The sequence below is a fragment of the Stegostoma tigrinum genome, chromosome 12, assembly GCF_030684315.1.
Source record: "Stegostoma tigrinum isolate sSteTig4 chromosome 12, sSteTig4.hap1, whole genome shotgun sequence".
Lineage (NCBI taxonomy): Eukaryota > Metazoa > Chordata > Chondrichthyes > Orectolobiformes > Stegostomatidae > Stegostoma > Stegostoma tigrinum.
The window spans coordinates 61,509,889-61,654,067 of NC_081365.1; the positions used below are offsets into that span (position 1 = coordinate 61,509,889).

The 144,179-nt window shown below is 40.9% G+C and overlaps 1 protein-coding gene across 7 annotated transcripts; it reads left to right on the forward strand.

The window, feature by feature from the left end:
- The first annotated feature begins 12,454 nt into the window (after nt 1-12,454).
- Nucleotides 12,455-112,621, forward strand: LOC125457328 (galactosylgalactosylxylosylprotein 3-beta-glucuronosyltransferase 1-like). Of its 7 annotated transcripts, XM_048541441.1 has the most exons (9): nt 28,226-28,496; nt 30,703-30,766; nt 77,677-77,725; nt 78,184-78,336; nt 83,137-83,297; nt 94,326-94,849; nt 95,768-96,064; nt 108,176-108,289; nt 112,362-112,621. In XM_048541441.1, the coding sequence occupies exons 5-8, from the start codon at nt 83,186-83,188 to the stop codon at nt 108,260-108,262; spliced, it is 1,020 nt and encodes a 339-aa protein (XP_048397398.1). In that variant the 5' UTR covers nt 28,226-28,496; nt 30,703-30,766; nt 77,677-77,725; nt 78,184-78,336; nt 83,137-83,185; the 3' UTR covers nt 108,263-108,289; nt 112,362-112,621. The 7 variants fall into 7 exon arrangements, with proteins under 7 accessions (XP_048397402.1, XP_048397399.1, XP_048397398.1 ...); XM_048541440.1 differs by lacking the exon at nt 78,184-78,336; XM_048541442.2 differs by lacking the exons at nt 28,226-28,496; nt 30,703-30,766; nt 78,184-78,336 and adding an exon at nt 12,466-12,516.
- Nucleotides 112,622-144,179: the final 31,558 nt, after the last annotated feature.

The window sequence follows — 144,179 nt, forward strand, 5'->3', positions numbered from 1 at the left end:
TTAAAAAATCAATTTCAGCTGTAGGGAGGGAGGCTACCTAAAAGGAATCATCAAATTAGGTCATTGGGTCATAACCTCAGGAGCAGAAAAGGTGCAGCTATACAGCTCTAGTTTATCACAGTCACAACAAGGCTCATAGAATATAGAAAGAACAACAGAGAGGTCAGAAAGGAAATTAGGAAAGCAAAGAGAAGATATGAAAAAAATTGGCATGTAAAATCAAGAAAACCCAAAGATGTTATATACTTTTAGAGCGAGAGGATGCCTAGAGAATTGGTAAGGTTTAAAACTTATGCACGGATTTAGAAGATGCAAGCCAGGTATTTAACAAACATTTTGTCTTTATCTTCACAAACCAGAGGTGTGATGTAGACATTCTAATTGAAGGGAGGAGAGTACCACATTAAATACAATAAGTATAATGCAAGAAAACGTAATGAAGGCATTGACATCCTTAAAGGTAGATAAGACAGGAAAGCTAGATAAATTGTAGTCCAGGCTGTTAGAGGAAGCTAAAGAGGAAATAATGGATTCTTTGGGGATCATTTTCCAATCTTCAGTAGATACACTTCAGGTACTAGAAACTTGAGGCCTATGAACATTGTACCGTTGTTTAAAATAGGAGTGAGGAATAGGCCAAATAATTGTAGATCAGTCAGTCTGACTTTGGTTTTGGGCAAATTATTAGGGATTAATTCAGACAGACAGGATAAACTGTCACTTAGTAAGGTACAGATTAATTAGGGATAATGGTGACCATTGTTTTCTTAAGTAAAAAGTCATATCTCACTAAACACATTGAATTTTTTTTGAGCTATTAATATGGATAATTGATAAGGGTAGTGCAGTGGATTTTGAATTTTCACAAGGCTTTTGACAAGTTCCCACATGACAGACTGGTAGCTAAGTAAAAAGCCATGGGTTCTGAGAAAGGGTCACCAGACCTGAAACGTTAGCTCTGTTTTTTCCTTCACAGATGCTACCAGACCTGCTGAGCTTTTCCAGCGACTTTGTTGTTGTTGTTGTTGTAAAAAGCCATGGGTACAGGAAATGTGGTGAGTATGCTCCAAAATTGTGACAGAAAATGTTTTTTCAAATATAAAGCTGTTTCCATAGGTGTTCCATAGAGTTCAGTTCTGGGCCCCTTACTCTTTGTTGTATATATTCATGATTTGGACTTAATTGTGGGAAAACTGATTTGGAAAATTTGCCGATAATGCGCACAGCAGATGGAAGATTTTGGCTGTGAACTAACTCTACAGAGGCCGGAATCCTATCACCAAGTCATCCTTTATTTCCACATGGAGAGTCCGTGACATTGATTCAGTTCCCTCAGAGCCAGCTGTTAGAGTGAACAGAACGTCTGACACTCCTGTTTGTATCTGTCAGCCAGACCTCCCTGATTGGACGAGACTAACAGCCCCAATCAGGGAATTTATATGCTATGAGGTCCTTCTGGCTGACCTCGTAACAATCACTACAGCCTGTGTGTTCAGATGTCCTTGAAGGTGGCAGGGCATGTAGGTAAGATAATAAAGTAAGCATATAAGATGCTTTTCTTTATTGGACAAGGCATGAAATACAATTCAGGTATGTAATGCTGGATCTACAAAAATGTTGCAGCTGGAATTTTGTGTACATTGTGGTCACCACATTACAGGAAGGACATAATTGTTCAAGAGATAGTACAGAGGAAATTTGCAAATGTTGCCAGGGTTTGATAATTAAAGTTATGTGAAAAAAATGGATAGGTTGGGTTTGTTTACATTAGAACGGATGATGCCAATGGGCAATTTCATTAAGATGTGCAAAATAAGGAGGGGCTTGCATAGAGTGGACAGGGAGGACCTGCTTCCCCTAGCAGAGAGGTCAATACCAGGAGGCATGGATTTATGAGATAATAAGAGCTGGATGAACACAGCAGACCAGCCAGCATCATAGGAGCAGGAAAGCTGACGTTTCGGGCCTAGACCCTTCTTCAGAAATGGGGCAGGGGAAGGCGGTTCTAAAATAAATACAGAGAGAGGGAGAGGTGGATAGAAGATGGATAGAGGAGAAGATAGGTGGAGAGGAGACAGACAGGTCAAAGAGGTGGAGATGGAGCCAGTAAAGGTGAGTGTCCGTGGGGAGTTAGGGAGGGGATAGGTCAGTCCAGCGAGGACAGACAGGCCATGGGTGTGGGATGAGGCTGGTAAGTAGGAGATGGGAGTGGGGCTTGAGGTGGGAGGGGGGATAGGTGGGAGGAAGGACAGGTTAGGGAGGCGGGGAGAAGCTGGGCCAGTTTTGTGATGCGGTAGGGGGAGGGTGATTATGAAGCTAGTGAAGTCCACATTGATACCATTAGGCTGCAGGGTTCCCAAGCGGAATATGAGTTGCAGTTCCTGCAACCTTTGGGTGGCACTGCAGGAGGCCCAGGATGGACATGTTATCTGAGGAATGGGAGGGGGAGTTGAAATAGTTCGCGACTGGGAGGTGCAGCTGTTTATTCTGAATTAGGTGTAGGTGTTCCGCAAAGCAGAATACATGGATTTATGGTGATTGATACAAGGATTACTACTACAAGGATCAGAGGGGACCATTATCCCACAAATTATACTGCCAAATTCAGGCACTGCTCAAATCACCACCGCACCACCAGCATTAATATCAACCAGGGCTCAGAATTACCCCTCTCCTATTTCTCATCTCACCTTCACATTACTAAACATAGCTGTGAGCTTCACACCCACTTCTTTATTCAGAGAGTAGTAAGGGAATTGAATGCTTTGCCTGCAACGGTAGTAGATTCGCCAACTTTAGCCACATTTAAGTCGTCATTGGACAAGCATATGGATGTCCATGGAATAGTGTAGGTTAGTTGGGCTTCAGATCGGTACGACAGGTCGGCACAACATCGAAGGCCGAAGGGCCTGTACTGTGCAGTAATGTTCTATGTTCTATGTTCTATGTTCTCAGAGGTTGCATACACTGACAACTATTCAGCTGCTGCAGCCAATCAGTATCGATTTGCATGATATGCACCGGCATACCATGAGAGACAAAATAACATACAATTGGAGGCAGCACAATAACATGTCCTAAACCAACAGAAGAAACAGTGAATGCAATTACTGGCATAGCCATTGATAAAACCATAGATAATGGAGGAGCTGAAATCATTGCAGTCACTTTATACTTAACTATCCTTCTCATTTGCCACTTCATCCTAATCTTTCACTTCATTCTGATTTACAAGCTGCAATTATGTAAACAAACACCTCTTACTGTACCAAAGGCTGAATTGTAAAAAAACTACATGCTTCTTCTAAAACTGATACGCAGAGAGTTTTGCATTTACTTGTACAAGAAGCAGAGAAAGTTGGCCCATGAGAAAGATAAATATCATTAAGAAGCATTGCAGATTAAAGATCATTAATCTGCAATTAGGATATCGAGAAGCAATTCATCAAACAATGGGACATTTTGGAATTAAAGAAATGATAATGATGAGGGAGTGATGGCAGGATAGCCTTTGGAGAATTGATAACCATGGCCACTCAGTACATTCAATATCTGGAACTCTTTGGTCATTAATATGAGCTTTGGGAATAAAGGCATTGAATCTTCCAGGCCTACTAATCCTTAAACATAAAGACAAAGCACTTATCTAGCTTGAAAGAAAGAACATTCATCCTCAGAAATACACTAATCAAAAATTCTGATGACTTTATTCCAAATCTGTATTTCATTTTTGTTTTAAAGTTGAAAAGTTTGCAATCTACCCCATTCACACCTGTATGTCACTAGTCAATGACATGACAACTTTCGTGTTGAGAGCACACAGCTTTATAATTAATCAGTGCAATTGAAAGCAGTCCATTTCTGTGACTTCATGCAAGTCACATTGCATCACGCGATCTTCAGTGCATGTACTAATCATAAACTGGCACAATATTAAACTATCCTCATCAATATAGACCCACGATTGTACAATCATTTCAGAAGTTAGTAGGCTTTTCTGAACTTCCAATGTCGCACTATCAGTTTTTTTTACAGAATAATTCTTTTTTGAACCTTTTGATCTCAACCTTAACTCATTTAAATACATAATTTAAAGATCCTGATTCTTACCATAATATTCATCTTTAACACTTGGTAGAAATATTGACATTTTTTGAATAACTTGTAACTACAAGGCATCATTTAAATAACGCTTTAATTTAAAATGATAGATCAAGAACAGTGCTGACAATGTGGTTCAGTAATTTATAATTCTCAGTGAACCATTGGACATCCTCTCAGAATTATTTGGCCCTTTTTGATTGGAAGTAATTAGATTTCAATCTTTATGGATACGCTAATTTAGGAAGTATTACTTACACAGCTTTGCACCAAAACTCTAATGTTTATGGCTCAGACGTAGTTTGCTGGTTTTCTGAGTTACTCTACTGCATTCAACCTTTACGTTGTTATGATCCCAGCTGATGTTAATACAGGACAAATCAGATCCCAGAGTGACATTCTAATTTGTTGTATCTTAAATTTGTTCTTTTGAAACCATGGCAGTCAGTTACCGAAAACATTCACAAAAGGCTGCCGCTTTACCTTTAAAACACAGAAAAGAACATTTGTTGTATAAGGAAAAAATTGTTTGAACTATATTAATTGAGAAATAATATTTTGAAAATTTCGTTACAAACACTGAAAGAAAAATATTCACACTATCCCTTTTATTGCCAAAAGGTCCTTACCAGCACACAAGCCTGAGAAAAGGGTCATTACTATCTCCACAAGTCTTCTCATTTAGTCTGACAAGGCTGCAACAGGCTTTTCTTTGGCAAGTTTCTGAGTATTTACCAGATGATGGTTTTCTTCAGCTTGTACTGCTTCTTGTGACACCAACAATAAGCTGCAAACTAAAATTTTGCCTTTAATTCCTTCACTCTTCAGCTCACACCTCACCGCCAGACTAAGTTGCTTGATTGTTCTGTCTCTCCGAATGTCGCTAGGCAACAGCACGGTTTTTTTAATGCATTGGGCCATTAACACTCAGCTCTTCAATTGAATATTGTAATATCATAATAAAAAAGCATGTAAGCAGGTTGCCTCTGTACCAGGCTGCTGACTCACTGTCATGGACAATGATGTGGAGCCATGATATGGAGATGCTGGTGTTGGACTGATGTGGACAAGGTAAGAAATCACACAACACCAGGTTATAGTCCAACACATTTATTTGAAAATGCAAACTTTCTGAGCTTAGTTCCTTCCTCAGGCATCGTGTGAGAGAGAGGGTATAAGATGCATAATTTATAAATGGAGCGGTAACAACCCTAAAACTTGTTACCTATGTTTTCAGATAAATCTGTTGGGCTATAACCTGGTGTCTTGTGATTTTTGACCCTGGACAAGATGGGAATGGGGGTCAATTTAAGTTATGGTTTCTTTTACACTTCTTGTCTCATTTACTGCTTTCCCATTTTGCTCCCATCTATTTCAGAGGTGTTACTCAAACACTGATAATTGGATTCCAACCTTTGAAGTAAACTGGCTGCAAAAGACTTGAAGATTAAATCAAATGTGGGCTTACTGGAAAACATTCAACATGTTGGGGGTGGTGTCTGTGGAGGAATTGCTTTGCTACCATAACTCAGGAAATTAAGGGAGATAGGGCTGAAGAGTTCAGAGGTTATAAATTGTAAGCTTTGGTAAATCCAGAGGCATCAAAAAATGAATTCATGAGTTACAACTTACCAGAGGTCAGTGTATGTAATATTCTCCTCAATGAACTGGGCCAACCCATTTTCCTTCTTGTAAGTGAAGTGTAGGCTTTTTAACTAGGCAACAGCTTGGAGACAGAGATTGACTTCTCTGAATATAGTTTCCATTGCGACGTGAAGAGCTAACTGTAAAAATACTAGCGCCCATTTTTCCCCATTGGTTTCAATATTCTCCATTCTTCATAGCTGGCTGGAGGCAGATGACCCATCTCCGAACCCATAGTTCAGTTTTAATTGGAATGTCTACACAGTACAGAGGGTTCAGAAACTTCTGAGATACAATTATGTGACCAGCCTCAAGCATTTTATGAGTCCAGCAAAGTTGCCCATGCTTGAATTTAAGCACAAAATTACAGACAAAAGTACAGTTTTGTTTGGGATTTCTCTTAATGTTCTCTGGCTATGACATTGACAAATGAAACTTGAAAAGTTACCAACCCTTCCTTAATTAACAAAATACAAAAATAGCTTTATACTATTCTTAACAATCTACATGGATTTATTCACAGAATGACACATTACAATTACACATTATTTCTTGATCCCATTTAATTGTTGTGTTAGCATCTTTGTTTGCTCTTTGCAAACAAATTAACTTGAAAATCAAACTAATTAAGGTAAATGAGAAATTCACAGTTAAAGGAGCACTGTGAGCCAAATTTCAAGAGAAGCTTAAATTTGACATAAACTTTGGACAGTAGATAATGCACAGTATTCTCTGTGGTGTTCACTGCTCATGGAAGGCCTGAATCAAACTGATGGACATCATGTTCTCCCTCTTTGCACCACCCTGTCTTAGATGTAAATTCAGAGGAGAGGTAGATGGCTGGTAATACCCCCAAAATATCCTATCAACTGAATCTGTGAAAGGCCACCTTTACCAGGCCTAGGAACAGACCCATAAAGTGATCCTCTACTCTCCTACCCTTCTCTGCATCTTTTGGCCAAAAATCGGAAGTGTGGAACTGAAATCAGACAGAATAGGAGGAATCCCTTCAAAAAAGCAAATAAAATGTTGCAATTCCCCCAACATCTTAATTTCTTGTTGCACAACCCTGCAGTACCCAGCATCATCCATTGCCATTCCCCTATGTTAATGGATTGCTTTAGACAGCAGCACGGAACATAATGGCCCCTCTGGATTGTTGATAAGAATGAGGTGGAGGACGAACAACAGCGTCTCATAAAGGAAATGCGTCCACAAATAGATCAGCAGGGAGAACATCAGCTGAAATTGTGGGGCTAGGGCTTTTGAGGTGGTTTTCAGGGCCCTGGGCCAATGAGAAACTCCATTGAAATGGGGCTTAGTTCATGTTTGACCCACCTTAATAACATGAGTGTCATCAGATTGAGCAGCATGGCTTTAAAGCTGTTGGTAATGGAATTAGCTGGAAGCTGGAAGCCAGTAGACACACAATATGTTAATTTTACATTCTATCAAATCATGTTTTTTGGAAGTATTGTGGTGCACCTCTGTGACCATCATAATGGGGCTTGTCTCCAACCTTGTGCCTTCTAGCCCAGAGGAGTTAGATTTCTGTCCTCAAGTGCCCATCCAAATCAGTGCCTGCAAGTCGTATGAACATAACTTCAATTGATAAAATAGGTGACATACTCAGATGTAGTAGGAACTGCCGATGCTGGAGAATCTGAGATAACAAGGTGTGGAGTTAGATGAACACAGCAGGCCAAGCAGCATCAGAGGAACAGGAAGGCTGATGTTTCAGGCATAGACTGTCCAGACCCTTCATCAGAAATCTCCATTTCTGAAGAAGGATCTAGCCCTGAAACGTCAGCCTTCCTGCTCTTCTGATGATGCTGGGCCTGCTGCGTTCATCCAGCTCTACATCTTGTATTCTGACATTCTCCGATCCTGTGGCTCACTGGTAATGTCCCTTACTCTTGGCTAGGAGATCTGGATTCCAGTCCAACCTGATCCATATGTGTGTAACAACGAATTGATTTGAAAATACCCATAAATAACATCCTGCATGTTGGTCTCCAGCTGACTAGAGGGATAACGGCTGACCAACCTTCAGTGCAGTCTTCAGTTTAGTCAGTCACAAATTTGCCTTGAATGCACTTGAATTTCTCATGCTGACTCCTTTAATCTCAACTTCTAGATGCTATCATGTTAATTTTATTTCATTACAATTTGAATTCTTCTTTTTGTGGCTTATTGCATGTAAATGGGGCAAGAACAAATATATTGCAACATGATTTATGTGAAACCAAACTTGAGTTTTCATTGAATGGTACCTAGTCTGCATCATTCTGAATTCCTGGAAATGAAAGTTTGTGTAACTTTGATTTTGAACAGCTAAATTTTTAAAATCATTTGCATGTCATGTGCAATGCTGATCTGTATGAATGATTTGTAGAATAGTAATAGTACCAATCTAGTTGCTGCACTGTATTTTCCACTTAAATGCAATGTAGTGACTCTTCACACCAAGATAATAATGTACTTGTGAGCACTGAATGGATGGGATGACAGGGCATTCGACACATGCCAATAGGGGTTGATTAATCTCTTGACAAGCATTGCTGCAAACATACTGCAAATAAGATTCTGAGCTTATTTTTTGCTGGATTTAAATAAACATAAGAAGGCGGTTTGAACTGGAACAGTTAAATATCATGATGTTAAAGTGTAGAGAAGGAACAGTTACCTTTGCAAACATTAAATAACCACTTTGAATGAGAATCTGCCTAAGCCCTGATAAGGCGTTCACTATCTGCTATTCGATTGACTGTCAGTTCCAATGAGATTTATAACACAATCAGTCACATCATTTTGGCTTAACTGAAGACGAATGACCAAAGGAGAATGGTTTCATCTAGGTGTTTCTCTTTAGAGACAGACATCCAGATTACTAAGTTCATTACTTTTTAGTGAAGGGCACGATACTATGCAGCTCCATTTCATAAACCATTGCTCACAAAGTTACAAATCCAGCATTGTCCCATTGTGTCCAGACACAAAAGGCTGAGGCCAGTAATAAATATCTTTATTTCTGGTTGAAATTGTACAATCATTAAAGGAATCTCCTCTTATTTTTAAGACTTGTTTGGAGTATTAATGTCTATATCAAAAAGCCTGAGCCCAGAAATCCCATGATTTAGATGTAAGAAAAAATCTGTATGGCACCGTTTTCACCCTCAGTTCCACATAGCTTTGTAACCAATGAATTACATTTGAAGTCACTATTCTTTTTATCAGAAAGTGAAACAGCCAATTGACACAAAGTCCTAAAACCATCAGGGAACTGAACTGCCAGAAAAACTGCTTTCATGCCACTGGTCTGGGGATGAATGTTGTCCATGACTCTGGGAGAAGTCATTACTGTTTTTCAGAAAATACGCCTGGCACTCGGTTTATTTAAAAATGTACCTTGTGATATTTTACATTCAGTTAAAGGGGTAGGTGAAGATTGAGATTGATAATTCATCTCTCATGTCTAGCACTCCCCATCCATTTCAGCACTAAGATAACTCATGTTTCTCATCTGTGTTTGTGGGTAGAAGGAGTGGTTACAAAAAGGAGTAGGCACCTTGAAAGATCTATTCTTAGGGTGACTGAACCCAACTCAATTTCCCTATTTGCTACCCTAAGGTAAATCAAAAATCAGGGGCAGGACATTTTGGTCTGGTTGGTAAAGTACTATAGCAGATAACATGCTGCAATACACTCCAATAATTAAAATACAACAAACGAGAAACAATGTAACTTTATAAAGATAAATATATAACTTTAACTCTGATGCAATTTAAAATCTGAACGAAAAGCAAATTAACAGCATGGTGTATTATTTCTGATTTCATCCAAGTAGAACTTGGGAGTTTTGGATGTATTATCACTGTGAAGGGATGCTCTATGAACCGATTAGTTAAGGCAAAGAGACAATTACAAAATTAGCAAAAACAAGATGGTGCTACAGAGAATAAAAATGGCTGGAATTACATGATAGATATCAAAGTTACACGATGAGGGTCTAACCAAAGTAACAAATAATCCAAAACCATGAAAACTAATTAAGCTGGAGAGATAATAACAAGTTATCAAGGTGATAGTGTCAAAACAGAGCAGTAAGGAAGATTTAACAACCACAGAACAGAATGGTGGGGTTACATGTAGTTCATCTTGAGATCAAGTTCATGGGTGAGTCCGGGCTCATGATTACGGAACTTGGCTATCAGTTTCTGCTCAGCAATTCTATGTTGTTGTGAGTCTCAAAAGCTGCTTTGGAGGAAACTTACCCAAAGATTAGAGGCTGGACAAGCATATGGATGTACATGGAATAGTGTAGTTTAGATGGGCTTCAGGTTGGTATGACAGGTCGGCATAACATCGAGGGCCGAAGGGCCTGTACTGTGCTGTAATGTTCTATGTTCTATGTGTAGATCCTTCAAAGAGTTATTTGAAGAGTACATGAGCCATTATCACCAGATGCTGGCTGGACGATCTTAAGGTAACTTCCAGCACACTCTACAGAAATTAGAATGACACACGAAGGGATTTTATTTTTGGAACATATTTGTCTCCATTCTTAATGTCCAAACGACAAATGTCCACAAACCTATCAAACTTTGGTTAGGGAAAGCTTTTGATAAAGTACTACGTAATGGACTTGTCAGCAAAGGTTAAGCCTGTGGAATAAACAGGAGAGTGAAGGCATAACTGCATGATTGGCTAAGTGACGGGAAATAGAGAGTAATGGTGAGCACTCACTTTTTTCGAAGAGGTCTAGAAGGGGTTTAAAAACAAAGTTGCTGGAAAAGCTCAGCAGGTCTGGCAGCATCTGTGGAGGCGAAAAAAAGAGTTAATGTTTCGGGCCCGGCGACCCTTCCTCAGAACTCAGTTTTAAACTCTGTTCTGACGAAGCGTCATGGGACCCAAAACGTTAACTCTGTTTTTACCTTCACAGATACTGCCAGACCTGCTGAGCTTTTCCAGCAACTTTGTTTTTGTTCCTGATTTCCAGCTTCCGCAGTTCTTTTGGTTTTTATTCCGATATAGGTGGCTGTTCAGAATAAATAGGCATGGAGCAAGTGAGTAGACTGTACTTACAACATCATATGCAAATTAAAATAACACAATATTTACATTGATCAGATAACTAAACTGTGCAGATAATTTATTTTAACCCATTTCCAAATGGATAATGTACCACAGGTAAGTATGAATTATTTAGATGCACTCAGTACTGTTCACTGTATACTCTTAAAAATGTGCACGGAGTATTGTATACCATTTTTGTATATTTACTTGCTTTGCACGAAGTTCAGGAGAGGTTCACTGGATTGATTCCAGAGAAGAAGGGTTTGTCTTATGGCGAAAGATTGAGCAGATTAGACCTATACTGTCCGGAATTTAGAAGAGAGGTATACAAGAGGGTGCAGGGGATTGACAAAGTGGACGTAGAGAGGATGTTTCCACATGTGGGACATAAGGTCAGAAATGGGATGTTTGCCAATGCTTGCACAAAGTTCAGCGCCATTCACCACTCCTCAGATACTGAAGCAGTCCATATTCAAATACAACAAGTTCTGGGCAATATCCAGGCTTGGGTGAACAAGTGGCATGTGATGTTGCACATGTAAGTGCCAAGCAATGACAACCTCCAACAAGAGAGAATCTAACTATCACTTCTTGACATTTGACACTATTACCTTCACTAAATAGTCCACTGTCAACAACATAGAGGTTAGCATTGACCAGAAACTGAACTGGACTGCCCATTTAAATTCTGTGACTGTAAGACTAGGTTAGGACTAGGAATCCTGCAGCCAGCAATTCATCTCCTGATTCCCCAAAGCTTGTCCACCATCTACAAGACACAGGTCAGGACTGTGAGAGAATACCATTCATTTTTCTGGATAGGTGCTGGTCCCACAACACTCACGATACCCCACACATTCCAGGACAATGCACCCATTTGACTGACAACACATTCACAAACATTCATTTCCACCATCGATGTTCAGTAGCAGCAGTGTACTGTTGACAAGATGCACTGCAGAAATTCATGGAGGCTCTTTAGACAACACGTTCCAAACCCTGACCTCTACCATCCAGAAGGATAAGGGCAGCAGATACATGGGAATACCTGCAAGTTGCCCTCCAAGTCACTAACCATACTTTCTTGGAAATACACCACTGCTCCTTCACTTTCACTAGGTCAAAATCCTGGAACTCCCTCACTAAGTACATCGTGGGTCTGCAGAGGTTTAAGAAGGCAGCTCGTCACCATCTTCTCAAGAGAAAGTAGGGACTTGCAATAAATACTGACCAGCCAACAACACCCACGTCCCATGAATGAATACAAAAAAACTTTTGATAAACTGGCATATTGTAAAATTTGTATTAATAATCATTTGCACATTAATCTAATCTTTCAAACAACTAAAATTTGCACAAAAGCCTTAAGAATGCTAAGAATGTTCCAGTCACATAAGTAACCTCCCGTACTTCTCTATTTGTTCTTTTGTCTCCATTCTCAGTGGCCCACATGATTCTGAAACAAAAGCTTATTGATAACCTCAAATTAAAAGGCACAACCCAAATCATTAAAAACATCATCACATAACAAATAATTGCAGTGACAAATGTCAACTTCCTTGTGAAATGGGAGCTTACATTCCTTCCTATGAATTCACAAGCTTTTATCTACTGGGCTACCAACCACATTATATTATTCCGATGGAGGTGCAGAGCCAGCACTAACAGCATTATTAAGCCTGCTATTCAGAAATCGTAAGTATGTTTTTGTTCACTAAATATGCATTCTGAACCAGCATGCTATGGTATCATGCAGAATTAAATCACAGGGCATAATTCTTGGAAATATGAAAGGCTACTCTATAAAGATGTATGATGCCTGTTACATCAGTATATCAGACTTGGGCTGTTTTCATGACTGCAACTGAGCATAATAATACATACTGGTTCTTTATTTTGACTGTCCTTGGATTGAAACCTGGTCTTTGGTGTTTGCTTAAAGTTAACTGGATTGTCTTCCACCAATAATTGGCTTAACTTCTCTCGTTGATCACCAGCCCCAAAAACATTTCTGTTCCATTTGAACTCTATGGAAAAAAACATAAAATATATAATTATTGTGCAGCAGCATTCAGAATAAATCAAACATCATCCAGCTGACATTAGATAAGTATTAAAGGGACTTGGTACAGTATCACCCCCAAAATTATTAAAATGGATCATAGTTTTGATGTACAATATTAATGTGTTTATTTCACCATAGTTTCATGGAAATGACTTCATATTACTCTTTTATGTTGAAATAATTCATATCAGGAATAACTTTTTTTCTGTTTTCACCTAATAAAAGCAAGTTATTCAGAATCTCCTCATTGCCTAAAATTTGTTGACGATTAACTGTAGCATATTAGTTTTGCTTGCAGGCACTTCAAAAGACTTCTTATCAAACTGACACCCTCAGCATTGCATGGTGGCCTTGTAGCCAATTGTGATTAGTCAGCTTTCTGCCCAACTTCCATTGCATCATGGGAGTCTAAGGGTATTTAAATGCTTTCATAGTGGAGATTATTCCTTTTCTTAGACTTAAGTTGCAGTTTATGATTTGAATGATCAGAAATCCAAAGTATTGTGATCTAACTGCTTGAAGGTCAAACAGGGCATGCAGCTCAGCTGTATGACTAAATTGTTATGAATTTAGTTTTGATTGCTGCAATTCCTAGCATGTACAATAGGGTCTTTCTTCAGTCAGAGAACACAGAGGAGGGTGAGCTGGTTTCTTGGCTATTGTTCCAACAGAAATGATAAACTGGTTTTAGGATATGGCCGTTACAGCAGAAACTGCATATCAGGCACATTAGGAACATGAACAACAACTGTTGAAGTTTCAACTTTAGACAAAGAAATAAGTATGTTCAGAATGACTCCAGGACCTGATGGCCTGGAGATCTCCTAGTCAAGAATACCTGCAAAAAACATCATTGCACCGTCCAACATTCAGTCTGGCAAGAAAATTCTGCAATAGCCACTGAATCCAATTAAAAATATTAGTAATGGGCTTCAAAGATACTGAAGCACTGAGGATTATATCTGAATTCAATTTTGGTGCACTTTGACAATTAAAAACATTATGCTTCCTTTCATCGAGTCTTAATAATAATAAATAGCTGCATTCGAAACGTGACAAAGTCTGCAATTGAAGGGATTATCAGAAATTATGGCTCAAATGAATTCTGCCTGGTTTATGTTCAAATGAATTGGGATTCACTTGAATGATGTAACAAATACTTGGAACTGAGCCACATTTGCATTGAACTGCAGAAGGAAATAACCACTTTCACAGTTTGAAGTTGGTTTGCATTCTCTAGGAGACTATTTACCCATCCCTAGTGAATAATAAAAGAAAATTGACTGCTAAATTACACAAGCTAATAAAGTGCACACTGTCAACAAATTTAACTGTTCCTCTTTTTATACTATGTATTTAAGTGACTGTTGTGTTAATGATTATATTAATTTAAAAGGAAAACATTGTTCACAAATACCAGTTCACTACTTGTTTATGTAGTGTTACCCGAGTCAGGTAAAGGGCTAATTTTATTCCACCAGTGCAGTATTCCCAGTTAACACTGTGTATGGGCCCCAGGATCAACCTCCAGAATGACTGTTCGATAGTATAAAGTTTGAAAATAGCTGAAAGATAAAGATATTTTGTTTAAGCTTTTCATCTTGCATGCTTCATAGAAACATACAAATGTACACATTAGGAGCAGAAGTAGGCCATTTGCTCCCATGGGACTGCTACCCCATTCAAAAAGATCATGGCAGATCTGTTTGTGTTTTGAATTCTGCATTCCCATCTACCACCAATAACCTGCAATTGCCCTGTCTGACAGAAATCTAGCTACCTCTACCTTTAAAATGTTTATTGATTCAACCTCCACCATCTAAGGCAGACAGTTCCAAAGTTGCATATCATCTGAAAGAAAAAAATCCTCAACGCCAACCTGTAAAAGTTGACCCTTTATTTCTAAACATTGCTCATACTCACCCTCAAAATGAAACAGCTTTCCATGTTCAGCTTATCTAGAGCTTTCATGGTCTCATCCATTCCAATCAAGCACCCCTCATTCTTCCAAACACCAGTGGAAACAAGGCCATACCGTCTAAATTTTCCTCATTTGACAATTCCCTCATTTCAGGTATCAATCTAGTAAGCCTCATTTGAATTGCCTTCAACCCTTCTTTAAATAAAGGGACCAAACTGCACACAGTTTTCAAGATGTGGTCTCACCAATGCCCTGTACAACTCAAGCATAACATCCTTACTTTAATGTTTAACTCCTCTCACAATAAAGGATGGCATATCATTGGCCTTCTTATTACTTTCTGTAGATTCATACAAACATTTTGTGTCTTATGGACTAGAACACCCAGGTCCCTCTGCACCTCAGATTGTTGCAGCCATTCTCTGTTTCGATAGTTACTCTGCTTTTTTACTCTTGCTGCCGAAGTGAACAACTTCACATTTTCTCACATTATGCTCCACCTGCCAGATTTTTGCCCAAGTTGTCAACCTAAATACATTGATCCGCATCCTTCTCGTATCCTCTTCACAGTGTACATCCTTGTGTCATCTGCAAATTTAGCTACTCTGTCTTTGTTCCTCTCATGAAAATCATTGAGAAAATTGTAAAAAGCTGAGGCTCACCACAGATCCTTGCTGGACTCCATCATCTCATTCTTCAATCAGATAGATGAATACTCTCTATTATCTGCCAGTTTTCAGCCAATCTTCTATCCAAGCTGCCCCCGACACCATGAGCTCCACATTTCCACAATAATGATTTATATGGCACCTTATCAAACTGGACATCCATGTACAGTCTCCTTTTTATCCACAGCAGGTATTACTCCTTCAAGGAGCTGCAGTAAATCGGTTAAGCATGATTTCCCTTTCACAAAAATATGCTGGCTCTTCCTGATTGCCTTGAGTTTTATTAAGTGATAAAATGGTTAAAGCTGAAAGTCTTGAATACAGATTAGTTTAAAAGATTTTGTACTGAAAAACGTATAAGTAGATGGGAAAAAGCCAGGCCAGGCATGAGTTATAGAATCAGGGATGCAACAATTATCAGTATAAGGGAGGCCTTGGGTGGACAGGAACAATGGCTAGTGTATGCACAATGGGAATTAAGTGGCAGTGGGTAATGGAGGGTTGTAAATTGATCAGAATTAGAATTGGGCACATCATCTGAAGTGTATAAACACTGAAAACTAGTGGGTTTTTGCAAAGTTTAGTCTTAGACTGTTAAGGCTGACTGTCTTTGCATTCTCTCAAATAAACAATTGTATCTGAAACTCCTGGTGGTTTGTCATGTTGAACAACAACAATATTTGACATCACTGTGAGGATCTCATGTGACATCCATGGGACTGGTTCTGCATTCATGAGAGTACCATTCTAAATCATCATTCCTAACCTGATATGACCCAATGAAACGAAAGGAAGGCTCAAATAGCAGCATCTAGGGAGGAGGCAGAGCCATACTGGTGAAGCAGGACAGCCAAAGCCACACAAATAGGTCAGACCCCTGGAAGCCACTAATGGAACACACCAGTTGAAGCGTCGCTGACTGGGAAACTTTGGACTGCACAGGGAAACTGAAGAAAAGATATAAAAGATGTTTTCAGGAGGAAAGTCAGAAAGCAAAGTTTGAAATATAACTTGCTAAAGTAAAAGTCTCATGAAATGGAATATTACGCTCTGGCCTTTGAAATTAGGAATGTTTTTAGGTGTCTAACACCAAACAGCTTTGTGTTTTTTGATGCTATATTTTTACTTTACATTTTCTAACAGGTATGATTGACCAGAACTACAAAGCATCTTTGTTTCCTTTGTTTCCTATTCTAGAAGACAGGCAGTGATAAACATCAAGTGCTGACCAAAAAACAGAGACATAAAAGATAACGAATGAATACACAGGCAGACTACCACACACTCACATAGTTTCTATGGAAACAGCACATCTTAAATAAAAGGAATTTAAAATGAAAGGAAACCTGTTGTGCAACAAGACTGAGTTTTGAATTTGGAATCATTCCGAAATATGAAAAGTCTAAAGGAATTTAGCAAGGTATTTTTTACCAAACTGAGACATCTGAGAGTAAAGAAAGAATATACAAGAGATGTTAATACCTGGGAATCAAATAGAAATGTTTGGCTTCATTTTAAAGAGGATTTTAGTGGACAGGAAAGGTTCTCCAAGATCTTCAAATGAGGTAGAATGTAATAATGAGAAGAGAAGATGGAAATAGTATATATGTTTTGTTTTGAGAACTTGGAAGAATTAATCAGTCTGCAATTGATCTCAAAATATTAATTTGGGATTTATATAAATTGTCGTTAAAAGAAAGCGTAGATGAGAATAATATATATGGGTTAAAGTTTAGATAGGAACAATTAAAAGCTTGGGAACTATAACAGGAATAGTAAAAACTATTCATCAGTTTGGATACAGTTTGAGAGCAGGAGAACTGTAGGATCTTTTTTGTCCATTTGATTTGGCGTAAATGCCGTTATCCAAGAATTAGAAACAATCTTGTCAGAGAACGTTATTGAGTGAAATAATCTATAGATTATCAATACCATCGCAGGTAAAAAGGGACCATCTACATCTTCAGGAGTGCTGTAAAAGAAAGGCCTTTTTAAAGTATGCCTCTGCTAAATTGGTCTGCGATAAATGGGTCAAGAATCTTGCTCAACCTCAGAGAATTAGTTAATGGTATCCCACCAAATGTTCTTATGGAACCACAAGAAGTGTCACAAACAGTTCCCTCTCTGCCTGATCACACTGATATACTCCTGTTGGTTCCAAACAATCAGGCAGGTGGCCCATCAAACAGGGTCTGGTCATATCCTGTCTGAGGTGTCCCAGTGTGGTCACTCAGCAGGAATGGGCCATGATCAGTCTATTGGGTCCATCCACACAATGTAAGGTCAAAAATCACATGACACTAGGTTATAGTCCAACAGGTTTAATTGAAAATACAAGGTTCCAGAGTCTCGTTCCTTCTTCAGGTGTTAGCGAGAAGGATGGCATCAGACACCGAATTTATAAGCAAATGATCAAAGGGTCATAGAACTGATGTGAGACAGTAGGAAGTGCCAATGCTGGAGACTGAGACAATAAGGTGTGGAGCTGGTTGACCACAGTGGGCCAGGCAGCATCAGAGGGGCAGGAAAGCTGATGTTTTGAGTGTGGACATTTCTGAAGAAGGGTCCCGACCCGAAACGTCAGCTTTTCTGCTTCTCTGATGCTGCCTGGCCCACTGTGTTCAACGAGCTTCACACCTTGTTATCATAGAACTGATGTGAATGTATTGACCAATCAGTTAGAAAGGAGATACAGGTTTTGATTAATTATAATGCAAATACTTTGGAAATAAAACCAGTCTGACTTAGGTTAAAACACAGACAGATTCTAAACAAGAACTCACACCTATAATGCATTGTCTGACCTTAGATGTCACCTCTGGTATACTGATAAAGCCTTCCTTTATCGGAGGGTAGTGACTTGAAAGAAATCCTGAGACTTTTATATCAATCAATCGAAACCTGAATCTACTTTCCAACTGTTTAAAGATTTAACGTGTTTACTGCATTTGCATCAGTTCTCTGACCCTTTGATCTTTTGTTTATATCATCACCTGCTGCCATGGGAAGGAGACTCAGAAACCTACCTGTGAGGTTTTAGGATTGCAGGTTGGAGGGAAGAGGGGATCACAATTGTGAATTAGAGGGCTGTATTTGAAAGGGGGACTCTGGTACATGCCGAGCGGGAAGAGGGTCACGCAAAGTTAGGATCAGGCTGGCTTCAAGAGAGTCACCGATCACCACTGGACGTGGCATGGCCACTTCATAAGGCAGAGGCTGGATAGGGAGTCAGCAAGAAAGGTGGGTGGATTTAGGCTCATGTGGACAGGCTGGGTTGGGACCTGGGGAGGGGTGGGGAGCATTGCGTTTATGGGGATGGTGATCGGGAATGGGATCTGGATGGTACCGGACTCATTCACATGTCCAGGTACTGGAGGCTGTGGATGTATTTTTAACCTGAGAGGAAGAGCCTTGGTGAGAGGTGGGTACAGTAACAGAGACAGAGTGAGTGTGAGGCTACAGAGGGAGGAATGTTGCACTTAACCCGGAGGAGCAGTGAAGGTCATTTACCTTCTTGAAACACTGCTGGCTGTTTCTCCAGAGACAAAACCGACCCAATTGGTGACCTCACAGCAAGCTGGTAAGGGTCTGGCATCATGACCTCCTCCAGAGAGAGAGCACATCTCCATTTCACATTGTTTCTTTTTATTTTTGGAGGAAGGTTTTCCTTCCGGATCTTTGAAAGGCTAACAAACAGATGCCATCACTTGTCTTTTCAGAGTTTCACTCTTAGGACTTATCATATTTTCTGACCTCAGTGTCTCCTTTGATCTTTGATCAATGAAACAGTCATTTCATCACTAACGTTGCTTCCCAGGTACAAAAACAAAGTTGCTGGAAAAGCTCAGCAGGTCTGGCAGCATCTGTGAAGAAAGAATCAGAGTTAAGGTTTCTCACGCATCACCAAAGCCAACAAATTTATCTTCTTATCTTTGAATAGTGCCTCTGCTTTAATGCAAACAACGTCTGACTCATTGGTGGCAAAACCATCAGGCACTGGTTAGGGATAATTAGAAATAAACTAAAAATGGGTGTTTGATGTGGCTGACTGACTTTATATAATTATAATATTAGATTGTGTGGCTAGTATCTGCTTTCCTAGTGACGTTGACGTGTATTTAACCTTTAAATGCAGCCAAGCACAAATATAGTAGTCATTTAAACATTGCCGTCAGATGCTACTTTTTAGATTAAAGAAGCTCTGAGTCAGAGGGCAAATCAAAAACTTGTCTGTAAATATTTGACTGCAAACAAACTGTTACATTTTAATATCATCAAGTTGTATGTAGGTTTGGGAATATGCATTAATTAAACGTGGTATTCTTATGCAAAAATCTGATGTCTAAGGGAGGCTTTGAATTTTGAAAATGCACATTAATAAGGCATATTTATGAATTAGAGCATGCTACATTGACAACAGTGGGAGCAGGAGAAATGAATGCTAAGTTTTCTATCGGTAAGTCGCTGAGTTGTTTAGATGTTAGTTATTAATATATTGCAATTTGTATTGGCTCCTGCCCTGCAAGAAGCTGCTAAATTTATCAGTACATTTCTTTTTAAAGTTGGCAATAGTTTATGACCTCAGCATTTATCCTCAGCTGACACAACCAATCTGTTTGTAGGTAATGAAATGTCATTTGTCCATCTTGTGCAAACTGAATATGCGCATCACAATGATTGATAGGCAGATTATGAGACGATAGCTAAAAAATTAAAGCCAAATTTTGGATCAACATTCTCAGGCTTTTTTTCAGGTGATCATGGTTTCAAGTTCCACAGCAGAAGCTTCAGCACAAAATGCGAGGCTGACTCGTCAGTGCTATATTGAAGGAATGTCATTCAATAATGTTAGAGGCATTCTCCCTGCAGTCTGACCAGTAGAGACAGTAAGAACTGCTGCGCGCTACACCTGCCCCTACACCTCCACCTTCATCTCCTTCTAAGGACCCAAAAAAAACCTTCCACATAAGACAGATGTTCACCTGCACATCTGCACATGTGGTCAATTGTATTCACTGTTCCCGATGTGGGGTCCTCCACATTGGTGAGACCAAGTGGAGTCTTGGAGACTGCTTTGTAGAGCACCTGTGCTTGGTTCGCGACAAACAACAACACCTTCCAGTCGCAAGCCATTTCAACTGCCCCTCCCACTCCCTGGGCAACATGTCCATCCTGAGCCTCCTCCAGTGTCACAATGACGCCACCCGGAAACTGGAGGAATAGCACCTCATATTCTGCCACAGGAGCCTGCAGCCCGATGGTCTCAAAGTTGCCTTTACTAGTTTCAAAATCTCCCCACCCCCGGCTCATCCCATGACCAACCCTCCCTCTCACCACCACCTCCTTGACCTGCCTGTCTTCGCTCCTACCTGTCTGCTCCTCCCACCTCACTGACCAATCCCCACCACTGCCTGCCTGCACTCACCTATCACCACCCCACCTACCTTCCCCAGCCTCACCCCTCCTCTCTCTTTTTATTTCTGAGCTCCCTTCCCTCTCCCCCGTTTCTGAAGAAGGGTCCTGACCCGATAAATTAGCTTTCCTGCTCCTCTGATGCTGCCTGGCCTGCTGTGTTCCTCCAGCTCCACACTATGTCAGGTCTGACCACTATTACGGTTTTAGCTTAGCCACAATCTAAAACTGATGATCTGCTTCTTTATTTCATGATGGTGGATCTTGTGATTGCACATCTGCTCTTATGTTAAAATGGTGACCGTACTTGGAAAAAAATTTCATTGGCTGTAAAATAGTTTGTAATAACCTTGGATTGGGAAAGGTGCTTTGCTGTGTTCTTGCCCCAGTAAAGTATCTGGTCCACCCACCTGAATATTCTTACTCTGAACTGATCAATGTCAATTTCCATTGTCAAGTTAAACCTTATCATACAACGATGGCTGTCGCTGACACTTAATCCTACTTTCTGTTTTCTATCCGCTAATCAATTCTCAGTTGATTCCAGTGTCTTGCCATCAATTCCACAAGCTTTGATTTTTATGTGGGATTTTGTGAAACGCTTTCTAAAAATTCACTGGTTCTCCCTTTTGTTCTCTTGTTATATCCTCAAAAATCTCCAGTAGGTTTGTCAAACACAAAATGGAATGTGAGATGAGAGATAATGGGAACTGCAGATGCTAGAGAGTTCGAGATAATAAAGTGTGGAGCTGGATGAACACGGCAGGCCAAGCAGCATCTTAGGAGCACAAAAGCTGACGTTTCGGTATGTGAGATGATGGATACAAAGCAGACCAGATTTTGAGGACAGTGATTAAGAGCACACATTTCACTTTCTGGCGAGTGACCATGATATAATTAGGTACATTTAAGTCATCATTCGACAAGCATATGGACGTACATGGAATAGTATAGGTTAGATGGGCTTAAGATCGGTATGACAGGTCAGCACAACATCGAGGGCCGAAGGGCCTGTACTGTGCTGTAATGTTCTATGTTCTATGTATGTTCTATATTGACTTTCCATCTCGTCAAGATGATCACGTGGAATGAAATCCTGAAATTTGTAGATCTCAGCACCTTCAACAGCAACCGTCATATTTCAAAGACCATATCTGTGCTGAGAGAAGAAGAAATTTGAGTGCTAAGAAACAATTTGAAGCACATATGATTTTTGGAGAGGATGGTTTAATTTAAAATGAAGTCCTTCAGTTTTAGAAAGGTGGGGATGGGGGTTGACAAGATGTTGCTTTCAATTGTTTGATTGAATCTCTCTGTTGAATGCTCACTGTGCTGTTAATCAAGCATCAGATACTGAAACCTAGCAGACACTTTGTGAAATATTGTAATAAAGCTCCTGTTCATACATAGAACCTGCATTTCTGCATATCTCTGAGGCATAAAACACAACATTCCTTAATCAATAGTGGTCAATATTTAGATTAAAAGTAGCTACTACCAATCAGAACATGCAGCTGGGATCCATTCACCAGTCACTTAATGAAACTGCTCGTGAATATATGTTAAGGAAGTCAAAATATTGTGAAGACAGTTTTCCAGCACATCCACAAATGTATCTTTTGGTATGACCAATCTTCATACAATCTATGGATTGCTAGGAACTAATTTGCATACAAAGTTTAGTTAAAAAGAAAAAAATCAGAAAATAATTTAAATAAATTGTAAGCATCAAAAACAAAATTTGCTTGAAAAGCTGCCAATAGATGTTGCTTTTGCTGGAAAACCTCATTAGGTCTGGCAGCATCTCTGGAGAGAAATCAAACTTAGAGGTTTGGGCCTGGTAACTCTTCCTCAGATTGAAGCTCTTTATTTGTTCTGTTGCCTGTGTAGTGTGTCAACTGTCACATGATCGAAGCACCATCTTATGAAAAGCTGTGTAGCATTGAGATGAGGGGAAGTGGGAGAAATCCAGAAATGTACATTTAGACCCCTCTGTAAGTGCCACATCAGAAGAAATTATTGGATGATGGAGAAGTGGGATATGAGAAGGAAGAAAAGATATGAGAATACCATTATTTTTACTGGTTTTTCACCCACTACTGACCATGATTAATGTCATGGTTGCTGCATTAAAGGTGAGTGCATATGGGGAAGGACATGCAAGAGCATCTATTGACAGCTGCTACATAATATACGCAATTATTAGCAACATAACAATAGCTCGATGGTTTCATTAAAGATATCAAATTTTGCCTGATAAGGAACAGGGACCTGCATTACAAAAGATTTCATCAAGTTCAATTCTACCATATACAGCGTCTATTTACTTTACACTATTGTGGTGCCTAGTTCACATCTTTCTAAGCTTCCCAGAACATGCTCTTGTTATTTCTATACATGCCTCCAGTTATACATCACCTTGATCTTTAAGAAAGAGTTAAGTGTGTCAGTGAATGCGATACAAGAAACGTAGGTTGGCTTGAACTCCTGATAACTTCTCACAATGCAGTGTCGTTTGATTAAGCTTGCAGCCATTTAGCTGTGTATTTAGCATTGGGTGCATAGCACAATCATTTGGATGAGGAAGCAACTGTCAGCTATATGAATATATTGGGCTGAGCTTTACCAAACCTTGACTAAGTGCCAATTCTGGGGAGTCTCATGGCGTCTCACAGTGAGTGTCATCTGTCTGAGGCCAACAGGCTCTACTCGGTCGGGCTGGCTGCTTCCAACCCATTGACACTTCATTGTAAATATGTTCTTAAATTTGTCAATATATGTCCACTTATCAGCCTCAGCTGTGTGGCTGACTGCCATTTTAGCTGCAGCTACAAAAATGACTGGAGAAAAGCTAGCGATCTTTAGGACCACATCATGTCTAAGTAATAGCTATTCTCTCCTTAATGCCCATACTAGCATGGAACTGTGGCAGGATTGAATGGTGGCAGCATCAGATGTTTCGAAGGCTTCCATCCACCTGTAACTGTTATTAAACTACATGAACAGCAAAACAAAATCAAAGCATTAATCTGCACTTGCAGTTGTCAATGCATAGGGAATGCTAGCCTCAGCAGCATCAAACCATTTGCAATCAGTGAAAGATGACTAAGGCACAGAATTAATCTTCACTTGGAGAGGCAAGGATTACTCGAGGATGGTCAACAAGCCTCTGTCATGGAGAGATCATCTCTGACAGGTTTGATTCAATTTTCAAGGAGGTTATTCAATGTAGGCACGAGGGTAGGGCAGTGAATATAGTCTACATGGTCTTAAATAAAGCTTTTAACAAGGTGAGACTCGCACGTGAGACTGGTCAAGATAGTAATAGCCCACAGGGTTCAGAGCAATTTAGCTAATTGGATCCAAAATTAGCTTAGTAGCACAAGGCAGAGGGCAATAGTTGAAGGTCGTTTTTGTGACTGGAAAACTGAGTCCAGTGATTTAGTGCCAGGTCACTTGTTTTTTTTGTTGTGTACACTAATGATGTTAAACACTAATTTAGTAGGTTTGTTCAGTAACTTTGCAAATGACACAAAAAATGGTGGTGTAGTTAATAGAGAGGAAGAAAGTCTGCTGAAAGTTGTTAGGCGATGCATTTTGGGAGGACCAACAAAGCAAGGGAGTACACAACGAATGGTCAGGCCCTGGGAAGTACAGAGGATCAGAGGGACCTTGGTGTCTATTGATACTTGAAGATAACAGGACAGGTAGGAAGGGTGGTTCAGAAGGCATAGCGGATATTTGCCTTCTGCAAGGAGGTTATGATGGAGCTGTGTATGGTGTTAGGTAGGATACAGTGTGAGTGTTGTGTGCAGTTCTGGTCACTACACTATAGGTAACATGTGATTGCACTAGAGAGGGTACAGACTAGATTCTCCAGAATGTTGCCTGGACTGGAATGATTCTGCCATGAAGAGCAACTCGATAGGCTGGGATTATTTTCCTTTGAGTAGTGAAGGCCTAGCAGGGACCTGATTGAAGACTATAATGTCCTGAGGGGCATTGATCAGGTAGATAGAAAGAAATTTCTCCCCTTAGCAGACGGATCAATAATTAGGGAGGGTAGACTTAAAGTAACAGGAATGAGACTTGGGTAGGATTTATGGAAGATTTTTCTCATCTATAGTGTAGTAGATATCTGAAACTTACCGTCTGAAAAGGTGGTAGAAGCCGGAACCATCACAATATTTAAGAGGCATTCATATGATCAGTTGGAGAAGCAGAACATGCAAGGGTACAGGACAAGTGGGAAATAGGACGAGAGTAGGTAGACACTTGATGACTATCATGGACTTGATGGGTCCAAGGTCCTCTTTCCATATTGTATAGCTCTGACTTCTATGGCTTCATGCAACTCAGTTTCATTGACAGACATTGGTTAAAAATAGTCCTGTCACTGCAGCATAGGATGCCAAGCTGTGTTCCATCTGAAGAATATCGTCACCTTCTTAGTCAGTACAATGCTGAGCAAGTCTCAGATTCCCATATCCAGCCCAAAGCCTTGGTCCATTCTCCAGTAGTTTGTGGCAGAGATTGTCTGGATAGTATTGGTATAAAGCTGCGGACATGATCTGTATGGAAAGTTGATATCAAGTCATCCTGTTGCCCTCAATGATCCCAGTAAAAGAAGGTACTGTATCATAAATTAGCTGGACAGCGTGTTCTAACTCCCACTTCTCGACAGAATTTAGCGGCAGTGTCCCTTTCTCACCTACATGGCATTCCATGGAAGATAAGTGACTGTGGGTCATGAGGGTCTCTATTGCTGAAGGTTCCTCAGTAGTTCTAAGCTTCACATCCTCTGAAGGTTGATGATGGTCCTGGTGCAGATGTGGGTGTTCCTCAGTTGAAGGGAGCAGCTCCTGCACCTTCTGCAGGCTAGGTCACCTTGGAAGATGATTGCAGCTTTGGTGACCATTGTGAGCCTTTCCAGGCTACAAGATATTGTCTATGCCTGAGAGCAATTGGTGGGATTCAACTATAGTCATCAATGACGTGGTCAAGAGTGCTTAGACCAGGGTGTTTTGTCAACAAAGTGGGACAATGTGTAAAGTCCACACAGAACATTTTGTGGTAACAGACGGTCTGCAGTTCTACTAAGTAGGTGTCTGTTTAATGGTCTTGCCCCTTTGAAGGGACTCACATCACAAATGTACACCTTTGCTCAGCGAATGAAACACTTACTCTGCTCCTCCAGATGTGGTAGCAGCCATTTTCTTTTCCATTGTGCACAAATTATTTGGATGAGGACAAAAGGCAACAGAGGTCACACTTCATAGAGAGGGTCACGGCTCAACCCTTCCATCGAGGCGATGCCCCAATTCTTCACATTCCCTTCTTCCTTTTCCTTCCTGTCAAACCCATTAATTTCACCAACATTGTCACCCAACCCATTTACTTAACTGCTTACCTCCCCATGTTACCCCGTGAGACCCCGGCATACAGCACAGTTATGTCAAACATAGTAGTGCGCTATTCCCCCTCCCCCATCAAAGCCAAGTTGGTGGTGACTATCAATAAATCCCGTCCTGCCGTACCCCTTGGCTCCCATACTCTATCATCTTGCCCCCTTGTGTTAGCTTGTCTCTATTTCACACTCATTAACCCCTTTGTATCCCTGCACGCTGCCTCCAATTCCCACAACTATATTCCTCAGCTTCCGAAACAAAGTAATAGCCGCTGATCACCATTCCCTCTAATTTTTCTTATCTCTCACTAGCTCTATGGTCCTTATGCAGCAGTGATTTCAAAAACTATCATCAATTCTGTGATCTGCATTACATGCTTGGAGAGAACATTGCCCCTCATAACACTTGGCATTGTGGACAGGTCTCCAGGGTTAACTGTGGCCCATTTCCATGACTGACACTGAGAAACAGCTGTGAATGATGAGTGAACAGATCACTGATGCTCTGCATGCAGTTCTCTGACTGACTTAACATGGTCCTCAGGCTGATTGAACTGGACTTGCAGGAGTGACTGTGGAACAATCCATGGGCTGTAAAATGTACAAAACCCCTGACCCTGCACATTCCATGCAGCTAATCAACCATATCCAAGCCCTTCACTGACATCAGATACTGCCCTTGCATTACAGTGCCATTCCCCTGACAGAAGGCGTGTTCCCCTTCACACGAGTAAGGGCTACTCCCCTTGGGCTTTCAGACATGGTGACTTGTTTGAAGCACATGCTACGTGTTTATCATGTAATCTGTTGGCACATGGTATCATCAACATCGACATAACACAGTGCTGTACAACAATAAATCCAACACCTTGACTGATCACTGCTGACAACCATAGCAAGTTGCCTGGCTTTGTGTCTGCACTAACAGTCAAGACATAAGTGATGTGAACCTTCAAGCTCTGGCTGAGGGGGCAATGTATAAAAAGGCAAGGCTAGGTAGCGCAGTGAGGATTCAAGTAGGTGCAAAATGCGATAATGCTAAGAAAGCAAGTGAGGGACCCTCATGGTCTAATCCGTGAATTGCGTTTGTGTCCCTGTGTGCAAAGTGTCCTCATCCCATCATTCCAACAAAAGGGGCCATGCGTGCTGCAGAGTACAGCACTGAAAGGGAGAACTCTATTGTAAGTGAGTTGGAGATGTGCCATGAAGGCGCAGTGAAGCTGGTACATGTCCGATGTCAGCCTCAGTAGATATGAATTGGGGGCAATCTTGGAGCACTCTGTGTAATGTTGGTGACTGCTGCCCAGGTTAGATGCCCGGAGGGGAAGGTAATGAGCTGGATCCACCAGGTACTCAGTCTGACTTTCATCCTGGGAATTGTCACCACCTAGCTTTTCTCTGGTACATAGGAGGGTAGAAAAGTGCATTTCAATGAGATTAGATCAGTCACTACTGGCTAAAACATGCAAAAGGGCCTCTCACTAACTAGGTTCTCATCTTGCTGTTCAAAACTCCGTCTCAGAATCAGAAATTGTTTTCTTGACGTTGAGAATTTCATTTCTGCCATTGTCGCTCCATTTTCCCAACTGCTTGCCATTGCCCATGTTACTCAAGAGCTGGGAAGATTGCACCTATATTGCTTTTATTAGGGGGGATTTAGCCCTTTGTCGGTAAGTGGACAGTGCATTTAAGCTATCTTTTTATTTTAGTCTGGTTAAAAAAAAAGAATGAATCCCAATTTTTGTCTCCAGACTATATATTTTATTAACTGAGTAATTCTGTATCAAATCCAAAGCTATATCTGTCACTACATTACACCCCCCTCAATAATTCAATCACATTACAGGACACCCAAATGAAAAGGTTTGACTATTGCTTCAGGACTGTAGGTGTTCCTTTAGCAGTGCAGCTTTAAGGAGAGTCTGCACAGGCGTGACAGGCATTTGCAGAGCTGACTTCTGCAGCCTGCAAGATTTTGCTTGCTCAGTATTTCATTCATAAGAAGACAAGACACACATCGCACATCTTGCAACTGAGCACAGCCTGAAGAAACTTCTTTCAATTCGCTTTTATCTTGCTGCTGGTTATGTCCTTACTGAATGGTAATTGGAACTCATATATTGTGAGTTGCTTGCCTGGCTTTATTCTTCTGAAAAAGAGGGAACGCTGATTTGATGACAGAAAAGTGCAGCAGTCACACCGGTAAGTAATAAGTCGTGTGACTTTACACTATTCCTATTTTCTTCACTAGGTAATTGCAGCATTAGCTGTATGACTAAGTGTCACTTGAATTTCAAATGATCAAATGACCATGTCTAATGGTACAACTGAACCTATGCAGTTAGTATTTAATCAGTAAGAATCTGAAACTGAATGTAGAGACATTTTGATGATTGTATCTCCAGTTTTTTCTTGTGGTGTTCTGAAATGTTTCACACCATTTTTAAAAGGCAAGAGCCGGCTTGCAGGAAATGTTTGAACTTCAATCTTTGTCAGTAGGTAAGATGGTTATGATTCACAGTAGTGTCTGGTATGTTTTAGAAATTTGATCCACTTTTGTTATTTTAATTTGTATTTAGCATCACACATAATCTCAGGCATACCATGTACAGGCCGAAGAGCTTGCAGCATGAGAAATATGACCTTTTAAATCCTCTGGCCTGGAACTGCCAAAATAAACCCTTGAATAAGTTTAACATATCATGCAAGAACATTTTGTGTGGAATATCAAGGGAGGACAATATGGAGAGACTATAGTTTATCACCATAAATAAAAGAACATAAAGCTTTCAATTTATATGTTGATTTTCATGGAGATCGTATTGACAGCAATCTATGCACTTCATGGGTTAGGTCCTAGCAACATAAGGCTGCCCTGGAGTCCCCCTGAGCTTGGCGGGTATTACTAGAGCATTGACAGTGTGGATATTTCCAGTAGAACAGATGCCTAGCAGAGAAGAACAAGCTCTCTGACAGAGCACTGCTGTGCCTGAAAATAACATAGAGCATTGTTGTTCGTTGACCACCCCCACTCTTAAATAATATTAGATCCCAGATTTGAGAAAAAGCAATGTTAAAACCTTTGATCCTGCAACTTTCAGCCAAGAGTGTTGCCAAAACCTTTGGAAAACATTTCTTCCTTCTCTATCTCAGACAATACCAGATCCAGCCTGAATGAAAGGAGGCAAATGAAACATTCAACATTGTTATTTGGCCTTTTGGAGTGGCAGTTGCTATAAGTGAGAAAGTTGCACAGGTCCTAATGGAAATACATTGATTCTTTGAACTGAATTATTACTGAGCTCTGTCACTCTGGGCAGTTATTTAATTGTTAAATGAGACATCCTACAAAGCTTTTCTTAATCTTCCTTTTGGGAAAGAGCTAGCTTTGAGAAATAGCCATATCAGCCACGAGATATTTTGACAAATTAGGAAGTATTATCTCAGTTTACCCTCTCTACCTTTCAGTCTTGGTACTAAGCTGATATCAATGCTAAAAAGTGAAACTTATTACTCAAATAATGCCAATAAGCTTTCAGGTGTTGCTTGAATTAAATATCAATGGGATGAGCGTTTCAGGGCCCAGAAAATTATACAACAATCAGCAATACTGGAATTAACTGGTAACATTTTCTTAGCTTTGATTTTTTCCTTCCAGAGACTGAAACTGATACAAATCAAATCTGTGCACACATTTTCCAGGAATATACATTTCCTCAGCTACTTATCTCAGGTGTGTTATTGCCATCAATCATAGCAGAAGAATACTGCTAATTTAGAGTTGGAAATGTATATGCTTTATTGATATCGCGAAGAAAATCAAATGTTTCAGCTTGTAGAAGTGCAGCTGCTCATGGTGTCCTCAGAATCAATTGAAACATAGCCAGCCAGAATCTAAATCAAGTTCTTCTCAGAGAATGTCATACCTCAGGGAGACATTAGAACCCTGAAAAAGATCAGCTGGCTTCATTATCACAATATATCCTTTCTTGTTGGGAATTTGTCACTGGCAAGAAATAAGGAAAACTTTTGTCATCTAAAACCCACCCTTCTTATACTTTATCATTTTGAATCTGGGTTGTCTTTCAGAGAATGCAGTAGCTACAAAATATAGAAATAGCACCAAATTATTTTCAAATTGATTCCAAAATGTAGAAATAGCAACAAGTTATTTTCAAATTGATCATGATGAATTATGTTTGCCTGAAAAAAAGTCATTGCCTCAGGTCACAGATAGCACAGACCTTGCTTGTAACTGTTCACTCAGGATCTGTAGCATCGACTTTCAATCTCATGACCAAAAATTGAGTGGCTGAAATGTTTGGGAATGCTGCTATAATTTTCATTTCTTTCTTTGGCTGAATTTCCTCTTCCATTTCTTCTCTTTTCTACTTTCTTACCTTTACAGCATCCTTCTTCAGCTGGGAAGTGCAGTAGATGTTTCGGACCATGGACATCTCCATTAGTTAAAGGTATGTCTGAATGTACATGGGAATGTTAATATTGTTGGCCTCTCAGAGCATGACTGACAATAGAGGATATCGAGGATCCACAGCTGTAAAGATAGAAATTATTTAATAGTCATGGCTGTGCAAACAACAGCCAGGAACCAAATTAACAAGGAGTAATGGTGCAAGTATATAAAACATGGCCAGCATTAAAATGTGAGGAGTGCGGCAGAAAACTTATCATGTGAGGTTGACATAGAATCTGCACTTGCAGCCAAGCTTTTTGTGAATTGGAAACCAGCCTCTGTATTTTACTATGATTCTACACTCCTCACAGATTAACAGTTACATTCATGTAACACAGTTCAGTACTCAAGATGGAGCAACCTTCAACAGGATGCTGGAGAATTCAGTGGACTTTTAATTTTAAAAAGGGTCTTGCATTTACATAGCACCAGTAGCAGATCATAAAACTCTGCTCTGGACTCAGGCCCTATGTGTGCACAACTCTCACTGATTCCATCCTCTGGAATGAGCCCATGAATGGGATCTTCATTTTAAACCTTAGTGTGTTTCAGGAGTGGTGCTTAGATCTCCCGAGAGAAATATGTCCCATTTACTTGACAATTCGGGTCATTGGAAAGCCAGATTTTGGTTAATATGCCGGTACTTTAGAAATGAAGTCATTGTTGTGATGTAGGCAGCTAATTCTGCACACATCAAACATCCACAATCAGCAATATGGCGATAACCAGCTCTGCAGAGTTAAACTCCTGGGGCTGGCTGATTATGGAATTCCACAGGACTTTCTGGGACATCCTGGAGACCGTATGGATCCTAGAGGAATGTTTAGCAACCGAGAAGATGTCCTTCTCAAAGTGGAAGGCCATTGCAGTCAAAGGGGGGTGATTGCTGCCTTCTTGAAAATCAGCCCCGGTCTCCTTCCTCAGCATGGACGGCAAGACCTTTGCCAGGGCCAGGTCTTCCTGCCTTAGCATCATGCTGGACCACGTGATTCTCCTTGGCCAGTCCTGGGGCTGAAACATTCATGACAATCTCCATCTGGTATGGGACCTGATCAACCTTTCTCAGAGGACTAAGCTGCTAGCTTCCTTCCTGCCTCTTGATCAGAAGAAAGCAGTCAACAGGGTGGATTTGTGGACATTTATTTGCGATTCTGTAAGCTTTCAAATTCTGGACAGTTAAAGACCTGGGGTCTGACTTCTACATGGTGAGTGCAGAGTGTAAAATTCAGATTAACAGGTCCTTGATGGTACTTCCTTGGGACAAGAGAGGGTCAAGGATGGCCCTTGACAAAAAGCAGCGCTGGGTCACTCAGTCTCTCAGCCTTACAGAGAGGGCCCATGCACTGATGTGCCTGTGCACCTAAAGCAACCACTTTCCATCGTCAGACCCCACTGCGATCCCATTGCATTAAGCCCCTGCCTTGTTGGAACTTCCTAGATACATGATTCATTTGCCAGGTATACAGTCTCAAGAACAGCAATGCAGCTTCTGCCTTTGTGGTAAGTCACTGTTGCCTGCCTTTTAGCGGGGCCAGTCAAAGTTTAGGATGTGGGTACCTCACATCAGAGTTTGCTGCCATTAGGAGCAGTGAGTGCCATGAGGTTACTGCTGATCAGCACCTCCACTGGGAGCGCTTCAGGTTGCTTTCGGGCGAGATGACCAGATTTGAACGTGCTGGATGATACCACAGGGATCTGGCAGGTAAGTATCAGTTGGTGTCCAGCACAAAGCCAATGAGAGGCCTATATCTGTGACTTTTGGGCACCAGGGCACTGGTAGTATTGAGCCAGCTCGAGTAAAAAGTGGACCCCTGCCTCTCTGAACCCACATCCAGACAGAATTTTACATTGGCCTGAGGCCTAAACCCTCCCTCAAGGACTCAGGCCCTGAGTCACCTTCATGAAATTCCCTCCATCTCTTTCCAGTCAGCACAGAAGGATTTGCTGTTTGAGCTGCTCCTGCATGCCCTTCATCTTCCTCCACCATCCGAGACACCCTAGATTTCTATCTTGCTGTCAGGCAGATACAATGTCTGGCAGAAACAGTGGAGGGCTCTGTGGGTGAAAGGTCCTTCCACTTTCTGTTGAGTATTTGGGATGGATGGTATTTCATGTAGCAGTCCCATAAAATCATAGATCAATAGGTTCAGGGACTCCCAGGTTGCCTGTAATACTAGCAGCCTCTAGGACCTGAGAGCCATGATAATGTGGATTGTTAAAGACTTCAAACCCTCTGCTTTGTTTTTTAAAGGTGTTTCTACTACATTTTTGCTTGTGTGCTCCTGATCTTAGGATCCCTGGTGCAGAGGGGGAGCAGTTACATTATAGGACCTTCTTGTGGATTTACTCTTGGGCTTTGACCAATCTGTTCTGTTTGCTCAGTCGCCTCCCACAACAACAGTTATTGGCTCAGCACAAGGAGGACAAGAGTTAGTCTGTATCAACTAAGCATTACTTTTATTAGTTTAGTTAAAGCAGACATGCAACACACAGCATTTGGTCAGAAAAATGGTTAATAGGAAGGGAGAAATTCATCACTACCCACTAAGCTTGATGTTCCCAAAATAGTTAGCAAAATAAAAGTTAATAGCCAAGATTAGAAGCTCACACTGGCTGGACATCTCTTCTAGATCTTGGGGGTCTTCTCCACAACCAAGTGTGAGGTTGAAATTTACAAAGGTTGGCCTCCAGAGCTTTCACTGATACACACTGAAATCCTTCATTTTTATCCTTTTTCCTTATCTTCCTGAACTGCGGTGTCTAGTTCCTGTTGGTTCATCAACTCATCCGAGCACGGTGTTTTTCCACTACAGGCTCACTCCAAGGACAGCTTTAGGATTATCTCATTACCCTTCCACCAAATAAGGATCTCCCTCCTTATGTCATCCCTCAGAACTGAACCAGCTCAAGCCAGCCCAAACCAGTAGCTAGGGCTCAGGCAATGTAAGCTCACAGCTACTGTTTTTACATGTGAGCATCTTCTGGCCAATAGCCCAACAACAGGTCCAGACAGCAGGCAGTGGAGGGGACCATAACTCCCAACTGCCTGCCTCTACTCCGTGCTTACGTCCATGCCCTGCGTCCTTGGAGAGGGACCATACAGTGTCTGCTGGTAACTTCAGGCCTTGCGTGACTGTTAGTCACCATGGGTGCTGGGTTGTATCGTTATCCGCCCCCCACCCCCTACAATATGATATCCTGGAAAAAATCATGTAAGTTTTCTTTTAAAATTTTGACTTTTGTTATGGTGCCCCTTGCAGGACTTTTAATTTCAAAGTTGGTTTAATTTGGTTCACCAGTTGCATTTAAAATTGCAGCGAGAAGGATTGGGGGGCAACACTGTACCCAACGTCATCAAGTTGCCAGTGGTTGCTAACCCCGAGCTCCACGTGACACCAGGCTCCTGCCTTGAAATTCTGAATCAAACTCAAACACTCTACTCTGGCTGCTGGGCTTTCCAACACTGCTGTGATTCCAATTAAAATGAAATCAAATCACCATATAGTCCACAGTTGGTTGCACTAAATACCCGGCAGCCATTCTAAGTCACAAATTTGGTTGATTCAGAAGAGCGAAAGCAGCATTTCTGGGACACTGACGTAAAATATTTTGTTACAACTAGAGTTTCAGATTGCAGAGTGTTTAGCAGCAAAATTGTATGCGTCTATCCAATCGGGCTTTCCGTCACAATTCAACGGCAATTAACCTTTCAGTTAGGGAAAAAAGAATATCTACTTTTAATACCTCGAAAGCACAACTGGATGTATTGTTTTGATGTGCTGCAGTTCACTCAGGAAGTCCAAGTTGCCATGGCAACATGCGCATTTGCATGTATTTTATAGTTTTGATATATGAATATCGAAGGAACGTTGAATATTGAAGAAATTCCAACCTTCTTTCCAATGACTCGGCTGACCAGGAATCACTCCCAGTCTTACCACCCTACTTGGCAGCATGGAGAGGTAATGGGGTGGCAGACATTATATAGACAATTCAAACAGTTCTCAAAATGTTGCTTGTTGTTGACTGATCATGTTGTATTGCAAACTTGCTCATGTGTCAATTATGTATTGCATATTAGCCATAAATGACAAAAAGAGACAATCTTCGTTTTAATTGGGACTAATTTAAGAGCAACAAAAGTGTATTGTTTCTGGGGAAACTCCACCTAAGGAAGCGAAGCATCTAAATTGATTAGTTTTCCTATTGTGCAGCAGAACCCATTTGCTAGCAATGAAAGAAAATGTGACTGGGAACAGTTTCAGTAAGGTCGCAGATGAGAAAATGGGAGCCTTTCTCCTAAGGTACTGCCTATCAGTTTCAGAGAAAGGGCTCACTGGAAAACTGCCTATTTAGCATATTAAGAAGGCAGGGTTTATTACTTTGTTTGTAACAAGGAGTGAGATAGAATCACATGTAGCCTGGCTTACTACAAATGTTTCTCTGTTCATTCAACAATGGCAAATTGAACTATTTTGTTGAATTGCATTTGGCCTCGTCTCGTCAAAATCTGCTTTCCAGTAGATTATAAATGCACGCTTGGATACATATGTAAAATTACATTATCCGCTCCAGTGAAGAATAACATGACTCTAGGTTCTGAAATTCCACTTGTAAATCTCCCTACCTTTCTTTTTCCCTCAACATATTCTTTAAAATGTTCCTCTTTGACCATCTGTTCTAATATTGTTTTGTGTGACTTAGTTAAAAGTTGGTTTATAATGTGCATGTGAAGTACCTGACACATTTTATTATTTTAAGGTGGTAAATGAACAGAATTTGTTGTTGACACAGTGTTTTGAAAACATTATGATCTGAAGGGGTGTTTATGTGTTAAGGTCCTGACATTGCAAATAAGATGTTGGTGTAGTAAAATATAATGTGTGTGAACACACTCCCTCTTTTATTTTAGTGGAAACGTTAACTCATTTAAAATAAATAAGTTAATTATACTGCTAAAAGTGTATGTAGTATGTTAAGTATTCATCAGCTCATAGTGCATGGTGTATTATCAGAGGTAAAAACCACAAGTCTTAGGGGCCGAATTCGGCTATTCAGCCCCTTTCAAGCCTCCATTCAATGGGATCATGTCTGATCTGGTCATGCTCAATTCCACTTCCTTGCTTTTCCCCCATAACCTTTGAGTTCGTCACTGATTAAAAATCTGGCTGTCTTCGCCTCAAATATACTCAACAACCTAGTTTTAGCATCTTTCTACGATAAAGAATTCCACAGATTCACAACTCAGAAGAAGTTTTTCCTCATTTCTGTCCTTGTGCGAACCCCAATTCTGAGATTATGTCCTCTGGTCCTGGGCTTCTCCATATCAGGAAATAACCAAGGATGGTCATATCATTTATAAAAGATTCTAATCAATTTCTAGATCTAGCCATTATCACTCGGTATCTATGATTCAAATTTGTAGGAGTCACAAATTTCCTTTTTCTGAGCATAGACTCTCAAGTTTAGGGTCTTTGACATCTCCTGTGAGCAAGTCCATTGCCCCTTACAAACTCTACTCTTATCAACACATATCTTGCCATGTCATCTCATGTTATTTTTATTGATTTTGATTTTATTGTCACATGTACTGAAGTACAGTGAAAAGCTTTGTTTATGAGTGGTACAGGCAGATCACAGCAAGCAAAGGATATACAGATCAAAAACACTTACAGGCACACAGGTTACATTGCAGGTTTGAGGCGAGAGTCCATTCAACAGTCTGATAACGGCCGGAAAGAAGCTGTTCCTGAACCTGCTTGTGCGTGTGTTCAAGTCTTCTGTATCTTCTGCCTGATGGAAGAGGCTGTAGGAGATCAGTACCGGGGAATGATGGGTCTTTGATGATGTTGGCAATCTTTCTGCAGCAGTGAGCTCTATAAATAGAGTCCATGGATGGAAGGTCAGCTTCCATGAAGGTCTGGGCTGTGCACACCACCTTCTGTAGTTTCTTATGGTCCTGGGCAGAGCAGTTGCCGTATCAGGCCGTTATGCAACTGTACAGTGTGCTTTCAGTGATGTGTCTGTAGATGTTTGTGAGGGACCTTATGGATATGCCAAATTTCCTGAGCTGCCTGAGGAAGGAGCGTCATTGTGCCTTCTTGACTGTCGCATCTTCATGGGAAATCTAGGACAGGTCACTCCGAGGAACTTGATGCCCTTGACCTTCTCAACCTCAGTTCCATTGATGTAGATGGGGGCGTGTTCTCCTCCTTTTTTCTGAAGTCGATGATCAGTTCTTTGGTTTTGCTGACATTGAGAGACAGATTGTTTTCATTGCACCATGTCACTGAGCCCTCTATCTCCCTTTGGTATTTTGACTCATTGTTGTTAGATATCTGTCCCACTACGATGGTGTTGTCAGCAAACTTGTGGATGGTGTGTTCATTCAGAATTTGGCAACACAGTTGGAGGTGTACAGGGAGTACAGTAGGGGGCTGAGGATCCATCCTTGGGGATTCCAGTGTTGAGTGTTGTTATGGAGGAGGTGCAATTACCTGTCCTCACTGGTTGTGGCCTATTGGTCAGAAAGCTGAGGATCCAATTGCAGAGGGCAGAGCCGAGACCAAGGTCATGGAGTTTTGAGATCAGTCTGAAGGGGATAACAGTGTTGAAGGCGGAGCTGTAGTCAACAAGCAGGAGTCTGACATAGGTGCCCTTGTCGTCCAGATGTTGTAGAGATGAGTGCAGGGTTAGGGATATGGCATCCTCTGTGGACCTGTTATGTCAGTAGGCAAATTGTAGGGGATAGAGGCAAGTTAGAAGACTGGAATTTATGTGGGCTATGACAAGCCTCTTAAAGCACTTCCTGATTATTGAAGTCAGAGCTATTGGACGGTAGTCATCAAGGCACATTGCATGTGTTTCCTTAGGTACGGGGATAATGCTAGTCTTCTTGAAGCAAGTGGGGACTTTGGCTTGTAGAAGGGAGAGATTGAGGATGTCGGTGAATGCCTGCACCAGTTGGTCAGCACAGGGTCTTAGTGCTCGGCCGGGGACACCATCCGGGCCCATCACTTTCCTTGTGTTGACTCCCAGGAAGACTGATCTGACTTTTAAAGTGGTGATAGAGGGAACAGGTGTGTCTGGGGCTGTCGGAGCAGGAGTTGCCATGCGGGGGGTATTCTGCTCAAACCAAGAAAAGAAAGCATCAAGCATGTCAGGGAGGGATGTGCCATTGTCTGCTACCTTACACTGTTTCATTTTGTATTCTGTAATATTGTTCAAGCCTCACTGTAGACAGTGAGACTATGTTTGGTGGGTTTGGGCCTCTAACTTGGTCTGGTACTGCCTCTTGGCCTCCCTGATGGTTTTGCAGAGGGCATATCTGGATTTTCTGTTTTGGTCCAGGCCACCTGACTTGAATTCTGCACATCTGGTCTTCCATAGCGAGCAAATATCCTGGTTTCCTAGAAATTGAAAAAAGCTCATGGGCAAGTAAACTGCGAGGAGGATGTAAAAGGCTGCAAAAGGATGCTAAGTGATTGGGCAAGACAGTAACCAATGAGACATTAATGTGGGGAAGTGATTGAATTATCCACTTTGATTGGAAGAATGGAACTTTTTTTATGAAAAATGTGAGAAAGGCAATAAATATATGCATTTTTAGGATTTGGGTACCCTTGTACACAAGTCAGAGAACATTAAGGTGCAGGTATAGGAAGCAATTAAGAAGGTGCATTACATGTTGACCTTTATTTCAGGATAGAATTACAATAATAAAGAAACATTGCCTCAACTGAATATACAGTCTTCGGTGAGACTATGTTTTGGAGCACTGTGTACATTTTAAATGAGGAAGGATACATTTGCCTTAGCGAGGATGAAAGAAAGATCCAAAAGATCTATACAAAATGAAATACTTGCTGGTACTATAAATGAAATAAAAATGCAAAATTGAAACGCTTTGCACCTGTGGAAAAAAATTTCTGATGAGAGGTCATAGGACCTGAAATGTTGCAGCTAGCGTTAACTAGACAGATTCCTGGGATAAGAGGATTTCTTTTTCTATTCATTCATGAGATATGGGTGTCACTGGCTAGGCCAGCATTTATTGCCCATCCCTAATAGCCCAGAGGGCAGTTAAGAGTCAGTAACATTGCTGTGGGTCTGGAATCACGTGTAGGCCATTCCAGGTAAGTTTGGCAGTTTCCTTCCCTAAAAGACATTAGTGAACCAGATGGGTTTTTTTCCCCTAGAATTGATGGATTCATGGCCTTTATTAGACTCTTAATTCCAGACTTCTACTGAATTCAAATTCCACCTTGGTGGGATTCAAACCTGGGTCCCTTGCACTTTACCTGGGTCTCTGGATTAATGCCACTATGCCATTACCTCTCCCTAATTGTCTAATGAGGAAAGTTGTTTGCCCTCTCTGGTGTTTCAGTTTTATCTCATTGCAGCAAGGTTCTGAGAAGGCTGGACAAGGCAGGTCCTGCGTGGTTCTTCCCTCCGAGTGGAGAGTCAAGAACAATTCTGACATTCTCAGGAAAAGGGTTCGGCCATGTCCGAGTGAGATGAGAAGTTGTCTCCATCTCTTAGGGGTCATGGATCTTTGCAATTCTCTACCCCACCAGACACACGTGGATGTTGAGTTGATGAGTATGTGCAAAACTGACACTGATAGAATTTTGTGCAAAATGGCAGTCAAGACCTAAGGAGGGGCAAGGGTTTCAGCCCAAAACATTGACTTTCCTGCTCCTCAGACGCTGTCTGACCTGGTGTGTTTTTCCAGGTCCACATTGATTGACTCAATGGAAGGACTAATTGGCCAGGAAGGTGGACTTGATGGAAAAGTTCATCTATGGTGAGGAGCCTTGGGGGTGGTCTCCAGCAATTGGGGAAAGGGTAACCAGCAACCGGGCAAGTGTGAGGGGGAGTCCTACGGAAGGAGAACAAGGGAGTCATGGTTGGCAGAAAGATGGGAAAAGGCTGCTTTGAAGGGCTAGGAGAGCTCTACTGCACTCAAGGAGTGCTGTACCAGTCACTTGCCTTATGCATCAATCAGCTCCTGCCTCCCTTTCACAATGGGGTTCTCCCAGTTCTGTATAAGATAATGATTCTTAAAGGGCCAATGTTGAAATTGCATTAATCTCTATCTAATCTGACGTTGTCACGTAGCCATTGGGTGCAGGATCAGCAGCAAGATCCTGGCGGGATCAAAATTGTTGTCATTTGCACCTGATAATCTTAAGTCAATATGCCAAACAAATAACCAGTTGACCAGGATCTTCTCATGCCTGGAATGGTGTGTGCAATGGTGAGAAAGTTGGGAAAATACTGCAAGAATGAAAAACAGCAGAGCCAGAACAGAATAAAGGCCTGTCACATGAGGAAGAAGCAGTCTTTATGGCAGAAAGCTCAATGGGAGGATTTCGGAGATCCAGGAGTAAATTTATAGATCGTTGAGGGCAAGTGAAAAAACTTTACAATCATAGCACCAAATGCTAAGCTGGGAAGGAAAGGGAAAGGGAATACTTGCTCTTCAAACTGAGCATTGCTGCTGTTGAGAGTAGGTTCTGCAAAGCATGGCTACTATAGGCACAGCAATGGCCAGAAAACTACACCACACTGAGGCTGCAATTAAGGAGCATAGTTCACTTAAGGGGATAAAAAGACAAATTTAAAAAGATTTGAAGAAAGAATCTAATGGAAGAGGGAACTCTGAAGAATTTTTGGACGTTTAGCAGATTGGAACACATAATTTAAATCACATTTTGACAGGAGAATTATAAAAGCTGCAGCCACAGAGGTTTGTATTCAAAAAATGTACAAGGGAATATGCTTTGTGATTTAGGCCCTGAAAGACTGGGAAGTGTCATTTTTTGTCTGTGAGAAATTGTAAAACCTTTATCTCAACAGCAGAAGGTGGAATCACCCTCCAAAAAGTGGGAAGCTATGATTTTCATTGTTAAAAAAGTCATGAAAATCTCAGTAAACAGTAAAGATACAGTAGTGCTGTTGAACAGAATTTTAAGCTTGAAGGAAGCAAATTAATTTAGTTTAGGCTACTAACTGAATTCAATGTTTTCTTGGAATCATTTCATACACTACTGACATATGACAAAATTGAAAGTTTGCAAACAAAAAAGCTAATACAGGATCTTTATATTACAGAGATATTCAGATTTTAACGCAGCAGGATTCAAACAGTATTGATTTAATACTAGAATACATGATTAAGCATAAAGATGCACTATAAAGCAATAAGAATAACTAGTCATGTTAAGAAATAATGGAAAGAGAAATAATCCTCAATCCTTCTGAAAAAAATCAGTGTCAAAGATGGGTCAAACAGAACACATGACTGGAAATATTGAGAACATAGTTCTTGAGATACAGAACTACCTCAAAATTAAGCAGTAAATCTTAAGTTGAACAAAACAATATACTAATATGTTCAGTGGATCCAAAATCAGATGACATAAATCAACAAAATATCAAAGCAGACATGGATAGTTTTGAAGAAAATCTAATGGATTTTCGTAATTATTAAACCTGAGAATGACCAAAATTCTTGAAAGGCAAATTTAGCCATCTAAGTGATCTGTAGATCATTTCTTTAATGGTCTCTACAGATCAGTGGTAAACTGTGACTGCAGAATTTTGAAGTTACAATTTATAAGAGACAGAATTATTGTTGAATGCTGATCAGATTTCTAACAGTTCAAGGGAGATTTAACTTCTGGGGAAACAAATTTATTTAAATCAGTCTGGAAGCAGAATCTCAGAGGCATACCCTGCGAGTGTGCAAACCACCCAACTTTAGGTAGGCAACAGAACTTATTCACTTTATAGGGTATGGACACTAAAGAGCCACATGACAAGCCAACACAGAGAGCAAACGAAACAGGGGATGCCAAGAGTCAGTGTCTGCAATGTGAGAGAACAAAGTCTCACACTCACAAGCAATACCCAGTTTACATACAAGAATGCCATATCTGTAAAATTATAAATCTCTGCCAGAGAATGTGCAGAGGTTTCAATGCAGCAAAATGTCAAATACATACTCCTAAAAAGAGTTTAATGCGGTTGGACCATCTTCGGTCCGCCTCCCCCTCTCTCCCTATTTATTCCAGTTCCCTCTCCCCATCCCCCTCTCTGATGAAGGGTCTAGGCCCGAAACGTCAGCTTTTGTGCTCCTGAGATGCTGCTTGGCCTGCTGTGTTCATCCAGCCTCACATTTTATTATCTTGGAATTCTCCAGCATCTGCAGTTCCCATTATCTCTCTCTCCATTACAAAGGGACTGCGTTTGATGATAAACGGTGATCCAAATGATTTCAGTTTTACAGAATTTATCTACATCAATGGACCTCTGATTAAATTTAAGTTTGACATAGTGTCACTGTCCTATCAGAGCAAATACAATTTTGAAAGAAATAGAAGTTAAAGCTGATACAAATGAGATTACATGCAATGGTGGAATCACCTTAAATATCAGAGGTATGTTACGAGTACTAAATCGACAAAAAAAACACACAAAAGAAGTGAAAATTTTACAAACTTTGCAAGTTACACCAAGCGTAGGTGTTCCACAAAGCAGTCGCCAAGCCTCCGCTTGGTTTCCCCGATGTGGAGGAGGCCACAGCGAGGCTTGGGAACCGCTTTGTGGAACACCTCCACTTGATTCGCACTAAACAGCTGCACCTCCCAGTCACGAGCCATTTCAATTCTCCCTCCTATTCTTCAGACAACATGTCTATCCTGGGACTCCTGCAGTGCCACAACGTTACCACCCAAAGGTTGCAGGAACAGCAACTCATATTCCGCTTGGGAACCCTGCAGCCCAATGGTATCAATGTGGACTTCACAAGCTTCAAAATCTCCCCTCCCCCTACAGCATCCCAAAACCATCCCAGCTTGCCCCCGCCTCCCTAACCTGTCCTTCCTCCCACCTATCCCCTCCTCCCACCTCGAGCCCCAACCCCATCTCCTACCTACTAGCCTCATCCCACCCCTTGACCTGTCTGTCCTCCCTGGACTGACCTATCCCCTCCCTAACTCCCCACCCACACTCAGCTTTACTGGCTCCATCTCTGCCTCTTTGACCTGTCTGTCTCCTCTCCACCTATCTTCTCCTCTATCCATCTTCTATCCACCTCCCCCCCCTCCCTATTTATTTCAGAACCCACTTCCTCTGCCCCATTTCTGAAGAAGGGACTAGCCCTGAAACGTCAGCTTTCCTGCTCCTCTGATGCTTCTTGGCCTGCTGTGTTCATCCAGCTCTACACCTTGTTATCATTAGAAGATTTAATTGAACTTCCTGGACTTATGGTGGAAACCAAACAGAAGAAAGAATCTATTACTCTAACACCACAACGGAGTTTGTGGAAATCTGTAGCTCACTAGGAAGACATCCACAAAGAGCAAATGAAGATGTTAAACATACTCAACAAACTGAAGTAGACAGTTTGTATACTCCAACCTGATGTATCAGATTAATACGGGAGCCAGACTTGAACAAATTTGGAATGTGTTTCACAGGAGCCAGATCAACATTAGGTCACAGTCAAAAAAGACATTGCTTAGTCAAATGGTAATCGTAAAAGTATTTATGCAGCTGAATATATAATTCTTAATTACAGCGGAAATGCTCATAGACATGTATACCTCAACCACTCAGAGCCCAATGCCAACATGCAAGATCTGGGAAACTTGACAGGGAAATGACAAATTCAGATGACATTTCCAATTGTAGTATTGTCATTTTTTTTTTAGTAACTCTCGAACTGCACTATTTTTCAACTCTCCAAACTCCCACAGCACCATCACATTATTCGTAAATTCAGCCAGCATTTCAGGTCAAAAACCTTCCATAAGAAGTTGAAAATAGTACAGATGCAACAGGTTTTAAGAAAGTAAAAGGAAAGGAAGGGAGAGAAAAGGAGGAAAGAATAAAAATAAGATTGTGATAGAATGGATGGCAAGAAAGATTCTATTTGTATTTCCCCAGTATTTTAACTGATTTATCATTCATTGCTGAATTTAAATTTAAAGTATTCTACAGTTTTGTACATTTTAATATTTGTTGTTAAGGTAAGATGGGAAGTGGGTATTAAATCATGGCAAACTGCAGAAGAAATTCAACAAAACAAGTGATCCATTTTTCCATGACTATGATGGATATTTATGCAGTCCCTCTATATGCCACTGTAAGCAGCATGACAATTTATAATTTGGCCTTTTAGGGCCAACACAATGAACATGAAATGTTCAAACACCTCGGTCAACACACTAATAACTGTTCAAAACATTTTAGGAAGCAGTTTCCATTTAGTGCAATAAAGCAAACACTATTTTGTGTCAGTGAGAATAGTTTGATTCCCTTAAATGATACAGATTACTTGCAATCTCAAATTCTCCTGCAGTCCTTCAGTCAGGTGCGATGCACAGTAATAGTGGATGCTCATTGAGAGTTTAACAATTCAAATTCTTCTGTAATTTGCTATCCAGTTTTAGTCCTCTTTTCTGGCAGCAAACACAGCACAGACTTAATATGGGATGATTGTCAAGTCTCTTAATGCACAATTCTTAACTTCTATGCTGACTAGGTATAAATTATTTTACATATTTGCATACAAGACAAAGTACGTGGCCTGATCATTTTTTATATAGAACACTTGTTGCTTTATGTGAAACAACATATGAATGCATCATGTCTAAGCTGAGATATAATGGTAAATGCTTAACGTTAGGGAGCAAGCAAATTGTCCCATCCCTCTACTTCTTGTGGCAACTTAAAAATACTTCCTACTTAATCCAATTATAGTGCAATGTAAATGTAATATCGAAAAGCACATAGGAACAAGTCACTTTATTATAACGTATGTATTTGGGAACAATCCTTACTGGTCGCATTTTGCATGAAGTGACAGAGCTGATTCTCAGGCCCTCTATCATGTAGGAATGGGATGGTACTGCACATGGCTGCTCCAACCACTTTGTGCCAATTCCTGATCCACCCACCACATTTTTCTTACCAACTTTCATGTTGTTTGCCTGGGTGCCTGTTGATTTCAGGCAGAAATGTATTATATGATTTTGAGCTAAAAGTGGGCAGAGCATAAATTGTGCACATTCAGCTCATTGGCATAGTTAGCAAGACTGCCAAAGGATGCTTCTAAGCCAGATAAGCATCTGTCTCTTTAACTGCTGAATATTTGCATTGCAAGCACCACTACCACAGTTTTCTCTCACACCTCTTAACTTCCCACTCTGTCTACTGGATTCCTGTCACATTTCTTGCTCCCTTGACTGCCAAAGGGCTTTTGAGTGCTAATTTAAAGTTGATGGTTCTCTGGTCAACAATAAAGGAGGCCTAACATCACAGTCTAGTTGTTACTGCAGCATAAGGCAGACAAGGCAATTGCAGTGCAAATGATAAATCAAATAGTTCTCAAGAGAAGAAGACACATTAAAATTCCAGTACATTTGCTGCTGTTGATTAACTACCGTAGGAAATTTCATTAACCAGGTTAAGAATTATGAGTCAAATGGTCAAATCTCAACAAAAAAACTTTTCAACTCTGAACACAAAGGATATCCAGTTTCTTGCAATTATACAGTATTTCAGCAAATTCAACAAATTCTTGGCTGACTTTTAATCACACACTACTGCTTTGCTGTTGTGAATTCCAATCTAGTTCATATTTTCCACTAAAGTACATTTGATTTTTGCCGTTTTGTGCCATCTCCTTCACATGTTTCAGTAGGAAATAAAATCACTTAAACTGCAGTCACTGCAGGACACATCCAACTTGATAATGGTTATGTTGCAAAATTACACAGTACAGGCTATTATCACTTCAATCTATTGATTGACACAATTAACTGCTCAACATAAACTGACATCAGCAAGAACTAGTTAAAATTTTCTTTGGTAACTACAGATACTCATGTCTATCCGTCCTGACAATTCTCATCATTCATTCTTAGGATATATATATTATGCTGGTAGGGCTGGACTTTTTGCCAAGTTTTCTGTGCTGTTGAGAAGGTGTTTATAAAAAAAAACAGAATTGCACAAAGCGTAACAGGAGCACTTACATGGAGTTTTTAAAAGGAATGGATACCCAAAAAGCACAATCCACCGTTACCCCCATAACAGACCGCAATAAGAAGACACAGCATGGCCAGACATACTGGTGACCCTACCGTGCACTGGGGTCATATCAGAGATGACCACAAGACTACTCAGACCTCTAGGTATCAGGGTAACCCACAAACCAACAACATTCCTGCAACAGCTACTGATGGACATTAAGGACCCCATATCCACAGCCAATAAAACTAATGTAATATGCAAAATGCCGTGCAAGGACTGTGAGAAACATTACATAGGCCAAACTGGAAGAAAGCTGACAATAAGGATACACGAACACCAACCAGCAATGAAGAGAGACGGCCAATTCTCACTGGTCTCAATACAAACGGACAAAGAAAAACACAAATTCAACTGGGAAACATATCCATAATAGCACAAGCCAAACGAAGAAATGCCAGGGAGTTCCTGGAGGCCTGGCATTCCGACCGGAACTCTATCAATAAACACATTGAACTGGACCCGATATACAAACCATTGAGAAACGGAACCGGAAGTAACACCAACCATCCCAGCAAACCGAGGCATATAAATAACAAGTGGGACAGAACACCAACGCTTTACCGGAGATGCAACTACAATGTTACCTAGCAACGTAACAAAACGTCTGCAATCAAACACATCGGCTGGGTGGGCAAGTCTGCAACCTCAAGGTCTTTATAAGTAAGCTTCTTGGATGATTGAAATCTATATGGCGAAGGGAGGCAGTTCCATGAATTTTGACCTTGTGACAAGGGAGGAACACCGGCCTATGTCCAAGTCAGGATGGTATGTAATTTAGAGGTGATGGTATTCCCATGGGCCTGATACCATGTACATGACTCCACTGGTTGGAGCCATACCTGGCTCATAGAAAGATGGTTGTGGTAGCTGGAGGTCAGTCACCTCATATGTAGGATATCTCTGCAGGAGTTCCTCAGGGTGTGCCCAAGTCAAACAATCTTTGGCTGCTTCATCAACAAGTTTCTATCTATCTATCTATCTTTCTAGCTATCAATCATAAAGTCAGAAATAGGGATGTTCGCTGATAATTTCACAATGTTCAACACCATTCACAATTCCTCAATTACCGAAACAGTGTACGTCCAAATGCAGAAAGATCTTGACAATGTCAAGATTTGAACTGGCAAGTGGAAACTAACATTCACACCACATGCATGCCAGGCAATGAGCATCTGCAAAAGGAGAGAATCTAGCATTGGCAGCTGATATTTAATGGCATTGCCATTACTGAAACCCCACTGTCAACATCCTTTGGGAAACTCAACTGGACTCACCCTATATCAATACAACAACCGCAAGAGCAGGTTAGAAGATTGGAATGTTGCAGCTAGTAATTCAATTCCTGACTTCCCAAAGCCTGTCAGGAGTGTGATGGAATATTCCACTTGCCTGGATGAATGTAGCTCCACCAACACTCAAGAAACTTGGACTCCATCTGGGACAAAACAGCCTGTTTGATTGGCACCGCACCCATAAACATTCACTCAGTCCACTACCAACATGCCATATCAGCATACCATGCACAAGAGGCATTTACCACAAGAGAAATTTACCAAGGTTCCTTTGGGAGCACCTTCCAAACCCACAACCAGTAGCATTTAGACAGGTAAGGGCAGCAGATGCCTGGTAAGACCACCAGCTGCAAATTCCTTGCCCAGTCACTCACCAACTTGACTCAGAAATAAATCTCAGATTCTTTAGTGTCACTGGGTCAAAATTTTGGCAGCAGTTTAGGTCTATCTACTCCAAATTAACTACAGAAATTCAAAAAGACAGCTCACCAGCCCTTTCTCAAGGACAACTGAGGATGCATAATAAATGCTGGCCCAGCGAGTGAAGCCAACATCCCACTGAATGTATAAAACAGAAATTCTGTTAATAAACAGTGCAGGTAGTGTTGGTTGTACAGCAATTAAATGATGATAACTTCCCCACAAAGTTACAGCTGGCCCCGTTTTTGACATGATCAACATTCTAGGCTGTGATATTTACAGCAGAGCAGAAGCATGTTGATTATAGTACACAATGGTATTTGATCAAGTGTTGCTTATACAATGACAATCATCTCAATTCAGTCTCTTTATAATGATGTTATGATATATGAATGAGTTATAGCCATTAAGACATTTTACATAGAAAAAGTCTTTTGAAAGCTGGTAGTTCTTTCGCAACTGGGTCAATCCTGGACTCATGCAATGAGCTGAGTAGGTAGGGAAATACTTTACATTAAAATAGATTTTGCAAATGGACAGCAATTCTTCTAAGTTATGGTTCAGTTGAGGGAAAAATATTTAGCATCTCTTATCTAACTAAGGATGCTAAAGACATAGTGTAAATTCAATCCCCTGATGTGAGATTCCCTGAGTGTGACTCAAGCCAAGTCTACACTGTGCACTGCCAAATCAGCCGAGGTATTTCTTGGGTGCTTCTTCATCAGAAGTTTGTGGCTTCAAGCCCATTTCCAAACACTTGGGCATAAAATCTGCACTGAGCCTTCAGTGTGATAATGAGGTAAGTGATATCTTTTGGATGAGACATAAACTCTTTATTACCTTCTCAAGTCAATATAAAAGATCCCAAAGCAATACTTTAAAGAGGAGCAGGCTGGTTTTCCCCTGTATGAAGAATGGCTAGTACGTCTTCCTCAACAAACATAATTTAAAAAGAAAAATAGATTATCTGTTCATTATATCATTTCTGTTTCTGAGACCTTGCTAAGCATGTGATTATATTTCAAAAGCATCAACGTTATGGGTATTTCATGAGAATATGAAACCCTTGTCTTCCTTTCTGTATACAGAGTGCCTCTGCACTGGTAAAAAGTTTCAAATATAATGTTTGCAATTGATTAAGTACACAGGGGTATAATTCCAGGTCAAGTAGACTGGTTTTGTATTTAATAGCGCATGTAATTGTCAAATTGCAGAAGAAAACCATTTAGCTCATCAGGCCTGTGTTGGCTCTTTTATAGAGCCAGCCTCCACCTATTTCTCCATACTGCTCAAAAATTTATGCTGACTATATCTTTGTTTCCAAACATTTTTGTTTTGGATCCTATAGCTCTGACGCTGAGGACGATGGTTTCAAAGTGTCTACATTCCGGATAAGTCCATGTTCTAATGCCACATGTTGTGTAAAAGTCTGAATGGGTTAATGCTGAGGTGTGCCTTAAACAGCATTCATTATGATGTAGCCATGTGGGCTTCAGGATCTTGAAGAAGTGAGATCTAACATCTGGTTGTCCTCAAAGTCTCTTTTGCAATATCTATCATTATCAATGTAACCCGTAAATAGCTGCCAACATACAATTAAAATACTCGCTCAGCACAAGAGCACCTTTTAGTTACACCAATAAGTGGTCTTCCTCTCCCTCACTAGACCAAGCAGGTGAGATAGATCCCTACAATTAAATAGGATGCTAGCAGCAAACATACTGTGTGATGAGGTGCAGATGTGGTTTGACAGCCTATAGAACATGCTGAGCAGCTCATACCAATAGTTTAGGTCTGAAAATCTTTCAGCATCCTCAGACAGCTCTAATTACAGATAAACAGCAAAGAAGATAAAACAAAGAACTGCAGATGTTGAAGATCTGAAACATAAAGCAGAAATTGCTGGAGAAATTTAACAGATCCAGCAGCATCTGTAAAGAGAAAGTAGAGATAACAATTTGAGTACAGTATTCTATTTTGATGAAAGGTCACCAGACTCAAACTGTTAACTCCATCTTTCTCTTCACAGATGCTGCTAGACCTGCTGAGTTTCTCCAACAATACCTGTTATTAAGCACATGAGTTGGCAACACAGTGGCTCACAATACTAGGGCGCTGGGTTTGATTCCACCCATGGGCAGCTGTCTGTATTGAGTTTGCACATTCTTCCCACATCTGCGTGGGTTTCCTCCTACAGTCCAAAGATGTGCAGGCTAGGTCGATTAGCCATGGGAAAAAGCAGGTTACAGGGATAGTGTAGAGGAGTAGGCCTGGGTGAGCTGCTCTTCAGAGTGTCAGTATGACTGTATGGGCCAAATGGCCTGCTTCCACAATGTAGGGATTTTATAATAGAGTAGAGCAATATATAATAGTATATAGTAGAGCATTAAGAACCCTACAGCAGAAATATTCATGGTGAGATTCAACAATGAGGAAACATAGTCAATAATAATAGCATTTCTAAAGAGCTAGAAGTCCTTGTCAGTATTGTGGAAGAAAGAATCTTTGCAGAGACAGACTATGTCTACCTATTAAAAAGGATTGTTTTATCTGTAACACAATAGGTCATGTAAGAGAATAATCTAAAGTAGGACATATCCCCAGGAAAGCAAGAAGTCAATTAGTAAACCATAGAAAGAGATTAATGAGGTGAATAAATTGACAAAAGAAGAAATGCTTAATGTTTTCCTAAGGGAAATTGGTGGTGCAAACTTGATATTTATGTCAATGGTACCTCACTAATTTCAAGCTTCATACTGGGACAGGTATCACTATATTATCAGATAGTGAGCCATGGTTGATAACACACTGTCTACAGCTGACTACAGTAGAACTATATTGTCCAAGAGGCATTGCGGTTAAGAGTAAATATATATTATAAGCAACTCTCCAACTCAAAAAGCAGACAGAATAGTAATTATACCTGCTTCAGAATCAGGAATGCTCATAATTGAAGTTGAATGCATGTCTTGGCTTTAATTTTCTTCAAATGCTGGAAGGAAACAAGTTAGATCTTGACATTCAAGATCCCCACAGACACGAAAGATCTCATAGCACAAAGTGCAGCGTACAACTATATAGGGTTAACAAAGTGTGGAGCTGGATGAACACAGCAGGCCAAGCAGCATCTTCGGAGCACCTAAGATGCTGCTTGGCCTGCTGTGTTCATCCAGCTCCACACTTCGTTATCACGGATTCTCCAGCGTCTGCAGTTCCCATTATCTTTGATACAACTATATAGTGTTGGCAGAAATGTTTACCACTACTACCAGTGCTGAAGAGAGTTCAGAATGAAAGGGTTTATAAGGTTTGTGAGACAATACTAGTGACCAAATAGCTAATGAGCAGTACAACCAACTTGGACCAATGAACAAATATTTGACTGATGTGAACAATGTTTTTATTCATTCAGGGGATGTGAACTTCTCTGGCTAAGCTACATTTATTAGCCATCCTTTGTTGCCCTTGAGAAGACGGTGATGATTTTGGTGAACAAATACTTGTCTCATGCTAAGTCCTAATATCAGATGCTGAGGTGGTTTGGCAATCACAAGTTCAGACAGAGAATTTTATTTCTCCACCTTCCCAGGCAGATTCCTCAGTGATTGAGATCACACCAAGCATGAAGTAATCCTCAAATAACAGGATTGAGGATATGGCAAACCTCAGGGGATCTCCTCTACCCATCTTCGATCCGCCTCCCCCTCTCTCCCTATTTATTTCAGAACCCTCTCCCCATCCCCCTTTTCTGATGAAGGGTCTAGGCCCGAAACGTCAGCTTTTGTTCTCCTAAGACGCTGCTTGGCCTGCTGTGTTCATCCAGCTCTCCACTTTGTAATCTTATACTGAGGATGTGAATATGTAAGTTTCGTCAATGCTGCAGTCACTGAGGAAATACGAAAGCATCGAACTTAATCAACAAGTTTAAGAGACTATACAGTTAAATACAGACTTACAGCAGATTGAGAATAAAAATTCTCTGACACAGATTAAAAACGTGGTGAATAAAACTCCTTGGAAGTCACCACTGTATATCTATATTTGGCCAGCAATAATTACTAGAACCAGAGGGAGCTGCTCGCTCCAAAAGCTGAAGTAGAAATCTTGTCCACCCACTGATTGTGTGTGACATCATTAGGATGGGTGGAACTAATGTAATATGAACATCAACCCTTTCACAACCATTATCATATACAATAATGATGCCGTTTTTCTATATTTTTGGATCATGTCTGGATCCGTAAGATTTAATATAGTATTGCGTACATTTCAAATGTGGGTTAGGTGTGAATATATGGCCCATCGCACTGGGATTGTATGCCTATTCCACACCTGAAATGTGGGCATGGAATGAACTCATTTCCAGACCAATGCCTGCAGTGTTTCAATTAAACATACTAACAGTCATTTTACCTGAAAACCTTAGTCAGCATTGCATCAGCCATGTACACCACTGGCAAACCTGCAAGATAATGGATTGTTTAAGAGAATCTGTATGACTTCAAAATGCAGGTCAACAACAATAAAACAGCCTTATTTCTGCTAGTGAGACACCAAACTGACTTTACAATAACATTACTGTAGAAACAACTCATTTAGAGCTACCAAACATTAGTAGACAGCTTCACCTTGATTTGAAACTCAATCAAACAATGACACTGCTGAATGACTTAGAAATGCAAAAGAAATAACTACCACTGCTATACATACTGCTATACAGTCATTGTGTTATCTTTTTTCAATGTATTACTTCTAGAGTTACTGCATCCTTTAAGCAAGCACCTCATATAAATGAAAGGCCATCTTCACATGCAATGCACTGCTACTTTACTAATGTCCTTCTTAAACTGCTCAGCAGTAAGAGTACAGTTTTTCAGCACTTTAACAGTTGGAATAGATTGTAATGTTACTGCAGTGTTATAACTGGAATGAATTTATCAACACCTTTGAAAGAGCCTCATACCATACAGAAGCTCATCTGATCTATTTACTGGGGCACTCTTAGTTGTGCTTGAATGGTAATCTGCTCCTTGCCTTTATGCATGATTTTTGATAGACTTAGGATAAAACTATTAGCTATTTTTGTTGCATTTTTGTTCTAAAAGGATCAGAACAAATTTAAATGCATATTAGTCTTGACCAATTATATTTTTGTTGGGTATTAGGGGAAAATATCTGCAAACTTTCACACTCCTAATGGAATTGCAACATAATTTTTTTGACTGACAGAGCAATGTAGTGTATTTGCTATTTAGGATGTAAGTGGTAAATCTCAACAACATTGAATAGAAAATTAAGGTTTTTGTTCAAAACAATCCACCTCCTAATAGTCAGAGAATCAGCACAGATCTTTACAGGCATTTAAGCAAATTAACATAAAGTTCAGTGGTATTCTGCAGCACTCTACTTGACCTGTGAGCCAGTGAGTATAACCACACTTTTCTGAATGACAGCCATACTTATTTTTCAGAACGAGTTATGTTTGCTTTATATCTATTTCTTCAAATTAACTAGAAATTAAACATCTCCATCTCTGTTGGCTAACAGAAAGCTCTTTTTCTCACGTAGTGTCTGCTTGAACCTTATCATTACTCACCCTGCTCCAACCGGGAAGACCAGTTCCCAAGTTTCTTCTACATTTCAGGGACATACCTTAGCTTTGGTAATCAAGCCATAGAGAGGTGATACCGTTGCCACTGTGAAGTTGTCTGCAGGAGTTAGTTATACCTAAGATGGTGAGATACAACCAAGCTGAAAGGCTGTACAAGAGTGAGAGAACCTACAGATAAGCAACACCTATTGCATAAGAAAAACAGCAACAAAGATGTGGTCTTTCAGATATTGCAGGACAATATATGTTACTTTCTGGCATCTTTGTTGTATTACTGACCTGTAATAAGAACTCACCAGTCACATATAGATGAATGGTAACAAACATGCTCTTTATTGATCAACATAGCATTACAAGAGAGCTCTATGTACACATACTGTCAAGAGATTAACATTGCTGTAAACTGATATATCACATGGTGTCTTTCATCACTCCCTGTGGTCATGATGTATCCTCCCTATTTAAATATCTGTTATAAGCTAATCATCATCTTGCACCACATCCTTTAAGGCAACATCATAATACTGTTTGCAATTTTGATTAAGCAGGGCTTAAATATGTGATTCATTAAACTATATGTTTTGTTGTGTGTGTTGGGTCTAATTCTGTTTAGTCTCTCAAAATACTTTCCATGGTCCATGGAATTTTCTGCAAGAACCCTTTACTTACAGCTTTCTATATGCACAAATTCTGTATGCTCTTTTCCCTTCCAGTTCTCTCTAAATAATCGTGTGACAATAATATCATTATTGTACATCATCATGATTGCAGATTCAGCTGATGTAACTTCACGCTTCAGAAGTATTTTTTGCAGTCTCTGCACAAGGAATGTCAGCAGTTTGACTTCCAAGGAAACTTTTGATTTTATGAAGACTCTTTAACATAGTCAGTTAATACAGCATCTAACCCCTATCCATGGTGATACCGGAGTATTTGGACCATTTGACAATTGTTCGTGTATTGTTCAATTACCTTTTTCACTCACAGAGCATGGGTAGAAGAAACACATCCTGATAAAATGACCTCATGATTAGCACATAGGAAAATAACTCCACGTGGTGGAAAAAGAATTTAATCTTTTCTGAATGGCCATGGTATTGCCCAGAGGGAGTTAATATCAAATGCAGTCTTCAGTGGACAGATGAAAAGCAGGGTTAAGTGCTTGCAGTGTTGATGACATCCACCAACACATCAGAGCTCCTCCAATTCTAAGGCTATTCTTCTGAAAGGGTTAATGTTGAAGGCTGCATTAAGTTCCACCCAATATGGTGATTTCATAAGGACTCAGGTGGGGAAACATCTCTGGATCTCAAAAAAGACAGGTCTCCTCATTATCTCTGTTACAATATCTACCTTACTAATGTGACATGTATCTGATTACTATCGTGCAATAAACTAGAGCCTCTTGTTCGGAGTAACTAGTGATTCTCTCTTACCACTTTAAATGAAGTAGATCCTGATGACACAATCAGAAAAGGGGATGTTGGCAGCAGAGTTACTCAACCACATGTTGGGTTATGTTTGGCATCACGTGTTGATGTGGCTTGATGCTGTTTAACTACACCACATTATGATAGTGAGCATCCCCCATTTTAAATGCTCCATCAATAGGACCTGCATATTCAGTTGCCAATGCCCCAAACCCTAGTAATCCAATCTAAAGCTCTTCACCTCCCTATATCTTTCCTCTTTGAGGATACAGTTTAAAATATATTCTTTGACCAAGGTTTTGGTTATCATCTCTAGAGCCCATGATAGTAATCATGGGTCCTGCTTCTTCTCTTGTTTTTGAGCTCCTCATTTCAATATCCCTCCCACTCCCTTTGGAACCTTGACAGTTTCTGTCAAGCACATTGCAACGTATCCAACTGAGTAATCTAGTCCTGTTTTCCAGCATTTGGCCCACATCCCTCCAAATCCTTCCTATTCATATACCCATCCAGATGCCTTTTAAATTCTACAATTGCACTGCTCAGGAATTTCTTTGCATTGAGGACCGAGGAGCTGGGAAAGGTCAAATGGAACGCTACCACAAAACACTGGTGGTAGTGGAGTGTAATTGTAGACAGGATGACTGAGGAGGCAATTCCCATTAAACCTGTAAATCATAGGAATTAATTAACATGACCACAGAAAGTCAACTATACAAGGCACTAGTTCGACCATAGCTGTGAATACTGTTGACAATTTTGGTCCTTTATCTAAGGAAATATATGTTGGTATTAGAGGGGGTCCAGAGAACCATCACAAGGGTTGATTTTGGGTGTGGAGGAACTGTCATGTGAGGAGAGGTTAAGGTAGGATCTGTACTCATTGGAGTTTAGAAGAATTATGGAAGATCTTATTGAAACACATAAGATTCATAGGGGTCTTGGTGGGTAGAAGCTAAGAGGTTGCTTGCCCTTGTGGGAGAGTGTAGAACCTGAGGGCATAATCTCAGTGCAATAGATCTTCCACTTCAGACATAGATAAGGAGAAATTTCTTCTCTCTGAGGGTAGTGAATCTGTAGCATTTTTTACTGCAGTGGGCTGCTTAGGCTGGGTCATGAAGTATGTTCAACATTGAGGCAGATAGATTTTTTTAATCAGTTAGAGGATCAGTAGTTATAGGGAAAAGCCAAGAAAGTAGAGTTGAGGATTATCAGATTAGCCATGATCCCATTGAATGGTGGAACAGACTGAATAGGCTGAATGGCCTGCTTCTGTTCCTACCCCTTATGGTCTTATCTAACCATTGTCCAAACCTCTAGCGCTGATTGACCCACTCCTGTAACGTTAACCTTGGGAGCCTATGAAGTGCCTGTCTTTGACTTCCTGTTCTGTGCACTGCCTTTTGAGACATAATCTTCTGGCATAGCGACAACCTCCACGTGCGGACCTGTCTTAAAACCACCATAACCTCTGTTCAGTTTTATGATTTGACTGACAATAGGGATCGATTTTAATACTAATTACTCTTACGGTAACATTTGGCAGATGTGCCGTGGGTTACCAAGCTGTTGCTCATCACATTGAGGCTTCACGATCTCTTATTAATTGAATCAGCCACAAATAATGGAAGTTGTGAGAAATGGCATCATGATAGCCTATGATGGATCTCCCAGGGCAATAGCAGCCAGATATTTTATGTGACCTCCTGAAGAGCAGGAATATAATGCAAAATGTAATGGGCCATCCCCTTGAACAAGTGTGAAAATACTGAACAAGAAATCCAGTGGAACTCAACCTTGTTTCTGTAACTGATAAGTGCTATGAAAGGGAAATCATTGCAAGGACGCCACTGAAATGTATGCTGTAAATTTTGTCTGCACTAGCTCTGAATCATATCATACAAAAAATGAGCATTTCAAATTAAGCTTGTCAGGCATGCTCCATATAATCCTCAGCCATAGTTATCCATTAGTCTCTTGCTACTGATTCAAGTGAAAGATTGCGAATGTCAAAAATCCTCCAACTACATTCTCAGGCAGACCCACTCACAATACCAGCTATACATACAGACCCAGATTGTCTGATGTACTCACCCTACAAACACAGCCCCAGTCATTGTGAAATGTCATACCCACTCACTGAAAGCATTCCTTGTTATGGTAAATATTATATTAAATTGGTATGCAAGCAAAATTTGAAGTCAGCCTTTTCAAGAGGACACATATTTTAAAAATCAAGCCATTTCACTGCACCAAAAAAGGTCTGGTTTTGTGAATTATATATTCAATATTTTTACCTATGCCCCATCGTACATAACATCCAGAAGTTACTGGAAATGATTACTGGCACTTTAACGGAATCATTTTGGAGAATACATTAAGTGAAATCTTTACATTTGCACTTCCACTTTGAACAAAGGGTTTTTTGCTGTTTAGAAAGCCTTAGTGTCATTATTTGAAACACAGGGCATCTTTGCAAATGTCACTAAAATGAACCCTTTTCAATGCACAAAAGTGACCACCTGATTTTCATTTGGGTTTGCATTTTCTGGAAGAACAAAAACAGACCAATTACACAGCATATAATAGCTTTTTGATAATATGGTACTGTTATTGTGAAGACAGCATTCTTTTTGTTGATCTATGTAGGCAAGACATAAGGTAAAAAAGAAATCAAATGTTCACACCATTTTCTTTTCATTTTGCTCAACCATTTTACACAAAAGAACAGCCACTTATCTTGAAAAATCCGTAGCAGATTGGGCTTCAATACAAGCACCCACGGTCAACTTCAAATACTTCCAGTCTGGATCCCAAAAAGGTTATTATTAGGAACTACTACAACAGATTATGGTAATCAAAATACACTCATTCTAAATGTAATATGTCTTATTTGAGGGTCGGGGGCATGAGGAAAGACCTTCTCAATGCCTCTACCTGGAGTAATCAGGTAGGATTCCATTGTGTTTATGTGGAGAGATGAATGGGCAAGGGAGATGTTAGGGTTATAGATTTTTAATAATTGCTACTTAAGTCAAGGTCAGTTTACGACCGGGATATAAGTCACATCAGGGTGGTGGTGATACACTTACATCATTCTGCGAGACAGAAGACATCACAGCAAAAGCCACAAAACTACCACGGTTGAAGAGACATCAACAACATTTGGTTGATCTGTATTGATTTGGATCTGATTTTCTCCATGTCCAACTCTTTCAGATGGAAAGATGTTGGCAATGACAATAGATTGCCTTAATATTTCTCTGAGATTGGACCAAGGTGCCATCAAATAGATGACATCAATGCACCTGAGAAGCCTTATGATGAAGAGCCCTCCCAGGGATGCTCCAAATTCAACACCAAGGCTTCATGGGAAAAGGGTCAGAAACTTTACATAATCAGGATTTAAGCTGAACTTTGAGTGAAGTCACGGCCATTGAGCAGGAGCAGCTCTGAGGAAATTTTCGGCTTTCATTTAATCTTGGAGTCTCTATTACCATTATATTACATCATCCATTGAGAAAACCCTATCTTACCTCATAACAAACTAAATACAATTAATGTGAAAACCAAAGTCAAGTAGCGATGGTATAGAAAATACTTCTGTCAACAACTGTGCTACGCTGTAATGTTCTATGTTCTACGTCCTAATAATTTTGATATCAAAAAGTGTGTGGACTCCATTTCACATCTGTGTCACCAGACCTTTTAATCACAACTAACAAAAGAATGTACTTACATGGGGCAAAAAAATTGTCTCAGTCAAAATTTATAATGAGCTTTGCAGATAACAGAAACAACAGAACAAGGCATGAATGTGGTCCTGCTCCTATTAGTGATATCATCACTACATAGCATGCTGGAGGTATTAGTAATGAGTCAGTAGTACCACTCTGGTCTGTCAATTCAAGTCCCACAAAATAGACTTAAACTCACAGTCAGTAGTTAAAACTCCGGAGTGGAACTCAGGAATGTTATCTTTCACATAAGATTTTGAACTATTGTATTGTTTGACCTTGTAAACGGATGCAAAGATCCTTTGGCATTACTTTGAAGAAGAGCAAGAGACTTTTCCCATGTCCTGACCCGTATTTATCTCTTAGCCATTATCACCAAAACTGATTTCTGGCCATTACCTCATCATCCTTTCGTAGCTGCATGCAAATTACCTGCTAGATTTCCCTGTCAACAGTTCAAAAGTCATAGAGTCATGGAGATGTAAAGCTAGGAAACAGACCCTTCAGCCCAACTTGCCCATGCTGCCCAGGTATCCTAAATAAATCTAGCCCCATTTGCTAGTGTTTGCCCCATGTCCTTCTAAACCTTTCTTATTCATATACCCATCCAGATGCCCTTTAAATGTTGTAATTGTACCATCCTCTACAACTTTGTCTCGCAGCTCCTTCCACACATGCCTCACCCTCTGCGTGAAAAAGTTGCCCGTAATCTATCACCTTAAACTTATGCTGTCTAGTTTTGGATTCCCCTGTCCCAGAGAAAAGACTTTGTCTAATTACCCTATCCATGGTCCTCTCAATTTTATAAACCTCTATAAGGTCAACTCTCAGCCTCTGACGCTCCAGTGAAAATGAATGCAGTCTGCTCAGCACCTCCCTATAGCTCAAACTCTCCAACCCTGGCAACATCCACGTAAATCTTTTCTGAATGCCTTATAAAGCATTTTAGAATATAGTAGTAGTATTTTTCTCGATTTAGGCTTGTATATGAAAAAGTCAATAAATTATCATCACCAGTTTTTGTAGATGAATATCTAATATGCTTGTGTTACATTGACAAAAAATCTACAAAAATACCAGACAAAAGGTTGTCATGCAAATACATTTAACACTATCCACTAAGATTGAAAACAGTAACTTCTAAGTTGTAAATTTTTAAAGCGCACAGTTTGCTAAGTTTTATATGTTAAATAAGAGAAAAATCCTGGAAAAAATCATTTAATGGAGTAAACTCAAGGCATTATGTCAGATTTTGATTCAGGATACACAGCTAAGCAATGAGCAATTAATGTGCCCTATTTTATCATCAGAAATAGAATGGAATATCCTTTATTGGCAGATATAGACACATTCCCTGCAATTTCTAATAGAAATCTACATATTTATGACAACAGTTCAGACTGGAGACATTGTTTCATATGCACAGTTCTTAAAGAACACCATATTTCAGTAAGCTTTGAATTTAGAAATTTAAGTAAATTAAGCAAAAATAAAATGATTTTATTAGTCTTTTATTAGATGAAGGTGTCTTTGGCAGGGCCAGCATTCATTTACTAGATCTAAAGCCTTTGATAAGGCTACGGTTAGCCAACTTTGTGGATCACTGCAATCCATGGGGTGCAGGCACACTTACAATGTTGTTAATAAGGGAATTCCAGGATTTTGACTATCACTTAAATATGAAAAATAAGCAGCTATAGAGATTTTTCATACAAATCGACACACAGACACACAGTAGTTAGTAGTGATATATGTGGAATTCATATGGCCCTAAAGAATTTAAAACGCCCTTCGGCTCCATATTTGTTTCTTACAAAAGCAGCTCAAATGTAATTTAGTGCTTAACTATGATCAGCAGTCTAGTAGTGTCGCTTCTGTTTGGGGACATTTCACTGTTATTTACAGGCTTCGAACAACATGGGAATGCAAAGCTTTGAAGCAAGGTCTTTATAAAACTGTTTTTTTTCATTAGTTAGGAATTTAGTACAAGCAGCCAGTCTGATGATCTCTTAATGTTTCTTCATATTATTAGGTACCATGTCTGAAAATAACCTTTGATGTCTTTAAGAAAAGACCCACCATCATCTCCTGTATTTCAATGGAGAAGAAAGTGGGGAGAGGTGTGAACAAATAGCTGACTTGATTGCATTTTTTAACACTGTCACATTAAGTGCAAATTACCTGTTTTGTTTTCACTTTTCATTGTGTAGGAACAGATGTTGGTATTAGAGAATTGAATGTTTAGATTTGTAAATCACAGACCCTGCATGAAAGTGTCTCAAGGAGGGAAATAAAGTAAAATGATGTTTTATTCACTTCTGTGAAGATTGTGGTGATGCTTCAGAATGTTCTGGGCTGCCTGGAGCCAAATGATTGTTTTTTTTCATCTAAGGAAAGTACTTTGGTTCATTAACATTGAAAGAAAAATGTATTTGTGTTTTCACTAATATTCAAGAATCAGTATTCATGGATACATTCATATTCATATCACTGCACTGACCATTATTATTTCCATCATCTCTGAAACCTTTCTCATGGCAAGTCAAAGTCCAATTTCTAGAGGCAAGCCCGTACTCCAAATGATCCAACACATCAACCTTAGTAGCAAAATCATCGAGAAACATGGCCTTGATTTTTCAGCTCAAGGCAAAGTGAAGACTATTGTCACTGACCTTGATTGACAGGCAATTTAGCTTTCTCTCTCAAAGATTGGGTCATAGTTTGGCTCAACAGCATTTTCTTGTGAGTGATAAGGACATAGCACATTGCTCAATATATCAAAGATGCAGCCAGACATTCTGTCAGATCTAGGTTGCTGCACTATCTGTCATTACAGGTACATATTAAAAGCCATTGGTGCAAAAGATTAAGTCAGGCTTGATTTTCTGCTAAGTTGAAAAGGGCCCCACGCCTTAGCCACAAAGAAGCCAGGGCTCAGATTCTAGAGATCGTACCCCAAACCTGGCAGCTACCTTGTTGCCCAAGGAGTTGGAAATGGAGCAGTTACAGGAAGTAATTGACATATTGGCAATTCACAGATGTGCAAGTACCTTTAACTGGGAAGCTAACTTGTTTCAGAAACAAGTTTCATCAGTATTCTGAAATATGACTCCTGTGAATTTTCAACAGTTGAAATAAAGGTTGAATCTACCAGAGTTCTTTGGAGAGGTCAGGTACCCTTTGTGAAAGGACAGGCTCTCTTTGTTCAAGTTTTAACAATAGCCACGAATGTGGGACCGTCGTTAATGCTTCATTTAAACCCTGCTCTTGAAATTTTGAAAAAAATGCCTTCAGTGACTGAGATAACGAGGTGTAGAGCTGGATGAACACAGCAGGCCAAGCAGCATCAGAGTCACAGGAAAGCTGACCTTTCCAGGGTCTAGGCCTGAAATGTCAGCTTTCTTGCTCCTCTGATGCTACATGGCCTGCTGTGTTCATCCAGCTCTACATCTTGTTATCTCCGATTCTCCAGCATCTGCAGTTCCTGCTGTCTCCCTTCAGTGACTGATTTCAGCTATGAAAAAAAGTGTTTGCAGCTTTAATAAATGTTTATTGACATAAGCCTGAGGGTTATTATTATTTGTGCCACCTGACTGCTTATACAAACTGTAATAGTTACAGTGCAGTGAATGGAACTGTAAGTTTACTGTCTGTTTGAGAATTCTGAGTGGTTATAAAAATGCTTTGAATACACACATTTCTTTTTATAAGAAATTAAGTACTTGAAAGGATATTTATCTATTGGATGAACTTTTACCAATTAAGATTTATTTTGAAATTAGTAAAGAAGGCAACAGATGCTCAGGGCTTTATTTTGTTTCATTTTAGAGTGGCTCCTGAGGTCTGCCCATCATAGATACAGGATAAGATGGGAATAGAGGGTGTAAGGGCTTGTGATGGCACTAAGTTGGTAGAGAGCTATACATGGTTATGAAAAGAAGTGGGGGTGGATGTGGGGGTGGGTTGGGTTCTATGATTTGGCACAAAACTCACTGATACACAGAGAATTGTCACCATGGAGAAGTAGGTCATTTAGTCCAACATATGCTCCAGCTTTGCATATGAGCAACACACCTAATTCCATTTCCTGATCAACACATGATAATCTTCTTTTCCAGTAGACGGTCCCATTTCTTTTTGAATGCCTTGACTGAATCTCTACCCTCGCGTGGGCAGTCTGTTCGACATGTTAACCACTCTGTGTGAAGATTTTCTTCCTCATGCCGTGCCTATTACTTTGCAAATTATTCTGTGCTCTCATTTTTTTGATCCATGCATGCATGAAAACCATTTTTCCCTATCTACTCCGTCTAGACCCCATTATGACTCTGAATACCCCTATCAAATTTCTTCTCAACTTTCTGTACTTCCAACTTCTCAAATCTGTCTTCATAACTGAAATTCAACATCCTTGGTAACATTCTCACAAATCTTTTCTTCACTGTCTCCAGTACCTTCACATCCTTCCTAAAGCATACACCCAGAAATGTGCACAATATTCTAGCTGGGGTTAAACAAATGCATTGTACATCAACATAACCTCCTCGTTCTTGTACTCTCTGCCCTTACTTACAAAACCTAGGAAGTCCTACGCTTTATTAATCATGGTCTCAGTCTGCCACCTTCACTAACCTATGCACAAATACAGCATGGACTTTTTACTGTCTGTTGCCATGGGGGCAATACATGGCGATGGGGTAAGTGATGGGTCATGGGTTACCATGATTTGGCACTAAGCTGGCATGGAGGATGTTGGGTGGTTTGGAGGGGGTATTGTTGGAGGATAAGTTGACATTGAAAATATGGGGGCCACTGGGTGGCTGAATGAATTGGCATGATTTGCCATAAATGGTTCTCAGAAGTCTGTGGGATTATGTGAAGATTGAGGACTCTTTTGTGTTTTAATAATTGTTTTGTAAACTGGGATGTAGTCCCAGAGGACCAAGGTAGGCTATAAAATAGCCCACCTTGGCAACAGTTGGTTCTTTTAACTGTTTCTGCACTTTCTCTTATGGTGGTTGGTTTAATTTCAACTAGCACCCATCTCCTGGAGTAAAGATGTGACCAGGTTGATCTTAGGCTTTTCTGGGTTTATACAATTTGGAAATTTCCTAATTCTGAGCACAAATTCCAGCCTCAGTTAAATGGTGTTACCTTTATATAGAATTGTAATTCTATTCATATAATGAAAAGAAAAAATTGTAGCAATACTTTAAAGAAAAATCATAAATTTATTTACTTATTGGATGTGCTTGCCAGTCCGCCTTAAAGGAAAGATGAAACTCTGTAGGATTGGTCCATAGTCTCCAAGAAGGTGATTGAAAAATGCAAGTCATGAAGAGTTCAGTAGGAAACCTGCTGCTTTTACTTAGCAAGACATTTAAAAATTGCCTGTGTACCGCTTCAGTTAGGTACTGATCAAGAGCAGAAGGACCTCCATGTTTGACATGGAGGTTTCTGCACTTTCTCTTATGGTGGTTGGTTTAATTTCAACTAGCACCCATCTCCTGGAGTAAAGATGTGACCAGGTTGATCTTAGGCTTTTCTGGGTTTATACAATTTGGAAATTTCCTAATTCTGAGCATCTCATGGCACACTCTATGGATACCAACCATATCTACTGAACATTCATGAACATTGGCATTTGACATGTACCTGCCTCCAGTAACCCTCTTGGCACATCCTGGATCCACTTAAGGGACTTCTGCCCTTTAGTGCTTCACCTTGGGGTGTACCAGCAATTATGATCATAATCCTGCAGCAAGGACACTATGTGTTCAGGGACTTGCACCCAGCTATTGATCTGTCACTCTCGGCTCTTTGCTCACTGTCATAATGCTAAGTCATTCTGAGCCTACCTGGACACTTTCATATTCACAACCTTGTCTTGACTTGCCTGTTTGTGTATGGCCCCTTCAGCCAGAGGTGCCAGGCTCATATTGCACCTAAGATAACAAGGCGTAGAGCTGGATGAACACAGCAGGCCAAGCAGCATCAAAGGAGCAGGAAAGCTGACGTTTCGGTATGGCACTTTCTTTCTTTGCCTTTTAGCACAGGTGCAAGGCCAGGAATTGTGCCATGGTTGTCAACAGTCCTCAGACAAACCAAGGGACAAGATTAGTCAAAAGTAGCCTCCAATACTAGCCCAGGGGCCTGGGCATAGTCAGTCAGCTGCTCAGAGTTGTCAGAGTCAGGATACTGTCCATATCAAGTGTGACAAACCGAATGTCAGGCAACCCGTCCCCTGTCTTGAATCTTTCTCCTTTGTAGGAGTTTGTTTTCCTCCTGGAATGAGAGGCAGGCAGATAACACAGGAGATGGATGCGTCTGGCATACTTGTTACTTTCGATTGAGGTGGGGAGGTGTCCTGAATGAGTGAGCAGGCAGCACAGATGATATACAGTGTAAGTGCAGTTGGGGATAATGGAGTCAGTGACAGTGAGTGAGGGAAGATGTTGCAGGCAATAGTGAGATTGGTAGAGCATGAGCCTTTGTATGAGGTTGGTGCACTGGTAGAGATAGAGTGTGAGAGACTTACACTGATGGAGTGAGGAGAAATATTGACCTTCTACCTACAATGCAGTACCTCTAGCGATACTGAGGAAGAGTCACCAGATCTGAAGCATTAACTCTGATTTTTTATTCACAATGCTGCAAGACCTGCTGAGCTTTTCCAGCAACTTCTGTTTTTGTTCCTGCTGCATTCCTCCAGATGGCAGTGACTATACTGATTGGGATGGCAAGCTCAGACTCGGCTGGCACGGTCTAATGTGTGGCCTCCACTGTGGGCCCTTGGAGAAGAGGCAGACCCACATTTGAGACAAACCCATCCAACAAGACCTATACTTCCCTGCCAGGAAGTGGGATGTGAATTTCTCTCCATCTGCCATATCTGCAGTATTTGCTGGGAAATTCTGGACTGACAGGGCTTGTCCAGGTTCCCAACTGGCTTTTAAAAATGGTATGGGTGCAAGGGATAATGATCCTTTGGCTGATATCCACTAGGTAGTGAATTGTTACAGAAACGGTGCGTGGTAAGATGGTGCATAGAATCCAAGAGGGTGCCATGGAGACAATGTCAGCAGTTGATGAGGTGGGCTTGGAAAAGATCTGAATAAAATGAAAATTAGTCAAAAACCTTAAGATTCATCGCTGGATATCTGTCGATTTCTGTCTTGAACATAAACAAAGGCTGAGATTCCACAGTTCTCTGGATTAGACAATTCCAAAGATATGAGTGAAGAAAATCTTCCTTATCTCTATCCTAAATCCACTGCTCCTTACCCTGAGACTGAGCCACCTTCATCTAAACACTCCAGCTCTTTTCAGTAATATTAGCAACAGTCCGTATGTAATACTGAACTTGTATGCCTTAACATTCCAGAACATTAAGACAGATCCTTTACAATTTTGTACCAGGTATTATGTTAGTGAATCGTTCTTCTAGATATCAAAGATGCAAGGATGGCATTGTCTATTTGCCACACAAAGAAACAAATGAGTTTACTAATTACTAATTGTGTGCGCTTGTAAGCACATATTACACTAATTGGAGGCAAAATTACATTGGCTACCAGTTTAGAACCGACAGTATCACTGAAGAAATCTTACAATTGCATCAGTTTGGATTACAGCCGTGGATGAGATGCTTTATTTCCATTCCATTCTACCTCCTTTTGACTTTGAGATAGACGCAAGGTTGTGAACAAGTTGGTTCTCAATCCCTCTTGCACCAGTTAGAGATTTGCCTTTTCAGACTCTAAGGCGGTTTTTCCTTTTTCCTTTGAAGTAGGAAATTTGCAGAGATACAGAGAGAATAGACAGCTTTTTCCAAGGTCCTTTTACGTTCCTGCTTGCAGAAGATGGAGAGAGAGAGGGAGAGAGACGGTTTCTCCTTCTCAGTCCGAATGTTTCTGCTGTTTTGTCCAAATCTAAAGCTGTAGGCACTCACCCAGCAATCAACTAAGAAATTGTCACCATGCTGAGTATTCACAAACACACACAACTGGCTCTGGTTGGAAAACCAAATGAAAGTCTTTCATTGAGCAGTACTACTCTGAGCACACATTTATTGAGCTAAGGTGGCTCACAGCCTCCCCATCCCTTGAATAAAACCATGTTATAGAAACAACTCACAACAAGTTCTGGTAAGTCATCTTTTATCTAAAAACTGCAATGTCTTTTTCTCCTGTTCCATGGTTTCTAAGGCAGTATTTTTTTCTCCAATTTTACATACAGTCCAAATAAAAGTGGGTTTTACAAGTGCCATGAGGAAGACTAAATAATGAGTGTGACTGATGATACTGAATAAATTAGAAGTCTTTATTATTCCAGATAAACAACGTGCAATTTGTGTGAAATTCTATATTTGCCTGGACTAATATGTAGAATGACCAGGTAATTCACGACACAGGATTTGACGATTTCTCACGACTTGTGAAAATGTAGCAGCCTCTATTTAAATGTGAGATAGAAAATTGTTATTTCATATGCCAAATGATGTAAAAAACATCAGTAACTAAGTATGGGACTGAAGTCAGCCCGGTGAAATGTCATCGCGCTGCAAGAATAGAGTGAGTAAAAGCTGACAGCAACAGCTGATATCCATTTGCTCCTGCAGCACTACGATACTTAAATGAATCTCTTCCTTCCTTGATTGTTGCCCTCCTACATTCAGGACATGTTGTTTTTCCTTTAGTAGCCATTTTCCTGTTAGCAACGTCACATTTCACCCCTACATGATAAACTTAGAAGCTGCATATTCTAAAAATTACAATAAGGCCGCTGTTAAGTAAGGAGAATACCTGGCATGTTTCTGTTAACGTCTGAAATAAATTTTAGATTGCTGGTAGTAAGTGCACAGTATTCTGGAACAAGGATTGAACTGCTTAGAGGCATAAGCGTTTTAGAATAGAGTAGAATAGAACAATGCAGCGCAGAACAGGCCCTTCGGCCCTCGATGTTGCACCGACCTGTGAACTAATCTAAGCCCCTCCCCCTACACTATCCCATCATTATCCAGATGCTTATCCAAGGATTGTTTAAATGCCCCTAATGTGGCTGAGTTAACTACATTGGCAGGCAGGGCATTCCACGCCCTTATCACTCTCTGAGTAAAGAACCTGCCTCTGACACCTGTCTTTAATCTATCACCCCTCAATTTGTACCTATGCCCCCTTGTACAAGCTGAAGTCACCATTCTTGGAAAAAGACTCTCACCATCCACCCTATCTAATCCTCTGATCATCTTGTATGTCTCTATTAAATCCCCTCTTAGCCTTCTTCTCTCCAATAAGAACAGACCTAAGCCCTTCAGCCTTTCCTCATAAGGCCTTCGCTCCAGACCAGGCAACACCCCGGTAAATCTCCTCTGCACCTTTTCCAATGCTTCCACATCCTTCCTGTAATGGGGTGACCAGAACTGCAGGCAATATTCCAGGTGAGGCCGCACTAGCGTTTTGTAACAGTTGCAGCATGACATCACAGTTCCAGAACTCAATCCCTCTACCAATAAAACCTAACATACGTTATGCCTTCTTAACAGCACTAAACAGCACTATCAACCTGGTTTAGAAAGTGGTCATGTGTGAACACAGGTTTGATGGGCCAAAGGGCCTGCTCCTGTACTGTTCTTTCTTCTTTGAAAAGATCTCAAGTTAAATACATCTGATCAAGGAATTGTAAAAGCTTCAATAGAATCCTTCTTCAATGAGATACTGTGCCTCGCTGGACATGAGTCATCATTTGAATCTTAACACTTGTTGTTCAGGATTGAAACTCCATTCCCAGAGACAAAAAGAAATCCCTTCTCTTGTTCATTAGTGTCAGAAACAATAACTACCAGTTGTCTCAATATCCTGTGTAGCGCTGACCTGATGAAAGTGCGACGATTGTGCAGTGTGGCTCTTATGACCTCTGTATCACTGGAGTATGTCTATGGTGTACAATCTTTCATTTTTGAGAAATTAGAGGTTTGAAGCAAAATAAGCATTCAGTGGGAAAGTCTTTGTGGTAATGATCAAATATTGAATTATGTTTAAATATAGTGCGTGAATTTGAAGCTACACATTCATCATGAACCAGCATTTGTGATTGTGATAGTCTCAGTTATTTGACCTACATCCTGCAAATTGGCTGGAAAGTAACTCCAGGGAAAGAGATTATCTACTAAAGTGAGCAATTAATCACATTATGGGTCTTTACCTAGATCCCTATCAACTTTGTCAGAAGCATATTATTAGATTACACATTATTTAGAGAAATCACAGAGGATATGAACTGATTGCCAAAATGAGGTAGGATTCTGTTTTCACTTCTGGGAAGCCAGTGAAGATTGATGGGGTTATTAGAAAAGATTTTAATTGAAAATAGTTTTATAGTCATGATCCAATTAATGTCAGGAGCAGAGATATGACAAAGCACTGCCACTAATTAAACATTAATTGCTTTAAATTGTCAATTTCAGCCAGAAGAGCCCGAAGAATGACCAAAACAAGTTTCAATGTTTATTCTGAGGTTGGGCTTGAGGGACGGATCTTCAACTTAAGCTCTGTCTGTCTGAGAACACTTGATGATGTAGAAAGCAGAAATTCGTCCCAAGGAAGAAAAAACATACAAAGGGAAGGATGAGCCAAACATGGCTGACAAGAGATGCCAGGGACAGCATAAATGCAAAAGAAAAACTGTGCATTGCGATGAAAAATAGTAGGAAGCCAGAGGATTAGAAATCCTTTAAAAACCAGCGGAAGAAAATGCAAACAGGAACAAGGAAGGAGATGAAAAATGAAGGCAAGCTAGCTAGTAATATAAAAGAAAATTGCAAGTTTTTTTTTAGATCTCTAAAAGATAAGGGAGAGGTGAGAGTGGATTTTGGACTGTTGGAAAGTGAGGCTAAAGAAGTCATACGTGGGCGGGGGCAAAGAAATGATGGAGGAATTTGCTATATACTTTGGAGCAGTTTTCACAGTGGAAGGTGCCGGCCGCATACCAGCACTTCAAGAGAGTCAGGGGACAGAGGTGAGTGTAGTGGCCATCACTATGGACAAGGTGCTAAGGAAACTAAGATCTCAAGGTGGATAAATCACCCAGATCATATCAACTACACCACAGAGTTCTAAAGGAGATAGTTGAGGAGATTGTGGGAGCATTGATGGTGACCTTTCAGGAATCACTGGAGTCAGAAAGCATCCTACAGGATTAGGAAATAGCCAATGTAACACCCCTGTTTAAGAAGGGAGGAGGCAGAAGGCAGGAAGTTGTAGGCCTGTTAGCCTTACTTGGGTCATTGATAAGAATTTAGTGTCCATTAACGATGAGATTGTGGAGTAGTTGGAAGTGCCTGGGAAGATAAGGCTGAGTCATCATGGTTTTGTCAAGGGGAGGTCTTGGCTGATAAATGTTTTAGGATTCTTCAAGGAAGTAAGGAGAAAGTCAAAGGATGTGATCTATTTGGATTTCCAGATGGCCTTTGATAAGGCACCACACAAAAGCTGCTGAATAAGCTGAGAGCCCATTGTGGTAGGGGCAAGGTACTGGCATGGATAGAAGTTTGCCTGATTGGCAGAAGGCAGTGATTAGGGACAAAACTTTCTCCCAGCTTGGTCAAGTAGTAGCCTGACATCGTCGTAATCAAGGAATGATACCTTACACACAATTTCCCAGTCATTACCATCACCATCCCTGGGTATGTGATCCTACTGACAGGACGGACCCAGCAGAGATTGTAGCACAGTGGCATAGAGTTGGGAGGGAGTTGCCCTGGTAATCCTCAACTTTAACTCCAAAGCCACATTCATCAGATGAAACAGGGGTGAGAAAACTTCCTGCTGATTATCACCTATCACAACTTTCCCCACCAGACCCTTGGCTGATGAATTAGTACTGCTACCAGGTCAACAATATTCCGAGGAAATTTACTGTGGGTGGGAGATTTCAATGTCCACCACCAAGAGTAGTTCGGCAGCAGTATGACTGATTGAGCTGCTCAGGTCCCAAAGGACACAGCTGCCAGACTGAGTTTACGCCAGATGGTGAGGAAAGCAATTAGAGAGAAAAACATGCCTGACCTCATCACCTATGCCTTCCATGGGTGTATCTGACCATGACAATATCATAGAGAGACTACCATTCAGTCCTTGTGGAGACTAAGAACTGTCTTCATATTGAAGAGACACTCCAACACGTAGAATAGAGTCTGTGACTCTGGATTGGGCATTCATGAGAGAGATGTGAGAGATTGCCAGCTGCAGAATTCTACACTATCACAATCTGCAACTTGTCAGCCCAGCATATCTCTCACTCTAACCTTAACATCAGTCCAGGGAAGAATGTATGCATAGACTAATAAAAGTTGGGGACAGAAATGATCAGAGTTTTGTTTGTGAACAATGCTTTTTTTGTGTGTATTCTGTAGCTTGAATAACTTGTAGCTGTAAATGGTAGTGCATAGAATTTTCTTTTATGACACAGGGAATATGGAGAGATACACATACACATAGCATACTAGCTGCTTGACATTGTCGGGTGAACTTGACTTCAGTTTAGTAACATCTCTGGAAAAGTAGTAAAAGATAGCGTCATGGCTGCATTGTTTCTTTTTAATCCCCCTTCTCTTCCTGTTTTCTGTTTACTGAACAATCGTAATTGACATGGAATTTATAGTTCAGGTACTGGATGTTCAATTACAAACCATTTATCAGCTTTCAGTATGAAATGCCAACCTGTTGTATAGTGTAGGATGACTCGTCAGATTAATTGGCAGATCCCTCCAACAATATTTACAGGACAGGAAGTGGCCGTTCAGTTCATCATGTTCAGACAAGTCCATGAAGGAATGAAAATGAAGTTGCTGGAAAAGCTCAGCAGGTCTGGCAGTATCTGTGAAGGAGAAAATAGAGTTCGGGTCCAATGATCCTTTCTCAGAACAAGTCCATGAAGATCTGACTGCGCTCAACCTATTTTCCAACTCAGAGCCTGCAGCCTTGCAGCTTTTGCAGTCATAGAGATCTACAGCACAGGAAAATGCCCTTCAGCCCATCATGTCGGCACTGGCCCAAAACTGCCACCAAACTATTCTAATCCCTTCTTCCATAGCTTGGCCCATAGCTTTGCATGCCTTGGCATCTCAAGTGCACATCTAAATATTTCTTCAATGTTATGAGGTTCTCTGCACCTCCCAACCCTATAGTCAATAAGTTCCAGACTCCCACCACCCTCTGGGTGAAAAAATGTTTCCTCACATCTCCTCTAAACCTTCTGCCCTTATGTCAAATCCATTCCCACAGTCAGTGATTGATCCATCCAGGGGAAATATTTCTTTCTGTTTACCCAATCTAAGACTCTCATGATTTTATACATTTAAGTCATGTGCCCTCTCCATTTTCACTGCTTTAAGGAAGACAACCTCAGTCAGCCCAATCTCTCCTCATAGCTGAAACTTTCCAGCCCACACAACATCCTGGTAATTCCCCTCTGCACTGTCTCCAGCGCTACGACATCTTTCCTATAATGTGGATTACAGAACTGCACACAATACGCTAACCAACATTTATACAGTTCCAGCATCACATTACTGTTCTTAAACTCAGTGACACGGCTAATAAAGGCACTTTATCCACCTGTCCCGACACGTTAAGGGACCAGTATGTTTGCACACCAAGTTCCCTCTGATACTCAGTGCTTCTCAGGGTCCAACCATTCATCATATATTTCCTTGCCTTGTTTGTCCTGCACAAGTGCATCACCACATAATTATCTGGATTGAATCCCATTTGTCACTAATTAGCCTAGCTGACCAGCCCATCTATATGATGACATAAGTGAATATCCAAATATTGTTTAAATGTTATGAACTTTTCTGACTCAACCATCCTTTCAAGCAGTGATTTGCAACTTTGAGCAGCCTCTGGGTGAAACCAATTTTCCTCGACTCTACTCTTAGCCTTCTACATCTTACCTTAAATCTATGATCACTGCTTATTATGGAAAAGATGTCTTATTATTCAATCTGTCAAAGCCTCTCATAATCTTATACACATCTATCAGGTCCCTTCTAACCTTGTGTACAGCAAGTAAAGCAACCCCAACATACCCAATCTCTCATCATAGCTCAGGCCCTCAAGCCCAGGCTACATCCTAATAAACCTCAGAGATAATGGGAACTGTAGATGCTGGAGAATCCAAGATAACAAAGTGTGAAGCTGGACGAGCACAGCAGGCCAAGCAGCATCTCAGGAGCACAAAAGCTGACGTTTCGGGCCTCGACCCTTCATCAGACACCCTAGACCCTCTGATGAAGGGTCTAGGCCCTAAACGTCAGCTTTTGTGCACCTGAGATGCTGCTTGGCCTGTTGTGTTCATCCAGCTTCACACTTTGTTATCTAGTATGATCATGCAGTTTGCCAAGAAATAAACATTGGTAGGGAAGGAAATAGTGAGGAGCATAGCCTTAAACTGCAGGAGGATATCAATGGACATATCAAAGCTATGGCAAATGAAATCCAACCCAAAAAGTGCAAGGTAATGCTCTTAGGGAGAACTAACAAAGCAATGCATATAAGTTGAAGACCTGGAAAGCATTAAAAACGGAGAGAACACATTATGCATATCCCCAGATCCATGTAGGTAGCAGGGCTGGTAGATAAGGTGATTATGAAGGCATAGGAGACATTTGCTTTCCTTAGCTCAAGTATAAAATACAAAAGCAGGGAGGCCATACTGGAGCAATGTAAATGCTAGTTAGGCCACAACTAGAGTACTGTGTGCAGGGTCTAGGCCCGAAACGTCAGCTTTTGTGCTCCTGAGATGCTGCTTGGCCTGCTGTGTTCATCCAGCCTCACATTTTATTATCCTAATAAACCTCCATTGTTTCCTCTTTTATGCAACCACATCCTTCTTACAATGTGATGATCAGTTCTGCACACAGTACTCTAGTTGTGGCCTAACTAGCATTTACATTGCTCCAGTATGGCCTCCCTGCTTTTGTATTTTATACTTGAGCTAAGGAAAGCAAATGTTTCCTATGCCTTCATAATCACCTTATCTACCAGCCCTGCTACCTACATGGATCTGGGGATATGCATAATGTGTTCTCTCCGTTTTTAATGCTTTCCAGGTCTTCAACTTATATGCATTGCTTTGTTAGTTCTCCCTAAGAGCATTACCTTGCACTTTTTGGGTTGGATTTCATTTGCCATAGCTTTGATATGTCCATTGATATCCTCCTGCAGTTTAAGGCTATGCTCCTCACTATTTCCTTCCCTACCAATGTTTATTTCTTGGCAAACTGCATGATCATACTAGATAACAAAGTGTGAAGCTGGATGAACACAACAGGCCAAGCAGCATCTCAGGTGCACAAGAGCTGACGTTTAGGGCCTAGACCCTTCATCAGAGGGTCTAGGGTGTCTGATGAAGGGTCGAGGCCCGAAACGTCAGCTTTTGTGCTCCTGAGATGCTGCTTGGCCTGCTGTGCTCGTCCAGCTTCACACTTTGTTATCTTGGATTCTCCAGCATCTACAGTTCCCATTATCTCTGCATGATCATACTCCCTACATTTAAGGTCAATTCATTAATGTATACCACAAACAATAAGGACCCAGTTCTTATTGATGCCACTAGTGAAACCCTACTGGAAGTATACTTCCAGTCATATAAACATCTTCTGTTATCACCCTGTATTTCACATCTTTCAGATTCTACTCCTATTTCTATGTTCCAGCAGTTAGAATTGTCTTAGGCATGAGATTCTGCTGACTGAGAAGAAACCTACTCTCAAGAAAGCTAGCAACATGTTTATAAGTTCTGAGACTGCCAACCATCAGCTAGAGTACATTAATGGCAGACAAAAAAAGCTTTGCATTATGCTGACAGACTTTCCAGGCCAAACGAGAACAACAGGTTGGAAAAAATGAATAGCTGTTGAAGGGCAAGTAGGAACATCAAGTCCAGATATTAGGCTGTAATTATGGTGGTGAATACCACTTTGCCTTGGACCCCATGGGCCTTACTTTCTTGACCTGTCTGCCATGAGGGATCTTATCAAAATCTTTGTCAAAATCCATGTCAACCATATCAAATACATTACCCTTATCAACAATCTTGGTTACTTACTCAAAAAATTTAATCACATATATCAAACATGACATTATACTCTTGCTTTGTTCTTTCTACTGAAATAATTGAATGCAAAATGATTTAGCTTCTTACAGTCAGAGCTCTGATTACCCAATGGTAGAAATTGTTTCTTTCTTTGGTGTGGTATTCACCACCATAATTACAGCCTAATATCTGGACTTGATGTTTCTACTTGCCCTTCAACAGCTATTCATTTTTTCCAACATGTTGCTCTTGTTTGGCTTGGAAAGTCTGTCAGCATAATGCAAAGCATTTTTTTTGTCTGCCATCAATGCACTCTAGCTGATGGTTGGCAGTCTCAGAACTTATAAACATGTTGCTAGCTTTCTTGAGAGTAGGTTTCTTCTCAGTCAGCAGAATCTCATGCCTAAGCCAATTCTAACTCCTGGAACATAGAAATAGGAATAGGCAATTAAGCCTCTCAAACCCATTCCACCATTCAATGAGATCATGACTGATCTGTGGCCCGAGTCTGTACACTTGCTTTTGGCTCATATCCCATGATACCCTTGCTTAACAAAAAAATTGCCTATGTCAGATTTAAACTTAACAACTGATCCAGCATCCATTACCATTTGTGGAGAAGAGTTGAAACGTGTAGAAGTGTTTTCTAACATGCCTGGCCCTAATTCTCATACAATGCCCCATAGCTGTATAATCCCCAACCAGTGGAAGTAATTTATTTTTATCTACCCTGTCTCTCACCATTAATATCTTGAAGACTTCAATCAGATCACCCCTTAATCTTCTGAATTCTAGGGAAAACGGAAATGAGCTCCTGGCCTCATTGCAACCTTGGTTCTAACATGGACAAAAGAGCTAAGTGCTAGAGGTGAGGTAATAGTGACAGCCCTTGATATCAAGGCCACATTCAAACAAGTGTGACATCAAAGAGCTGTATTGAAACTGGAATCAATGAGAATCAGGAAGCAAACTATCTGCTGGTTGGAATCATACCTGGCACATAGAAAAATAGTTTTACTTGTTGGAAGTCAGTCATCTCAGTTCCAGGACATCACTACAAGAGTTCCTTCTGGGCCCAACCACCTTCAGTTCCTTCATTAATGACCTTCCCTCCATCATATGTTAGAAGTGGGGATATCCACTGATGACTACATAATATTCAGCACCATTTGCGACTCCTCAGATACTGAAGCAGTCCATGTTCAAATGCAACCATATATGGACAATATCCAGATTTGGGCTGACAAGTGGCAAGAAACATTCATGTCACATAAATCCCAGGCGATGACCATTACCAATAAGAGAATTCTAACGTCTATCCCCTAACAGTTGATTTAATTTGATTTGATTTATTGTCATGTATACTTAAGAACAATGAAAAGCTTTGTTTGTGAGCAGTACAGGCAGATCATAGTAATGGGAATCAAGGACACACAGATCTTAGGGTGATAAAAAACTGGACAGAGTAAGGCTTATAGGTTAAGCTGCACAAGATGTACACAAGGCAAGATCATTTACCAGTGTTACTGTCACTGAATCTCCGCTTTCAACATTCTGTATAACATAATTTGCATTTCTGAGTCAAACTTATCTACTGATTACAGAGACGTGTCAAGAATAATAACCAAAAAGTACCTGCAATATCTGGAAATAATGCTTTTGGTCATTATTTATAATTGGATTTAAAAATTACTTGACCGTAGTTTTACAGTATTTAAGTATTCTGTGAGTAAAGGTCCCTAGGTCTTTTGCGAAACTGGAGAGGATTAGAATGAAAGTCCTGAAAAATAATTCTAAGATGAAATGTTAACTTCAGCACACATAATAAACCATGAAGTCGAAACTGGAAACCCTGGAAAAATATGAAGACCTGGATTTTTGCGACTGAGACTGATGGCTAAATTGGAGAAATTTTATCACATTCGCTTTGTTTGAAAGCTACATTATGCATACCCAGCTGAAAACCTTGGGCTCATAAAATAATTAACAGCAAGAGTCCTGTTTACATAGCTGCAGAGAATGATAGGTTTGAAGTCCTTTGGAGATTATCTCCGGTTAGTTTTTCTGCGACCTCTTATGTCAATGTTAAGGTTAAGAGTATAAAGCACTATTATTGACATTTTACTGGTTTGTTTGGCTGACATTTTTAAAATAATGTGCATTATTGTTATAAGGTTTCATTATTGTATACAACGTGAATAAGCATGGGAGGGTCATAAGCATGGCATGAAGGCATACGAGGCACCATTGGGTTGGGTTGGAGGTATTTGTTGGCATTGCTTAGAGACCATGGGGTATATGATATTAGAATAGTACAACACAGTACAGGCCCTTCGGCCCATAATATGGATAAGTAATTCTTAACTTAGATTTCAAAAGGTACCTGAATCCGGACTGTGGAACATGATCCCACTGAAATCCATGACTGGAAAAACTAGCCCAACTCCACAAACATTTAGAGGAGCTTCGAGATGCCAGGCCCACAGTGGAGCTGTGCAGGGCGTATGCTGCGTGAGAGAAAACTAAGGGTGTCAGGAATGAGGCTTGAAGTCTTGAAATCAGATCCTGCCAACCATCTTAAATCACATCAGAGTTGTTCTGACTCCATGAAAATCCATTCCTCTGAAAAGATTGGTAGCGACCCAAAGGTAAACTAAAGTTGACATTTCAGGTGTGGATCCTTCATCAAAACACGTACTGAATTGACCGATAACCTTTTGAGACAGTAAAATAAATAACTACAGCTTTAATTGAAATAAGTGTTTACTCTCTTCACTTTGAAAGACTTCCAAGCCTGCTCATTACATCACGTCACTGCCATCAGTCATGTAAACAGCAAAACCCATGCTTATAGAAGTTAAAGAGAGATATGCAAATAAGAAAACTGTATTTTTTTTGCCAGAATATAAGATGGAAACTTTAGAAGATTCAGAATAATCTGAATTATTGGCCGACTGTTATATCCAACAGGAAACAATATTTTTCCTGATTGAAGTATCTGATGTAGATAGTAGACAAATCAAAACTTAATGAACCAGTTATGGACATGAACTTGGTTAGTTCCCATACATATGCAAGAATTCTTGTCAATGTCACGTAGCAGAGGATAACTATTAAAATTAGTTCAAGCTGTGCCAAATGACAAGGTTGGATTGTTTAAGTACAACAATTACAGTCTTCTGCTTTCTGCTGATGAAATTACAATTGATTTTCAGAATGCTGGAGTCGACCTGTATAGGCTGTAGTAAAGTGAATATCAAAAAGGTCAGTTTTGTATTTATTCAACAAAAGCAAATGACATTTTTTCGTACATATACTCAACATTATGATTTAAGATTTACATACCCATATTTTGTTTGTCTTTTTTTACTAAGTTAAAGAAACAGCATGTAATTTTACAATTTCCTAATATGTGTAAATTAAAAATGTCATAAATCACAAACTGACTGTTTTGCCTTTTTGAATGTTATAGCATTTGTGTAAGCTAAAATCTCATTTAGAGTGCAATGTTTACTGAATAGAGTTATTCACCTTCTTTATTGTCTGGGCAGTTGTGCAAGAGCGATTAACTCAAAAATTCTGAAACTATGAAGCCTACGAGTATATGGAGATTTAATACCTAAGGTTAAAAAGGTGGAAATTCATTACTTTATATCTATGGTTAAGTATAATGTTCTCTAAATAGCTTGCTTTGAGTGACAACACATACTTATTACCTCTAGATTACTACCTGAGACATTGGCATTTTGGCATTGAGTGAAAGCCATGTGTCAAAGATTGATGTGGGAAAATAATGAATTAAAGGCACTCTATCTGAATGTGGACAGCACGCTCAACATGTTAGATGAATTGACAGCCCAGACATTAGTGAACAGGTATGATCTAAATTCCACTTTGGCGTCATGGCTGCAGGGTGACCAAGGATAGGAACTGAATGCTCATGTTTTTCAACATCTAGGAAGGATAGACAACAAGAAAAGGGGCTGGGGGTAGGTGTGCTAATAAAGGATGAGATCATCTTATTAGTGTGACATTATCTTAGACTGAAGAATCAAGATGCAGAATGAGCCAGGGTGGAGGTGAAAAACAGCAAGGGATAGCAAACATTCATAGAGCTGATTATAGGCCACCAAACAATATTGGTAATGTAGGGCCCCATATATATACATCAGGAAATTAGAGATGCATATAACCAGGGAATACAGAAATCATGTAACTTTATTCTACAACTAAACTTAGGCAAATCTAATTGGAACCAATGTTGTGGAGACAAAATCCTGGAATGTAAATGACTTTTTTTAGAACACAATGTTGAAGACTGAACTGGAGAACAGATTGTTTTACTTCTAGTATTATGCAAAGGGAACAGGAAAATTAACAATCTCACTGTGAAGGAACCTTCACGGAAAAGTGACTATAATATGATAGAATTTTACATCACATTTGACAGTGACGTAGCTTGATCTGTAAAAATGGTCTTAATTAATCAAGTAAAGGTATAAGGGCCAAATTGAATATGGAGATTGGGAAACTACATTAGAAATCATGACATCTTTAAAAAATGGCTTACAATAAATTTATATTCCCTTGAGGTACAAGAAAAGCAGGAAGGGCGATCTAACCATGACTAACACAAGCAGGTAAAAATGGCATTTGATCAAAGGAAGAGACATAGAAAATTCCATAAATGTGAGCAATTTTGGGAACACTTTAGAATTCAACAAAGGAAGACCAAGGAACTACTTAAGAGAAAACAGAACATGATAGTAAATTAGTGGGAAACTAGCTGTAAATAGATTCTATATGTATGGACATGAGAAAAGGTTAACAAAGGCAAAGAATGGGGAGTAATGGAATGGTTAAGAAATCAAATAAATATTTTGTGTATGTTTTCACAGAGAGAGATACAAAAACTCTCCCTGGAAACTAGAAAAACAAGGGACTGGATGGTATGAAGAACTGGAAAAAAATAGTATGATAAGGAATTAGTATTGGAGAAATTGATGCGTTGAAAATTCATAAATCCCCTTGACCCCACTCTATGACTCTATGCCTCAGAGCATTGAAAGTGTCTGAAGAGGTAATGGACACATTGGTGCATGTTGTCCAAAATTCAGTGGATACAGCAATGGTTGCTGCAGATTGGGAGGTACTAAGTGAAAACTCTCAAATGAAAGAAAGGAAGGAAAGACAAATGGAGAACAACAGACCTGTTAGCCTAACATCAAGGGGAAGCAGTGTCCAAGTGGAGTAATCACTGGCCTCTTAATCCAGAAACCCAGGCATTGTTCTGTGATCCATGTTCAAATCCCGCCGTGGTAGATGGTGGAAGTTGAATTCAATACAATTCTGGAATTAAGAATCTAATGTGATTACGATGATATGAGAAACAAATCTGGTTTAATAATATCCTTTCCTGCTGTGACTTATGTGTGACCCCAGACATGCAGTAATGTGTCGTAGAGTCATACAGCTGTATAGCACAGAATGAGATCCTTCATTCTAACTCATCCATGGCGTCTCGATATCCTTAGTTAATCTGGTCCCATTTGCCAGCATTTGGTCCAGATCTCTCTAAACGGTGGGCGGCACGGTGGCACCAGAGACCCAGGCTCAATTCTGGCCTTGGGAGTCTGTCTGTGTGGAGTTTGCACATCCTCCTTGTGTCTGCTTGGGTTTCCTCCGGATGCTCCGGTTTCCTCCCACAGTCCAAAGGTGTGCAGGTTAGGTGGATTGGCCGTACTAAATTGCCCGTAGTGTTCAGAATGTGTAGCTCAGGTGGGTTATGGGGGGATGGGTCTGGGCAGGATGCACTGAGTTTGGTGTGGACTTGTTGGGCCGAAGGGCCTGTTTCCACACTGTAGGGACTCTAATTCTAAAAAAAATTGTAAACTCTTCCTATTCATATACCCAACCAGATGCCTTTTAAATATTGTAATTGTACCCACCTCCACCACTTCCGTTGGCAGCTCATTCCATAGACACACTACCCTCTACGTGAAACAGTTGCCCCATATGTCCATTTTAAATCTTTCCCCACTCACTTTAAATCTATGCCGGTTAGTTTTGGACTCCTCTACCTTGGGAAAAAGACCTTGGCTGTTCACCCTGTCCATGCCCCTCATGATATTATAAATCTCTGTAAGGTCACCCCTCAGCCTCTGCTATTCCAGGAAAATAGCCCCAGCCTATTCAACCTCACCCCATAGCTCAAACCCCCAATTGCTTAACTGCCCTCTCGGCAATTGTGGATAGGCAATAAATTCTGGCCCAACCAACGATGTCGTCATGCTGTGAATGAATTAAAAATATCAGTAGTAGGGACCTTGCTAGAATCTTTTACTTAAGAATGTTTATAACTGAACTTTTAGAAAGTTACAGTAAAACTGGCAGAGCCTGCATAGATGTACGAAAGGGAAATCATGTTTCACAAACTAATTATGGATTTTTTTAAAAATGTAATTAGCAGGATAGCTAAGGGATAACAAGTGGATGTGGTGCATTTGGATTTTCAAAAAATCTTTCCTAAGCTGCCACTTGGGAGGTTAGTGAATTAAGTTGGAGTGTGCAAGGTTGAGGATAACAGAATAATATTGGCAAAGAATGAGATCAACTAACAGATAAACAGTCGACATAAACTGGTCATTCTCAGGCCATGGTGAAAATTAGATATAAGAAACAGTTTCTCCTGGAGAAAAACTTTAGTTTAGAACTGTTAGGAAATAGGATATCTCAGTGTAAGAGTTTAGTTTGAAGGTTCCAAGCCAGAAGTGTTTAGCTCAAATGCTGAAGGGGTTATTTAAAGATGAGAAAATCTAACTTCAGTTGTGTGACTAATAAAGAAAAATGTGATCAAACTCTCAAGACCAGGTATTAAAAGAAACAGATACGTCAAGCCTATAGATTGAAAGAGAAGAGACCTGTGTGATACAGTGAGGAGATGGTGTTAGGATCGATGGCATTGTACTTTACCATGTGTTCTGAAGTCTTCCAAATTATAACAAGGTCCCTACGACTGATAGTTTGGTTTATTTTATCTTCATTTCTTTTGAACAATAAATTCCTATTTTAAACCAAATTTCCAGTTGAGCATGCTTGCGTTTCGGTAGAAGACCATCACCTTAAATAAAAACAAAACAAAATATGATCTTTCAAGCCATGTTCCAGTCTGAGATCTGACTTGTCTGGGAATAATGTCAGCTAGGCTTTTGCTTTCTTTTTTTGAGGAAGGATCTGTTTGCCAAAGCAGGAGTGAAATCAATGTCCACTAGGCTGGTTCCTGAAATAGTAGGTCTGTCCTATGACAAATTGAAGAGACTGGGACAATGCAATATAGAGTGTAGACCATTCAGATGGGTCGATGCAGGAAGAATGTTGCCCCTTACTGAGAGCCTAGACCTAGGAAGCAGTGTTCAAATCAAATGTAGGCCGAATAGGTCTGAGGTGAAGGGGAATTTCTTTACTCAGAACATGAAGATGTTTTGGAATTGCTTACTTCAGAAGAAAGTAGAGGTTCAACTGTGGAATTTATCCAGACAGAGGCAGATATATTTCTAAATATTAACGATGCAAAGTGATATGAAGATCATGTGGGAAATGCCACTCAGGTGAAAGATCAGCCATGGTGTAGTTGAATAATGGAACAGGACCAATGAGCCAAATGGCTGACTTCAGCTCCTTTTTCCTTTGTTTTATTAAACCACCTGGAACCTTAGTTCAATGAATGATCTGCTGACAGATTTGAGTATGGTAAGTGTCGGTTGAAAAACATTTAATTCTTGTGTTGCTCAGGCATTAAGAACTGGATGGAAGGATTGAGTTGTGTCATTATTTTACATAATGTAGAAACAAAAAGTTCAAGAAAATGCGAGACAACACGGTGTGAAGCTGGATGAACACAGCAGGCCAAGCAGCATCAGAGGAGCAGGAACGTTGATGTTTCGGGTGGAGACCCTTCTTCTTGACCCGAAAAGTCAGCCTTCCTGCTCCTCTGATGCTGCTTGGCCTGCTGTGTTCATCCAGCTTCACACCGTGTTGTCTCAGATTCTCCAGCATCGGTAGTTCTTACTATCTCTGTAACAATTCTAGAAAATGCTCTTGAATTCAGTACTTAGGCAACGCTGCACATTGGGAATGTCAACTTTTCCGTGAAACATAAAATTGAGCATCTGCCCGGTCTGCCCCCTCTCAGTCAGACATATAAAATGGCATGACTCCTTTGGAAGAAAGTAAGAAAGCTCTGCTTAGAATCCTGACAGGTAGCTCAACAAACATTGCTAAATTCGATTATCTGTCTCACTGCTGCTTACAGGAGATCACTGGATATAAATTGCATTGTTATGTTTCTCTGGATTGCAACAGTGGTGATGTTTTAAAAGTACCTCATTGACTGTAAAGTCTTTTGCAACGTTGTAAGGTATAAAATGCACCTTGTCAATCCAAGTTACTTATTTATTAATAGATGTACAAATCTGATTTGAACACAATGACTGAGCATTGTAGAACCACATAGTTTTAAGGTTTACAATTAAATTTATAAACGCAATCACTGTTTGAAACATACTGTTAGGATTTTCATCATATTGCTTATAAATAATATAAAATGTAAACACTAGCATATCTTCCTTTCAGATTGACATCATCTTAATGATATTCTTTTCCTGTTATATTTGAAGGTACGGATGAAGAAATGAGGCACTTTTCCTACTGTAAGTTCACAACAATATGCTAAGACGAAGAAACCTTCTCACTGCAATTCTGATTGCTTTACCCTGGACCATATTGCTGACCATCTGGCACCAGAACTCAGGGGTTTTCTACCTTGCCATTCAGAAAAGTAGGTGACCTTCACATTGTAATTTTAGAGATTTAATTAGCTATGAATTAAAAACAGCCTTAATTTTCCTGGCCAACACTTAGTAGAATAAAAGATAATTGAGTTTACTTATTATGGGGGACGATAGTGGGATAACTCTTGCCTTACTCTCCATCTTCGGTCCGCCTCCCCCTCTCTCCCTATTTATTCCAGTTCCCTCCCCCCATCCCCCTCTCTGATGAAGGGTCTAGGCCCGAAACGTCAGCTTTTGTGCTCCTGAGATGCTGCTTGGCCTGCTGTGTTCATCCAGCCTCACATTTTATTAACTCTTGCCTTTGCTTGGTTGACCTTGGCAAAGATGAGTGAGTGTTTTAGACTGTTTTGACTGTTAAGATTTTCAGTGACAAGCACATTGCAGGCTTTTGGTAAGTTTAAACCAAAAGAAAATATAAATGTTTATTCTCACAGCACCCAGAATGTAAATGCAATGAGCATACTCACTTCTCTAAGAAAATAGACACACGCAAATAAGATTTGATAGATCAGAGCATGTAGTTAGATTATTAACAGGATACAGGAATCAAGTCATATTCAAATTTAGTTCCTTAAAGTATGCATGATGCAGGGCTGGCTGGGCTCCCTCTTGTAGTTCTTTGAATAAGAATGGAAGTTAGAAGTCTTGGGATTTCCAGACCAGGTTATGGCTGTGATGAGCTCTTCATGTGAAAATGCATTCATCACTGCTCACTGTGTGGGTTGACTGGTTGACAGGCAGTGTTCTATTCTTTTGGCTGAAGGAATTGTCCTGTTGGTTTCAAGACCAGAAACTCTTGCATCTGTCCAGTTGTTGTACTGATGAGCTTTATTATCTGAACATAGTTTTGCTGATATGATCAATATTTCAATTGACCACCACATCCAGCGCTATTTACATTTTAAGACATTTTCATAAGTCTGTACAGCAATGAGTTAATCCTTTGTGCAGGAGTTACAGAAGGTCATACCACCCTGGGTGTTCATCTTGGGTCAAGATAAATTGTCCACATCTTTTGTTGTTCTTTCATTTATTTAGGAAAAAAATTGCCTTCATTTCCATACACTCATAGCCATGTGACACAACAGTGATGCTAGGAAATCAGCAAATTGTCTGACAGCTGCTTCATTCCACTCAGGAGTATATATTAACATTAATGTTAATTATAATGTTAACTATATGTCAAAATAAATCACAACTAAATCCCAAAGGCTCTCTCTATGGAAAATCAATGGTGGCACCTTTGTAGTTTCCAGAGATATCTATTATTTCTGGCCATTCAGAAAATCTGCCAGTCAATGTGATACGGTTTTCACTTCGAAGAGATCTCAAATTAGTAAAACTCGATGTGTCATCTCTTACATTCTTGCAGTTTAGAGAAATTCAAAGACTGGTTGAAAGAATTATACACCATGAATTGGATACAATTCCCAACTATACAATAATACTTTGTCTGACTGTATCAGCTTTCATTATTTGTTTGCATTGGTATCAGGCAAGAATATTATTGATTCCTTGATTTTTATTTAGTCAGTGAAAGATATACCTGAAAAATACCTCATGCCAGTTATTCATTGCACTAATAGTGCCTCACTGAGACGTCACTGACAAATATTTCATACTATGAAGGAAACATTTCTGAACTTGCACAGCATAAGATGAGTGCTGCAATTCAAAAACATGAGGAGAAATTTAACTTTTTCATGCAAAAGCACATTTTAGCTTTGGGGATATTGAGCAGATTCTTTCCAGCCATGTGCGGTCGGGTCAAGGACTTAGGCATAGGAAAGTCCAAGACACTGAAGTAGGATCATGATCTCCTTTCTCGCTTTCCTGGGGGCAGCAATGAGGGTGAATGATGAACTCCCTTTGATCTGTGGCAGAGCAAGTAAGGAATGGTTGGCTGCAGCAAGACCATTGACCACCAATATCACTTCATCGAGGACAATCATGGACAGACAATAAACTGTTGGCTGAGCCAGAGACACCCACATTCCATGAGTGATGAATAAAAGTGTTGAGAAGTGACAGAATGCTTTAACCCAGAGTCTTGGCTTTCCAAACAGAGGCCTGATTTCCCGAGCTATCACCAGGGTCACTGGGATAGGTACACCAGAAGAGCTTCTTCGGTGAAATCTACAATCTGGGAAGGTTTTGATTAGTTGCACTGAACAGCTTCAGCCACAGCTATTTAGAGACTGCTGATCTGAGCTCTTCCTCTCTCATACTTCACGGGTGATTGTCAATTTCTCAGCAGAAACTTAACCCCACCTTGCATTTCAGTCACTTTCAGCGACACCTCCCTGTTGCCTATAATGTGGAAGATGTTTAAGCAACTTCACTTTACAACTTTGCTGATGTCCGATAGCAGAGGCCAAAACACTTCTAAGGACTCTGACAGCAACCGGAGTATCAAAGCAGCAACATAAACTGCCTCCACAGCTGCATGCCTTTCCTCAGTTGGGTGTAAAATCCAGCTCCACGACTGTGAGAGCACCAATACCAGGTCTAGACGCAAGCAGATGATCTCTCTCAACATGTCTGAATACTGAGTCCTTGGGAGACTGAGGGGCTTGCTGCAATTCACTGCTGACATCCACAAACTCCTGGATCAAGACTTCTTTCCAATGGAGCAGGTACACACGTTACGCTGCCTATCACTGGAGGGTGACCTATCCATGCACCTCCCTTCCCAGAGCCAACTCCCTGTTCTTAGCAAGTTGAGCAAGAAGAGAAAGCAAAGGCAAGGTATTGGCTTGTCTCTAGAGAATGGAAGGGCAGCATTTGGTGGAGGGTGAAGACAAAGTATACTTTTTTGTTTATTTTTTATTTATGGGATGTTAGCATCACTGACTAAGCCAGAATTTAATCCTATCCCTAATTTCACCACAGCACGTGGTGGTGAGCTGTCTTCTTGAACTGCTACAGTCCTTGGAATCCAGTTCAGACACATTGAGAGCTATTCGGAAGGGAAGTCCAGGATTCTGATTGTGCAACAGTGAAGAATTGGCAATATAGTTCAAAGTCTGGAAAGTGTTGTTTGGAGTAGGTGATTTTCCTATGCATCCACTGTTCTTGTCTCTCTAGATGAGAGATTGTGAGTTTGGAAGGTGCAGTTGAAGGAGCCTTGGTGAGCAAATGCAGTGCTTTTGTGGATGGAACAGATTGCTGACCTTTGTGGAGCTTCTTCCTTCAGTGAGTTGCTGATTGGTCCACTATCATTTACTGCTAGACATGACAGAACTGCAGAGTTTCAATCTGATCTGCTGCTTGTGGAATCACTGAGTTCTGTCTATCATGTGCTGCCTATGATGTTTGGCATGCGAGTAGTGCAGAGTTGCAGCTTCACAACTGTTTGGTGTGGCACCTGATTTTTTTTGCCCCACTTATTTCATACCATCGTGGGTTCCTGGATTCTCTTGAAAGACTGTCTGCATGTTGGAGGGATCATCTCCATCTGCTCACTTCATCAGCTACTTCCAAGCATACCTGCTAACTCACCAATCCTTGGGATAAAGAGTCAGCGAGACCTTTTAATCCGTGTTGTTATCCCTTTAATTCGAAATCCATCCTTTGTCTAAATTGATGGATCATCTTGTTCAACAACCTGAACTGATCCAGGAGTCCTGAGGTGCAATAACAGTTAATTTCCTTTCAGGGAAGTGGAATAATCGAACACATAAATTGTGAGTTAGTTGGGTTCCAAATCTGAAAATAGTTTAATTGTTTTGGCAGTGACAAAGTTGAAAAGATTCTGCCTGATAACTCAATCAATATTGAATACAGAGGACAATAGATAATTTAATATCTGAGATCAATTCCTTCTCAAATTCAATGGAGCTAGTGTCTACATGATATTACAAATTCTGGTCCAGCTTTCTTTTCAACAATGTAGTCTCAGTTATCTTCCTATCCCTGGGGAGAATTGTATTTTCTGATATAAAGTTTGCGTAGACACACTCGAAAACTACCTCCGTGAACACAGTTTGAGAAGAGTCGCCTACAGCTGAAGACACAAAGATGGACGTTCCCCTTTAGTACAAAGATAAAAAACTTTGGTGGGATATAGCATTTATCATTATTTCAGGCATCAGCGTAGACATGACATTAAACATACAATACAGAAGAAGGCCATTTGGTCCAACTAGTCAGTACTAATGTTTACATTCCTTATGAGTCTCCTCCCAGTGCCATGTTCCATTTATCACATTCACTTAACAAGTGAAAGGGCTTCCGTTTCAGAACGAGGCACAAATTTTTTTCTGATCAGGTATCAAATATCTTAGTTGGCAGGACAGCTAGTTTGTGATGCAGATTGATGCCAACAGCATGGGTTCAGTTCCTTCACAAGCTGATGTTACCATGAATGACTCTCCTTCTTGACCTCTCCCGTCACCTGAAGTATGCTGACCATCAGATTAAACCTGGAACCAATTGTTTCTCTGTAATGAGAGCAGTCTGCTGGGACTATGACAACTTTATATTTAACTCCCATTCCAGTTGCCTCACCTCAGCCTTTCAACATATCTGTTATAAATATTGCATGCATTCATCTAGTTCTTTGTGAACCCATCTAAGACATTCACCTCATCGACTTCCTGAGGCAATGAGTGCCACATTCTAACCAATCTCTGCGTAAAGAAATGTCACTCTGTTTCCTTATTAGTGACAATCCATATTAAACTCACAAGTTTTGGGTTCTACATATGTGGAAACATTCCCTCCACATCTATCTTAGCCCAACCCATTCAGTTTTTTTAAAGAACTCAATAAGACCACCTTTAAGTCTTCCTTTTTCTGCTTACTTTCATTCCTCTCTTGTTTATCGTTTGAGGTGAAAATGCTCATGTTTGTTAACTGGGTGTTTGGTAGTTCCTCAGTGGGCACCCTCAATGACTGCTGAGGCTGACTCTTGTTGAGAATGTTCTGCTGTAAATGGGGGAGGAATTTTCAGACAACTGATTTTGGATTTCCTGCCTAGGCTTTGCCTCGCTTTCATTTTTATTTGATATATGTTTGCTTCTGAAGAAGGTTGCACCATATGTTGTTTTATTGAGAGATGTATAGCAATCCTAGGGAGTTTCACCCAGGACTCAATGTCAATATCAGAACTCCTAAGTGAGACATTCACTCCTAAGTGAGACACTTCCTTTGACTGCCCAAAGAGTACATCCCAGACTCAAGCTTTCTGTAAAACTTTGGTCAGTGAGTGTCAAGCATTTTGGCTACACCAACAATCCAAAACAGTTATGTCTATCTCATGATGGTGTGAATGCTTGACTTATCACCTTCGGTGAGCACCTCAGTGTGGAATATTTTGCCCTGCTATCTGATCTTCAGGAGCTTCCAAAGGCAGCTCAAATGAAAGAGGTATGGCGCTGCTACATTGTCCAAGTCTTGTATGTGTAGAACATATTGAACATGTCTACTTCACTTTAGACTCTCAGTTTGGTAAGCAGATTTACTCACCTTCATTTCAAGAACAATGATGCAGGTTCTGGTCATGGACTGAAATTCTGGATTCAAGATAAGGCTTTCCTTAAGCAGGCTGGTCCATTACTTGGTGCTGATTGTAAGATTGAAGTTGTTATGTGGATCGGAGGACAGGTTTGTGCTGCATTTCATGTTTAGCTCTGAACCATAAGTCAATGAACAATCATAGTCTTTCATAAATGTGGAGATTAGAACTATGCACAGTAATCTGCGGCAACTAAGATCCTGTTCAAGTTTAACTTACCTTCATTACTTTTGAATTGCGTATACCAAGAAATAAATGCTAGTTTGTTGATATTTACAATTGGTTTGCTACCCTCTGTTGCTTCTCTTAATGATCTCTTCAACTGTAACTTTCGTTGCTCTTATTAAGCTTTCAATTTTCTGAGGTAAAATGTGTCTGTTTTCCTTACCAAAGTGCACCACTTCACAATTATCTATGTTAAAATTCATTCACCACTTAACTGCCCAGTCTACTTTTGTTACATTGCATTTCTTCTCTCTGTCAACTACAAATCCTAGTTTTATATTAGATGTAAATTTAACGTAAATTTTGCATTGCAGGAAATGCTACAATGATCCTGTGCAACACCATGTTCTGTTTTGTTTTCCCTACTTGATCTTGTAGCCACAGTAGTTATATGGATGATCCAGTCTTTTTTTCTGGTCAATGCTAACATATAGGATATTTATAGGAGGAGAATCAGCAATAGAAATGTCATTGAATGTCTAGAAGTGATGGCTAGATTCCCTCTTGCTGAAGTTGATCATTGCCTGGTACTTGGATTAAGTGACACTTGGTAACAGAACCAAAGGCAGGAATCACTTTTCATGCAGCGAGTGGTTAGGACCCGAAATACACTGCCTGAGAGTGAGGTGAAGGCACATTCAGCTGTGACTCACGAGAGAATTGGACCGTTGTCCGATTCAGGAGGATTTGACAGGCTATAGATAAATGCTGATGAGTGGGACTGGCTGAAATCTTCTTCCAAAGAGGCAATATGAACAAAAAGGCTGGAATATCTCTTTCTGTACTGTAATCATTCTACATGATATTTGTTTCAAGCACGTCATGATCTGTGATAATAAAGTGTGAAGGTGGATGAACACAGCAGGCCAAGCAGCATCTCAGGAGCACAAAAGCTGATGTTTCGGGCCTAGACCCTTCATCAGAGAGGACCCTTCATCAGCATTCTCCAGCATCTGCAGTTCCCATTATCTCACGTCATGATCTGTGTTTGGCTTTGTGGTGTCTATATATGGTGTCATATCATGTTTAACTGATTTGGGGAAAACAATAGACAGAATTTAACTGTTATGATAGGGGGTGTGTCCTCCTTCCAGCTGCCTGATGTTTCGGCTTGTTTGAGGGGAATTACACCCTCGAAATCCTGGCTATGGTATCCACAGAATGACGTCTGCCTCATCCCACCTGAGATGTTTTAGCCTGTCCCCAAGTGCTGCTAGTCAAGCAGCTCTATACTGCATCCAGCGCCACCATGGGTAGTGGCCAGAACTGGTACTGCAGTATAACCCATGCAGTGAAGGGAGCATGAGGAATAAGGTAACTTGAGCTAGTTGGGGCCAGAAAGATAAGCGCCAGTAAAGGATGGATTAGTATTTAGTCCGCATGGAGACCTTCACTAATGGGAAACCCAACAATGAGATGTCAACCTGGTGAAGATACCATACATTACTATTTGCATGCCAAGCAACATAAGTAGGAGGTGATAGCCCCAGATCTAAATAATCCCACAAACAAAGGATCAGATCCTAGCTCTGCAGTCCTGCCACTCGTGAATGGTAGTGAACAATTAAACAACTCACTGGAGGAGGAGGCTCCACAAATATCCCCATCATCAAAATTAGAAAAGGCCAACACATCTGTGCAAAAGATACAGTGGAAGCATTTGCAACAATCTTCAGCCAGTGGATGATCCATCTCAGCCTACTCCCATGCTGCCCAGATAGCAGCCTTCAATCAATTCAATTCACTCCATGTGATATCACGAAACAGTTGGAGGCATTGCTTACTGCAAAGTTTAGGAGCCTGACAACATTCCAGCAATAGTACTACAGACATGTGTTCTAGAACTTGTAACTCCCTCAGCCAATCTCTTCCAACACAGTTACAACACTGGCATCCACTCAGCATTGTGGAAAATGGCCCAGGTATATCCTGTAACCAAAAGGGAAGACAAATCCAATCCAGCCAATTACCGTGCAGTCAGTCTCCTCTTGATCATCAGCAAAGTGATGGAAGGTGTCATTAACAGTGCTATCAAGCAGCCCCTGCTCAGTAACGCCCAGTTTGGGTTTCACCGGGGTCACTCAGCTTCTGATATCCTCACAGCCTTGGTTCAAACATGGATGGAAGAGCCAAATTCCAGAGGTGAGGTGTGAGTGACAGCCCTTGAACATCAAGCTCGCATTGTACCAAGTGTGCCATCAAAGAGCTCTGGTAAAATTGTAGTCAGGAGGAATCTGGAGCAAATTCACCATTGGTTGGAGCCATACCTGGTACCTAGGAAGATGTTTGTGGTTGCTGGAGATCAGTCATCTCAGCTCCAGGATATCTCTACAGGGGCTCCTCAGGGTAGTGTCCTAGGCCTAACCATCTTCAGCTGCTTTATCAATGACCTTCCCTCCATTATAAGGTCAGAAGTGAGGATGTTCGCCAATGATTGGTGCTGAAACATTGTGTATTCGCAGCCCCTCAGATATTGCAGCAGCCCATATTGAAATGTAGCAAGATCTGTACAATAGCCAGGATTGGGTAGCCAAGTGGGAAGTAATACACAGATACCAGGCAAAGACCATCTCCAGTAAGAGACAATCTGACCACTGTGCCTTGACACTCAAGGGTGATACAATCACTGAAACACACACTATCAACATCATGGGGATACCATTGACCAGAAACTCAAATGGACTCGCTTTATACATAGATCAGAGCTGGATGAACACAGCAGGCCAAGCAGCATCAGAGGAGCAGGAAAGCTGACATTTCCAGCCTAGATCCTTCTTCAGGCCCAAAACGTCAGCCTTCCTGCTCCTCTGAAGCTGCTTGGCCTGCTGTGTTCATCCAGCTCTACACTTTGTTATCTCAGATTCTCCAACATCTGCAGTTCCTGCTATCTCGCTATATAAATATAGTGGATACAAGAGCAGGCCAGAGGCTAGGAATACTACAGCAAGAACTCACTTCCTGACTCCCCAGAGTTTGTCTGTTATTTACAAAGACAAGACAGGAGTGTGATGGACACTCAAGAAGCTTGACACCATTCAGGACAAAGCAGCCCATTTGATTGACACTATAACCACAAATATCCACTCCCTCTGCCACCGAAGCTCAGTAGTAGCAGTGTGTACTATCCAGAAGATGCACTGCAGAAATTCAACAAAGATCCTTCGGCAGCACCTTCCAAACCCACGACCACTTCCATCACGAAGGACAAGGGCAGCAGATACATGGGAATACCACCACTTGCACATTCCTCACCAGGCAACCCCCCATCCTTGACTTGGAAATATGTCATTGCTTCTTAACTGTGTTTGGTCAAACTCCTGGAATTCCCTAAGGACAATGCTGGTCAACCTACACCAAGTGGACTGCAGTAGTTCAAGGCAGCTCACCCCCACCTTCTCAAGGTCAGTTAGGGATGGGCATTAAATGCTGTCCAGCCAGCGTTGCCCTTGTCCTATGAGTAAATTTTTTAAGAGGTCCCTTACCTCCTGTGGTCCTTTCCTCATAAAGGGTCCTCCTTACTAGGCCATTGGCAAACCCACCAGTGTTTACCCCACAGCTTGTCTGTAGGTAGAGCCTGTCTGACCATTACTCAATACCATTTCCTTTGGTTAAGCAGAGGGGATTGAAGGTACAAAAGCAGCAGGATGTCCACTCTATATGTTCCCACTCAATTGTTCAGCGCCTCCCCTACCCCAGTGTTAACACTGAATTTACCTCCAAGCAGGACATTTAATCCCACCCTATAAATCAGGCATGAAATCATCTATATCTGGTTGATTATCCCCGTATCATGTTTGACTCTTTCTGGATGGAATCATCCTGAAGCAGTTTCAAAGACAGGACACCAACTGGCAAAAAGGTAGTTGGGCCAGTTGCCTAATGTGAACTTATCTTTAAAGGATCTTGCCAGAGACTGGGCACATTAGCACCAGATACTCAGTTAGCAGCAGTGGGTAGCTAATGAATGGCAATTAAATAGGCACGTGGACTCAGATTTGCAATGCTGCCGGATTTTATCTGAGGCCAAATCCCAGCAGATCACTGGAGTGGCCACTCAGGAGCGAACCAGCACACCAGTAAGGTCTCATTTGGGGACCCCAGTGCATCTGCAGTACAATTTCCCCTCCACAATGTTGACTTGATAGCTGCATATGCTTATTGTTATTGATTCGTTTTCACATCTGCAGTGTATGATTCTATCTTGAGTCTCCCTGCTCGATCAACTGTACCCAACAGTCTCAGTGGGGCTCTGGCCATCCCGAGATTCAGATAGCCACAATGGCCTCCCTGTTGTGGAGCCATCAACTCTTCCTCATTTGATGGGGCTTCGAGAGGCTACCTCTCAGTTGGCTGGCTCTGGGAAATTCACATGAGTAGCATTATTGAGAGATCATTAGGAAAGGGACTGCCTCAGGCCTTAGCAAGCTTATAAAGAGCAAGGTAATAAGAATTCGCACACAACCCCCACCTCCTACATCTGATTCAGTATTATTGCGATCTGGTAATGTTCTAACTGCAACAGGTTTTTTCTGATTGATATCACAGTTGGCAAGATCTCTGTTCATCTTGATCTGGTCAGGTCATGTCTGAGAATTGGTTTGATACTACTTGAATCTGCTTTGGTATATCTGTAATAAAAGTAAATACTGTTGATGCTGGAAATTCTGAAATAAAACAGAAAATGCCAAAGAACTTCAATAGGTCTGGTAGCATGTATGGAGAGAAACAGTTGATACTTCAGAACTTTCCGCAGATGAGTCATACCAGATTTGAAATGTTAACTCTGTTTCTCTCTTTATGGATACTACCAGGCCTGCTGAGTTTCTCCAGCATTTTCTTGTTTTGAGACAGATTAGCTTCCTTAGTTTCTTTCTTAAACTCTGACCAATGGAAGATATTCCATTAATGAAGCTATGAACAAATACCCACTGGTGTTTGTATCATGCAATCATTTGTCATTTAATTTACTCTTTTTGCCACCCTATCACACACCTTTTCTTTTGTTCTTCCAGATCTCTGTTCCCTCCCTTCCACCAACTCCAAGTCTATTAATGTTCCATCTTTCCTCAGTTCTGTTGAAAGGTCATCTCGACCTGAAACATCATCTCTGTCTGTCTCCACAGTTATGATCTAACCTGCTCTTTCCACCACTGTTGATTCCTTTCAGAACTCCTACATCCACAACATTTTGCGTTTCTATTAATGGTGCTGTTTATTGAAAGACACAAGGCCTCAGCAATAACTTGAATATCTCTAATCATTTCCTTTTCAGAGGAGCCTGATAATGGAACTAAAAGAATACTCGCCAACAGCTCTCAAAGCAAAGAGGAACAAAGTGTCTGTGTGCACCAGGAAACAAAACTTACTCAGCAGGTCATCAAACTGGAATACATATATAGCAGACCCCCACAGTGGTCCCAGTCCTTACCAACCATCTACGTCATAACACCAACCTATACTAGACCGGTTCAGAAAGCAGAGCTGACCAGACTAGCTAACACTTTCCTCCATGTGCAGAACTTACACTGGATTGTTGTAGAGGACACCCCTTGGAGGACCAGTTTAGTAGCACTGCTGCTGGAAAAGAGTGGATTGAACTTCACACACCTGAACATACAAAGCCCAAAAAGTGTGAAGATGGGCCTCAGTAAATCATCTCGCACTCCAAGGGGCACTTTGCAAAGAAATTTGGGTCTGCACTGGTTGAGAGACAAATTGAATCCTAATGAATCATCAGAGGGCGTGGTTTATTTTGCTGATGATGACAACACTTACAGTTTGGAACTCTTTGAGGAGGTGCTCCCCTTTATATCAAAGCATAAGCATTTAACTGTTATGCTCTGCAGTGATCTATTACTTTACAACCTTTGTTTATCACAGTCACTGTATAAATAATGTTTATTATAAATTGTGTGATGTCATAATGAACATTTAACAGGTACTGTTAGCTTATTCCTACCAGTAAAACCAGTAAAGTTAGTTGAAAATTTGCTAATTAAAAACAGTATCAGTTAAACATTACTGCAGGGTGGTTGCAAAGCTGCAGTTTTAAGTAAAGATTGAACAGAAGTCCTCAACTAAATAGAAAGTTGAACATAAGTTCTAAACTTTGCTGGTATTTGGGTGTCGGAAGTAAAAGTTTCATTAATGTTAGTTTACAGGTAGAGGGGAGGAATTTTGCAGCATGTCTTGAATTTTAGCCCTGGGGATTGAGTATTAAACATACCTTTGGAATTATTTTAATCTAACACAATTATTGTCACTAATGCAGATAGCTTATATCACAGGGTAAACTTCAGGGAAATAAATTGGAGAAAATAATGTAAACATAATTAAAATGATTTGGTGCTACTCATTGACAGTGACACTAAAAGCTAGAATCAGGTCAAGTCTGTACAGAATTTACTGTCAGAAATCAGTATTTTTGGGAACAATATGTTACAGAGCACACCAGACAATCTTTGAATACTTGGAAGATTTGAAATAGTCTAGAAGGAGCTAAGTAGCCATAAGTCTTAGAGATGGGTATACTTTGAAAGTGTTGCCAGTCCTGTTGCTAAGTTAATAGACATGCTAACCAATTCAAATAATTGCTTGCTTTTAATGTTACATTTGCAGGTAGAAATATCTCATCAATTCGAATTAAGACACACAGCCCGGTCAAACACCCATTGCAAAGTTTATATAATTCATCCCACCATTTCTATTTTTCAGATGCGATTCACAAAAAAGGTTTCGGTGTGGCCTGTAGCTTTTGTTGGTGGACTGCTCTACGAGTCTCCCAAAGTGAACACCGCAGGAAAAGTCGTCGGTTGGAAAACTGTTTTTGATCCAAATAGACCATTTGCTATCGATATGGCAGGGTTTGCAATCAACGTTAAGTTGATACTCAAAAAACCTTCAGCCAAATTTCAGCTCTACGGAGTAAAGGGAGGATACCAGGAATCCAGCTTGTTGCGGGAACTCGTAACTTTAAAAGAGCTGGAACCTAAAGCTTCAAATTGCACTAAAGTAGAGTAACGTTCCAGTTGGGACTTGATTAACACAGAGAGTTTACTTCTCCTCAACCAAACCTGTGGGTTGTGTATCAATCTATAAACTAGGATCAATCCCAAGAAGGAAGGAGCTCAAAAATGGTCTGAGGAGAGCCAGGAGGGGGCACGAGAAAGGCTTGGCAGAAGGAATCCGGGAAAACACAAAGGCATTTTACACTTACGTGAGGAATAAGAGAATGGTCAAAGAAAGAGTAGGGCCGATCAGGGATAGCATAGGGAACTTGTGTGTGGAGCCTGAGGAGGTAGGGGAAGCCCTAAATGAGTTTTTTGCTTCTGTCTTTACGAAAGAAACGACCTGTGTAGTGAATGAAACCTTTGAAGAGCAGGTGTGCATGCTGGAATGGATAGAGATAGAGGAAGCTGATGTACTGAAAATTTTGTCAAACATTAAGATTGACAAGTCGCCAGGCCCGGATCAGATTTGTCCTCGGCTGCTTTGGGAAGCGAGAAATGCAATTGCTTCGCCACTTGCGAAGATCTTTGCATCCTCGCTCTCCACTGGAGTCGTACCTGAGGACTGGAGAGAGGCAAATGTAATTCCTCTCTTCAAGAAAGGAAATAGGGAAATCCCCGGCAATTATAGACCGGTAAGTCTCACGTCTGTCGTCTGCAAGGTGTTAGAAAGGATTCTGAGGGATAAGATTTATGACCATCTGGAAGAGCATGGCTTGATCAAATACAGTCAACACGGCTTTGTGAGGGGTAGGTCATGCCTTACAAACCTTATCGAGTTTTTTGAGGATGTGACTAGTAAGGTTGATGAGGGTCAAGCTGTGGATGTGGTGTATATGGACTTCAGTAAGGCATTTGATAAGGTTCCCCATGGAAGGCTCATTCAGAAGGTCAGGAGGAATGGGATACAGGGGAACTTAGCTGCTTGGATACAGAATTGGCTGGCCAACAGAAGACAGCGAGTGGTAGTAGAAGGAAAATATTCTGCCTGGAAGTCAGTGGTGAGTGGGGTTCCACAGGGCTCTGTCCTTGGGCCTCTACTGTTTGTAATTTTTATTAATGACTTGGACGAGGGAATTGAAGGATGGGTCAGCAAGTTTGCAGACGACACAAAGGTCGGAGGTGTCGTTGACAGTGTAGAGGGCTGTTGTAGGCTGCAGCGGGACATTGACAGGATGCAGAGATGGGCTGAGAGGTGGCAGATGGAGTTCAACCTGGATAAATGCGAGGTGATGCATTTTGGAAGGTCGAATTTGAAAGCTGAGTACAGGATTAAGGATAGGATTCTTGGCAGCGTGGAGGAACAGAGGGATCTTGGTGTGCAGATACATAGATCCCTTAAAATGGCCACCCAAGTGGACAGGGTTGTTAAGAAAGCATATGGTGTTTTGGCTTTCATTAACAGGGGGATTGAGTTTAAGAGTCGTGAGATCTTGTTGCAGCTCTATAAAACTTTGGTTAGACCGCACTTGGAATACTGCGTCCAGTTCTGGGCGCCCTATTATAGGAAAGATGTGGATGCTTTGGAGAGGGTTCAGAGGAGGTTTACCAGGATGCTGCCTGGACTGGAGGGCTTATCTTATGAAGAGAGGTTGACTGAGCTCGGTCTCTTTTCATTGGAGAAAAGGAGGAGGAGAGGGGACCTAATTGAGGTATACAAGATAATGAGAGGCATAGATAGAGTCGATAGCCAGAGACTATTTCCCAGGGCAGAAATGGCTAGCACGAGGGGTCATAGTTTTAAGCTGGTTGGTGGAAAGTATAGAGGGGATGTCAGAGGCAGGTTCTTTACGCAGAGAGTTGTGAGAGCATGGAATGCGTTGCCAGCAGCAGTTGTGGAAGCAAGGTCATTGGGGTCATTTAAGAGACTGCTGGACATGCATATGGTCACAGAAATTTGAGGGTGCATCCATGAGGATCAATGGTCGGCACAACATTGTGGGCTGAAGGGCCTGTTCTGTGCTGTACTGTTCTATGTTCTATGTTCTATGTTCTAATGCATTATACTTTGAGGGAAATAGGCATTATTGGTCACTTGCACAGGATTTCAGTCAAAGTAAATATTCTAGGGAAAAATTGTAATGAAGTGTGAGATATTTGCCTCCCATTACACCAGGAATACTGCCAGTGATATGATCAATGTGTTTGGTACTTGAATGTAACAAAACCCTTTAGGCTTTGCTTTCCATTGTTGAAAACATCTGTCTCTTGGAATCCCAAGTCTGTTCCAATGTTAGCTTTCCATCATTGCGCTGGTCACAGCCATCAATGTAATAGTCAATACAGAGATAATAACAGTTCCACTCTTCCAAACTGGCTTTAACAACGATTAATTGGTGCATACAATACCCACATAAAATGAGATACTGGCCGTGGAAGTGGACTTGGCTTTGACAATGTCCTCACTGAATTTTGACCCAGCATAGAATGCATGTTATGGAAGTGGTCATGCTGTTGGGTTGGAAGGCATAGCCTTATTTCCCAGCAGTCAGCCACAAAGAATCCTCATCTTTAAACTGAGCTTCAGAATGCAGAGGGAGACACTACAATCATATCATCATTGGGCAGTAGTTGAGATAAATGCCCTGGGGACATGGATTCAAATACTACAGCAACTGGTGGAATTTAAACTTGATTAGTAAATATGAGGTATAAAGTTAGTTGCGGTACTTTTGACTGTAAAACTATGATCCATTATTGTAAAAACCTATCTGGTTCACTCCTGTCCTTTAGAGGAGGAAATCTGTATTCTTTGTCTACATGTGTCTCCTTATCCAAAGCAGTGTGATTGGCACTTCACTGAATCATACAAGTGTTACAGTACAGAAGAAGGCCAATCAGCTCATCATTTCCACACCAGAACATTGCCTGGACATCATTGCCTAGTTCCCATTTGTTGCTTTTCCTCATACCCATTATTTTTATCCAAATAATTGTCGGATGCACTCTAGCATGCCTCTTTTGAAGCCTGCCTTCATGACATGCCCAGGGAGTGCATTTCCAAACCTTTACAGCTCAAGGTGTGAAAATGTGCCCTCACTTCACCTTTGCTTCTTTCCCAGGTCACTGTAATTGCTTAATTGCTGTGAAGGTCAATTCAAGATGGGCTTCAAATGCTAACCTCAGTAGTTACGCCCACATCCCATGAATGAATGAAGGAGAACAAAATACGTAACTGAAGGCTAGCTTCAGTCATGCTGGTCATGCTACTATCATTGATTTTTGTATAAAAACTGATAGGGTTCACTGTTCTCCTCTAAGGAAGATAATCAGCTTCCCTTATCACATCTGACCTAGATCTGACTCCAGACCCACTGCAATGTAGATGGCATTTAACTATCGAGTGAAATGCCCCAGCAAACCACACTGTGGTACCAAACCCCAATAGAAAAGTTGAAGATGGATGTAACCAGATGGACCACCTAGCATTGGCCTAGACACCAGCAATGATAATAGCAAACACAGCCAGGCCAATCCTGCAAAGTCTTCCTTACTGTTATCTGGTGTTTTGGGCCAAAATTGGGACAGCTATCTTACAGACCAGACCAGCAACAACCTGACACAGTCATTCTCACAGAATCACACAGAATCATTTCTTATAGCCAGTGTTCCAGAATCCACCTTTATACAGACTCACCAGAAATATTCTATCGGGGGAGGCTGTGCAAGGGTCCTCAAAATTGGAGCTAGACCCCAGCATCTGACCATCGTGGGGAAAGGCATCTCCTGATGATTACCATCAGTAAGCATCCATGTTGAAAATCACTTGAAAGAAGCACTGAGGTTGGCAAAGGAATAGCATGTGTTGTAGGTGTGGGAGTTAATGTCTGTCACTAACAGTGGCTCAGTAGCAGCACTAGCTGAATCCTGAAGAATAAATTGGGTCTGTGGTAGATGGTAATGAAAACAACAAGAGGAAAGTTTTAGCAGACCTTATCCTCACTTGTCTACCTGTAGGAAATGCAATAGCCCATTATAGTATTGGTAGGAATGATTGCCGCATAGTCTTTGCGGAGATGGAATCATGTCTCTACAGTGTGAACACCCAACGCTGTGTTCAGTGGTAACACCGCTATGCTAAATGAAATAGATTCAGAATAAATACAGCAAATCAAAATTGAGCATCCATGAATCATTATCGGCCATCAGTAGTAGCAGAATTTTGTTCAACCACAACCTGTAACTTCATTTTCTAGCATGACGTAGTTACAAGGTGACCAATGCTAATAACTGAATATTCCTTAGGATCTGACATTTCAGAAGGACAGGGAAAAACATGAAAAGTGCAATGGTAGCTCTAATAATAAATGTTGACATCAGGTGCAATAGAAATAAACAACTGAGACGTGGTGGTGCCAGTGTTGGACTGGGGTGGACAAAGTCAGAAATGACATGACACCAGCTTATAGTCCAACAGGTTTATTTAAAATCACAAACTGTCAGAGCACTGCTCCTTCGTCAAGTGAAGACCTGATGAAGGAGCAGTGCATTGAAAGCTTGTGATTTTAAATAAACCTGTTAGACGATAACCTGGTGTCATGTGGCTTCCCGTTAAATAACAGAGTAGCTTTTTGTGGGCCCTTGAATAGTAGCTTCATTATAGGATCGAGAAACAATGGGGCTTGTAAGAAATGTGCTGCAATAATCATAGATAATTTCAACCTTCACATAGATTGGACAAATTAAAATTGGCAAAGCTAGTATGGGGATAGAGTTAATAGAAGGTATTTGAAATAATATTTTATAACAATATATGCTGGAACAAACAACTGAGTGTTTTGTTTTACACCTTCAAATATATAATGATGTAAGGTTAATTAATGAACTCACATAAAATTAAGAAAGAACAATCATATTGTGATAGAACTTCACACACTGTGTTAGGATGAGAAATGGTGGTATAACATCAGTGTATTAAGCTTAAATTAAGACAATTACAAGGATATATGGGTGTGTTTGGCTCAAGTGGACTCAAGTTACAGATTAAAAGATAAAGTGATCAGATCTATCATCATCTTTTAGATTGGCAGGGCGGGCACAAGGGCTGAATGGTCTACCGTTGTTCTAATTTGTGCATTTAAATGTTTGTATGTTGTACAGAAATAGTGCAAAATGTTTAAAAATTTTGCAGTTCTTAACAATTACATATTTTATAGCCAAATCTATGAGAAAGATGCACCATTTGTAGCAAACTAAGGAAAGGATATATTTATATTAGAAGCAGTTCAGAATGTTCATAAAATTGGTTGAGTTGTTGAACTGAAAGGGTTCTTTTATGCGGAAGCATTGAGTGATTTAGATCTATATTCACCGGACTTTAAAAGAATGAAAGACAATTGCGCTGAAACAAAAGAGATTCTGAGGTGACTTTACAGGCTATATGCTGAAAGGGTGTTTGTTTTGCATTTTGACAAGGAATTAGAACTGGAGACCACACATTGAAAGAAGGAGGTGTCTGAGATAGAGATCAGTAGAAATTTCTTCTGTCAGAGTATCTTTGGAATTTGCTTCCACAGAGAGCAGTGGATGCAGAGTCATTAACAAAATGTTCAAGCTTGATTTTTGATTGATGAAATACTCAAAGGTTTTACGGATGGGCAGGAAAGTGTAGCTAAGAACACAATCTGATAACCACAATCTTGTTAAACATTGCAGTAGGCTCAAGGGATCAGTCGGCCTGTATTTGTTAGTATTTCTGAGCATCTTATGATAGCTGTCAAGCCAAGGGATCAACCTTGTTTCACTAAAGAACGTAGCTGAATATGTCAGGCACGGTACCAAGCCTGAGTTGAAATGAGTTGCCAACCTGATGAAGCTACAGCACAGGTCTACTGATGGATCAAACAATGGAAGAAGCATGTGACAGACAGGGCTAAATGATGCCACAAACAAAGGAACATACAAAAACTCTGCAGTCTTGCCATATCCATACAACAAGATGTAGAGCTGGATGAACACATCAGGCCAAGCAGCATCGCAGGAGCAGGAAAGCTGACATTTTTGGCCGAGACCCTTTCTGAAGAAGGGTCTAAGCCTGAAACATCAGCTTTCCTGCTCCTGTGATGCTGCTTGACCTGCTGTGTTCATCCAACTCTACATCTTGTTGTCTTGGATTCTCCAGCATCTGCAGTTTCTACTATCTCATATCCAGTCCTGAATTGTGGTGGACAATTAAGCAACTAACCAGAGGGAAAGGCTCCACAAATATCCCAATCCACAATGATGGTGGAGCCCAGGGCATCAGAGCAGAAGATAAGGCTGAAGCATTTACTCCAAGTGCGGCCGCACTTGGAGTATTGCGTACAGTTCTGGTCACCGCATTATAAGAAGGATGTGGAAGCTTTGGAAAGGGTGCAGAGGAGATTTACTAGGATGTTGCCTGGTATGGAGGGAAGGTCTTACGAAGAAAGGCTGAAGGACTTGAGGCTGTTTTCATTAGAGAGAAGAAGGTTGAGAGGTGACTTAACTGAAACATATAAAATAATCAGAGGGTTAGATAGGGTGGATAGGGGGAGCCTTTTTCCTAGGATGGTGACAGCGAGCACAAGGGGACATAGCTTTAAATTAAGGGGTGAAAGATATAGGACAGATGTCAGAGGTAGTTTCTTTACTCAGAGAGTAGTAAGGGAATGGAACGCTTTGCCTGCAACGGTAGTAGATTCGCCAACTTTAGGTACATTTAAGTCGTCATTGGATGAGCATATGGACGTACATGGAATAGTGTAGGTTAGATGGGCGTGAGATCGGTATGACAGGTCGGCACAACATCGAGGGCCGAAGGGCCTGTGCTGTGCTGTAATGTTCTATGTTCTATGTTCTATGTAACCAGTGCAAAACCTATGGACCCTAACAGTGTCCCAAAGACTTCTGTTGTAGAAATTGTCGCAAGTTTAGCGAGGTTTTTCCAGTACCTGTACAGTATACCTTTACCTGCCAATGTGGAAAATTACCCAGGTATATCCTCTCCACAACAAACAGGAAAAAGTCAGTACAGCTAAATGTTACCCCAGTATTCACCTCGAGATCAGCAGCAAAGTCAAGGCAGGTGTTGTTGATATGACAACCAAGTGGCATTTACACAGCAATAACATGCTCGTTGATGCTCAGTTTGGGTTCCACTACAAACACACAGTTCCTGGCCTCATTACAGATTTGGTCCAAAAAAAAGAAAGAAAAATGAATTCTTCAGTTGAGATAAGACTGACAACACTTAGCATCAAAGTAGCATTTGGCCAAGTGTCATATCAACAAGCCTGAGCAAAAGTTTGGCCAATATGAATTGTCAGGAAAGCTCGCCATTGATTGTCATCATGTCCAGCACAATGGAAGGTAATTGTGGTTATTGGAGGCCAATCATCTCAGCCCTAGGACATAACCAAAGGACTTCCTCAGGGACAAACATCTTCAGCTGCTCTCATTTCCCTCCATCATAAGAGGGATGTTGGCTGATAATTGCACAATGTTTTGCCTCCACTCATGACTCATCGAATACCGAAGCAGTCTGTATCCATAACCAACAAGACTTGGATAACACATGACTTGGGATGATAAGTGGCACATATCACTTGCACCATACGAATACAAATGACAACCACTTCCAACAAGAGAGAAAAACTAACAATTTCCAATTGACGTTCAATGGCATTACTATCACTAAATTCCCCACTGTCAACAGCCTGTGTGCTACCATTGACCAACAACTCAACTGGACCAACCATATAAATAGTGTGGGCACAAGACCAAGCGAGAGACTACGAATGCTGCCATGAATATCTCATCACCTGACCCCTTGATGTCTGTCACCATCTACAAGTCAGAGGTCAGGAGTTGATGGAATATTCTATATTTTTGCATAAATGCAGCTCCAACAATACTCAGGAAACTTGACAAAATCCAAGACAAAACAATTAGTTTTAGCAGCATCCTGCCACCATTTTAAACACCGCTCCCTCCACACAGTGAAGTATTGTGTACCATCTAGAAGATGCCCTTTTGCTACTTGCCAGCCTCCTTCATTATTACCTTCCAAACCCATGAAACTAAATAACCAGAATGATTATGCCAATAGATGCATGGGAACACAACCAGCTGCAATTTTCCCTCAAAGCCACAGATAATCTTTGTTCATATTATCTAGCATTTAGAAGAGTCAGAGATGACTGAATTGAAACATTTAAGAACCAGAAGAGACTTGACCAGGTGGATGTGGAAAGGATGTTTCCTTTTGTGAGAGAATCTAGAACTGAAAGACAGAATTTACAAATATGGGATTGTCCATTGAAGACAGAGATGATGGGAAAGTGTCCTCTTCAAGGATTGTGAATCTTTGTAGTTCCCTTCTCCAAAAGGCAAAAAGTGCAGAATCTTTAAATATTTTTTAAGGCATAGGTAGATAGATTCTTGATTATTAAAACATTAAAAGGTTATTGAGGATAGGCAGGAATTGGGATGCAACAGTTGATGTTAAAGTCAGATCAGCCGTGATCTTATTGAATGGTGGAACAAGCTCGAAGGTCTGAGTGGCCTATTCATTCCTTGTTTGCATATTGATATCAATACATGATGCTATGTAGTCATTCCTTCACTGTTGCTGGATCAAAATGGTGCATCTCCCTTTTTAATCATATTGTTGGTGTGTCTGCACCTGATGTAGTACAGTCATTCAAGGAGGCAGCTATCACTAGCTTCTGAAGGGAAATTAGTGACGGGAAAGAGATAGTGGCTCTACCAGCATTCACAATCCACAGAAAAATAAAAGAAATCTGCAGTTACGTTCTAGGCAAGCTCAAGAAAATGATTATGTATCATGTATTAACCTAAGGTAGAGGTCAAGTGGAATCTGCACATGAAAAGGTTCAAACTTCATTTGATTTAATTATTTGGGTCTTGGGTATTTGCAAGTATTTCTGCATACCAAACTTAATGATTTATGGGACAGAAAAGCATAAACGCCTACAGAGACCAGTTGAGGCAAATGGTCTGTTTCTGTGTTGTATGCTCTATCTTTTGCAGTCATATACAAACAGTGTACCATTCCATTGTTGCAGTGGTAGATTATATCAGTTTCTTATGAAAGGTTCTGTGAATCAGATAGTAACTTGTCCTTATGATATTCCCCTTATAACTGGAATTAGTCTATTATGGATTACATTGAGAACTGTACTGAAGCTGCTACAGGAAGGACAGTGCTAACTCATGGTTGTCCTTAAAAGTGTCAATTAGCAAGGGGTACAGATCAGTGTGTATCTCCCTGAACTATTTACAACACAGACCATTTGCCCCAGCTGGTCTCTCTTGGCTACTTTTATTTGTGCAGTCCGTGTGTATTATTTTGAGTCACAGATGGGGATACATTTTCTCAGTGAGGACAGATGTGACGAATCTGTGTCCTTTCTTCTCAAAAATCTAATAGGACCAGTATGATTTGGGGGTCGGTGGAGGACTGCATGCTTACAATACGGAGGTCAATCTCCATAAATAAGTAAACCAGTTCATTTACAAATTCTAAATTTACCATGATTAATTTCAAGTCTGGGATTTTCTAGGCCTGCTGACAGAAAGCTGGGAGGTGAGATAGATGGCCAAATTGTACAGGTAGGCCTTAGGGAATCCAAGTACTGAGACATTTCGCGAATAATGGGAAAGGTGGCAAATAAGGAACTCAGTAGGAGACCAATTATTTTCTTCCTATCGCTTCTGGCGTTATGCCAATGACAGGAAGGGCCTCCTTTTCAGCACTCTATGGCACACATAGGGAACCCCAGCAGAAGTAGAAGTGGCCACAGCTCATGGGAATGATTCTGCCTATCGTAAATCAAACCCTTTTATCCCCATGATGTTAAAATGTGAGGCTGGATGAACACAGCAGGCCAAGCAGCATCTCAGGAGCACAAAAGCTGACGTTTCGGGCCTAGACCCTTCATCAGAGACTCCTGAGATGACTCGTGCTCCTGAGATGCTGCTTGGCCTGCTGTGTTCATCCAGCCTCACATTTTATTATCTTGGAATTCTCCAGCATCTGCAGTTCCCATTACCTCTGATACCCCTTTTATCCCCACTGTCTGCTTGTCTGGGCTCAGCCCCTACATCCCCAGACTCTACTTACGTAACTTTGAAGGCTCACAGACATTGGTGTGGCTTCATCCTTACCAACTCGATTAGTATTAGCAAAGGTGCTGCCAGGATGGTTGCTAAAACAGAACTCTGTTTTGGCAGGAACCTCTTAGAATTGGGCCACTGTCCTTAATAGGCACATCAGCCCTGGCTGCAGACAATTCTGGCAAAATCTGGCCTGAGGACCCATCTACAGCTGGATGGGCTTCTTCCCTCAGTGTTACCCCCTGCCACCTCTGCAATATTCTGCTCCTGGAGGAAATGGGTTACAATGTAGGCAAAGCAATAAAAGGAAATGGTTACTGATTAGATGGATATGTCAAGTGTTGTTCAACAGAAATCTGTCCTCAGGCTGCAGCTTTTCACCTCATATGTTCATGGCTTGCCTGGAAGAATAGAGAAAAGTACATTCAAATGAGCAAAAGACACCAGTTTTGGAAGCACAACGATCTGTAAAGTTGGAATAAGATGTTACAAAGGCCCCATAGATCGACTAAGAGGGTGGACATGAGTACGGTGAAGGAATTCAATATGAACTATGAGAGAATCACCTTTGATTGTGAGGAAGTAGAAAAACATGAAATAGTTTCTTAATGTTTAGAAGTAAGAGGATGCAAAAACATGAAGTGATTTATATTTTTAAACAAGTGTACAGATTCAGAAAGTAATCAAAAAGCTAACAGTATATGGGGCTTTGTCTCGTTGGAAAGAAGTAATGTCTCAGTAATGCAGAACCTTGGCGAGACAAGATCTGATAATAGCATGTTGAGTCTTAGCACCAGATCTCTGGAAGAATATCTTGGCAACGGAAGGGTCAGATTCATCAGAATGATGCTAGGCGTTAAATTACAAAGTATAATTGCTTGAGTTTAGAATGGTGAAGCTGATCTAATCAAGTTGTTTGAAATGACATCGGCATTTTAATGGTGGATGCTGAGAAACAATTCCGCTGATGGGGAACTTCAGAACATATGTTCATAATTCTCAACATTGGAGCTAGTACATAAAGGAATGAAATCTGGAAACACTTTTGCACAGAAGTGTCGTGAAAATTTGGAAATTTTTTACTCAAAAGATTGTAAACGCTGGGCCAATTAAAAGTTAAACTAATAAGACAGAAATTTCTTTCAGTAAAAATAATCAAGGAATCTGGTTCTTAGGCAGGTGGTTGTAATTGAAATTTCGATCAACAATGATCCAAATGAATGAAGAAAATGCTGGAGGGGCTGAGTGGCCTGTCCATAGGCCCATGGGTCTAGACTTTATGCAAGTTACTGGATGCAATGTTCTCATTACTTGAAAGAGGAAAGAAGTCATGATATGTCCATAACTTATGTCAAAAATGAATCAGGTATGCATTAAATAAATTTAACACAATGCAAAAGACATTCAGGACAACAGCTTCAAACAGTTTGAATGATAAAAATATTTAGTGTCTTTTCCCCAAACATAAGTTCACTGTGAAATAAAGCACAATCTCTTAAAAAGAACCGAATTATTTAACAGCAGTGTGTTTTGTTTCACATTTTAATGCTTGCCTGCAGCTATGGCACAATATATATGATCCACTAGTATGTGAATTTGTATGACTTGCATCTTTTTGATGCAAAGGTCAAAATGCATTTTGAAACATTAGCACACAAAATATTTTACATAAATGTGTTCAGATGGCCATTCAAGTAACTTGAAGTTTTACCCAGGTTCAGTATGCCATCTTCTACCAAGTAAAAATCTAAATGAACACAATACAGCTAGAGCTGGCAATGGGATCATCATTGGCCGAGGTGACCTTTAATCATATTAATAATACTTGTTTCTACATTGTCAGACACAGAAAATGCACAAAGTATAGGTTTAGAAGGACAGATCATTGAAATACCCTAAGTGCACAGTACAAGACTAATTGATGGGAATCTCTCCCAGTTAAGCAATCGTTCTGTATCTTACTAGTTTCCCATTGTACACAGCAGTGTGTTCACGTTGTCATTGCTTTATTTTACAGATCCTTGTGTGGCACACACGGACCGAAAAGCCAGTGCTAATAAACGAAGGAAAAAACGGGTTCACTGATCGAAGAGTGGAGGTGTGAACTGCGCTGAGATGGGAGGCATTTTCTGTAAGTTTAGAATTCTAGCTGCTCAGCAACATCATCTGAGTGCCAGAGACATGCAGACAATTAGGAATATGCTATTCTTGAATGGTGTACTGTGTGATGAAACAAATTATACACTGGGCAACTCCACAGGTTACATCTCTTCAAGCCTCTTGAATTTGAATCTGAATCTGGCCTGTTATACTCAGGATGAAATCTCAGATGAGATGAAATGAATTGATTTTGGACAATCTTAACCCATTCACTAATCAACACTAGTCCACAGCATAAGCCCTCTTCCACATCAGCACTTGGTATGAGGTTAGTTGTCTGAAAGAATAACTCCCTGAAGTAAAATGGATGTGTTTAGGTGTGATGGATATGAGGTTGATATGAGGGTACATTTTCGTGTTACAGTGAAGAAATCGAAAAATGTTGCTTTCCCTAATTAAATATCTATTCCTCACCTTGAGGAACTTTAAATTTAAATCACTTGTAAATGGTAACTTGAAGCTGCCTGTGAATGAATACTATTTATTAGCTGATAAGTCTACAATAATGTATGAAGTGCCAATGGATGTCTGTGTTTAAATGTAAAAATAAAGACTTAATCAGTCAGCACTATGTTTACAGGAGTTTAGAAGAAAGAGGGGGCATCTCATAGAAACCCATAAAATTCTAACAGGACTAGACAGGGTAAACATAGGAATGTTGTTCTTGATGAACAGGGAATCCAGAAGCAGAGATCACAGCCAACCACAAGGGGCAGATCATTTAGGATTGGGGTGAGCAGAAATTTCTTCAACCAGAGTCTGAGGAATTTTCTGGCACAGGATGTAGTCGTGGCCAAAACATTGGGTGTTTTCAAAAAGGATTTAGATATAGTTCTTGCGGATAAATGGAACAAAGGATGTTGGCAGAAATAGGGAAAAGGATATTGAGTTGAATGATCAGCCGTGATCATGTTGACTGATAGAGCAGGCTTAAAGGACAGAATGGCCTAAACCCGCTCCTATTTTCTATGTTACTCTGTTTCTATGAAACTTCTTTTATCATGGGATATCAGCATTGCTGGCAGGCCCAGAATTTGTTGCTCATCCCTAATTGCCCTTGAGAAGGTGGTAGTGAACCTCTTTCAATCCTATTCTTAAGTTCTTAAGTTCCTTCATTTTTGGTTTACTTTAAACGCCTTTGTTTTTTTTCTGGGTTTCACTTCAGCATAACTTTAGGCATTTGAAATGATAGCAACTCGATATTGTGTTTACATCTGAAAATAAAAATGTCTTACAGGAATTAAATGATACAATTTTGCTTCAACTTCATGTTGATTGCTTTGAGAACAGCTACTAGTAGTTAGTTTTAGCCGACATTTGATTTCCAGTGTTCCTCATTTGAATGAGAGGTCAGGTTCCACTAGCTTACTTATTCTGCTTATAATTCAATTTTACTTGTTTTTAAACAATGTTTAAATTCTTTTGGAACTATGCAATGCATCAAGTGAATATGAAGAATTGATTCAGCAGCAGCTTCACAAAAGGACTGTAAATTAAACCTATTCAGAATACTCTGCCCTGAAACTCTGGTGCCCATTATCCTGCACTTGTCTGCTCAATACATTACCTTTGTTGAATTTTTGTGCTTATTACTCTGGACAGACTTATGAAGTACTTATTCTAAACTCTAGCGTCAGTCAACTAAATAAAGTAAACTTCACAGTAAAGTACCAAGTACACTGCGTTTTATTATCAACAAATATTAATGGAGAATAGTCCAAGTTTAAATAAAACCTGGAGCAATCTAGTTGATGTTGACATACTGTAATTGAATCTGGAATAAATAATCATTGCATTCATGCTTGTTTAGAGTTATAGATTCAAGTAAATACTGCAACATAGAGATCTCAGAATAATATTAACATGTCTCATTAATTTGTTGTACAGTCAAAGCCAAAGTTATAGTTTCCAATTTCTTTAGGAATTACAATGTATGCTTTTAGTAATCCAACAGTCTTTAGTTTCTGGGATCCTGTTTGGAGACACTTTTTGACCCTTTTCTGTGTTGGCTGAAGAGTTTCTATTTGACGTCAATCTGATTGTCACAATCCAGCTCTGAAATTATTAAAACCTAACTGTACACATTGGCAGTAATTTATAATGTCATTCAGAAAGGCCAGAGCTGGCTAGTATGTGAAATGTTATATTTGCACAGGCATATTAGGGATTGCTATTCTGAGGCTTGAGTCAGAGACATTGTTAGGCAGACTAGAGGATGTTTTACATGGTTGCTAACCATCTAGTAGCTTGATATTATGCTGGGAATTTCAAATCAGAAAATGTTTCATTTAGCACTTCTGACATGTCTCCAGTGGCACAATCGGTTCGCATACGGTACTTATATGACATTATTGAAGCGTGTGAAATGCTGAAGTTGTGAGTTCAAGCCACATGGGGAGCAGCTTAAAGGATGGCACGGTGGCTCAGTGGTTAGCACTACTGCCTCACAACACCAGGGGCCTGGGTTTGATTCCACTGTTGGGTGACTGTCTGTGTGGAGTTTGCACATCCTCCCTGTGTCTGCGTGGGTTTCCTCTGGGTGCTCTGGTTTCCTCCCACAGTCCAAAGATGTGCAGGCTAGGTGGATTGGCCATGCTAAATCACCCATAGTGTCCAGGGATCAGCAGCATAGGTTAGCCATGGGAATTACAGGGAAAAGGTTGGGGGATGTGTCTGGGTGGGATGTTCTCCAGAGAGTCAATGTGGACTTGTCGGGCCAAATGGCCTGTTTCCATACTGTCAGGATTCTATGAAATAACATTTTAGCTTAAGAGAACTACAGGTCTCTAGTAAAGGTATGAATGTTCAAGTCAATAAAGAGGGACTTTGTTCTGACAGTTATCGATGGTCAAGAATAAGATGGGCTCATGTAGTCTCGATGTAAATCTCAGTGTGTGAGAGTCAAAGATGCACAGGCTAAGGACTTTTACTTCATCCTGAACTATAAGAGTTCTGCACTGAATTCAATATCCATGTTCCAGAGCCTTGAGTTCAAGGGTGGAATTTTTATTTTGGCAATCAATGTTTTGAAATAAAACAAAGAGCTGAGGGTGCTCTCACTCTGGGCAGACTTTTGTAGTATTTATTCCGAACTCTGGCTTTGGTCGAAAAAAAACAAGATGTATGCAATCTTTTTAAGTACCTTGATTTGAACAGTTCTTAGCCTGAAACTGAGCTTCTAACCCAGCCAGAGTTTGGAATTCTGTTTTATAATGTGCTTTCCAATGCACTGATTCAACAGCCAAAGTTTGAATGATTACTTATTCAATGTATCTCACCAAAACTCAAAAATGTTAGAATATGTTTAATTTGAAAATACTCTTAAATCTTGTGATTCAATGCATGCATGAATGCAATTTGGAGCTCCTTCTTGGTCAATCACATTAACCTAGCCTAAATGATATATTCAATGAGACATGAAGGGAAGATAGACTTGAAAAAGAAATGTATGCGTACGTGATTTGGAAGCCCAGCATAACCTTTGACAAATCCATGGTATTTTTCCCCACCTGGAAGTGCAATAAAATGTATAAATGCCGTTTCACATGCCACCTTTAAACAATGTATGCGGCTTTTGCTGTTCCTGTTTGCTACAGCATTGCTTTGTAATCGTTAATGATCAATCCAAACAAAATATATTCTTATACTATGTCTCTCAAAACGTGGTTAAAGGTGAACCCTAAAACTTCACATATAAAAGAAATAAAATAAAGAACTTCAATCTATACAGCACCTGTTCATGGCTTTAGGACCTCCCAAAGCACTTAGGATGTATGTGTGAAGTGTAGTCACAGTTGTTAAGTCTGTTGTTCCCCATACTGTTTCTGTACTTCCCAGATCATGTTTTTCTACGACAATTAATATCTGACATATGTTGCAGGAGTTTTGGCTTTGCACCTGGAAAAATTGAATGAAATAAGTTGAATTCAGCAAAAAAAACATTTTATTAAAATTAGAGCTCAAATTAAGATAGAATAGTAAGATTATTTGAGTTTGATAACTCTAAAAAAGTTAATCAATGCAATTGTTTCTGTTATTTTCAGGTATCTTGTGAAGATTCCCTTCCAATTTTATGAAACCGTCTTGAAGTCTCAAGCCATGCTAATAGTCTCTCGGATTTTTTTATGTTAACATGACCTATTAAGTGACTCTGCATTTTGTTTTAAATTATTAGATGCAGTGTGTAGATAATTATGTTCAGCCTTCTCCGTGGTTCACATTTTCCTCAAAATTGAACATAGGGCACCGGTTTAACAAGTTTTCCCAAGGATTAAACACTGGTGATACTCAGCGAGTGGGGACATGTGGAAAGAAACATTTCATCCAAACTGGGCAAAGTTTTTCTTTTGTGCAGCAAACACTTATTTGTGAAGACATGTTTCCACTAAAATCTCAGTATGACTATCCCTTCCCAGTTCTCCTTATTTCTCTATGTCACCTTATTTTATTGTACAAACATGAGCATCTTTGTTGAATTAGGAGGTGAAGTTAGTGTCTGCATCAGGTTGTTGAGTTATCTGGCTTTATTTGCAAACCAACCTGTGATTTTTCTCACATAGTAAATAAGGGCAGCAGATGCATGGTTACACCAACAGCCACAAGTTCCCCTCCAAGCCCCTCACAACCCTGACTTAGTATATGTGTCACTGTTTATTCAAAAAGGGTCCAAATCCTGGAATTCCCTTATTATTTACAGTGGTTATCCCTATACCCCAGTGACTGCTGGGCCAACTGCTTTGAAACTTATCCTACCATGAGAGAAGCAAGGAATGCAACATTTTTGCAGCTGTAATTTGATTAAGCATAATGTGCAATCAGTTATTGAATGATCTATTACCATTCAGAATGCTCCTCATTTCTGCCCTGTGCAATTATATGATTTGAGCTAAAAGAGCTCTCTCAGCACTTCACCACATGTTGGCATCAAACGCAATTAAATCTACAGTTCAAATGAAAGTAAAGCAACCATCAAAGTTACCTTCAGGCAAATAACATCCAGCTGTTCAGTTAATTAGTACAGAATTACTGCACAATTGTGTCAAAAAGGACAGAGCTGCTTTCAATGGATTGAGTCATCGATTGCTATCAGTCACGGCTTCAAATGTATTTGACATACTGCCTGTCAAAGTGGAACATTATGCTAACATGGAGACATAAATTTTAACGCACTGATTTTAATGAGCTTTTACATGAACTACTGATAAACATTAGTTTCTCCATGTTAATCTCAATATTTATCGAACAAAAGACGCTGACATTTCAGAGGGAGACTCAGAAATGGATTTGATAGCAAACTCATCAATGTGACAAGACAGTAGGATTTTTTTAGTCTCAGCAAATTATGCAAGACACTGTCCAGACCATATTTTGAGTATTATGTTCAATTTTGCATCAAATTATTAGATGAGTTAGAAAGAGAGCGGAGGAGATTAGTAATACCAGTCCTGAGTATGAAGAAATATTTGATAGCCTTAGCTTCGTTGGTCTAGAGCTAAGGATAAAGGAAATACCTTAGAGAGGTACATGAGATAGTAAGTAGCTTGGCTAGAGCAAAATTGTTATTCTTATCTTAAATTAAACTAGACAAATAAAAGCGAAGGAGGTACATTTAAATTACTGTGGAATTGTTTTATAACAAGGTGGCTTTACTCAAAGCAAAATAAATGATTGGAATAATGCCTCAACCTAGATATTGGAAATATCCAAAAGAGAGCCAATTTTTTTCATATTCATGTGAAGGGATCAAAAAAAGTCTTCAAATGTATAAATTGCATTTTCCATTCTTAAGTTTCTTTCTTAGATAATTTAAGTTAAACTCTGGTGCAAAGGCACTAAATTGTCAGTCGCAATAAGAAATTAATTTTGCCTGATGTTCTCTTGCGGTCTATTTGTTTTGCTTGATATTATTTGTTCATGAGATGTGGGCATCACTGGCTGGATCAGAATTTACTGCCCATTCCTAATTGCCCTGGGGAAAGTGGTGGTGGTAAGCTGTCTTCTTGAATCACTGGGGTATAGGGATAACCACTATGTAAATAAGAAGGGAATTCCAAGATTTGGGCCCTTTTTGAATAAACAGTGACACATATACTACGTCAGGGATGTGAGAGGCTTGGAGGGGAACTTGTGGCTGTTGGTGTAACCATGCATCTGCTGCCCTTATTTACTATGTGAGAAAAATCACAGGTTGGTTTGCAAATAAAGTCAGATAACTTAACACCCTCATGCAGACACTAACTTCACCTCCTAATTCAACAAAGATGCTCAGAAAAAGATAAACCTTCACAAGGCAGATAGTTTCCCATGTTTGTACAATAAAATAAGATGACACGGAGAAATAAGGAGAACTGGGAAGGGATAGTCATACTGAGATTTTAGTGGAAACATGTCTTCACAAATAAGTGTTTGCTGCACAAAAGAAAAACTTTTCCCAGTTTGGATGAAATGTTTCTTTCCACAACTACCCACTCGCTGAGTATCACCAGTGTTTAATCAAAAAATAGAATCAAATCAGATGCAGAAAGAGAAATAAGGAGAAGGAGGGGATGATGGGGTTAAAAGAAAAAGAAAGACCAGGAAGTAACAATTTAAACCTTAAAAGTGTCTTAGAATTTACAACCTGTCAGAACGGGTCTCCAAAGTCTGATTCCTTCTGGAAAATAAATCTCAGTAAAAATTTTCTGAAACTGTTAAGTACCAGCCTTAACTTTATGGACTGAGTTTATTATCAAATTCTTGAAGCCATGGGATAATTGAGAGTGAACATTCATTCCCTTGAGGATAACAACTGTGGTGCAGATTGTAAATGATAGTGATTCACAGTGCATGGTGTATTGCATCCTTAGCACAAGTTGTGGGATTTACACATTAATAACAGCAAGCACGATTAAACTCATTGCTATTTTGGTAGCTAATTCTCGCCATTGTTCTGAATTTAAAATGCAAGGTATCACACTTAATAAAAGCTTTAGCATTAATGTTTTTCTGTTGTGCTGCGAATGTACTGAAATTAACAGAAGCATTGACGATTGGCATTTAGTCCAAGTGTCAGACATTTACCAACAATTAACTTGCAGCAAGTATGTTTTGTTATAACATGGCATACATTTTCTCATAAACTTCAAGTAATTTCTATACTTATTTAAGACAGAAATAATTAAATTATTCTGCACAAGGAAATATGAATGAAAACGTAATTTGAATTAAGTAACATGAATATCATAATAAAGATCCAAAGACCTTGAAAAAAAAACAATTATAATGCATCCTGCTTTTGGTAGCATTGATTTTAAGAAGACTCACCACACTGATCACATCCATACATGAATCCTGGTACAACCACCTGATAGTGAAGGTAGACTATTATCTGCAGAGTGCCAGGCTCAGATTTGTAGAAGCTTCTGCAAAGGCAAGTACAGTTTCTACTCAGCATTGGCTTGGCACTCCCAGTAACAGTTATGGCCAACTGTGAGCTGAAACGTCAATGAGTCTCCTTGCAGATGTTCAGCCTCTTCTTCAGCACCTCATATAACATGGCTTCTGCTTTCAGTACCAATTAGACTGGGCTTCATGTGGTCTGAAATTCAGTCATTTTATTGGAAACTTGTGTTTACAACCCTGTGTTCACTCCCCATTTTTGTCAGTTGTTCTCCAATCTGCACCCCCATTCATCTCGACTTTATAAAGGCTGCTGTGTGTTTCTGAGGTGAACCAAAGGCTTAAAAATGCGCATTCCTTTTTCATTTCTCCCTTTGCTTTAAGGCTACGCTGATCATTATTCCCATTGCAATTGCAATCACAGGATCTTTTCAAACTCCCACCTGAGGTGATGTCTCGGAAAATTGAGAGCAATACAACATCCTTCCATTTGAGTCTGTCTGAAAGTCAAATTGTCTTTTAAGTTTAGGGGCTGATATTGTTTTAAAATTGTTGAATCTTCATTTATGGAATTCTATGACACTATGCCAAAATGTGTTGAAATCTTAATGAAAGCCATTGTCAATGAAGAAATTCTTGTGAAGCAGTGTGCCAAATATGTCTGTAGGTGGAGATACAAACTGCTAACTCCCTTGTTCAGTACTCCATAGCAACATGTGGTTTAAAAAAAGCAATGTTTGAATACAAATTAAAATTATTTAGAATCTCAAGCATGGACTATTGTAGACATTCTGATGTTTTTGGTTTTCCATCATTGAATATCTTCTACTTTCTGCCAGACTGCCCAGTCTTGCGCATCATTCCTATCCAGGAAATTGTAAAATAAAGCAATAGTTTTGCTCACTCACTATCTCCATACCTCTACTCCCATTCGCCAGTCCCATTGTGAGAAGATAATGCAGGTTATTTTGCTGCTGTGGTAGCTTACTTCACTTCTATCACCGTTCCCTTCCTCATTCTTTCCTCCTCTCCAACCCCTTCATGCTGTCATCTTTCTTCTTTCTCCCTCTGAAAGCCTCCTTCCCCATTTTGCTCTTCTATCCCAGTAACCCATCCTTTGTTGCCATTCCCTTTTTCCATCTGTTTCTTTTACATCCTCTTCCTTCCTCTGTCCTCTATGCATCACTTCTCCCACCCAATCAATTTCCTTCTTCACCCGTTATTTGCATCTTACCATCTGGCCTTCACTCCCATTGTTTCAATGCTCTCTGCTTGGTGACAATGCTGTAGGTGATCTTGACTCAGCATTGCGAAGTCATAGGACATTTACTGGTACAAATATGATAATGGGAAAATCAAAGAACAGGGAACAACAAACTCCAGCTTGCACCAATAATTAACCACAATTACAATCTTAATATGGTGGCAAAACCATGCCAAAGCTGTCTTATTTGAACAACAATGTTAAGATTTGCTGGCTGTTACCATTGAGTATTGTCTAATCCATCAAGCGGCAGCTTGATGTCCCTGAATGGAAATAGCTCAATGAAAGGAACAATTGTATTTGCAGCCAAGAGCCACCTTGCTGCACTCCTATTTCAAAAGAACATTTCTGAAGGAATCTCTGCTAGATCACACTTTAAACGTCACACTGCGTATTCCAAACATAAGAAAGAACATTAATGATGAGTATTTGAAATCAAATGAGAACAAGTTGGGAATGCAGAACTGGCCGAACAAAACCTGGAGAGAACAATAACTGGCTGATGTCTCCAAGTCAGGCCCCTTTTAGAACAGGAAAACTACATACAGGGGGATCCAATGCAAAACATTAGCCCACATTTTTATTGTGTTCTGTCTGTATTTGCTGGTGTTATGTAGGTTTTCAGATCAATTTGATTCTTTCATTTAGTATCTCAGGCATCTGTACATTGTTTTCTTTTCAAAATTGCGCTTGTTCTGCTGATTAAAAATTGTTATTAATTTTCTGAAATCCAGCAGTAAACTAGAATAAAGACAGTTCCTTCTTTGGAATAACATGGTGTAGAGTTGGTTAAACACGGCAGGCCAAGCAGCATCAGAGGAGCAGGAAAGCTGACGTTTCGGGTCAAGACCCTTCTTCAAAAAATCAGAAAAGTTTCTTCTTTGGGTCAGGATTAATCCTGCTTTTGACAACAGGTTACGACTCCTGAAGCTGAATCTGATGATGATTGTTGCTTGGTCATTCAGTTACAACTTTTCACTGGAACTAAGTCTGGCTTATGCAGACTGATGCAAGGGACTCACAGCTGAGAAAACGGAAGTGATAAGTTATTGTCAGTGTGGAATTGATTGGTGATGGGTCAAGGGAGGAAGTATATGATCAAATATTTTAGAGATTGAATGCCTCTTACAGCTTCAAATGGCATAAAACAAAAGGATAAAGTTATATTTTTACATTTGCATTAGAATTGTTACTACAGGGCTGAGTGCACAAAATGTTTCTTTAACTGACTGTGAGCAAAAGCTGTAAAAAACTAAACCTTAAAAAGAATATCTTACATACATTTCAGTTATTAGCAATAAAATTTAAATTGTGTATGAGTAAATTGATAGAGATGGGTGCCACATATTCTGACCCTGATCTAGCTCTACCGGGACAAATAATTGGTGTTTATTAGGACAGTAACAGCAATGCTCCCAAGTCAATACACTGAAGGAGTTACATACTTAACAAATTGATTCTGTAAATAAGGGGATTCCGTTTCACAAGATACGTGATAAAATCTTGCAGATGGTGCAGGCTCATGAAATTTTAAATGATATTATTAATGATGTACATCTCTGGGGTGTGGGAGGAAAATGGAGCACCTGGAGGAAACCCACGCAGACAACATGCAAACTCCATACAGTCATCCGAGGGTGGCATCAAACCCAGGCCCCTGGCACTGTGAGGCAGCAGTGGTAACCATTGAGTCACCGTGCTGCCCACAATTATAATTGTGGGTTAGAATTTTTTTTTCCTTTATTCATTCACAGGATGAGGGTGTTGCTGATTTGGCAGCATTTACTACCATCCCTAATTACCCAGAGGGCAGTTAAGAGTCAACCACATTGCTATAGGTCTGGAGTCAAATCTAGGTTAGACCAAGTAAACATGGCAGTTTCCTTCCCAAAAGGGCATTAGTGAACCACGGCAACCGAAGCAAGTGCTACACCTGCCCCTACACCCCCCCTCATCCCCATCCCAGGCCCTAAGAAGATTTTCCACATCAAACAGATGTTTACCTGCACATCTGTTAAAGTGGTATACTATATCCACTGTTCCCATTGTGGCCTCCTCTACAACGGAGAAACCAAGCGGAGGCTTGGGAACCGCTTTGCGGAACACCTATGCTCGGTTCGCAACAAACAACTACACCTCCCAGTCGCGAACCATTTCAACACCACCACCCCCCCCCAACTCCTCGGACGACATGTCCGTCCCGGGCCTCCTGCATTGCCACAATGATGCAACCCGAAAGATGCAGGAACAGCATCTCATATCCTGCTTGGGAACCCTGCAGGCCAAGGTATCAATGTGGAGTTCACAAGCTTCAAAATCTCCCCATCCCTGACCATATGCCAAAACCAGCCCAGCTAGTCTCCGCCTCCCTAACTGTTCCTCCCACCTCAAGCCCCACCCCACCCCCTACCCACTAACCTTGTCCTGCCCCCCTGACCTGTCCATCCTCCCTGTACTGACCTATCTCCTCCCTAATTACCCACCTACATTCACCTTCACTGGCTCTAACCAGGCCTCTTTGACCTGTCTGTCTCCTCTCACCCTATTTTCTCCTTTATCCATCCTCTATCCGCGTCCCGCTGTATCCCTATTTATTTCAGAATCCCCTTCCCCTCCCCCATTTCTGAAGAAGGGTCTCGACCCGAAACATCAAACTTGCCTGCTCCTCCGATGCTGTTTGGCCTGCTGTGTTCATCCAGTTTCACACCGTATTATCTTATAATAGTGATGGGTTTTCCCCTGACAATCAACAATGGATCCATGGTATCATTAGACTCTTTAATTCCAGACATTTATTGACTTCAAATTCCACCATCTACTTTGATGGGATTTGAACCTGGGTCCCCAGAACATTATCTGAGTCAACAGTCTTGTGATAATACCACTAGGCCATTGCCTCTCCCCATCCTCTGCTGGGCAAAGCTGTGTGCTACAGATTTCATGTAGTATTCTGTCTTGGATTCTCAGTAGACAAAATTTATTAATGACTTCCAGTATTGCAAGTGGAATGCTTAAGCTTGCAAATGATACATAGAAAAGGAACAGGCTTAGGGCAGGTACATCTATCCAAAAGGATTTAGTCACTTTTCACAATTGTGGATATGAATAGAAAGTAGAATTTTATATTAGAGAAAACAGCAAGCAATACATGGCAGTGTCAAAAATAATGTGATTGTGTAATACCAGATTCTCAAAAAAATAAAGAGCAAGGGAAAAACATTTTCCACCATCTGAATCACAGATATAATACATAACTCCCATCTTCTAAACCACTGATAAGTTCAGCTGAACAACTATGTCCAGTTTAAGGTTGTATTGCAAATAAATTCTAATAGAAAACACATTATCAATATTGCAAATATCTAGTTCACAATTCATATGATTAGAACAGCTTTAGGAATTAACATTCTAACTGTAGAAAAATTAGATCATTTGCTTGAGAAACAGATAAGCAGTCCTAAAGCAAATTCAAACAAACTTGCAGTTATCCCACAAAGTCAGAGTTGATGGTGTAAAAGCAATAGACAGCATGGTTCTAAAGTTTTTCACAAAAAAAGCAACTGTAAGACAAGTTGAAATGTTAGGGTAAGGGATCCTTGAAACTGTGGTGGAAACAGATTCAATTGAGGTATACAAGAGAGCACTGGACAATTATTTTAATAGAAACAACACATGCAGGGTTACAAGTAAATGTTGGTGGATTGGCACTAAATGAGGACATCAGAAAGTCAGTACAGACGTGCTGGGCTGAGCAGCCTTCTTCTGCACCATAACAATGACACAACTTCTATGATTTTGTGAAGGATCAAGGTCTCTGGGAGCGCCTGGGATGGGCTGTTAAGTTTGAGCCTGGGGGAGTACGTCAGAGTCCAGTAACCGAGGCCCAGGTCTCTGGGGAGCTCTGTGTGCTCTGATCTGGACCAGGAGCTAGGCCAGGAGCCAAACCAGAGCCTATGATCTCTATCACTGCTTGTGGTCACCTCTGCAGCAAAGTCCCAAATCATTGCCAGATGTCTGTCATTATCAATTCCTTTGGATGGGCCGTTGAGGTTTGTTTTAAATTAGTAAAAACACTTAGTTTAAGTAACTGGGCAACAGGGGGAGTTATGAGATCAGGAATGACAGCACAGCAAAAGGAAGAAGCATCTGAACAACAAAACCACCTGCAGTTTTTAAATGGCCCAGAATCACAAAGACTTGGCATGATCTATGACATTGATTTTAACAATAATAGTTTTATTCTGACTCTATTTGTATAGCATCCAGCTACAGTGAAGTAAAATCATCAAGATGTCTGAGCAACCAATCAGATGAAGATTTCTCACCAATAGGAAATAAAATTTATTCTTTATGGTTGCATTTTAATTATTTTAAATAGAAAGTAATAAAGATTGGACGTTACGGTAGAGGCGAAATGTTCAAAATAAAATTTTTAAAAATATATTAGTCATTTTTAGTTCTTTAAAATGTGTGGATTTTTATCATGGAATGGAGTGAAAGACTTTTATATTTCTTTTCTGGGGATGGTAATCAGCATTGATCATGACTCTGTTTGCTGTTCGAAACTTATTCACAGTTCAACCAGCAAGGTTTTAACAGTGAGGAAATGCATAAAAAGGTGAATTGTACATCCAATCATTCATCTGCCTTTACTAAGAATTCAAAGCACCTCCTCTCAAGGCGCAAGGCACCACCACAAACAAATGCTGGGTTTCCATTCAGACTGTGCTTCTGTGGATGCAGGAGGAAGCAGCTTTAAACAGTAAGGAGAGTGAAATCTCTTAGTCTCTCTCAGACATGAACTCCAAGATAGTGGCAGAGTCAGGGAACTGAGCCTGGGGCTCCTTCACTCCCATTGACTTTCTTTCTCTTTTTCTTCTTCTTTTCACTTTTGCTCTTTTCTTTTTCTTTGTCTTCTTTACTTTAAAGCCTGGAGATTGGTGGGTGAAAGTGGAGGCCTCCGGCGGTAGTGTCAGTAATGCCTGGATGAGCCAGATACAGTTCCACCCCTGCTTGGGGTTTCCATCGAGCGAGGAGCAGGTCCTGGCCTGACTCCACTGGTGTGGACGCAAGGCAAGGCCTGGGTGTCTGAAGACCCCTCATGGCGATCTTGCCCTGAAGTGGTGGTCTTATCCTGGCTGCATCTTCAGGGTATTCCCAACGTTCCTCACTCAGCTTTCCTCCATCCCAGAAGGTGTTGACTAATCTGTGATGAACTTTGTCTTAATTTTACTTTTTGAAAAAATATTATGTATGACTTCTGTCACTAATACAGGCGCTTTGGTGTGGTGACCTATAAAACTTTCCACCGTATCTTTCATGTAAAAGTACACACCACAATAAATTTCTGTTCTATTCTGTTGTTTTCTATGATAATAGATGAGGCATGCACAAGGAACAAGAGTCAAAAATAGAACGGGCAAACGGAGCGAATTGGGTACATGTCCAGATAAACATATAGATATTGCCAATGCAATGTCAAGAATGGATTTATATTTACAAATGACAATTCAAAATTAGGCCGCGATAATTCAGTAAGGACATGGTTGATCAGGTCATCAAGTGAGATACGATTAGAGAGGTCTCTAGGATTGGGAATAATATCGTCGAACATGCAATTGTGGCTAGGAATGGAACTGATGCTAACAATGAGCTAGGAGTAATGTCCCTTGGACCTCAGGGACCTCCAATAGTGACCAGAGTGTGGGGAGATCACTGATATAAGAGAGTGAAGGATTTTTGAGAAGGATAAAAAAGATGGAGTTGAGGGAATTGACATCTGCATAAGTACTGCAGTGAGTATTTTCCTTATCTAGGGGTTCAGAAACACGATTCCTTGAAGGTTGCACCAGATACAGCTAGAGTAGTTACAAAGGTATTTAGCACAATTGCCTTCATTGCTCAGACTTTTAAACGTAGGCCAACTGCAGATACATGGGGCTAGTTTAGTTTGGGATTATGGTCGACATGGACTTGTTGGACCAAAGTGTCTGCTTCCATGCTGTATGACTCTATGACTCTATAAATGAATGGCCAAAAATAGATGGCTGAAAATGTAGTTAAAAATGACTAGGGAAGGTTTCTATTCAGAGCAGACACTGTTTTGGAAGAGTTGGAACAAATGAAGGAGGATGTGGATAGTGATTGATGGAGGTAATTGATAAGAGATGGCCACATCAATGACAATAAGAGGAGAGAGATCTGAGAGATAGTAACATTCTGATGTGTCTATAGTATGGATAGGGAAGTTTATGTGAAAGGATGGGTTTAAACAGGACAGAATATAAGGAAACAGGACATCTGGGATAGAGGCTGAAGTCAACCAAAGATGAGAAGTCACTGAATATAAAAGATTAGACAGGTAAAGAAGGTATCACAGGGAGAATTTTTTTGATTTAATTTGATTTGATTTGATTTAATATTGTCACATGTACCTAGGTACAGTGAAAAGTTTTGTTTGGCATACATTACAGACGACCATTGTGGTTTTGATTTTGAAGGAGAGTTGAAACGATTGAAAAAAATTGAGGTAGAAAGAAAAGTGTAAGAGGTCAAGATATAATTTCGGGATAAAGGTCAAATGCCACATAGATGGTATTGGTAAGTTGTACCAAATATAAAAAAACATGAGCCATATTTCAATCAAAGGCAGGATGTGAATATGGTCATCAATAATAAGCCAATTATCCACAAAGGCTTTGTCCATGAATATTTACATTTTTGAGCAAAATGCAGAGCAGTGTTGATGTTGATTGTTGAACGCAGATGAAGAGGTTGCGGGTATGGCAATGGGTACAGGTGAAGGATGACATTGGTGACGTCAAGCCAGCCAGGATGGTGGATGGGAAGATCAGTGAAAGAGAAAAGCAGGTTGGCAGGTGGGTGTGCTTCTTGCAAGGAGGCAGCAAGGTATGCATCAGCAGGTCCTTCAGAGATGCTATGAATAGCAGCCGTGATGCTCACTTACCTGGTTACGGAGAGAGTTTATATTGTATCAAAATGGCAAAGATTAGATTCTTTTGGTTCTGAATCAAAGATGGGGAGGATATGAACGAAACCAGAATTTGAGCCTGAGTTCTTGTGATGGGATGATGTTCACGTTTACGCATCGTGTAAACCAATGTGGTTCAGAAACAGTAGCAAAGAGACAGTGGATCCAGTGGAAGGGCCAGGGGATCAGTGACTGTCTACTGGAGGTTTTCAAGTGTCATTGAAGACTGATGATACTGTATACATTTAGCTTCTTAGTTATTTTTTCATGAATAATGTTATAAGATTCCAAGATGATTATGTGTTGCATAATGGGATAAATTCCAGGAAAGATGAAGGACTTGTACCTTAAGACAGTTACATGATATCACAACATATGATACCTTGACAGAAAACTATCGCGCCTTTAACCACTCTCATCATTGGATCAATAAAGCATGTTCACTCAGTCAGCTTTGTGTAAGTAATATCCAGTGATATCAGCAAGCATGGAAGACAGACTATCTTTTTAAGTTTGTGATGATGTATCCATGTAAATAAACCTCAAGACGTCTCAATGATAACCCAATTCTCTCATATATGTTACACAGGTTAACATGCAGAAAACCACAAACCGTATCTCTAAGAAGCGGCCTGTGATACCAGTGCATCTCCTGTTCCTTACTCTGGTGCCAAATTCAAGGCAACTAATGCTAGTACTTTGGTATAGCCTGAATGCACCATAGCAACAAGTCTTTGCAGAGGTATCAAGGGAAATCAGAACTGAGAATGAAAGTTCAAAATCTTAACCCAGCAGTAAATGAATGAAGATGAAATTAGAGCAATTTGGAATTTGAAGAATTTTACTAGTCCATTTCATGTAAAATAATTGGTGATCAAATAGATGCAAAGCGCCAGCTATGGATTGAATGGCAGGGAGTTCAGGCATTGCAGAATTAATTTCGATGCTTTAAATGAAGTTTTCTTGTCACTAACTTTGTCAAAATTTTCCAACCACTTTAATCACTTTTCTGAAACAAAATGAAAGTGTCATTCATATGAAACATTGGTGGTTTGTTTCTGCTCTGTCCTTTAATTTCCAGTACACTCCCTCAAAGATCCCTGCAGTGTTTAATAGAAACCATCTTAAAATATGAATCCAGCTGGTCAATAAAACAGAGCTGCACTAAATCACAAACTTTCAGACATTAGCAGATACTAAAGTGAGCCACCTGAATACACATGAAATACTTGGATTATAGACACAAGTCTGAACCCTTTTTTCAAAAAGGAAGAGAATAATCCTCTTCAGTTCTGAAGCAATGTTTTGGCAATGAAACCCAATTACTTATTGCAGTGAAATGTGCAACATTGCAGTTTCATCTGTCTGCATGATTCATGTTTCAGCTTTTCTGTTTAGTGCTCAAAGTTTTTTTAAAAAAGAACTCATGATTTGTACAATATACTGCACAGAATCTGTTACACACATCAGTTATTGACATTATGAGGCAATGGTGGTATCAAATATTTACTAATTGAAACGTTCCAACAACAGATGAATAAGTTGGGTGTTGCCTAGCAGGATCTATTACACTGTTTGTAGGTCTGACAAAAGAAGTCACCCATCCAAGATTCACATGTCCCATAAACCTCACAGCCGGTTGCAGAACTTACAAGTGTATTTGTTCCAAATATGAGAGCAAATTGTCTTTCCTGTCAGAGGCTGGAGGTTGCACATAGATTCTTTACATGAGAAATATGGCCTGTTTTCTCCACTCTGTGTCGCAGACCACCCGAAGCAGATTGCATTGAAACAATGGGGAGCCTCTTGCTGCTGTGGTTCATGAGCTTCATAAAAAATGTAAGTGAGGAAGTAGTTTCTATTCTCACATTTTCTGTTCATTTGCTCTACCAGCAAAAAGTGTCACCATGCACCTCTATAAACCAGAGGCATTTGGATTCTTCCTTCCCAGACTCCAGCAGAAAACCTTGTAAAATGCATTAAAATAAACAAAATAGCATTTCAAATTTACCAGTAAGTTGATTTATTGTTGTATTTTTCATTTTGAGTTTCTTTATGTGTGTACTCAAGGCTCGGATGTTGGGTGTATCTGGAGCTTCTGTGGATAAACAAAACCAATTAAAGTGAATTAGGAATGCTTGAATGATACAACTGGGGAAGCAATAAAAGGAAATTGCGTATATTCAAACCAATATTTTGCATCAGTCTTCACAGTGGAGCACATTGGAAACATCCCAAAAGATAACAGAGAAACAGTGTTAATAGGAAGCAAGATGCTGTAACAGTCTCTATCATGAGGGACACAGCACATGACAAACTGATGGGACTAAAGACTAAGAAATCAAATGAAACCAATGGTGTGCATCTGGAATTTAAAGCAAAGTAGCTGCAGAGGTAATGGGCCATTGGCCATTTAAAAAGGTGTTCCCACTTGTGGGGAATCTCAGACTAGGTCCCATGGTTATAGAATTAGGGGATAGTCATTTAAGAGTGAAATAGGAAGGAATTTCTTCTCACAGAGGGTAGTGAACATCTGGAATTCTCTGCCACAGTGAGATGTGGAAGCTAGGTCACTGAAATTATTTAATAAGGTTATAGATTTTGAGATACTGAGGAGTTGCAGACTATGAGGAGCTGGAATGAAAGATGATTTGAGACCTGGAGCAGATCAGCCATGACCTTATAAAATTGTCGGGCAGGTTTGAATGGCTTACTCCTGCTTCTTTTTCTTATGTGTTGGGGATTGCTTCGAGAATTTCTAATGTGCTTTAACCCTGTATCAGATAAAGGTTCATAGATCTTCACTTACATAAACTGGTCAATGTACATCATGTCAGTGACAAACACAGGTCATTGGTAGTTCCTGACATGAAACCTCCAAACATTTGAACAATCTGTCCCAATGGTGAAAGCCTTGACTGCCTGAACAATTAAGTTTGTTCCTTTCAAGCTAGCTTTGGAGATGTTATCCAGATGAGCCATGCAGCAGTGCACCATAGCGTGCACCAAGTCACTGGTGCATTGTTTCCAAGATTCAAAACTAAATTCATTTTCCCCAAGGACAACAGAAAGCTGCAGGAGGCAGTTGCTAGCTTTATGAGAGGGAGCTGGTACTTATGCATGATTCAGGGAGTTTTTATTATTGGATTGATTACTATGAAGGCTATCAATTCCATTAACATGGAAATTGTACATCACTACCACAATTATATCATGTAGGTGGAATCGGGATCTCAGAAAGCTGCCACAATGCATGCATTGTCTGACAATCCATAGCCTTATTATTTTTTTGTAATCAGTTGATGGATCTTCGATAAGCAAAGACAGCCTCTCCAATTGTGACTTACAGTTTGAGAATGAAGAGAAAGAGTAGAAAGAACAAAGCTTCTTTGGGATATAATTAGAGCATACAAAAGTTACACTGAAACAAAGATTTAATTAGTTAATTAGTCTGAGGGAGAGCTGCCCTCCAAACATGTTAGATTAAGTTTTAGTCTGTAATACACCAGTTCTCATTTTTAGGATTGAACTTCCCTACTGGCTCCAACAATACTCCTTGTTTCATTTTTCCACTTAATTTCATACATCAGTCTAAATTTATAGCCACTGACAGCTAACACACTCATGTCACAGAAATACAATAGTGCCTACATTACAAATCCTGTTCTGAATTATTGTGCTGTTTGCAAAAATAAGGTACACATACACTGTAACCTTTTCAAGAGTAGACAGCAATTGGAACATGGTCACCAAGCCCAGCAGGAACAAGAACTTCCAGCAGCTGCCTTACAGCCTCTAGATGGAGATACAGCAGCTGAAGATCATCCAAGAGGCAGAGAATGATGACCAGAGAAATAACCTACAGACCTCATTCTCACTATCTACAGCACTTGGGAATACAATGCAAACTCAAACTTGGGATGTGCCTGGGCATCAGCAACAAATTGCATCATCTCTAGGAGCAGGTCTTGCACTTGAAGGACAGAGTAGCCATCCCACTCTTTGTCGTGTTCATGACTGCCCTGAATTCTAATGTCAAAGGCTCATCCTAAGGACCAGCCAGGGGCTAGTGTGATATCACCTAAATCTCAGCCTGCAAATACATCCAGGAAGTCACAGGTGCTGTTTGCTCATCATGAGACCAGTTTAAAGCCTTCCCCCATGACAAGGGCAGTCAAACAACCTGGGGTGTGGAATTCCCCACCAACACTAGCTTTCTCCATGGTCAGGGCATGAAAGGTGGCACCCACACAGCTTTAAGAGGGCCCTATCTCCAACAACAGGCTCCCTCAACTAGAAAGATTACCCACACAGTTCATCCTTGACCATAAATGATATAGGTTCATGCCGGATGTACTGAGAGCTGCCACAATGTATACCTGCTGGAGAACTCACAGAGTCCTGCCTCCTTCCAAAGTCATTGGACCACATTGGGATGGCAGCTGAGAGACAAGTGTTACCCTCTCCAAACAACATCTTTGGAAAATGTTCAGCCTGATACAGGACAGAGTTTCAATGCTGCTCAGACTTCCCACAGTGGAACAGACTATAGTCCTCCTCAAGATGATGCTTTGATTCCTGAATCACTCCAGTGAGGCCTGGCTGTATAGCCCAGAAAAGGTGTTCCACCTCGCTGAGACATGCTGTGTTTTTCATGATAAGAGATGACAAAGGAAACATATCCTAGATATTGACGTAATAGGAGATTGAGAGCAATCCCCTATGAATTGGAATGAGGACGTTGACCTGGGGGTATGTGCAAGAGAGCATGATAGAGCTCTGCACCATTGAGCTTGAGAGGCCAGACAGAATCTTATTGAAATCTACATCCAGAAGTAGTGAAATTAAACAAAGAACTGCACCTGCTGGAGACCTGAAACACAACAGAAAGTGCTGGAAAAACTCAACATGTCTGGCAGCATCAGTGGAGAGAAAATAGAATTAATGTTTCAGGGGCTGTGACCCTTCTTCAGAATAGATCACTTTGGGAGGTTGCCCATGATTTCCTGTGTTGGGCACCCCTCCCCGTATGATTGATATGTGCTTCAATGGGGCTCAATCCCCATGACTTTGAGACATAGCTTCCTGCTTGCTGCACACACAGAGTGTTTGCCTCATAAGATGCTGGCGGATGGTGTAGATGTAAGATTGCCGTAATACTGTGCCATACAACAAGATGTGCAGCCCTTAGACTGAGGATTGCTGAACAGGAAGGCGAGCTAATGGTACTAAAACAGAAATTGCTGGAAAAGCTCAGCAGGTCTGGCAGCATTTGCAGAGAGAAATCAGAGTTAACGTTTCGAGTCCAGTGACCCTTCCTCAGAACTGGATGTCTGAAAGGAAAAGAAGAAGTTTCTTGTTAGCACGTTGAATGAGAAAGAGGATGAAGAGGAACTTGGGAGCAGTGCAGCTCTGAGCCACGTGATGTAGTGCTGTTGGAGAGATAGGTCGAGAATCACACACGACAACATATAACACTGGGCGTGGATCTCAGGATGGAGTGAAAGCAGCTTGTCTGTGAAGCGTTGAACATCACAGAGATACCAACCATCCTGTTTGGATTCAAAGCTCAAAGGATGAAACTTGTGTTGGAATCCATGTGAGGTGAGTCTGAGCCAGAGGCAGTTGCTAAGGAATGGCACTGTTGTGTCTGTGGAATGAGTTTGGCAGATACTTTGTCAAACACCAGGAGCAGAACTTCCTCAAGGTGGGCATGCCTGAAACATAAGAAACTAAGAACCAGGAGGAGGAGTAGGCCATAACCCTTAATTTCTTTACTATTCAAAAAATTATCTATTTTAGCCTAAAATCATTCAATGAGGAAGCCTTGCCTACCTCATTGGGCAGTGGTATTCCACTGATTCACAACCTTTGGGTGAAGAAGTTTCTCTTCAACTCAGTCATACATCTGCTCCCCCTTATTCAGTCATCCCTCATCCCGCTTTCTTCTGGTTCCACTTGCCAGTGGAAACATCCTCTTTGCTTTTATCTTATCTATTCCCTTCATAATTTTATATGTTGCTATAAGATATCCCTCATTCTTTTAAATTTCAATGAATTTAATCCCAGTCTATTCAGTCTCTCCTCATAAGCCCACACACTCAACTCTGAAATCAACCTAATAAATCTCCTTTGCATACCCTCCAGTGTCAATACATTCTTTCTCATGTAAGGAGACCAAAACTGCACACAGCACTCCAGGTGTGGCCTCACCAACACCCTATACAGCTGTAACATAACCTTTCTGCTTTTAAACTCAATCCCTCTAGCAACAAAGTACAAAATTCCATTTGTCTTCTTAAATACCTACTGCACCTGCAAACCAGCCTTCTGTGATTCAGGCACAAGGACACCCCCAGGCCCCTCTGCACAGCAGCATGCTGTGATTTTTTATTGCTCAAATAATAGTCCCTTTTACTGTTATTCTAACTAAAATGGATGACTTCACATTTATCAACATTGAATTTCATCTCCCAGTCCTTTGCCCACTCACTTAACCTACTATATCCTTCTGTAAATTTTCACAGTCCTCTGCACACTTTGTTCTACCATTCATTTTAGTGCCACCCACACACTTTGACACACTACACGTGGTCCCCAAGACCAAATCATCTATGTAAAGTGGAAGAGATGGGGCAATGAGTTAAATACTGAATAAAAACCAAAAGAACCGCAGATGCTAGAACTCAGAAACAAAGCTAATGCTGTTAATTGGCACAGCAAGGCATGACATTGATACTGCAAGCACTCACGTGGATTCAAGTAAGCAATCTCAAAGATAGTGAGCAGCCCAGAACTGCAGCCTGGTCCAATCCTTCAGTTCCGAATGTTTCTGCTCCAGACCTTCAATGCTAGCTTCAATACTCCTTGCTGGTGCACACTGCAGTGCAATTCTGTGCTTCCAAAGTATCAGAAAGATACCACAACGGCCATGAGGGGCTGGCAGATAGTGGATGCCAATGTCCATGGATGAGACATGCATGCGGTCAGTGCCCATGGATTGTGACCTAAGCTGTACTTTACCAGTAGACAACATGAAGGCCAGAGAAAGCGGTAAGCTGAATTTGCAAGGTACACAACCTTGTTTCCATGCCAAGCCCCTCAAACATTAAATGGGGTTTTATTAGCTTTAGGGTCCAGTTCAGAGGCGAGTCAGCTCTCAGCATGCTCACCATGCACAAAATTCTCTTGCAATGGTTACATGCCTGGTAGCAATTCTCTCAGTGGCATCTTCAACGTTAATCCTTATTGAAAGTCATATTGTTTTTATGTGATTAATCTCTCAAATATTTGCTGAGCCTGTCCAATAGTCACACGCCATTTCATCACTGGTAACATGGGAGTAGTGCAGACACACACTGGCAAGTGCAAAAAATACTTCAACAACACTACAATGATCTCCAGGCAGCAATGATGCAACATAGAAAAATTATATCCCATGATGATTACTGGTAACAAAAGCTCAGAACCAGACATAGCCCAAAAAATGATATTGTTTGTCAAGCAAAAGAATACTGCAAATTGGACCAGTTTTAATTAATTTCAGAAGCTCCACCTAGAAAAGTCAAACGTTACATTTGAAGGTGCGCCCAATGTTGCTTTGATTTTGTCGATATCAAGTTTTGGCAAGTTTCTTCCCAACCTCAGTAGAAAACACCCAGTTAAAAATGGTAGAAATTGGTGTGAACAGATCTACAACCAAGGAAATGTTGAATCCCTATAGCAGTGTTTTTATTGTTTGGACATTTCTGTTCATTTCAGTTAACTATCAATGATATACATCTGGCACAACTTGTTTAAAAACATGAAGTTGTGGAATAGCTTCAATTTGTGGTGTGACTTATACCATGAATGTTAACAGAACACATAGAGCTGTTCTTGCAATTTTTAAAAAAGAAACTTAAACTGCAGTCAAGGGACAAAATAATAGTTCCTTTGTGTGGCTGAAATTTAGACACTCCAAAATCGTGTTATTCAAGATTGCTCACACTTGAGAGTTGGGAGTCTGTTCACCTTTCTTGGTGCAGTGTTTAATCAATTGAGGTAAAGGATAAAGAAGGTTTTGGTGGAGTGCATTTCTGTGTGTAATTCAATTTTGTTATTCCTAAATTTTCCCAATTTTTTTTGCAATCCCTTCAGCCACAATTTTGTCATCCTTGAATTATGTTTATATCTGATGTTAATATGGCAGAAACTCCAAGTCTAATGCTGTGCTACCTATTGAAGAGGTTTTAGCTGAACAATTGGTAGTAATCTGAATGATCAGGGCAGGAAACTGATGGTGGTGAGGGGAGGGAGTGGGTACCTATGGAGTATGCAGCATGACTAGGGTGCTGCACCATTGCAAAGATCCCAGACGAGATGGTGACTGTCCCTTTAAGACAGTCAGCATCAGTTGCAGAAGTAGCCTAATTGGAGATGGTAGGAACTGCAGATGCTGGAGCATCTGAGATAACAAGGTGTAGAACTGGGTGAACACAGCAGGCCAAGCAGCATCAGAGGAGCAGGAAGGCTGGCATTTCAGGCCTAGTTTCTTCTTCAGAAATTTCTGAAGAAGGGCCTAGGCCCGAAATGGTGACCTCTCGTAGCCTATTTGGAGGTGTCTTTGTTCTATTATGTAAGCAAGCACAGACTCAAATTATGTGCAAATCTGAGATTATAGGAGTATAAATAATTTGTGTTATAAATTTACCTCAAGACGATTGTCTTACTAATAACTTGGTCTTTGTGATATATGTTACAAGAGCTAACATATAAGGAACACTGAGACTGTATCATTCAGGCAATGTTGTTTATCAATGAAACCAGATAATTGGAAACAATAAAACAGGTGGGGCGGGAACAGTGCAGATTCTCAAAGCCAATTGTCATAATAAACCACAATGCCACAATCTGCTTTGTTCACTCCTTATCATTCCACACTTGCTTAATTTTTCTCCAGCCCTGAATGTGCATTTCTTTATAACAGTTTAATTCCAGGTTGGCAAGTGGAATGAATCGGTGGGTGGAATTGTATTGATGTTCCCAACAGGAAGTAGCCACCACTTCTGCTCTCTTGCTTTATTTCATTTATCATGCGAATACAATTAAAATTCAAAGTGACAGCCACATGCTTACAATTCTGCAGGGGTGGGGTACAAGTTTTCACCGATGAAACTCACTCTCAGCTGACAATGCTGCAGTTGCAGGAAATTTAGAAATGGGCCTCCTTGTCAAAGTGAAAGGCTTTCCATCACAGTCAAAAAATTTGTTAGGCGACACCCTGAGATTGATCCACATGTGAACAGTACTGATACCAGTGAACAATACTGATACCACTCTTAAGCCCCTCCTTTATCTTGATTGGCAGCCTCACCACACACAGGATGTCAGACCCTTCACAGTTTCACTTCTGCACGCCCTTGATCCCACCCTCTGTCTTCCCTTGGATTCCTGCTCCACTCTTCCATGTAACCAAACTACAGACTTTCAGCCCTTATCCCCAGGTCGACGTTACACTGACTCACCCTATCCTTTCCCAAACGCCTGTACAAGCTTTGGTTCTCCTTTTATATATTTGTTTGTGAGATGCGGGCATCCTTGCCCAGTCCTGTGTTTATTGTCCATCCCAGGAAAACGCAGTGCTTTGCTGCCATCTTAAATTGTCATGATGCGGAGGTGCCGGTGTTCAGCTGGGGTGGACAAGGTCAGAAATCACATGACACCAGGTTATGGTCCAACAGGTTTATTTGCAAACACACATTTTCATAACACTGCCCCTGACGAAGGGGCAGATTTTTGAAAGCTTGTGATTTTATATAAACCTGTTGGGCTATAACCTGATGTTGTATGACTTCTGGCTTTGTCTTAAACTGCAGCACACCCATGGTGCTGTTAGGGACGTAGCCTAGGATATTGAAGTGACTTTGTAGGGAAGCTTGCAGGTCTTGATGTCCCCAAATATCCACTGTCCCTGTCCTTCTAGTTGCTAGAGGTCGCAATGGGAAAGATACTGGAGTTGAACCTTGCTGACTACTACGGTGCATCTTGTAGACAGTAAACACTGATGCCACTTACATCAGCGGTAAAGGAAGTGTATAGTGAAGGTGGTACATGGGGGGATAATCAAATGGGCTGCTTTATACTGGATGGTGTTAAGCTTCTTGAGTGTTAGAGGAACGTCATTCATCCAAGCCAGCAGAAAGTATTCCACCAGTGTCCTCCTTGAGCCTTCTGGATGGTGGACAGGTACTGGGGAGATAGCAGTTGAGTTACAAACAGCACCATTCCTAGCCTTTGACCTCCTCTTGAGGCTATTGTATTTAGATGGCTTGCCAAGTTCAGTTTATGTATGCTGGTAACCCTCAGGATGTTGATAGTAGGGTTTTTAGCGATGGTGATGCCATTAAATCCTGAAGCAATTGTTAGATTCTCTCTTTTGGGGATGGTCATTGCCTGGCACCTGTGTGCCACGAATGTTAGTTCTCACTTGTCAATCCAACTCTAGATATTGTCTAGGTCTTGGTGCATTTGGACATGGAAATCTTCAGTATGTGAGGAGTAGCAAATGGTGCTGAATGCTGTGCAGTCATCAGTAAACATCCCCATTTCTGACCTTATGGTGGAGGGAAGATCATTGATGAAGCAGCTGAAGATGGTTGGGCCTAGGGCACTACCCTGAGGAGCTCGGCAGAGATGATTGACTTTCAACAGACCATCCAGCTTTCTTTACACTAGGCATTACTTCAATCAATGGAGAGCTTTACACCCGATTCCCATGACAGCGGTTTTGCTTGGGCTCCTTTATGCCACATGCGGTTGAATGTAGCCTTGATGTGAAGGGCAGCCACTTGCCCCTCTCCTCTGGGAATTCAGCTCCTTTGTCATTGTTTCTGTCAAGGCTGTGGTAAGGTCATGAGCTGACCTCATTCCTTTGCACGTGCAGCTTGGTAGTGATGGCAATGATCCATTCCATCAATTGTTGATGATTGAGAGTGGATTGACAGGTCAGTATTTGCCCTGACAGAATTTATTCTGCTTCTTGTGCAATTTCCATATTGTTGGATAGGTGCCATGTTTGTAGCTGTACCAAAACAGTTTGGCTTGGGTTGTAGCACGTTCTGGAGCATATATTTGCAGTACCACACAACAGGTCTCAGGGGCAGGACCTCCTCAACCTGAAACATTTAGCAGGCCCCTTTATTCTCAGCCAGGAATTGTGCACACACAAAATATCAGCACTCTAAATTCAATGCAATAACATTTAACATGAATGAAGTCAAGATCTGTACACTACCTCAACATAGGGACACTGTAGCTGCATTTTATTCACACAAACAGACCAAACCAGTTAAAAAGTAGACACATATGCAATTTTGTATAAACACTGAACATACTTTAAGCTCATTAAAGGGAGAAATCAACACAGAAATCAGGCATCAAAGAACTTTATTTTCTTTATAAAAAGCTGACACTTTAAAAAATAATTGAAGACAACAAAAAAATTGTTCCATCTACAGCAAAGCAAAGCAATCTGGGTAGAAGACAGTTTCTTACAGGAATATATAAACAAACAGAAACAAATAGGGGCAACACGGTGGCTCAGTGGTTAGGACTGCTACCTCACAGTGTCAGATGCCCATGTTTGAATAAACCATCAGGTGACTGTCTGTGTGGAGTTTGCACATTCTCCCTGTGTATGTGTGGGTTTCCTCCAGGTGTTCTGGTTTCCTCCCATAGTCTAAAGATGTGTAGGTTATATGGATGGGCTGTGCTAAATTGCCAATTGTGTCCAGGGTTGTGCAGGCCAGGTGGATTTGCCTCAGGAACTGCAGGGTTCAAGGGATAGGGTAGGGGGTAAGGTCTGGTGGGATGCTGACTGGAGGATTGGCGTGGACCCAATGGTCTGAATGGCCTGCCTCCACACTGCCACGATTCTATGATTCTAAATAGCAAGTAAGACATTAACAACGCAACCTAGTAGAAGTTCTGGTTTTGTTTTGAATGATACACATGTGTAAAAAAATTTTGCAGTGTTTAGCCAACTTTCATACCTCAGTCAGTTTTGTAACATATGTTTTACCTCATTAAAATATAATCTTAATTACAGCAGTCCTGTCACCCACAGAATCCTTCAAATGGAACTGAGGATAAACAACTTTTCTTCCTGTTAGTTTGAGCCATTTCAGTAAAATTGATCATTATGAAACACTCAGCCATCTAATCATTCAATTGAAAACCTATAATATACATAACAACAACTTTCTTGCCAAACAGTCCGAGCTGGACAATAAAAGCAGTCAGTTTAATGCCATTTCATAATCATCTCAGCTCCAGGACATCTCTGCAGGAGCTCCTCAGGGTAGTGTCCTAGGCCCAACCATCTTCAGCTGCTTCATCAATGACCTTCCCTCCATCATAAAGTCAGAAGTGGAGATGAACACCGATGTTTTCTCAACCTTCAGCACCATCTGTGACTCCTCAGATATTGAAGCCGTCCACGTCCACATGCAATAAGATTTGGACAATAATCCAGGCTTGGGTTGACAAGTGGCAAGTGACATTTGTGCCACACAAATGCCAGGCTATGACCATCACCAATAAGAGACATCTAACCACCATCCCTTGACATTAAATGGTGTTACCATCACTGAATCCCCCACTATCAACATCCTGGGAGTTACCATTGACCAGAAACTCAACTGGACTCATCACATTAACACAGTGGCTACAAAAAAATGTCAGAAGCTAGGAATACTGCAAACAAATAACCTACCTCCTGACTCCTCAAAGCCTGACCACCATCTGCAGGGCACCAGTCAGAAGCGTGATGGAATACTGATGGAATACTCCCCACTTGCCTGGATGAGTGCAGCCCCTACAACACTAAAGAAGCTTGACACCATCCAGGACAAAGCAGCCCGCCTGATTGGCACTGCATCCACAAGCATTCACTCCCTCTACCACCAATGCTCAGTAGCAGCAGTGCGTACTATCGACAAGATCCACTACAGAAATTCACCAAAGATCCTCAGACAGCACCTTCTAAACTCGTGACCATTTCCATCTAGAAGGACAAGGGCATCAGACATATGGGAACAACACCACCTCCAAGTTCCCCTCCAGGCCACTCACCATCCTCACCGTTCCTTCACTGACACTGGGTCAAAATCTTGGATTTCCCTCCCCTATAGCATTGTGGGTCAACACACAGCAGGAGGACTGCAGCAGTTCAAGAAGGCAGCTCACCACCACCTTCTCAAGGGCAACTAGGGATGGGCAAGAAATGCTGGCCAGCCAGCCACACCCACATCCTACAAATGAATATAAAAACAATTTGCAGTGTAATGACATTGCTCTTGTAAGTTAATAAAAATACAAAGTCAATTAAAAGGTTAGCATCAAGATTGAAACAGATGAACGAATGTACAACAAAAACAGAAATTGCTGGAGAAATTATTCCGATGTGGTGTCTGTGTCTTTTTCAGAAGTGTCATGATCTGAAATGTCAGCTTTCCTGTTCCTCTGATGCTGCCTGGCCTGCTGTGTTCCTCCAGCTCCGCACTGTGTTACCTTTAAAATACCTGGTTATGCTTTTTCAAATTGTCCGTTTTCACATTACATGTTAGAATGAGTAAAATCACATACTGCAGCAGGCTATTTATTCAGGATAATAAGGAGAGGGGGCACTGGCCTAGTAGTATTATTGCTAGTCTGTTAATCCAGGCACCTAGGTAATGTTCTGAGGATCTGGGTTCTAATCCTACCACAACTGATGGTAGAATTTGAATTCAATAAAAATCTGGAATTAAGAGTCTGAAGATGACCATTGTTGGTAAAACCTATCATGTTTCTGTAGGGCAGGAAATTGCCATCCTTCCCTAGCCTTGCCTACACATGACACTAGACCCACAGCAACACAGTTGACTCTTAACTGCCCTCTGGGATGGGCAATAAACACTGTCTGAGCCAGCAACACCCTCTTCCTGTGAATGATTAAAAAAAAAATTGAGGAGTTGATTAGAAACAAGGAATAAGACTCTGGATTGAATTGAGCTGGAATTCAATTTGGAGATAACATGATGAGAAGATTTCACTTTAATGAAAATAAATTAAATCAATCAAGTTCTTTATTGTAGGCTTACCATTGGGTTGGGATCAACCTTTGGCAAACAGGAACTGGGCCATGGCATCTCTCCCAATTTGATTATGAAAACTGAGCAGAGTGAAAACACATCACCCTCTTTGCTGTATTATTAACAAATGAGGTAATGAATTGACACTGTATTTGACCGAAAATAAAAAGGTGCAGTACACCATCGTTACCTCTGAATTATGCAGGTGAGTGATGGGGACAATCTATTGCAGGCAGGTTTATGGATTTCACATTTAATGGCCTTCAAGCTGGCCTGTCTATTTCTGTGTCCAGCTAAAATATTTAAAGCAGGTCATCGATGCAATGCATGCATCAAGCAGTGCACTGATGGTCAGCTTTACCAAAGGGAGAGTCAACAACATTGTTTCCATTGACTCCCATCCACATACATCTGCGATAACAGCACTGGCATGAGTTTAACAATTTTCCAAAATTCAAAGGTTTCTCCTCTCGATGTTGAGCAACTGCCAATTGCTGAAGACAGGACCTGATAACTACCAGACACATCCTTGTATCCAGTTACTATTCTACAATAGTTAGGTGTAACCAACAGCAAAACTAATTTAAAATAAACACTTCTACATCAGAACAAGCTAATCAAACGTCAGCTTTTGTGCTCCTGAGATGCTGCTTGGCCTGCTGTGTTCATCCAGCTCCACACTTTGTAATCAAAATTGTAGTCTGCTTAAGCTACGATAAAAACTGTTAATATTGCACAAAGAACAGTACAGCACAGGAACAGGCCCTTCAGCTCTCCAAGCCTGCGCTGACGCATTTTGCCCTTCCACGCTAAAACTACCTTTTCTTACAGGATCTGTATCTGAGGAAGGGTCACTGAACCTAAAACATTAACTCTGATTTTATTCTTCACAGATGTTGTCAGACCTGCTGAGCTTTTCCAGCAACTTTATTTTTGTCCCTGATTAACAGTACCCGCAGTTCTTTCAGTTTTTATCTGTATCCCTCTATTCATTTGCTATTTATGGACTCATCCAGGAGCTTTATGCATGTTGCTATTATGTCTGCTTCCACCACCTCCATTTGGCAATGCATTGTAGGCACTCACCACCTTTATGTGAAAATTGGAGCAGCAAAGGCCTAGTAGTCTTATCACTGGACTGTTAATCCAGAGACCCAGGTGATGTTCTGGGTACCTGGTTCGAATCTTGCCACGGCGAATGGTGGAATTTGAAATCAATACAAATTTGGAATTTAAGAGTCTAAAAACAATAACCACAAATCCATTGTTGATTATCAAAAAAAACCCATTTGGTTTATCAATGTCCTTTAGAGAAGGAAACTGCTGGTCTGGCCGACACGTGACTCCAGACTCACAGCAATATGGTTGAGTCTTAACTGCCCCCTTGGCTATTAAGAATGTGCAATAAATGCAGGCCTAGCCAGCGATGCCCTCATCTCATGAATGAATAAAGCAAAACTTGCCTCGCTCATCTCTTTTAAGTTTCCCCCTTTGCACCTTGAACCTGTGTTCCTGAGTAATTGAACCTTCCACCCTAGGAAAAAGCCTCATACTTTTCATTCTTTCCATGCCATTTACAATCTTATAAACTTCTATTAGGTCACCCCTCAACCCCTGTGTTCCAGTGAAAACAAACGCAGTCTATCCAAGATAATAAATTGTGAAGCTGGATGAACACAGCAGGCCAAGCAGCATCTCAGGAGCACAAAAGCTGACATTTCAGGCCAAGACCCTTCATCAGAGAGGGGGATGGGGTGAGGGTTCTGGAATAAATAGGGAGAGAGGGGGAGGCGGACCGAAGATGGAGAGAAAAGAAGATAGGTGGAGAGGAGAGTATAGGTGGGGAGGTAGGGAGGGGATAGGTCAGTCCAGGGAAGACAGACAGGTCAAGGAGGTGGGATACAACGCATCATCCTCCGACACTTCCGCCATCTACAATCCGACCCCACCACCCAAGACATTTTTCCATCCCCACCCTTGTCTGCTTTCCGGAGAGACCACTCTCTCTGTGACTCCCTTGTTCGCTCCACACTGCCCTCCAACCCCACCACACCCGGCACCTTCCCCTGCAACTGCAGGAAGTGCTACACTTGCCCCCACACCTCCTCCCTCACCCCCATCCCAGGCCCCAAGATGACTTTCCATATTAAGCAGAGGTTCACCTGCACATCTGCCAATGTGGTGTACCGTATCCATTGTACCCAGTGTGGCTTCCTCTACATTGGGGAAACCAAGCGGAGGCTTGGGGACCGCTTTGCAGAACACCTCTGCTCGGTTCGCAATAAACAACTGCACCTCCTAGTCGCGAACCATTTCAACTCCCCCTCCCATTCTTTAGATGACATGTCCATCATGGGCCTCCTGCAGTGCCGTATTGATGCCACCTGAAGGTTGCAGGAACAGCAACTCATATTCCGCTTAGGAACCCTGCAGCCCTATGGTATCAACATGGACTTCGCCAGCTTCAAAATCTCCCCTTCCCTCACCGCATCCCAAAACCAGCCCAGTTCGTCCCCTCCCCCCACTGCATCCCAAAACCAGCCCAGCCTGTCTCTGCCTCCCTAACCTGTTCTTTCTCTCACCCATCCCTTCCTCCCACCCAAAGCCGCACCTCCATCTCGTAACTACTAACCTCATCCCACCTCCTTGACCTGTCCATCTTCCATGGACTGACCTATCACCTCCCTACCTCCCCACCTATATTCTCCTCTCCACCTATCTTCTTTTCTCTCCATCTTCGGTCTGCCTCCCCCTCTCTCCCTATTTATTCCAGAACCCTCACCCCATCCCCCTCTCTGATGAAGGGTCTAGGCCCGAAACGTCAGCTTTTGTGCTCCTGAGATGCTGCTTGGCCTGCTGTGTTCATCCAGCTTCACACTTTATTATCTCGGATTCTCCAGCATCTGCAGTTCCCATTATCTCTGACCCAGTCTATCCAACCTTTTTTCACAGCTAAGATCCCCCATATCAGGCAACATCCTGGTAACTGTTTTCTGCACCTCATCAAAGCATCCACATCCTTCTAGTAACATGGTGACCAGAGCTGCATGCAAAATTCCAATTGTGGCCTAACTAAAGTTCTATAAAACTGCAGCATAACTTGTCAATTCCTATACTCAATATCCCTTCCAATGAAGGCAAGCATGCCATAAAACTTTTTTACTTTACCTATCTGCATTGTCACCTTTAGTGATTTATGAATCTGCACACACTGATCCCTCTGCATGAATACTCCTAAGGGTTCTGCCATTCACTGTGTAATTTCTACCTGTACTCTACCTTCCAAATGCATCACCTCACGTTTGTCCGTATTAAACTACATCTGCCATTTTTCTCTCCATGCCTCCAACTGATCGATATCCTATTGTATCCTCTGCCAATCCTCCTCCCTATTCACAACTCCACCAATCTTTGTATCGAGCGAGTTTTGGGAAGTTTTGTAGCTCAGGTGGTGGTTCTGGATGTGAGTTTGCTCGCTGAGCTGGAAGGTTAGTTTTCAGATGTTTCGTCACTTTTTTTTAAGTTTGAAAAAATATACTTTATTCATAGAATGTACAAAAAATAAAACATTTATACACTGACCCAGTCATGCAAGCCGCTCCTGGTTACCCAGGGGGTACGTACACCAACTAAAGGAAAAAACAAAACAAAGATAAAAAAAAAGCAAAGAAAATACCCCGGCAGTCATCACCCCGCACAGTCCCCGTTGGCCCCCTGACTAGTTGGGGAAGGCGCCAGCTGGGCCCAGTTACCAGTTAGGGCCCTTGTTTCTATTCTGGACGAGGGGTTTCATACGGCAGTCTTTCCCCACCGCGCCTTGGCAGCGGCTGCCCCAAGCTTTAGCGAGTCCCTCAGCACGTAGTCCTGGGCCTTGGAGTGCGCGAGTCCGCAACACTCGGTCGGGGTCAGTTCTTTCAGCTGGCAGACCAGCAAGTTGCGGGCAGACCAAAGAGCATCTTTCACCACATTGATGGTCCTCCAGGCGCAGTTGATGTTGGTCTCAGTGTGCGTCCCGGGAAACAGCCCGTAGAGCACTGAGTCCCGTCTCTCGGAGCTGCTCGGGACAAACCTCGACAAATACCACTGCATCCCCCTCCAGACCTCCTGCGCATAAGCACACTCCAGAAGGAGGTGATAGGCAGTCTCCTTCTCCCCCGCAGCCACCTCGAGGGCAGTGTGCGGTGGCGCAGAGATTCCGGGCATGCATAAAGGATCTCACTGGCAGAGACCCTCTCACCGCCAGCCAAGCAATGTCCTTGTGCTTGTTTGAAAGTTCTGGCAATGAGGCATTCTGCCAAATGACTTTGGCAGTCTGCATGGGGAACCACACAATGGGATCCACCCTCTCCTTTTCCCGAAGTGTCTCGAGAATACAGCGTGCTGACCACTGCCTGACGGCCTTGTGGTCAAAGGTGTTTCCTTTCAAAAATTTCTGCACGAAGGACAGGTGGTATGGGACGGTCCAACTACTCGGAGCATTCCGCGGCAGCGAGGCCAGGCCCATCTTTCACAACACCGGGGACAGGTAGAACCTCAGTAAGTAGTGACACTTGGTGTTTGCGTACTGAGGATCTACGCACAGCTTGATGCAGCCGCACACAAAGGTAGCCATCAGGGCGAGGGTGGCGTTCGGTACGTCCTTTCCTCCATTTTCCAGGTCTTTGTACATGGTGTCCCTGCGGACCTGGTCCATCCTCGACCCCCAAATGAAGTAGAAGATGGCCCGGGTGACTGCAGCAGCGCAGGGCCAGGGAATAGGCCAGGCCTGCGCCACATACAACAGTACCGAAAGACCCTCGTACCTGAAAGCGAGGTTCTTACCCACGATGGAGAGGGACCGGAGCGTCCACCTGCCCAGCTTCTGCTTCAGTTTGGTGATACACTCCTCCCAAGTCTTAGTGCACACCCCAGCTCCACCAAACCAAACACCCAGCACCTTCAGGTAGTCTGTCCTGAAGGGGATGAAGGAGCAGTCGTCCAGTTCACGAAGAACATGGCCTCACTCTTACCCCTATTGTCTTTGGTACCTGAGGCCATTTCAAACTGGCCACAGATGTCCAACAGCCTACTCACCAACCGACAATCGGTGCAGAAGATGGCGACATTGTCCAGGTACAGGGAGGTCTTGATGTGAAGGCCTCCGCTGCCTGGGATTGTCACGCCCTTCAGGCTCACGTCCTTCCTGATGGATGCGGCAAAGGGCTCCACACAGCACATGAACAAGGCAGGAGAGCGCAGGCAGCCCTGCCTGACTCCAGATCTGATGGGAAAACTGTCCGATTCCCACCCGTTGATCGAGATTGCGCTCACGATGTTGGTGTAGAGCAGCCAGATCCAATTGCGGATGCCCTCCCCGAACCCCAATTTGGAGAGGATGTCCCTCATGTAAGCATGAGAGACCCTGTCGAAGGCCTTCCCCTGGTCCAGGCTGACGAGGCAGGTGTCCACCCGCCTGTCCTGCACGTAAGTGATCGTATCCCTGATGAGCGCGAGGCTCTCAGCGATCTTCCTGCCCGGCACAGCGCAGGTTTGGTCAGGGTGAATCGCCGACTCCAGGACAGACCTGACCTGGTTGGCTATGACCTTGGCCAGGATTTTGTAGTCCACATTCAATAGTGAAATGGGACGCCAATTCTTAATTTCTTCCCTCACACCCTTCCTCTTGTAAATGAGGGTGATGATGCCCTTCCTCATGGACTTGCACATTTCTCCTGCCTGAAGTGCACTATCGTACACCATCGTACACATCCAGCAGGTCCCGGCCAACCAGGTCCCACAGAGTGGAATACAGCTCGACTGGTAAGCCGCCGCTCCCGGGAGTCTTATTCCTCTCAAAGGACTTGAGGGCTCTGGTCAGCTCATCCAGGGATATCGGCCGGTCCAGCCACTCCCTCGTGCCGTCGTCTAAGACCTCCGTGATAGATGACAGGAACGACTCGGAGGCCGTGCTGTCTGTGGGCGTCGTGTCGTACAGTCCGGCATAGAAGGATCTGCTGATCCTCAAAACGTCAGGCCGAGACAACGTCACCGAGCCGTCGTCCTCCTTCAGCCAAATAAGCACAGAGCTCTCTTTGTGCACCGTCTGAAAGAAGAAACCCGAGCACGTCTCGTCCTG

What these genes read in the sequence shown, in the direction of transcription:
- LOC125457328 (XM_048541445.1), top strand. Translation starts at nt 83,186, where the DNA reads ATGCTAAGACGAAGAAACCTTCTCACTGCAATTCTGATTGCTTTACCC. An exon ending in CTACCTTGCCATTCAGAAAA is followed by an intron (nt 83,298 to 94,325) that starts GTAGGTGACCTT and finishes TTTCCTTTTCAG; the next exon opens with AGGAGCCTGATAATGGAACT. An exon ending in AAGCTTCAAATTGCACTAAA is followed by an intron (nt 96,065 to 108,175) that starts GTAGAGTAACGT and finishes TTTATTTTACAG; the next exon opens with ATCCTTGTGTGGCACACACG.